This window comes from Saccoglossus kowalevskii, chromosome 14, assembly GCF_978046115.1.
Source record: "Saccoglossus kowalevskii chromosome 14, keSacKowa6.1, whole genome shotgun sequence".
NCBI lineage: Eukaryota > Metazoa > Hemichordata > Enteropneusta > Harrimaniidae > Saccoglossus > Saccoglossus kowalevskii.
Genome location: NC_140654.1, coordinates 30556283 through 30700461, shown reverse-complemented (window position 1 = coordinate 30700461; position 144179 = coordinate 30556283). Strand labels below are relative to the sequence as shown.

At 39.7% G+C, this 144179-nt stretch overlaps 2 protein-coding genes and 1 non-coding gene across 3 annotated transcripts; 2 read left to right on the top strand and 1 right to left on the bottom strand.

Moving 5' to 3' along the window:
- Positions 1-39285: 39285 nt before the first annotated feature.
- LOC100367068 (endoplasmic reticulum-Golgi intermediate compartment protein 3-like) lies at positions 39286-134242 on the top strand. Its single transcript, XM_085508116.1, has 11 exons — positions 39286-39528; positions 112657-112727; positions 113071-113158; positions 113557-113711; positions 114098-114171; positions 114571-114736; positions 116258-116347; positions 116477-116573; positions 124798-125011; positions 129766-129821; positions 130198-134242. The coding sequence occupies exons 1-11, from the start codon at positions 39447-39449 to the stop codon at positions 130275-130277; spliced, it is 1173 nt and encodes a 390-aa protein (XP_085364242.1). The 5' UTR covers positions 39286-39446; the 3' UTR covers positions 130278-134242.
- On the bottom strand, positions 120398-123844 carry LOC100366812 (reactive oxygen species modulator 1-like). Its single transcript, XM_002735599.4, has 3 exons — positions 123689-123844; positions 122180-122315; positions 120398-121721 (listed from the first exon to the last, which is right to left on the bottom strand). Exons 1-3 carry the CDS (start codon positions 123786-123788, stop codon positions 121613-121615), a joined length of 345 nt encoding a protein of 114 aa, XP_002735645.3. The 5' UTR covers positions 123789-123844; the 3' UTR covers positions 120398-121612.
- On the top strand, positions 123897-123968 carry TRNAP-CGG (transfer RNA proline (anticodon CGG)). The gene has a single exon. It is a non-coding gene; the product is annotated as a tRNA-Pro (tRNA).
- Positions 134243-144179: the final 9937 nt, after the last annotated feature.

The window sequence follows — 144179 nt, the reverse complement described above, 5'->3', positions numbered from 1 at the left end:
ATGTCAGATTCACCAGTGTGTATTCACTCTCATCTAAACATGTCTGATTCACCAGTGTGTATTCACTCTAATCTAAACATGTCTGATTCACTAGTTTGTATTCACTCTCATCTAAACATGTCAGATTCACCAGTTTGTATACACTCTCATCTAAACATATCTGATTCACCAGTTTGTATTCACTCTCATCGACACATGTCAGATTCACCAGTTTGTATTCACTCTCATCTAAATATGTCAGATTCACCAGTTTATATTCACTCTCGTCTAAATATGTCATATTCACCAGTTTATATTTACTCTAATCTAAACATGTCAGATTCACCAGTTTGTATTCACTCTCATCTAAACATGTCTAATTCACCAGTGTGTATTCACTATAATCTAAACATGTCTCATTCACCAGTTTGTATTCACTCTCATCTAAACATGTCTGATTCACCAGTTTGTATTCACTCCCATCTAAATATGTCAGATTCACCAGTGTGTATTCACTCTCATCTAAACATGTCAGATTCACCAGTTTGTATTCACTCTCATCTGAACATGTCTGATTCACCAGTTTGAATTCACTTTCATCTAAACATGTTTGATTCACCAGTGTGTATTCACTCCAATCTAAATATGTCTGATTCACCAGTGTGTATTCACTCTCCTCTAAACATGTCAGATTCACCAGTGTGTATTCACTCTCATCTAAATATGTCAGATCCACCAGTGTTTATTCACTCTAAAACCATGTCAGATTCACCAGTGTGTATTCACTCTCATCTAAACATGTCAGATTCACTAGTTTGTATTCACTCTCATCGAAACATGTTAGATTCACCAGTTTGTATTCACTCTCATCTAAATATATCAGATTCATCAGTTTATACTCACTCTCATCTAAATATATCAGATTCACCAGTTTGTATTTACTCTTATCCAAATATTTCTGATTCACCAGTGTGTATTCACTCTCATCTAAACATGTCTGATTCACTAGTTTGTATTCACTCTCATCGAAACATGTCAGATTCACCAGTTTGTATTCACTGTCATCTAAATATATCAGATTCATCAGTTTATGTTCACTCTCATCTAAATATGTCATATTCACCAGTTTATATTCACTCTCATCTAAACATGTTTGATTCACCAGTTTGTATTCACTTTCATCTATATATGTCAGATTCGCCAGTGTGTATTCACTCTAATCTAAACATGTCCGATTCACCAGTTTGTATTCACTCTCATCTAAACATGTCAGATTCACCAGTTTGTATTCACTCTCATCTAAATATGTCAGATTCACCAGTGTGTGTTCACTCTAATCTAAACATGTCTGATTCACTAGTTTGTATTCACTCTCATCTAAACATGTCTGATTCACCAGTGTGTATTCACTCTATTCTAAACATGTCAGATTCACCAGTGTGTATTCACTCTCATCTAAACATGTCAGATTCGCCAGTGTGTATTCACTCTCATCTAATCATGTCAGATTCACCAATTTATATTCACTCTCATCTAAATATGTCAGATTCGCCAGTTTGTATTCACTCCTATTTAAACATGTCTTATTCACAGTTTGTATTTACTCTCATCTTAAGCTGTTGAATATCGTTCTTAAAAAGAAGCGTAAATTGTACAAAAATGAATATGTCATTCAATGGAATGTTTATTCTGATATTTGTACACTGTTGTCATGACGTCTCTCGGGTCCATAAAATTAATGGTGTTTTCCTTTGTAATTATACAAGCTGTCACTCATTTACACAATATTATTTCTTTATTCCGCACTATATGGCCACCTGCCTAAAATACTGTTACATTTCACTTTATTCCGCACTATATGGCCACCTTCCTAAAGTACTGTTACATTTCAAAACTTAAATTACACACGGCCGCTTTAAAATTACAGGATACATTTACTTCAAATCATACTTCCATTTCAGTTTCTCTGTAATGAAAACTCTTAAACAAATATTTACCCAAACTTAGTAAAATACACAAGTTAGTACTATGTAACAATGCAATGAATTTCATCTTGGTTGGTGGTGAAAAATAATATTTTGGTAAGAATTTTTGTCTAAGTGCTTCATATTTTGGACACACCATAGTAAAATGATATTCGTCCTCTGTGACCCTGCAACCAAATGGACATAATCTTTGGTCACGTGGAATACCCAATGTTCTACCATTTTCAATTTCTAGGGGATGACAGGAAATTCTAAGTCTAGTTATAGCACATGAATAGATAGGAGTAGCCAACGAAATAGCAGCAAGATATCTTTCATATATTAAAGCTTGTTTAAACATGCAATATGTTTGAAGCTTTACATTTTTATTTATTTCTGCACACCAATTCTGTCTAGATATATAAAAACATCTTCTTTTAAATTCACTGAAGAACATCTCGCTATTATCAATTCTTTGTTCATACCATACATGTCATTAACCAGATGTACATAAAATATTTGTTACCTCTAAAGCCCAACACCTAGACCCCCTTCTGCTCTATGGTATAGATAATTATAACATTCCTTTACACATTAGAACTAATATTTCAATGAATTGCATATATTAACGAAGACTTCAATCGTTTAGAATTGACACTTCATTTCTTTTATATTAGAACTGATTATGCATTCATTTGCATACTGGAACTGACCCTGTACTAACTTGAATAATAAAATAAAAACTGATACATTATACTGAAACTGATTTTAGATTGTCATTTTAAAATTCATGCTTCAATCATTTTTAGTGTTTATCTGCGTCCATTCTTCAACTAATTCAAAAACACGTGTACACCTATCTGTCGTGAAATTCGATCAAGATTCATGCAGAGTGTTTACAACGTAATGTTTCCTCAATTGTCATATAAACTTGCATCCACAAATTACCGCATGGTCGTTTGCCTTTCAAATAATAAATCAGCAAGAAATCTTAGCGTATGTTTCTATACACGCATTATAACTCATTACGTTCGCCAACCTACATAAAATATAATCACCGGCAGACGAACTGATTGCACCCGAGGCAATACAATATACTTAAGTATATCCAAGGATCAGACGCAACCTGCGTTGTAACCAGGCACTGCATGAATAGATGTTGCTTGAGGGAAATGAAAATTAGTCTACTTTCCCAATCTATTGTCGAGACTTGAATACTCTATTGATACATGCTTTGTTCAGCTTTATTTAGATATGCATATTATACAAAATAAAATATTACTCCAGTCAGATTTTTGGATATGCTGAAATGTTGCTATAGGAACCAATCTAAAATTGACAACACATTAAACGCAAATTAAATTCACCGAATCTAGAATTATATTTGGCTCATAGAATACTAAACGAAGAGTAGTGTCAATTGTGATGTCATTGTATCATACTGACTTCATGTTGCTTCACAATTTCAAAGTATGCAAATAATCATAGAAGAATCTTCGATGTGTTCGTTAAATTGCGATGAACTTTTGAATTAAAACCATTGCAATTAGGTCATTGTTTCTTTCAAACTGCCTTGTTACATCAACACGGCCGCTTACACAAGTGATTACTGATACTGATAAATACTGTTAGGATTATGTTATAAGGCTTTCACGCTGCTTTCAAAATTCAGGCAGAATATCCAATTACTTGTTTTGTATTTAGAATATATTCACAAATAACCCATTATTTTAAATGGTGCAAATACGTGCTATTACGTCTATTAGATACCTAATATACTAGGAGATGCAGTTCGAGACACAAAAACGTACGCATGCTAACACTTGAGTTAATCAAATTGATGTCGTGATATTATAACACTGGTTTTAAACAATTTTCTTTTCCGTGATGTGATGTGATGTACATTTATTGTGATTTAATGATGTTTTTTTTTAAACTAGTATTATAACAGTTATGATATTTGTTTTTCCGGGCATAAACTCAACTGTAATTCACGTGGGATTAATATAGTGGGATTTTTTAAAGCATACATTGTTTTAGTATTTTGATAATGATGTGGCGATTAAGATTAATGATGATTCGTTTGGTGATTAGTCCGTTCCGAGTCAAAGTATGTATGTTTAACATTCGATAGTAAGAAATTAATTATAACTTGGTCGGTCTTTAGACGAATATTTTATATAAATCTTGATTTTCAGTTTGTGCATTTGATCAAAGATGCACACTTCAACATTGACATGCTAGTAACCAGCGAAGAACTCGTGAATTTTATATAACTGTTCTGTCACAGCTACAAATAAACAGTTAATATGCAAGATTTATCATAGTGACTGAAACATATGTGAACACTTATTGTGTAATTATACAATAATGCGATATAGCATATACCATATATTAAATATACAGTATATTAAAAAAATGTTTTTATATCTTTTCTGGCTGAATAATTACTGTATATATACGCGCAGAACATGCGTGCTGTTTGTAAAATTGCTATGGTGTATGTCGTCATTTCTCTCATATCTCATGTGCCATGTACACATATAAAAAATATAATTTATTCGATTCTCAGTTCAAGACAAACTAAAATATATAACCGTAACAAAATGGGACGTTTTTCGTAGAATAAATACTAAAACCACATATTTTCACTCATTTTGACGAATATTGATTTCAGTATATTGAGTATATGAATATATGATTAGATTCAACAATAACTATATTTTCTGCCGGCTGTCTTAATGCCTGTCTTTCTATCCAATATATCAAAAGACACCAAATACGCCTAAGGGCAACGTATGTTCCTAGACGATCTGATTAGCCATACTCTGCGAATTGCCCTCTTTTTAACATTCATTTCACGTTTTTATGATTATCTGAGCAACCTTTGACAAATGTACAACTAAGCCTTTTTGAACATTTTTGGCCTGAACTGATATATTATTACTAATAGAAATTGTCTCTATGCATGCATGATAAGTGGTGTGAGTGGTGTACATTGCATATTAAAAGTAGGTGTAAGGTTAAAGTGGTGTGGGTGGTGTATATTGCCTATTAAAGGTAGGTGTAGGGTTAAAGTGGTGTGAGTGATGTATATTGCATATTAAAGGTAGGTGTTAGGTTAAAGTGTTGTGAGTGGTGTATATTGCATATTAAAGGTATGTGTAAGGTTAAAGTGGTGTGAGTGGTGTATATTGCATATTAAAGGTAGGTGTGAGGTTAAAGTGGTGTGAGTGGTGTATATTGCATAATAAAGGTAGGTGTGAGGTTAAAGTGGTGTGAGTGATGTATATTGCATATTAAAGGTAGGTGTAAGGTTAAAGTTGTGTGAGTGGTGTATATTGCATATTAAAGGTAGGTGTGAGGTTAAAATGGTGTGAGTGGTGTATATTGCATATTAAAGGTATGTGTAAGGTTTAAGCGGTGTGAGTGGTGTATATTACATATTAAAGGTAGGTGTGAGGTTAAAGTGGTGTGAGTGGTGTATATTGCATATTAAAGGTAGGTGTGAGGTTAAAGTGGTGTGAGTGATGTATATTGCATATTAAAGGTAGGTGTAAGGTTAAAGTTGTGTGAGTGGTGTATATTGCATATTAAAGGTAGGTGTGAGGTTAAAATGGTGTGAGTGGTGTGTATTGCATATTAAAGGTAGGTGGGAGGTTAAAGTGGTGTGAGTGGTGTATATTGCATATTAAAGGTAGGTGTGAGGTTAAAGTGGTGTGAGTGATGTATATTGCATATTAAAGGTAGGTGTAAGGTTAAAGTTGTGTGAGTGGTGTATATTGCATATTAAAGGTAGTGTAAGGTTAAAGTGGTGTGAGTGGTGTATATTTCACATTAAAGGTAGGTGTAAGGTTAAAGTGGTGTGAGTGGTGTATATTGCATATTAAAGGTAGGTGTAAGGCTAAAGTGGTGTGAGTGATGTATATTGTATATTGAAGGTAGGTTTGAGGTTAAAGCGGTGTGAGAGATGTATATTGCATATTAAAGGTAGGTGTTAGGTTGTAATGGTGTGAGTGATGTATATTGCACATTAAAGGTAGGTGTAAGGTTAAAGTGGTGTGAGTGGTGTATATTGCATATTAAACATTAGGTGCGAGGTTAAAATGGTGTGAGTGGTGTATATTGCATATTAAAGGTAGGTGTGAGGTTAAAATGGTGTGAGTGGTGTATATTGCATATTAAAGGTAGGATTGAGGTTAAAGTGGTGTGAGTGGTGTATATTGCATATTAAACATTAGGTGCGAGGTTAAAATGGTGTGAGTGGTGTATATTGCATATTAAAGGTAGGTGTGAGGTTAAAATGGTGTGAGTGGTGTATATTGCATATTAAAGGTAGGATTGAGGTTAAAGTGGTGTGAGTGGTGTATATTGCATATTAAAGGTAGGTGTAAGGTTAAAGTGGTGCGAGTGGTGTATATTGCATATTAAAGGTGGGTGTGAAGTTAAAGTGGTATGAGTGATGTATATTGCATATTAAAGGTAGGTGTGAGGTTAAAATGGTGTGAGTGGAGTATATTTCATATTAAAGGTAGGTGTAAGGATAAAGTGTTGTGCGTGGTGTATATTGCATATTAAAGGTAGGTGTGAGGTTAAAATGGTGTGAGTGGAGTATATTGCATATTAAAGGTAGGTTTGAGGTTAAAGTGGTGTGAGTGGTGTATATTGCATATTAAAGGTAGGTGTTTAGTTGTAATGGTGTGAGTGGTGTATATTGCATGTTAAACGTAGGTGTAAGGTTAAAATGGTGTGAGTGGTGTTTATTGCATATTAAAGTTAGGTGTGAGGTTAAAGTGGTGTGAGTGGTGTATATTGCATATTAAAGGTAAGTGTGAGGTTAAAGTGGTGTGAGTGGTGTATATTGCATATTAAAGGTAGGTGTTTAGTTGTAATGGTGTGAGTGGTGTATATTGCATGTTAAACGTAGGTGTAAGGTTAAAATGGTGTGAGTGGTGTATATTGCATATTAAAGGTAGGTGTTTAGTTGTAATGGTGTGAGTGGTGTATATTGCATGTTAAACGTAGGTGTAAGGTTAAAATGGTGTGAGTGGTGTATATTGCATATTAAAGGTGGGTGTGAAGTTAAAGTGGTATGAGTGATGTATATTGCATATTAAAGGTAGGTGTGAGGTTAAAATGGTGTGAGTGGAGTATATTTCATATTAAAGGTAGGTGTAAGGATAAAGTGTTGTGAGTGGTGTATATTGCATATTAAAGGTAGGTGTGAGGTTAAAGTGGTGTGAGTGGTGTATATTGCATATTAAAGGTTGGTGTAAGGTTAAAATGGTGTGAGTGGTGTTTATTGCATATTAAAGGTGGGTGTAAGGTTAAAGTTGTGTGAGTGGTGTATATTGCATATTAAAGGTAGGTGTGAGGTTAAAGTGGTGTGAGTGGTGTATATTGCATATTAAAGGTAAGTGTGAGGTTAAAGTGGTGTGAGTGGTGTATATTGCATATTAAAGGTAGGTGTTTAGTTGTAATGGTGTGAGTGGTGTATATTGCATGTTAAACGTAGGTGTAAGGTTAAAATGGTGTGAGTGGTGTATATTGCATATTAAAGGTAGGTGTTTAGTTGTAATGGTGTGAGTGGTGTATATTGCATGTTAAACGTAGGTGTAAGGTTAAAATGGTGTGAGTGGTGTATATTGCATATTAAAGGTGGGTGTGAAGTTAAAGTGGTATGAGTGATGTATATTGCATATTAAAGGTAGGTGTGAGGTTAAAATGGTGTGAGTGGAGTATATTTCATATTAAAGGTAGGTGTAAGGATAAAGTGTTGTGAGTGGTGTATATTGCATATTAAAGGTAGGTGTGAGGTTAAAGTGGTGTGAGTGGTGTATATTGCATATTAAAGGTTGGTGTAAGGTTAAAATGGTGTGAGTGGTGTTTATTGCATATTAAAGGTGGGTGTAAGGTTAAAGTGGTGTGAGTGATGTATATTGTATATTGAAGGTAGGTTTGAGGTTAAAGCGGTGTGAGAGATGTATATTGCATATTAAAGGTAGGTGTTAGGTTGTAATGGTGTGAGTGATGTATATTGCACATTAAAGGTAGGTGTAAGGTTAAAGTGGTGTGAGTGGTGTATATTGCATATTAAACATTAGGTGCGAGGTTAAAATGGTGTGAGTGGTGTATATTGCATATTAAAGGTAGGTGTGAGGTTAAAATGGTGTGAGTGGTGTATATTGCATATTAAAGGTAGGATTGAGGTTAAAGTGGTGTGAGTGGTGTATATTGCATATTAAACATTAGGTGCGAGGTTAAAATGGTGTGAGTGGTGTATATTGCATATTAAAGGTAGGTGTGAGGTTAAAATGGTGTGAGTGGTGTATATTGCATATTAAAGGTAGGATTGAGGTTAAAGTGGTGTGAGTGGTGTATATTGCATATTAAAGGTAGGTGTAAGGTTAAAGTGGTGCGAGTGGTGTATATTGCATATTAAAGGTGGGTGTGAAGTTAAAGTGGTATGAGTGATGTATATTGCATATTAAAGGTAGGTGTGAGGTTAAAATGGTGTGAGTGGAGTATATTTCATATTAAAGGTAGGTGTAAGGATAAAGTGTTGTGCGTGGTGTATATTGCATATTAAAGGTAGGTGTGAGGTTAAAATGGTGTGAGTGGAGTATATTGCATATTAAAGGTAGGTTTGAGGTTAAAGTGGTGTGAGTGGTGTATATTGCATATTAAAGGTAGGTGTTTAGTTGTAATGGTGTGAGTGGTGTATATTGCATGTTAAACGTAGGTGTAAGGTTAAAATGGTGTGAGTGGTGTTTATTGCATATTAAAGTTAGGTGTGAGGTTAAAGTGGTGTGAGTGGTGTATATTGCATATTAAAGGTAAGTGTGAGGTTAAAGTGGTGTGAGTGGTGTATATTGCATATTAAAGGTAGGTGTTTAGTTGTAATGGTGTGAGTGGTGTATATTGCATGTTAAACGTAGGTGTAAGGTTAAAATGGTGTGAGTGGTGTATATTGCATATTAAAGGTAGGTGTTTAGTTGTAATGGTGTGAGTGGTGTATATTGCATGTTAAACGTAGGTGTAAGGTTAAAATGGTGTGAGTGGTGTATATTGCATATTAAAGGTGGGTGTGAAGTTAAAGTGGTATGAGTGATGTATATTGCATATTAAAGGTAGGTGTGAGGTTAAAATGGTGTGAGTGGAGTATATTTCATATTAAAGGTAGGTGTAAGGATAAAGTGTTGTGAGTGGTGTATATTGCATATTAAAGGTAGGTGTGAGGTTAAAGTGGTGTGAGTGGTGTATATTGCATATTAAAGGTTGGTGTAAGGTTAAAATGGTGTGAGTGGTGTTTATTGCATATTAAAGGTGGGTGTAAGGTTAAAGTTGTGTGAGTGGTGTATATTGCATATTAAAGGTAGGTGTGAGGTTAAAGTGGTGTGAGTGGTGTATATTGCATATTAAAGGTAAGTGTGAGGTTAAAGTGGTGTGAGTGGTGTATATTGCATATTAAAGGTAGGTGTTTAGTTGTAATGGTGTGAGTGGTGTATATTGCATGTTAAACGTAGGTGTAAGGTTAAAATGGTGTGAGTGGTGTATATTGCATATTAAAGGTAGGTGTTTAGTTGTAATGGTGTGAGTGGTGTATATTGCATGTTAAACGTAGGTGTAAGGTTAAAATGGTGTGAGTGGTGTATATTGCATATTAAAGGTGGGTGTGAAGTTAAAGTGGTATGAGTGATGTATATTGCATATTAAAGGTAGGTGTGAGGTTAAAATGGTGTGAGTGGAGTATATTTCATATTAAAGGTAGGTGTAAGGATAAAGTGTTGTGAGTGGTGTATATTGCATAATAAAGGTAGGTGTGAGGTTAAAGTGGTGTGAGTGATGTATATTGCATATTAAAGGTAGGTGTAAGGTTAAAGTTGTGTGAGTGGTGTATATTGCATATTAAAGGTAGGTGTGAGGTTAAAATGGTGTGAGTGGTGTATATTGCATATTAAAGGTATGTGTAAGGTTTAAGCGGTGTGAGTGGTGTATATTACATATTAAAGGTAGGTGTGAGGTTAAAGTGGTGTGAGTGGTGTATATTGCATATTAAAGGTAGGTGTGAGGTTAAAGTGGTGTGAGTGATGTATATTGCATATTAAAGGTAGGTGTAAGGTTAAAGTTGTGTGAGTGGTGTATATTGCATATTAAAGGTAGGTGTGAGGTTAAAATGGTGTGAGTGGTGTGTATTGCATATTAAAGGTAGGTGGGAGGTTAAAGTGGTGTGAGTGGTGTATATTGCATATTAAAGGTAGGTGTGAGGTTAAAGTGGTGTGAGTGATGTATATTGCATATTAAAGGTAGGTGTAAGGTTAAAGTTGTGTGAGTGGTGTATATTGCATATTAAAGGTAGTGTAAGGTTAAAGTGGTGTGAGTGGTGTATATTTCACATTAAAGGTAGGTGTAAGGTTAAAGTGGTGTGAGTGGTGTATATTGCATATTAAAGGTAGGTGTAAGGCTAAAGTGGTGTGAGTGATGTATATTGTATATTGAAGGTAGGTTTGAGGTTAAAGCGGTGTGAGAGATGTATATTGCATATTAAAGGTAGGTGTTAGGTTGTAATGGTGTGAGTGATGTATATTGCACATTAAAGGTAGGTGTAAGGTTAAAGTGGTGTGAGTGGTGTATATTGCATATTAAACATTAGGTGCGAGGTTAAAATGGTGTGAGTGGTGTATATTGCATATTAAAGGTAGGTGTGAGGTTAAAATGGTGTGAGTGGTGTATATTGCATATTAAAGGTAGGATTGAGGTTAAAGTGGTGTGAGTGGTGTATATTGCATATTAAACATTAGGTGCGAGGTTAAAATGGTGTGAGTGGTGTATATTGCATATTAAAGGTAGGTGTGAGGTTAAAATGGTGTGAGTGGTGTATATTGCATATTAAAGGTAGGATTGAGGTTAAAGTGGTGTGAGTGGTGTATATTGCATATTAAAGGTAGGTGTAAGGTTAAAGTGGTGCGAGTGGTGTATATTGCATATTAAAGGTGGGTGTGAAGTTAAAGTGGTATGAGTGATGTATATTGCATATTAAAGGTAGGTGTGAGGTTAAAATGGTGTGAGTGGAGTATATTTCATATTAAAGGTAGGTGTAAGGATAAAGTGTTGTGCGTGGTGTATATTGCATATTAAAGGTAGGTGTGAGGTTAAAATGGTGTGAGTGGAGTATATTGCATATTAAAGGTAGGTTTGAGGTTAAAGTGGTGTGAGTGGTGTATATTGCATATTAAAGGTAGGTGTTTAGTTGTAATGGTGTGAGTGGTGTATATTGCATGTTAAACGTAGGTGTAAGGTTAAAATGGTGTGAGTGGTGTTTATTGCATATTAAAGTTAGGTGTGAGGTTAAAGTGGTGTGAGTGGTGTATATTGCATATTAAAGGTAAGTGTGAGGTTAAAGTGGTGTGAGTGGTGTATATTGCATATTAAAGGTAGGTGTTTAGTTGTAATGGTGTGAGTGGTGTATATTGCATGTTAAACGTAGGTGTAAGGTTAAAATGGTGTGAGTGGTGTATATTGCATATTAAAGGTAGGTGTTTAGTTGTAATGGTGTGAGTGGTGTATATTGCATGTTAAACGTAGGTGTAAGGTTAAAATGGTGTGAGTGGTGTATATTGCATATTAAAGGTGGGTGTGAAGTTAAAGTGGTATGAGTGATGTATATTGCATATTAAAGGTAGGTGTGAGGTTAAAATGGTGTGAGTGGAGTATATTTCATATTAAAGGTAGGTGTAAGGATAAAGTGTTGTGAGTGGTGTATATTGCATATTAAAGGTAGGTGTGAGGTTAAAGTGGTGTGAGTGGTGTATATTGCATATTAAAGGTTGGTGTAAGGTTAAAATGGTGTGAGTGGTGTTTATTGCATATTAAAGGTGGGTGTAAGGTTAAAGTTGTGTGAGTGGTGTATATTGCATATTAAAGGTAGGTGTGAGGTTAAAGTGGTGTGAGTGGTGTATATTGCATATTAAAGGTAAGTGTGAGGTTAAAGTGGTGTGAGTGGTGTATATTGCATATTAAAGGTAGGTGTTTAGTTGTAATGGTGTGAGTGGTGTATATTGCATGTTAAACGTAGGTGTAAGGTTAAAATGGTGTGAGTGGTGTATATTGCATATTAAAGGTAGGTGTTTAGTTGTAATGGTGTGAGTGGTGTATATTGCATGTTAAACGTAGGTGTAAGGTTAAAATGGTGTGAGTGGTGTATATTGCATATTAAAGGTGGGTGTGAAGTTAAAGTGGTATGAGTGATGTATATTGCATATTAAAGGTAGGTGTGAGGTTAAAATGGTGTGAGTGGAGTATATTTCATATTAAAGGTAGGTGTAAGGATAAAGTGTTGTGAGTGGTGTATATTGCATATTAAAGGTAGGTGTGAGGTTAAAGTGGTGTGAGTGGTGTATATTGCATATTAAAGGTTGGTGTAAGGTTAAAATGGTGTGAGTGGTGTTTATTGCATATTAAAGGTGGGTGTAAGGTTAAAGTGGTGTGAGTGATGTATATTGTATATTGAAGGTAGGTTTGAGGTTAAAGCGGTGTGAGAGATGTATATTGCATATTAAAGGTAGGTGTTAGGTTGTAATGGTGTGAGTGATGTATATTGCACATTAAAGGTAGGTGTAAGGTTAAAGTGGTGTGAGTGGTGTATATTGCATATTAAACATTAGGTGCGAGGTTAAAATGGTGTGAGTGGTGTATATTGCATATTAAAGGTAGGTGTGAGGTTAAAATGGTGTGAGTGGTGTATATTGCATATTAAAGGTAGGATTGAGGTTAAAGTGGTGTGAGTGGTGTATATTGCATATTAAACATTAGGTGCGAGGTTAAAATGGTGTGAGTGGTGTATATTGCATATTAAAGGTAGGTGTGAGGTTAAAATGGTGTGAGTGGTGTATATTGCATATTAAAGGTAGGATTGAGGTTAAAGTGGTGTGAGTGGTGTATATTGCATATTAAAGGTAGGTGTAAGGTTAAAGTGGTGCGAGTGGTGTATATTGCATATTAAAGGTGGGTGTGAAGTTAAAGTGGTATGAGTGATGTATATTGCATATTAAAGGTAGGTGTGAGGTTAAAATGGTGTGAGTGGAGTATATTTCATATTAAAGGTAGGTGTAAGGATAAAGTGTTGTGCGTGGTGTATATTGCATATTAAAGGTAGGTGTGAGGTTAAAATGGTGTGAGTGGAGTATATTGCATATTAAAGGTAGGTTTGAGGTTAAAGTGGTGTGAGTGGTGTATATTGCATATTAAAGGTAGGTGTTTAGTTGTAATGGTGTGAGTGGTGTATATTGCATGTTAAACGTAGGTGTAAGGTTAAAATGGTGTGAGTGGTGTTTATTGCATATTAAAGTTAGGTGTGAGGTTAAAGTGGTGTGAGTGGTGTATATTGCATATTAAAGGTAAGTGTGAGGTTAAAGTGGTGTGAGTGGTGTATATTGCATATTAAAGGTAGGTGTTTAGTTGTAATGGTGTGAGTGGTGTATATTGCATGTTAAACGTAGGTGTAAGGTTAAAATGGTGTGAGTGGTGTATATTGCATATTAAAGGTAGGTGTTTAGTTGTAATGGTGTGAGTGGTGTATATTGCATGTTAAACGTAGGTGTAAGGTTAAAATGGTGTGAGTGGTGTATATTGCATATTAAAGGTGGGTGTGAAGTTAAAGTGGTATGAGTGATGTATATTGCATATTAAAGGTAGGTGTGAGGTTAAAATGGTGTGAGTGGAGTATATTTCATATTAAAGGTAGGTGTAAGGATAAAGTGTTGTGAGTGGTGTATATTGCATATTAAAGGTAGGTGTGAGGTTAAAGTGGTGTGAGTGGTGTATATTGCATATTAAAGGTTGGTGTAAGGTTAAAATGGTGTGAGTGGTGTTTATTGCATATTAAAGGTGGGTGTAAGGTTAAAGTTGTGTGAGTGGTGTATATTGCATATTAAAGGTAGGTGTGAGGTTAAAGTGGTGTGAGTGGTGTATATTGCATATTAAAGGTAAGTGTGAGGTTAAAGTGGTGTGAGTGGTGTATATTGCATATTAAAGGTAGGTGTTTAGTTGTAATGGTGTGAGTGGTGTATATTGCATGTTAAACGTAGGTGTAAGGTTAAAATGGTGTGAGTGGTGTATATTGCATATTAAAGGTAGGTGTTTAGTTGTAATGGTGTGAGTGGTGTATATTGCATGTTAAACGTAGGTGTAAGGTTAAAATGGTGTGAGTGGTGTATATTGCATATTAAAGGTGGGTGTGAAGTTAAAGTGGTATGAGTGATGTATATTGCATATTAAAGGTAGGTGTGAGGTTAAAATGGTGTGAGTGGAGTATATTTCATATTAAAGGTAGGTGTAAGGATAAAGTGTTGTGAGTGGTGTATATTGCATATTAAAGGTAGGTGTGAGGTTAAAGTGGTGTGAGTGGTGTATATTGCATATTAAAGGTTGGTGTAAGGTTAAAATGGTGTGAGTGGTGTTTATTGCATATTAAAGGTGGGTGTAAGGTTAAAGTTGTGTGAGTGGTGTATATTGCATATTAAAGGTAGGTGTGAGGTTAAAGTGGTGTGAGTGGTGTATATTGCATATTAAAGGTAGGTGTAAGGTTAAAGTGGTGTGAGTGGTGTATATTGCATATTAAAGGTGGGTGTGAGGTTAAAGTTGTGTGAGTGATGTATATTGCATATTAAAGGTATGTGTAAGGTTAAAGTGGTGTGAGTGGTGTATATTGCATATTAAAGGTAGGTGTGAGGTTAAAGTGGTGTGAGTGGTGTATATTGCATAATAAAGGTAGGTGTGAGGTTAAAGTGGTGTGAGTGATGTATATTGCATATTAAAGGTAGGTGTAAGGTTAAAGTTGTGTGAGTGGTGTATATTGCATATTAAAGGTAGGTGTGAGGTTAAAATGGTGTGAGTGGTGTATATTGCATATTAAAGGTATGTGTAAGGTTTAAGCGGTGTGAGTGGTGTATATTACATATTAAAGGTAGGTGTGAGGTTAAAGTGGTGTGAGTGGTGTATATTGCATATTAAAGGTAGGTGTGAGGTTAAAGTGGTGTGAGTGATGTATATTGCATATTAAAGGTAGGTGTAAGGTTAAAGTTGTGTGAGTGGTGTATATTGCATATTAAAGGTAGGTGTGAGGTTAAAATGGTGTGAGTGGTGTGTATTGCATATTAAAGGTAGGTGGGAGGTTAAAGTGGTGTGAGTGGTGTATATTGCATATTAAAGGTAGGTGTGAGGTTAAAGTGGTGTGAGTGATGTATATTGCATATTAAAGGTAGGTGTAAGGTTAAAGTTGTGTGAGTGGTGTATATTGCATATTAAAGGTAGTGTAAGGTTAAAGTGGTGTGAGTGGTGTATATTTCACATTAAAGGTAGGTGTAAGGTTAAAGTGGTGTGAGTGGTGTATATTGCATATTAAAGGTAGGTGTAAGGCTAAAGTGGTGTGAGTGATGTATATTGTATATTGAAGGTAGGTTTGAGGTTAAAGCGGTGTGAGAGATGTATATTGCATATTAAAGGTAGGTGTTAGGTTGTAATGGTGTGAGTGATGTATATTGCACATTAAAGGTAGGTGTAAGGTTAAAGTGGTGTGAGTGGTGTATATTGCATATTAAACATTAGGTGCGAGGTTAAAATGGTGTGAGTGGTGTATATTGCATATTAAAGGTAGGTGTGAGGTTAAAATGGTGTGAGTGGTGTATATTGCATATTAAAGGTAGGATTGAGGTTAAAGTGGTGTGAGTGGTGTATATTGCATATTAAACATTAGGTGCGAGGTTAAAATGGTGTGAGTGGTGTATATTGCATATTAAAGGTAGGTGTGAGGTTAAAATGGTGTGAGTGGTGTATATTGCATATTAAAGGTAGGATTGAGGTTAAAGTGGTGTGAGTGGTGTATATTGCATATTAAAGGTAGGTGTAAGGTTAAAGTGGTGCGAGTGGTGTATATTGCATATTAAAGGTGGGTGTGAAGTTAAAGTGGTATGAGTGATGTATATTGCATATTAAAGGTAGGTGTGAGGTTAAAATGGTGTGAGTGGAGTATATTTCATATTAAAGGTAGGTGTAAGGATAAAGTGTTGTGCGTGGTGTATATTGCATATTAAAGGTAGGTGTGAGGTTAAAATGGTGTGAGTGGAGTATATTGCATATTAAAGGTAGGTTTGAGGTTAAAGTGGTGTGAGTGGTGTATATTGCATATTAAAGGTAGGTGTTTAGTTGTAATGGTGTGAGTGGTGTATATTGCATGTTAAACGTAGGTGTAAGGTTAAAATGGTGTGAGTGGTGTTTATTGCATATTAAAGTTAGGTGTGAGGTTAAAGTGGTGTGAGTGGTGTATATTGCATATTAAAGGTAAGTGTGAGGTTAAAGTGGTGTGAGTGGTGTATATTGCATATTAAAGGTAGGTGTTTAGTTGTAATGGTGTGAGTGGTGTATATTGCATGTTAAACGTAGGTGTAAGGTTAAAATGGTGTGAGTGGTGTATATTGCATATTAAAGGTAGGTGTTTAGTTGTAATGGTGTGAGTGGTGTATATTGCATGTTAAACGTAGGTGTAAGGTTAAAATGGTGTGAGTGGTGTATATTGCATATTAAAGGTGGGTGTGAAGTTAAAGTGGTATGAGTGATGTATATTGCATATTAAAGGTAGGTGTGAGGTTAAAATGGTGTGAGTGGAGTATATTTCATATTAAAGGTAGGTGTAAGGATAAAGTGTTGTGAGTGGTGTATATTGCATATTAAAGGTAGGTGTGAGGTTAAAGTGGTGTGAGTGGTGTATATTGCATATTAAAGGTTGGTGTAAGGTTAAAATGGTGTGAGTGGTGTTTATTGCATATTAAAGGTGGGTGTAAGGTTAAAGTTGTGTGAGTGGTGTATATTGCATATTAAAGGTAGGTGTGAGGTTAAAGTGGTGTGAGTGGTGTATATTGCATATTAAAGGTAAGTGTGAGGTTAAAGTGGTGTGAGTGGTGTATATTGCATATTAAAGGTAGGTGTTTAGTTGTAATGGTGTGAGTGGTGTATATTGCATGTTAAACGTAGGTGTAAGGTTAAAATGGTGTGAGTGGTGTATATTGCATATTAAAGGTAGGTGTTTAGTTGTAATGGTGTGAGTGGTGTATATTGCATGTTAAACGTAGGTGTAAGGTTAAAATGGTGTGAGTGGTGTATATTGCATATTAAAGGTGGGTGTGAAATTAAAGTGGTATGAGTGATGTATATTGCATATTAAAGGTAGGTGTGAGGTTAAAATGGTGTGAGTGGAGTATATTTCATATTAAAGGTAGGTGTAAGGATAAAGTGTTGTGAGTGGTGTATATTGCATATTAAAGGTAGGTGTGAGGTTAAAGTGGTGTGAGTGGTGTATATTGCATATTAAAGGTTGGTGTAAGGTTAAAATGGTGTGAGTGGTGTTTATTGCATATTAAAGGTGGGTGTAAGGTTAAAGTGGTGTGAGTGATGTATATTGTATATTGAAGGTAGGTTTGAGGTTAAAGCGGTGTGAGAGATGTATATTGCATATTAAAGGTAGGTGTTAGGTTGTAATGGTGTGAGTGATGTATATTGCACATTAAAGGTAGGTGTAAGGTTAAAGTGGTGTGAGTGGTGTATATTGCATATTAAACATTAGGTGCGAGGTTAAAATGGTGTGAGTGGTGTATATTGCATATTAAAGGTAGGTGTGAGGTTAAAATGGTGTGAGTGGTGTATATTGCATATTAAAGGTAGGATTGAGGTTAAAGTGGTGTGAGTGGTGTATATTGCATATTAAACATTAGGTGCGAGGTTAAAATGGTGTGAGTGGTGTATATTGCATATTAAAGGTAGGTGTGAGGTTAAAATGGTGTGAGTGGTGTATATTGCATATTAAAGGTAGGATTGAGGTTAAAGTGGTGTGAGTGGTGTATATTGCATATTAAAGGTAGGTGTAAGGTTAAAGTGGTGCGAGTGGTGTATATTGCATATTAAAGGTGGGTGTGAAGTTAAAGTGGTATGAGTGATGTATATTGCATATTAAAGGTAGGTGTGAGGTTAAAATGGTGTGAGTGGAGTATATTTCATATTAAAGGTAGGTGTAAGGATAAAGTGTTGTGCGTGGTGTATATTGCATATTAAAGGTAGGTGTGAGGTTAAAATGGTGTGAGTGGAGTATATTGCATATTAAAGGTAGGTTTGAGGTTAAAGTGGTGTGAGTGGTGTATATTGCATATTAAAGGTAGGTGTTTAGTTGTAATGGTGTGAGTGGTGTATATTGCATGTTAAACGTAGGTGTAAGGTTAAAATGGTGTGAGTGGTGTTTATTGCATATTAAAGTTAGGTGTGAGGTTAAAGTGGTGTGAGTGGTGTATATTGCATATTAAAGGTAAGTGTGAGGTTAAAGTGGTGTGAGTGGTGTATATTGCATATTAAAGGTAGGTGTTTAGTTGTAATGGTGTGAGTGGTGTATATTGCATGTTAAACGTAGGTGTAAGGTTAAAATGGTGTGAGTGGTGTATATTGCATATTAAAGGTAGGTGTTTAGTTGTAATGGTGTGAGTGGTGTATATTGCATGTTAAACGTAGGTGTAAGGTTAAAATGGTGTGAGTGGTGTATATTGCATATTAAAGGTGGGTGTGAAGTTAAAGTGGTATGAGTGATGTATATTGCATATTAAAGGTAGGTGTGAGGTTAAAATGGTGTGAGTGGAGTATATTTCATATTAAAGGTAGGTGTAAGGATAAAGTGTTGTGAGTGGTGTATATTGCATATTAAAGGTAGGTGTGAGGTTAAAGTGGTGTGAGTGGTGTATATTGCATATTAAAGGTTGGTGTAAGGTTAAAATGGTGTGAGTGGTGTTTATTGCATATTAAAGGTGGGTGTAAGGTTAAAGTTGTGTGAGTGGTGTATATTGCATATTAAAGGTAGGTGTGAGGTTAAAGTGGTGTGAGTGGTGTATATTGCATATTAAAGGTAAGTGTGAGGTTAAAGTGGTGTGAGTGGTGTATATTGCATATTAAAGGTAGGTGTTTAGTTGTAATGGTGTGAGTGGTGTATATTGCATGTTAAACGTAGGTGTAAGGTTAAAATGGTGTGAGTGGTGTATATTGCATATTAAAGGTAGGTGTTTAGTTGTAATGGTGTGAGTGGTGTATATTGCATGTTAAACGTAGGTGTAAGGTTAAAATGGTGTGAGTGGTGTATATTGCATATTAAAGGTGGGTGTGAAGTTAAAGTGGTATGAGTGATGTATATTGCATATTAAAGGTAGGTGTGAGGTTAAAATGGTGTGAGTGGAGTATATTTCATATTAAAGGTAGGTGTAAGGATAAAGTGTTGTGAGTGGTGTATATTGCATATTAAAGGTAGGTGTGAGGTTAAAGTGGTGTGAGTGGTGTATATTGCATATTAAAGGTTGGTGTAAGGTTAAAATGGTGTGAGTGGTGTTTATTGCATATTAAAGGTGGGTGTAAGGTTAAAGTTGTGTGAGTGGTGTATATTGCATATTAAAGGTAGGTGTGAGGTTAAAGTGGTGTGAGTGGTGTATATTGCATATTAAAGGTAGGTGTAAGGTTAAAGTGGTGTGAGTGGTGTATATTGCATATTAAAGGTGGGTGTGAGGTTAAAGTTGTGTGAGTGATGTATATTGCATATTAAAGGTAGGTGTAAGGTTAAAATGGTGTCAGTGGTGTATATTGCATATTAAAGGTAGGTGTAAGGTTAAAATGGTGTCAGTGGTGTATATTGCATATTAAAGGTAGGTGTAAGGTTAAAATGGTGTGAGTGATGTATATTGCATATTAAAGGTAGGTGTGAGGTTAAAGTGGTGTGAGTGGTGTATATTGCATATTAAAGGTAGGTGTTTAGTTGTAATGGTGTGAGTGGTGTATATTGCCTGTTAAACGTAGGTGTAAGGTTAAAATGGTGTGAGTGGTGTTTATTGCATATTAAAGTTAGGTGTGAGGTTAAAGTGGTGTGAGTGGTGTATATTGCATATTAAAGGTAGGTGTAAGGTTAAAATGGTGTGAGTGGTGTTTATTGCATATTAAAGGTGGGTGTAAGGTTAAAATGGTGTGAGTGGAGTATATTTCATATTAAAGGTAGGTGTAAGGATAAAGTGTTGTGAGTGGTGTATATTGCATATTAAAGGTAGGTGTGAGGTTAAAGTGGTGTGAGTGGTGTATATTGCATATTAAAGGTTGGTGTAAGGTTAAAATGGTGTGAGTGGTGTTTATTGCATATTAAAGGTGGGTGTAAGGTTAAAGTTGTGTGAGTGGTGTATATTGCATATTAAAGGTAGGTGTGAGGTTAAAGTGGTGTGAGTGGTGTATATTGCATATTAAAGGTAAGTGTGAGGTTAAAGTGGTGTGAGTGGTGTATATTGCATATTAAAGGTAGGTGTTTAGTTGTAATGGTGTGAGTGGTGTATATTGCATGTTAAACGTAGGTGTAAGGTTAAAATGGTGTGAGTGGTGTATATTGCATATTAAAGGTAGGTGTTTAGTTGTAATGGTGTGAGTGGTGTATATTGCATGTTAAACGTAGGTGTAAGGTTAAAATGGTGTGAGTGGTGTATATTGCATATTAAAGGTGGGTGTGAAGTTAAAGTGGTATGAGTGATGTATATTGCATATTAAAGGTAGGTGTGAGGTTAAAATGGTGTGAGTGGAGTATATTTCATATTAAAGGTAGGTGTAAGGATAAAGTGTTGTGAGTGGTGTATATTGCATATTAAAGGTAGGTGTGAGGTTAAAGTGGTGTGAGTGGTGTATATTGCATATTAAAGGTTGGTGTAAGGTTAAAATGGTGTGAGTGGTGTTTATTGCATATTAAAGGTGGGTGTAAGGTTAAAGTTGTGTGAGTGGTGTATATTGCATATTAAAGGTAGGTGTGAGGTTAAAGTGGTGTGAGTGGTGTATATTGCATATTAAAGGTAGGTGTAAGGTTAAAGTGGTGTGAGTGGTGTATATTGCATATTAAAGGTGGGTGTGAGGTTAAAGTTGTGTGAGTGATGTATATTGCATATTAAAGGTAGGTGTAAGGTTAAAATGGTGTCAGTGGTGTATATTGCATATTAAAGGTAGGTGTAAGGTTAAAATGGTGTCAGTGGTGTATATTGCATATTAAAGGTAGGTGTAAGGTTAAAATGGTGTGAGTGATGTATATTGCATATTAAAGGTAGGTGTGAGGTTAAAGTGGTGTGAGTGGTGTATATTGCATATTAAAGGTAGGTGTTTAGTTGTAATGGTGTGAGTGGTGTATATTGCCTGTTAAACGTAGGTGTAAGGTTAAAATGGTGTGAGTGGTGTTTATTGCATATTAAAGTTAGGTGTGAGGTTAAAGTGGTGTGAGTGGTGTATATTGCATATTAAAGGTAGGTGTAAGGTTAAAATGGTGTGAGTGGTGTTTATTGCATATTAAAGGTGGGTGTGAGGTTAAAGTTGTGTGAGTGGTGTATATTGCATATTTAAGGTAGGTGTGAGGTTAAAGTGGTGTGAGTGGTGTATATTGCATATTAAAGGTAGGTGTAAGGTTAAAGTGGTGTGAGTGGTGTATATTGCATATTAAAGGTGGGTGTGAGGTTAAAGTTGTGTGAGTGATGTATATTGCATATTAAAGGTAGGTGTAAGGTTAAAATGGTGTCAGTGGTGTATATTGCATATTAAAGGTAGGTGTAAGGTTAAAATGGTGTCAGTGGTGTATATTGCATATTAAAGGTAGGTGTAGCGTTGAAATGGTGTGAGTGGTGTATATTGCATATTAAAGGTAGGTGTAAGGTTAAAGTGCTGTGAGTGGTGTATATTGCATATTAAAGGTAGGTGTGAGGTTAAAGTGGTGTGAGTGATGTGAGTGGTGTATTAAAGGTAGGTGTGATGTTAAAGTGGTGTGAGTGGTGTATATTGCATATTAAAGGTAGGTGTAAGGTTAAAGTGGTGTGAGTGGTGCATATTGCATATTAAAGGTAGGTGTAAGGTTAAAATGGTGTGAGTGGTGTATATTGCATATTAAAGGTAGGTGTGAGGTTAAAATGGTGTGAGTGGTGTATATTGCATATTAAAGGTAGGTGTGAGGTTAAAGTGTTGTGAGTGGTGTATATTGCATATTAAAGGTAGGTGTGAGGTTAAAGTGGTGTGAGTGGTGTATATTGCATATTAAAGGTAGGTGTGAGTTTAAAGTGGTGTGATTGGTGTATATTGCATATTAATGGTAGGTGTAAGGTTAAAATGGTGTGAGTGATGTATATTGCATATTAAAGGTAGGTGTAAGGTTAAAGTGGTGTGAGTGGTGCATATTACATATTAAAGGTGGGTGTAAGGTTAAAATGGTGTGAGTGGTGTATATTGCATATTAAAGGTAGGTTTGAGGTTAAAATGGTGTGAGTGGTGTATATTGCATATTAAAGGTGGGTGTAAGGTTAAAATGGTATGAGTGGTGTATATTGCATATTAAAGGTAGGTGTGAGGTTAAAATGGTGTGAGTGGTGCATATTTCATATTAAAGGTAGGTGTGAGGTTAAAGTGGTGTGAGTGGTGTATATTACGTATTAAAATTAGGTGTAAAGTTAAAGTGGTATAAGTGATGTATATTACGTATTAAAGGTAGATGTGAGGAGGTTAAAGTGGTATAAGCGATGTATATTACGTATTAAAGGTAGGTGTAAGGTTAAAGTGGTATGTGTGATGTATATTACGTATTAAAGGTAGGTGTAAAGTTAAAGTGGTATGAGTGATGTATATTGCATATGAGTCAGCACATTATCTAGTTACTGTGTCCACGCCTACATTTAAAGCAATCGAATTACCTATTTATAATATACAACCACCACTGAAGTAACAACCTAGTTAATGTATCCACCCGTCTTCAAAGTAATTACATTACCTAGTTTTTGTATCAACCCCACCATTTGAAGCATTAACATTGCCTAGTATTGTATACATCTCGACAATAAAGTGATTACATTATCTAGTTACTATATCCGCTCCGCCATTTTGACGATTACATTACGTAATTACGGTATTACCGTATCCACCTCGCCGTATGAGTGATTAATTTGCCTGGTTACCATATCTAACAGCCCATTTGAAGTAATCCCATTTCAAATCAATTGTTTACCTAGTTTATGTACACACCCCGCCATTTAGACATTACGTAACCAAATTTCCGTATCAAACCAGCCATATCAGTGATGAAATTATCTAGTTGCTATATTCATTAGTTACTATAACTACATGACCATTGAAGAAACTAAATTACCTAGTTACATTTCCACTCCACCATGGAAGTATCAATAAAGCGATAGAATTACTTAGTTAATGAATTCATCCAGTGATTAATTGACTTAGTTACCATATTCATTGAAGTTATTACATTACCTAGGTAGCGTATCCATCCATCATTGGCGTAATTACATTACCAAGTAACACATTCACCTTGCCATTGAAATAATTACATTATTTGTTTTTGTATCCATTGAAATAATTGCATTATCTAGTTTCTGTATCCATTGAAGTAATTGCATTATCTAGTTTTCGTTTCCAGTGAAGTAATTACATTATCTAGTTTTCGTATCTAGTGAAGTAATTGCATTATCCAGTTTTCGTATCCAGTGAAGTAATTACATTATCTTATTTTGGTATGCAGTGAAGTAATTACATTATCTAATTTTCGTATCCAGTGAAGTAATTACATTATATAATTTCCGTATCCATTGAAGTAATTACATTATCTAGTTTTCGTATCCAGTGAAGTAATTACATTATCTAATTTCAGTATCCAGTGATGTAATTACATTATCTAGTTTCCGTATCCAGTGAAGTAATTACATTATCTAGTTTTTGTATCCAGTAAAGTAATTACATTATCTAATTTCCGTATCCAGTGAAGTAATTACATTATCTAATTCCCGTATCCATTGAAGTAATTACATTATCTAATTTCCGTATTCAGTGAAGTAATTACATTGTCTAGTTACCTATCAACGTAAATGCCTCGATAACACGAGATGTGGGATTTTTTACTTTATATGTATCAGTATTCTGTGTGGTATCCAATACAATGTCTGGCATGTTTATACCACTGTATAAGCAATTTAAGTTATAAACTACCAAGTCGACTAGCTTCAGACAAACATGCTGCATACAGCCTCAAAATAACTTACTGAACCAACCAAAACCGTTCTGTGTCCATGCAATAGTTGGGAAATATGTTCATAAATGTTAAACATTAAAAATATCCTCATTATAGTCTTTATAATAAAGAAAAAAAGTAAAATATAAAATGAAGCAAGGCAACATGTGTATTCTATAGTGAACTGTACATTAACTCGAAAATGACGAGTGGCTATACCACTTTAAAATCGCCTTCCATCGACCGTTCAGCATAAATGTATAACACATATAATGAAAAGTACATACCTTCAATACAATTCTGATTAATATTTCAAATCAAAATGTTATAATTTGAGTGAATCTTTAGACTGAATTTAAATTTTTCATTCACTATTAGAATGGGAATTTTGTTTATGTTTCGGCTCAACCCCATTCCTATGGACTGGCAGAGAGACAATAAAAATTACGTTTTGCTTTGTTTTTTAAAGTAACTCGCTACATATCACTTAGCCCCTACAGGTATAAAATGTTGTGTTCTTTGGTGGAAAGTCAGTTAACATGTAATTTGCATATTATAGAATCATTATTCGGAAATCTCGACAATATATGTAGAAAGCGTTTTCAAAGAAATAAACTGCAATTAGTACAAAAACAACCCAATAAGAGAAATAGTTTTAGAGTTACCGAAGGACACCTTTGTAAATCTATCCCACGAAATATTTAGCGTTTTCCACTGTTATGATAAGTACTCCTTCAAATATAATTTTAGACAAGTTGTAAAAATAAATTAAATTCTTATATTTCCTATGTTGTAGATAAGTACTGGTACTTAAGGGGGTATCGAGTTTAAATAAAACTTAACTAACAATCAATGTTCCCAACGTATTATTAGACTACCTATTTTCTAAAGCTCCGTCTTATAGTTTAGCTACTCGAAATGGAGAAACGACAGAATTGAACAAGAAAATTCGTGTTTAGAGATAAGGATTTTAGTAACCTGTAACTTCATCCAGAAATTAATTAAATACCAGCGGCAAGATCGGCGTGAAAGATTTCAAAGGTATTGTCAGCAGCACAGAAGCTAAATAACTACTTTGTTAGTCAATGAGGTAGTATACTTCACTATAACGATGCAATTAGAGTGGAAATTTAGTCACATACTAAAGTGCCTTCCAAGTTAGTTTTTACAGGCAACGGCGAGGTTCTAATACGAGTTTATACGACTATAAATGTATCATTCAAATAGATCGCCGATATTTGTGAGCTTAGTTACTACTTACAGTTCATCTGTGTGGAAATGAATGTCAATTGTACAAGTTGTCCTTGAGACATGACGACAGTAAGTTGTACTATTGGAAAAACCTATTAGACGACAATTGTTGAAATGCTTGTAGCGAAAAAACAAAAATCGACTGAGATCAGTAGCACATGTTACTGTATTGGTGATAAATATTTAAAGTCATTATAGTATATGTAGGTATATGTGAATCGGTTCATTTGCCATATAATCCATTTTCTTTGTGGAAGTACTTAAAAATAATGTGGAACTATCTAGCAGCTAGGTAATATCGATGTCGTGCTTCGTCCCGTCGTCAGCTAGGCTTCGTCAGATACAACCATACGTGGACCTTAAACCATAGTCGGAGGTCGAGGTACATTTGTACTTGTACATAAATTTGTGCGAAATTGAAACAGAAAAGTTAGAAAGTTGTCATTATTAGGAGTTGCTTTCCATACTACTTTGTGTGAGCTATTTATTCGTGTATGTGCAGTATAACGTAACAAGATATATTTGAGTGCGACGTTAGATAATGTTACATATATGCAGTAACATCTAATATGCAAACATGGTACACGTATTACGTATGTACTTTACATTAGTATGTGTATAGGTAACATTTATTGCATGTATGCAGTATTTCGTGTAAATGATATGTGTATTATGTGTATACGTCACGTGTATTGTGTATATGTCTCGTGTATTATGTGTATCCGTCCCGTGTAGTATGTGTATACGTCACGTGTATTTTGTGTATACGACGCTTGTATTGTGTGTATACGTCACGTGTATTGTGTGTATACGTCACACACACAAATGACGAGAATTCAAACACAGAGCATACATAAAGATAAGTATACATATACCGACAAAAATTACATTACTCATTTTTACGTTATACTATTATATTTGAGACGGTCCATGCGATCAATTGAAATGATTGGTGCAATAATATTATAACAATATTTCAGTGCAAATATATATATATTTCGACAAATTATTGGATTTTCTGATTGTAGAAAGGCGATAAATTTATGAAATGAGCCTAAATGCATACCGTAATAAATGTAATTCATCCTCCAACTCGTTATATCCACAAAAAGCATAATCTATCTTTTCTGTTATTACGTAACCGTCTATCATATTCTACTCGTTTGCGTGGAAACCCTAAATCTACATTAATCTACATTAATCTACATTAATCTACATTAATCTACATTAATCTACATAAATCTACATTAATCTACATAAAGCTACATAAATCTACATTAATCTACATAAATCTACATAAATCTACATAATACAATTTCCAGGTGGGTCTTGTCAACTAACGATAAGTACAGACTTAGGTAAAGATTGTATTTACAATATCTCGATTTGGGAATAATCCTACAACGGATCATACTTGGATCATAAATATCCGGCTATTGTTGTTTGAATAATTCATGAAGTCCTTAGTAATACTTTGATTCACACATAGTTGACGAGAGAAAAACCGTTTGACGTTAAAAGTCTTTTCAAGATCTTAGCTAGTTCTGCTTTCTCATACTGAAAACATGTCATGTGACAACGACAGAAGTCGCAGCTAATAATTCACAAATCTAGGTAATCGAAACGTGGCAAAGATCATCTTCAACTGCAAGGATTTTGAACATTTCTGTAGTAATTCCAGCCAAACTATGTGATTTATCACTTTTTAATCTAGATATGGATGCTAAAAGCTCGTTGAATGTTAATATTGTGGTCATAGAGCATCAATACATCAATGACTACATTTTTCTAAAAAAAATAATTCAATTTTTTGCAAGAATGATGCATTGAGTGCAAAGGTTTCGCTACTTGTAGATGAGGTGTGCAAATTGTGAAATTAATGCCCAAAATTTGAAGATTTTATATCTTTTCCTGGGTAGGATAGAGTATAATTCCAGATTAGAATACTAGCTATTTCTCAGTTGGTTTAAGTAGCAGCGCGCATCGAACCAACTTTTACCCGGTGTAACATGCTTACTATTTCTACATGGACTTTTCATGCAGTAGATTCACAAATCATATTTGATAAATAACGGCAACCAATCTGCTGCCGAAATTATTTAATTATTATTTATTATATTGTCAGAACTTTCCTCTCAGCAAGCTCAAACTTTGTTTCTATGAGTTTCAGACTATTTAAGGCAGCAATAGTTTTTACTATTATTCTTTCTTTCTCCGACTTTTATTTTCAATAAAACATTTCATGTGTAATTAGTGTCAGTTTGAAACAACCTTCTGTGAAATCTGAACACTGAAAATATAGTATATACGCTATATATCGACGTTGTATTTTTAGTCACTTGCAATTGAAAACAAAGATGGCCGCGGGGCTGCGTCCGGGTCTCCATTGACATTATAGTACAAGACCTTGCCATCTTGGGTGCTAACATTTCTCTGACGATCTCTCAATGATGATTTTATGTGTCGTTTTCCATGGACCCGACCACATGACCACTACTCGACGCTTAGTTTTCACATCGCATTTTATGTGATACTAAGTCTTGTGTTGGGTTACTTTGCCCATGTAATTGGTTTTGAAACAATATTTCGGTAAGATTTTATCAGCTTTTTGTGGTTATATTTAAACAAAACAAATGTTAAAATTGCAGCTATTTCCACTGTGGACAACCACTTTTAAAAAAATAGGTACAATATTGCCACTTTTCATCTGACAAGGAACTGACCAGGACTTCTGGAAATGATATGGTGCATGTATTACGTGTATACTACGTGTATACGATGTATGTATTACGTTTATACGGTACATGTATTAGGTGTACACGAAACATGTATTACATGCATACGTTACATGTAATACGTGTATACGTTACATGTATTACATGTATACGTAACATATGTTTTATTTATGAGTTACATGTATAATGCGTATGCGTTACACATGTGTATTATACGTATTGCCTATATTCTTTGCTATATGCATACATAACGTATTACGTGCTTTATGCATATACGTTACATTTATTTGTGTGTACATATATATGTATTACGTATATATTACATGTTATATACATATATGTATTATGTGTTATTTGTCAGTCTTTACGATTTTGAGATGATTGTTAATACGCTAGATTTATTTTATTTTGCTTTATGTATAAATTGTTTGCATTGGAAGGTTAGAAGGGGCGACCACTCCTCCCAGGCCTCCCCTCCCAGGCCTCCCCTCCCACCCCAAACCTTTACTACTCATACGCACAGGTTCCATACGTGCTGTCCTGTCGTTATTCGGCTAGTCGTTCCCGAAAGACGATATTTCCAACTGTGCAATGTATAGACATTTCCTGTTCGGTAAATTGAACAGATATTTTCCTGTCTGTAGTTAACCTTCTTTTATCAGTATATTTTAATAGAATTCTGCCGCAGATCGTGCAAAATTGTCAACTTAGCGTTCAATCAGTGCGGAGAGATTTCTATGTGAGAGGAGCTTGCAATATAAGTAGGCATTCCCGGGAGACATTGTATCATTTCATTACTCGTTAGTCTCACGAAACATGCTTTGATGTATACGGCTTTAAATGAACAAAGCAGAATGTACATTTCCTGTTTTGTATTCATTTAAACTACCTCGCTATCGTACACTAAACATTTCGTATATCTCTCGGTGTCTTATTTTTGAACAACTTATATCTGCGATATTGTCGATATTTTAGTGGCTTACCGATTTGTGTGATGTGTTGTTTTTAAAAGTGGGAAATCAAGAAGTGAATAACTGAATAACTCTATAATAAAATAAATTCAGGTTCCTTATAAAAACGTTACATAATTGTTGACGCATTCATTTGTTTTTATCCAGTAATTAGTCTATTGTGTTGGAGAAAAACTGTTTCCATGGGAATTTATGTTAAAGCAATATTTTACGAGTCAGTATTGTCCAATAATTCGAGACAAACATAAGTACCTATCTAATAAACACATATGATGTGTGTTTTTTTCTCTACACGTACACGAACGAAATTTTGAGATACGACGATAGGTGTTTGGCGAAAAGCAGTTTAATAGGTGGCCATACTTTTTTATCGGGATTCTTTGAGCGAGAGTAACAAATAAAGCCATGTGGTGACACCAAAACTCTCGTATGGCTAAAACTCTCGTATGGCTATATCACGTGACAAGAGGCGAGATCTTGCTTTGTGCAACCCTAATCTCGTATAGCTACATCACATGGCAGCAGACGAGTTCTCACCTTGTACAACGAAGGGAAGGGCGCTCGTACAACGAAGGGAGGGGCGCTCCCCCGCGTTTGGCGCAATATACCGTGAATATAGTTTGTTCAGTTTTATCAAAGTACATTTACTTGTCAAGGTACATTTACAATCAGTGCTAAAAATAAAAGGCTATATGCAGCTGCATCATTTGTTTAGCCGAGTACAGAGCATGGTTCCTGTCAATCATTAACTCAATTAGATCTGTATTTTAAATAAGTGTATCGGCTGAATCGTACATATGGCGGAATTGTGTTCGTAATATCGGATCGCACTTATCATATTAAATCGTGTCTGATTGGTCGATTATGTACGCCTCTACACGGCAGGTGGCATGTATAAATAATAATAATCTTTATTGAAGCCGTATTCCGGTGTAGATCTTGGTGTTAAATGAAAAGATCAACAAAGTAGCAACAGAGAAAAAAAAATAAGAAACAAAAACATATATTTGATTTCTTTATTATGTGTCGATTGATTAAGGCAGCTCAATGATTGTTTTGTTATTTGTACGTTTAACAGATCTACTAGACATTCATAATGGTGACTTTAATTAATAATTAAATTATAGTTTAATTATGTTTTCGCCTTCTTCCTTATATAGTTTGCAAAATGTTTTTCATTCTCATCTTCCTGTTGATCACAGACTGGGCAGATTCTATATTCAATATTAGTATTGTTATATCTACCCCTTCCAATATGACGGACATGAATGCTTATTCGGAGTTTAGTCATAGTAGCTCTATGGTTGTGATTTTTAATTGTAGCCAGATATTTTGCATATGCAAATTCTGCTTTTATTTTTCCCGTACGCAACATATGTTATGATTTGTACCTTGTCACCATGTATATTTCTGTGTTATACATTTCAAAAGATTTTTCTAGTTTAAGTGTTACTGTTTCCAGACGTTTTTGTGGTCCTGGCATGTGTAGTTGTTCCACACACACAAGTTTGTTTAATGTATGTTGCCCAGTTAACCTTTTTGTCATTTATTAGTGTATTTATTACATTCATATGTGTGTGTTTTACCGTCATAAATATCTGAAGTAAATTAATTCTTTCACTTAATCTGATTAAAATTGTAGTATATGCGAGAAAGCTATTTTTAGTGTGGCCAGCCCAGGGATATATAAAAACATTTTGCTGTAGAGTGTTAATATCGTTTCAATTTGTCTTTGTTTTAAAGGGCTATACTCAACGTATCTATCAAATCATATACTACTGGTAAAGACTTATGATGTCTGGTTATATTGAATTGTTACTAATGATTACGATTTATTTATCAACTACCACATTATTTAACTACCATATTATATACAAAAACCGCTGTATGATGGTGTGCTTATACGCGAACCAGAGCCACACACTTGAAATTCATATTTGTGAAGAAAAAAAACAAATCGTAGTTTGAAACGTGGACTTATGGTGTAGTCTCCGTGCGTGCGTGTGTGTGTATGTTCATGCGTCCGTCCGTCCGTCCGTCCGTCCGAAGACAAATTCCCTTCAACTTCGCACATACCTAATACATTTTGTGATTTGATCGAAGAGGGCCTACTTTTGTCCATTTTAGTCGTAAAAAGCAAAAAAAAATTGTTGAACCAGATCTTGGGCACATAATGTCCGATTCAAACTTGGTGGACAATTAACAATAACACATATACACATATATAATCATTTTGTCATCCGATCAAAGATGACGGACTGCTGACAATTTCTCTAAATATATATATATTTTTTTATTATTTCAATGATATATTGAATTAAAATCTCTGACTCAAAAGTTGATGCCTATTGCCATTGAACTGATGTAATCATAGTACGTCGATCGTAAAGAATCCAGGTATTGGTTCACGTGCAAGTTTAGCAAGATCCAATATGACGTCACGCACGATTCGTGTTTCACCAAAACTTTTTAGTAGACAAGATAGGTGCATGTTTTTTTCAACTGTGACACGGAAAATAATAAAACATAAATAAGAATGAATGAATGAATGAATGAATGAATGAATGAATGAATGAATGAATGAATGAATGAATGAATGAGTAGAAATGGTATATACTTACCTATCACTACAGTTACTATAGTTGGACAGCTCGCAACCAGAAGCATGAAAAAATCTAAAAACACATTCTTCAAAACAACGTTCCCAGTAAAATGAATGGAAAGACTAAAAATATAAGCATAATTAAAAAAAATAACGCGTTGCTTGGTATTAATATGTGGCGCATGTGGTTCTATGAAGAAGATGTGAGACCCCCCCCCCTCCAAACGCCCTCTAGTGTCCAATTGTCTATTTAATAATCCTTTGCAAATACAATATAGTTTGGGACGAGGTGATCAATTGTCCTTAAATATGTGATGTTTTGAATTTAAATAAAGTGTGTGATTTGATCATTTTATGTGTCACAATGATTATGAATAGGAATTCTTAAACGAATAATGTGCTATACTGTTTACATTTATTTTTTGTTGTAAACGTCATATCATTCATTGTGACGTGCATAACACGTGTATTACCATAATGAAATCCAGTGTACGTTATATGTAGATTGAACTTGACATTAATTTCCGTAAGACAAATCAATTATGTATATTCGATACTCTAATAATTATGTTGTATATTTTATAGATTAAACACTTTATAACAAACAACAGATTTTTAAACGATATGATCTTTAGCATTAAATGACGGTGGTCGTCGCGCCACGTATGCGCGGGATATGGGACTCATATGAACAAAGGCGACTTTGAATGTTGCGCAGACCAACGAATGAATGTTGCGCAACAAACTGATACGTTATCTGGTTATTGGAAGGTATCAAAGGAGTCACCGGCGGTAATTAGTGCACCTTGTACAAGGTCAAAACTCGTACTCGTGATTTTTATTAGAAGAGCGCATTGGATTCTGTGAACATTTATTGTTTACCAACGCAAATGTCGCACACGATGCGCGGCGCGACGACCACCGCCCTTTAAACACACAGCGGGGACTGTGCATTGCACAATACTTGTTTCTAACGTTTCAGTTGAGTGGGAGAAAGGTCAAAGTCCTTCTACTTTGTGTCACAATAATCGATGATCACGTGCATATTGGAATTGGTCAGTCAAGACACCTTTTCTGTAAATTGCGCCCTCTAGTAACAAAGCGTTTCAATGACGTAAATTGGTGACACGTCAGTCATATACCGCTACTAGAGGGCGCGATTGATAAATATGGTGTATTGAATGGGGAGTGGTCTGTAAGACTGTGTGAAACAACGATTTGTCGTGGATGGTGAAAAAACAACCCAAAAATGTGTACGTGAACTGTTAAATGTTAGGTAGATATGTCGTTAGCATTTAGAGCCGTTTCCACGGCAACGGGGCACCATTTTCAAATCAATTTATATTTTCTCTAAGCTCTGAGTAATTGCTTTCGTGATTTGGTGCCAAGCATTGCGTTCCATATTGTTATTGCAACACTGGGGGAAATGACGTTATGCATACTAATGTAAATACTATATTGGGGGGTATCCACCCCTTCCCTCCTCTTCCCGCTGCCGTGTATTGAAATTTAGCCCGTTGTCAGGCATTTAGCCCGTTGTTAGGCATTTGGTCTATTGGTTTGCATGACTTCACATAGTCATGGAATATATTAAATATGAAAGTACTCAACCAACAGTAACTCTGTCACACCAGAAAAAAATGTGCTGTGTCACACTACGGAATTGTGGGTCATTGAGGTCCATATTGTTCACGCTATAACGTGGTCATAATGTTGTGCGTATCAGAGTTGTGTTTCTCTTCTTAGTGCAGACTGTTTTTTTCCAGGTTTGTTCTAATTCTACAAATTCTCTTCTACAGAATAGAAGGACATGTATATTAATATATTAAATTTGTGTGTTTGGTTTGTCTACAGACGATCCGCACCTTGATATCAGTGATTATTCTATTTGCATTATGCTGGCTGCCGGTTAACCTGTACAACTTAATCGTTATATCTTATCGACCGGAATACCTTATCACTCACAAAAGTGCCACGATGACAGCACGCGCATGCGTGTTTATATGGCTGACCATCTCTGATACTATACTTAATCCTATCATTTACGTCATTCTTTGTGAACGTTATAAGGTAAGTTAGGGCGCTATCGCTATTGCTTGTGACGAATATATCACGTTCAGTACAGAGGGAGGATATAATAATCTTCCCGTTCATTGGGCAAATGTATGGTAACGAAGAAGTCTTAATGATCAGCGATAGTTATTGCGCCCTCACCGTCGGATTCACTAGAACAAAAATTAGTGAATCGGTCGGCGAGGGCGCATAACTATCGCCGATCTTGTAGCTGAAAGTTAAGTAGAATAGAAAAATCGTATAAATCACGTTGCTTATCTCTATAAATGTAGTATATTTTAGACATGGCTTCGTTTATTCACTTGGTGTCAGTTAGTGTGCTTTTACATGTAATTTGATTTTTAGACTGCACTAACACCATAGACACGTGACCTTCTCTTTATGTCTGGCTACATTACTTTGGATACCGGGAAATGTGCATTGGTATTTAACATACGATTAATCACAGAAACATGCTAAATTTTCGTGTTAATGGAAGCCTGTCTTATACACTATCTTTCAGACAATAAGCCTCAAATCAGGGACTCCAAATAGCGGCACGTCCTTATATCGTATTGTACTGGAATACCCACTCAGAGATTGTACTTAAGTGAGTCAGCAATTTGTGCATTTGATCCCCCCCCCCATCCTTCCCACCCACCCACCCCTAAATATAAATACAATGTGATATGCGTGCAGAATCACGGGTCGTTATAAGCTCTCACGACGCAGATTTGCAATAATGAGTTTAAAGTTTAAGTTTTCTTGAAAATTAAGACACATTTAAAAGCTATCATAGTAGCCGCACAGTATCACGTGACTACAGTGTGTTATAGTGATATACAGTAATACATACGATATTGTCTAGTACAGACTGTACATAGTGGATACACGTGAAATGGACATATAACTTTGAAGAAAACATACTGCAATTGTTGAAACTCACATTCAAACATCAGATTTACGCCCTCCATTTTTATCACGAAGTATATTACATTCAATTCAATTTTAAGTTTAGCCCTGTTGTATCAATGCTCTCCAGATACGGAATTGTCACGTGATGTAGTTGTTTCTAGGGGTGCGTAGATGATTATGAGGGGAGTCAATTGAGTGGAGATGATCTGCACCCTAGGCAAGTTAATGGCTGTGTTCTTTAAAATGTTTTTTTGTACGACTTTGACGAACGTAGGTTTAAAAAGAGCTCAAAATTGAGGCTTCCTGTGGGTTGTGTTCCCGCGACGATGTGCCCCCCCCCCTAAATAAATAACCCTAACATTAACTCTTTGACAAACTCATAAGCAGGAATAACATATTCCTAAAGTTTCTGAATTTCTTAGTTTTTACTTATTTTCAGAGATCTTCGCGTTACGAGATGACACCGCCCTGTAGAGATACAACAAGTGGCGGCACTTCAATGTCACCAATGGTGTCTCGCAACTCAACGGCCACTAAGCAAATCATGCTGGAGGAAATAAATGGAAAACTATTTAACAACGTGATTGGAGAAAGGCATGATAGAACATTGAATGATCGGTCACACGCCCAATCAGCTGTTTGAACACTTTCTCTTGAGATGATGATGATGATTTACTAGTATCTTCCGTCGTCTAAGATATGTTGCGCCCTCTCAAGTCCACTACTTATGCTGGCATTTAATCGGCGATGAGGGCGCATTTCGGAGTTAGCCAGTTGAACCTGCTGAGAATCAAACTGGGCTAAAATAGAACTTTTATGTCATGTTACAGATGTGTTTCGTTTATTATTAATTTCTTTTTTAAATAATTGTGTTGTTGTTCATTAATATATAGTAAGTGACTTGTTACCAGACTAACCCACGCCAAACACGATTTAGATAATATGTACTAACCCGTCGTTCATCGCAGTCAGCACTATCCCTCTAGAGTCTGTGCCACTTTTAAAGAATATCTCTTTACTTTGTTTTTGTTTTTTTCTGGCCCTAATATTTAAAGAGTTTCTGGGTCACGGTAGAAAACATACTCGTTGTCTGTTTACCGACTTGAGTAGCGTCAACTAGATTTTCACACTTTCATTACAATGTGGCGAAGGATATATTCAATGTTTTATTGATTTTCTGTTAGATCTGTATTGGATCATGGTTACTAGAAGTTACAGACGGCAAATCTGTCAACAAAACAAACTATCGGTATTTTCATTTGTTTCGAGAAAATCGAAACCCCCAATATCACACAACATTCTAGCAGAAGTCGATGATGTTTCTACGTCGATCTTTCGGCTTAATGAGCTCTATTTCCTCAAAGCGAACAAAGATAGCAATTTTAACGATGACGTCATAGTGCTTGGACACGCACCGAAGGAAATTCAATGGGTAATTAGCATATCTGACAATAGAGTTTCCTAACTGCTTTTCTCGTTACGTGATTGGATATATAATTTGGTTATTCGTGTACCTTGAGATACTGTACAAGGATATGTGCTTATGATAACTTGTGTTTATTCGACAACATTGAAATACTATAAAGATATATATACATATACTCGCTGTGTGTAGATGGAATTAATGTCTCGCTATAGCTGTAATATAATGCCTCTTACATATCACACTTTAATAAAAAAATATATATATATAAATATAGAAATTCTCGCTCTTGTTTTGTTTTGTTATTTATTATATTACTATCGTGTTATGTATTATATTGTGTAAACTGTGTATATGTAAGCATAACTATTTGACTGGATTCAATAAAAATTAGTGTTTTAACGTAATATCAGAGCATTGTGTCCCGGTTATCTCCGCAAACTAAATGTCACTGTTGTCTCACCTGACTTCTTTTCTGTGTAAAATGCGAACAGTTCATACAATGCATACTGTAGAATACTTTATTTTCGCTTGGAATTTATTTTCGCTATTTTCGCTGAAAGGATGATTCCGTGAAAATAAAATCCAGCGAATATACATTTTTTCTATATTTCTATATAAACTCATCAAAAATCAGTGAAAATATATTCCATACAAAACGTCCAAAAAGCCTTTTCAGCGAAAATTAATTCCAGCGAAAATAAAGTATTCCTATCAGACCCGTTGGTGTTAAATAAACACTGAAAGGTTGCAACGAAGTAACACATATGGGGATGAACACATTTGTATCGCCTGTTTCCCATACTGAAGTACAATAAGGATTATTTCAGTTTTATTTTTTGAATGCAATCATGATTTAAGTCATTAAGACAATCTTCTATCATTCGGTTTATTTGATTTGTTTATTCACCAGCGTAAAAGTAACGTGTACTACATTTCAAATACAAGAGTAGTTCAGGTCGCATCGACTCCGCTGCGCATCGGTCGATACTTCCGCTGTACTGTCTTCGTGCATACTTTGCAGTATCCTCGTAATAAACTCATAATATACATAATAGTAAACAAAATAATGATATACATAGTTTTAATGAGAATAATCTGGTAGGGATACGCAAATAGTTTCCTCAAACTAGTCTAGTCCCGTGTCTACTGATAAATAATACTTAAACAAACAACAAATAACAGCTGATGCTGTGACAATACATACAAATATCATGTAACTATGCACAATATTCGATTTCGGGCTATCTATTCGTCGTTGGCTACTAATTAAACGCCAGTGAACAAGTTTTCTAAATAGAGATAGTGTGTAATCGTAGTTTTGGTAATTATTCAATATTATCAAGGACTACGCTTTTTCACAGTGATTGACTGGTACAAATTTCATCATACTGACATTAGTACTCGTACATGTTTATTGCTCCTACCAGATTTCTGAATGGTTGACTGATTACGTAAAGCCGGGGATATCCAACCTTTGCGGTAAAATGGCATGAAAAAATACATTATACAAATCATGAAAAATCATTAATTTCCGTAATGTAAAATAGTCACGGTAAAACACTCGAGATTGTAATAATCTTTTAAGAAGAAAAACTGTCAAATAAATACAAAATGGTATTTTTTACTACGTCATTTGTTTCACGAATAAGAAAAGGGTGGGTCATATAAATCTATTTCGGTGTACACGAAATCTTTAAATCACTCAAATAGACACTCTTTCCATGGTGCAGAACTGACTATGGCAGTCTGAATGTGATTCAAGTTGGAATTTTCGGAAAAAAGACAAAACTATTTACGTCGTCAACTTCCTGACTTCCCTAAATTATTTCCTAAAATATTCTAAATTCCCGGTACATATATAATGTTCTCCCTGTCCCATTCATGATGGTTTTAATCTAATATTGCTAAATATTGTACAGTATATAGTACGTTAGTTTGGGGAATCAGGTGGCCATTTTGAACTTAACATTGACCAAAAACAATCTCTTAAGAAGAAAATAGAAAATTTTCAGCAAAGCGAACATGTAAATCTGTTGATAGTATCCATCTTATTACAATCTTATACATAACGTTAGTGAGGAGCAAACTTGAGAAATTTTCTCATGTATGGTCTTCTTCTCAAACATTTATTAATAAATTATTTACACGGTCACATATATTATATTCTTCAAAAGATTATGTATCACTCCGCAACCATTTCAACACATACATAATGTAAAAACTAAGAATCGAGTCGTCGCCATGTCTGTCACGTGACGGGACCTTAAAACATTATGGTGTGCAATTATTATTGGGAAACAAACATCGATAGTTACAGTTATTGTCGAGATAAACTGATCCTGAAAACTGACACTCCCAATATGCTGACAATGTATACTGCGTGAAAAATACGACAATAACTTGAGGATATCGCACCAAACTTTGTTTTCAATTTCAATTCATTTTAACCACTTATGTTGGAATAGTCTCCTTCACATTGAAACAATGGATTTATAGCCTCGTTCGCAGGTGGTTAATCTGGGGGCGGTTAATTTCGTGGTCGATGTTGGACCACCTTATATCTACCTAGCTAGCTAGCTTTAGTTGTCAGGACGTCGCAGAACTACAACTGTAGACATCTTTCGGAAGTAATTTATAAACAAGGCGTCTCCTGGGTACATTGGAAATTCAAACACAATTAGTACAAAAGCTATCCTCGGGGGCGCCCCCGAGGATATTTAAATTGATATAATACGAGCTTAGAATTAAAATTCAAAATGAAGTAAGATTTCGAAGGAAATTGCGTGAAATATTAAAATGGCGTCTTTTAATCATATGATCGTTCTACATTTAAATACAGTGTATTATTAGTTGATCACAGTCTTACAAACATAGGGTGACCTTCGATATACGAATTTGCAACGGTTGAAAGCAAAGTCATAAAAATCACGGTGAAGAGTGTTCCAATGAAAATTAATAGCTGTTTTAGTTATATATTTATTCATGAATAGTTTCATGTTTTGCGATAATTTGAAAGTTTTGGATAACAAACTAGAAGCAATGTCACATTTTGTTTGTTTGTTCCAAAATAAATTCAGCGAGAATTACAGAAACATGTGAACAACAAAAAATGACGTCCAAAGGGTTATGTCATGTAAAAACAGTGTACATGAGTTATTTTTATTATTCTTAATTTTGATAGTATTGTGAGATTTTTGTGTTGGGGGGTCAACAAAAATGTGCTCGCCCACCCTAAATTATTAAAACTGAGTCGTCCCTTTAAAACAGCGCCCTCTTTGATTAAGTGCTTGTATATTCTGCACATGCGCCACGCGCGAGGAACATTGTGAGGTCAACCAAAACGATAGGATACTAGGATGTCACTGTTTGTTTCCATATGATACCAATAAGATAGCGTTTTGGAGCCAATATTGAATAATTTGGACTATTGTTATTATACACAGACGAAGCCAGGAAAAGAGATGTTTAATAAATTACGACAGTTCGACGCATATCCAAAGACTTTGGATGATTTCCGTGTCAAGACTTACGGAGGCGCCACCGGTAAGTGTCCATAACCCGGAAGTGTTCGTAAAATTAGTTGCATGTAAACTTAACATTTCTGCGATGACAACGTGTCATCTGCTTGTTCGCTGCTACACATTTCTTCCCTGATTATTCATTGCTATTCTGTTCACAGAAAATGTCACCGTGTCAATTACTTTACACTCCACACGCCATCTCCCACACGCATAAAATGTGTTCCCCCAAAGCTAACACGGAGGATCACGATGAAGAAAATGAAATAAAATTACCGGGTCTTCTTAGAAAATTTGAAAATGAATTGAAAATATGTTGCCAGTTTAGCACATTTTGCCATTCTGTCCCTAATGACAAAAATATATCCATAGCTTGATTTGGGAGGTCATATATTTTCAAGGCCAAATTTAATAAAATTGCCTTTACGTTATATAGGAACACTATTATAGAACATCTGAATTTTAGAAAAATAAAGGGCAACCAGGCACTTTTTAAATTTATTATCATTTATCCTAAGAGAGAGCCATTTTGAAAAACACAATTTATCATGTCCATTGAAACCAAACATGACTCTAAGAATATGACTTGCCTCACTGTCAAGCATATATTGTGTATATAATTTGTAATACTAGTAGTAATGACAGTTACACTAGAGTTATGGGACGTTGCATTTTTGTTTACCGTAGCAGCACATATAAACTAAAAATTGCATTTGTTAGTCCCCGTTGGGACGCAGTCCGAAAACGGGGACTTATGAATTGACCTCTGAGCGTGTATGCATCCAGACCTGTATCTTAGACATGTCTAGACTGATTACATTCACACTTCACACATACATCATATTTTATATATGCACATCAATTTGTTTTACATTTTGTTTTACAATCTGATTCAAGATGACCGAATTATGGCCATTTTTGTGCTGAAAAAACATCAAAAAATCGAGCATTTCTGGCATTCCAGAACCTGGTTTCAGTCTTTTATGGATGGATATTGTTCAAACTTAGTACATACATAAGACATGGGACCCTGATGCACTTTATTTTGTTTTTCAGATTAGATTTAAAATAGCTGACTGGCAGCCATTTTGTTTTAATGAATGCAGTTTTGACATGCTTTGACTGATTGTGTTCAAATTTTATATATTCATTATACATATTCATATATGTATTTATTGCCTATCCAATTCAAAATAAATGACTGGTGGCCATTTTGTTTTAATTAATGCCGTTCCAGAGCAATATCTCTCAATATACACAAGTACTCTTTTGACAATCGGATGCAAGATGACTGAATGTCAGTTTTTTAATGTTAAAAAATCATAATAAAGCGTGCTAACAAAACAATTTTTTGTCTTCTTCTGACTTTGTGTTGCGGACTATCTTTGAGAATCACACTGAAACTACGGAGTTCTGTAACTTTCTGGCTTAATTTTTCACAAAATAAGTATGGCTATGAGATTCCACACTCATCTGTGAAATTAGGCTTGTCAAATTTGACAGACTATACAGTATCTCTAGAACTAGGAGGAACATAACAATCCCGAGACCCACTTTCAAAGATTTTTTTCTGGTAAGGTAACTGTGAACAATGAACAAGAAACTTCAAATCCTGCAAAACAAATATTTGTTATCAAGGTTAATAAGCCACTAAAATTTGTTAAGAAAAGTTTTATTGTTATTTCACATATACAAGTAGACTTAATTTAGTGGATTTTACTTATTTTAACTTTAATTTAATAGTCAATATGGTGTCAGGAATCAGCAGCTTCAGTAAACGTAACATCAATATTTTGCGATCTCACATTGGATGTAGATCTGTGCATGTGTACAAAAACCTAAAAGTTACAAATGTAATGTTCAAAATGGGTAAAATTAGTTGAGCAATCATACTAGAGTACACTATTTCTGTACATTATAAGACAAATTCGTGTTAATATTTACTTTGTCCACCAAGACAATTTTTGTGATTAAAAAAATGTATAAAAAACTTTTAACTTCTTGTGACTATAAATATAACCAATGTTTAAATTGTGATCTTATTTTTCTAATTTATCCATTATTATGCAAAAGTACATACCGATAATTTCAGATAAATCACAATATGTGACTTTCCCTGACTATAAGGTAAGACTGTTTCATGTCAAGACAACAGTATATAACTCTATTGTGTACTATTACCCTTGAACTTGCTTAATATAAATAAAAATAATAATGTGAACAAAATCCCATACTGTAAAATGGTTAACTATTCACTGGGTTTTAATTTGGCTTATTTCGGTGACTGGAAAATGCACTAAATTAAAACCCAGTGAATATGTAAAATTTAGCATAGAACACATTAAAACCGTGAATTTAAAACCCACTGAACATGCCTGAAATGGTAAATCAGCAAAATTTAAACCCAATGAAAATTAGTTATTTTACAGTATCACATGATGAAGTAAGCCTAATCTCACAGCATATTTAGTCCCCGTTCGGACGCAGTCCGAAAACGTAGACTTATGTTTTGCCTTGTGTGCGTCCGTCCGTCCGTGCGTCCGTCCGTGATCACCTGTATCTCGAACATGCATGGACCGATTAAGTTCAAACTTCACTCATACATCACACATTATATGGGACATATGCACATGCATTTTTTTCATGATCCGATTAACGATAGCCGAATAGCGGTCATTTTAAGGCCGAAAATGCATCAAAATCGCACATTTTCACCATTCCGGACCCGGATCTCAGTTATGCATGGACGGATTTTGTTCAAATTTGGTACACACATTAAACATAATAGGACCTTGATGCGCGTCATTTTTTTTTTGGATCGGGTTCGAAATGGCCGACTGGCGGCCATTTTGTTTTAAAGAATTCAGTTCTGGATCCGTATCTGAGACATGCTTGGATTGATCGAGTTCAAACTTCACATACACAAGGTACATCATGTCACAAATATGTATGTGCATTTGTTTCATGATCTCATTAACGATAGCCAAATGGCGGCCGCTTTAAGGCCGAAAATGCATTGAAATCGCACATTTTCACCATTCCGGACCCGGATCTCAGTTATGCATGGACGGATTTCATTCAAATTTGGTACATACATTAAACATAATAGGACCTTGATGCACGTCATTTTTTTTTTCGGATCAAGTTCGAAATAGCCGACTGGCGGCCATTTTGTTTTAAAGAATTCAGTTCTGGATCCGTATCCGAGACATGTCTGGATTGATCAAGTTCAAACTTCACACACACAAGGTACATCATGTCACAAATATGTATGTGTATTTGTTTCATGATCTCATTAACGATAGCCAAATGGGGGCCGCTTTAAGGCCGAAAATGCATTGAAATCGCACATTTTCACCATTCCGGACCCGTATCTCAGTTATGCATGGATGGATTTTGTTCAAATTTGGTACATACATTAAACATAATAGGACCTTGGTGCACGTCTTTTTTTTTTTCGGATCAAGTTCAAAATGGCCGACTGGCGGCCATTTTGTTAAAGAATTCAGTTCTGGATCCGTATCCAAGACATGTCTGGATTGATCAAGTTCAAACTTCACACACACATGGTACATCATGTCACAAATAGATATGTGCATTTGTTTCATGATCTGCTTAACAATAGCTGAATGATGGCCATTTTAAGGCCGAAAATGCATCAAAATCACGTATTTTCACAATTCCAGAACCGGATCTCAGTCATGCATGGATGGATTTTGTTCAGATTTAGCACAATGTGTTGTACATATGCAGGTGCATTTCGGTCATGATCTGCTTTGAATGTATATGTCACTCAAATATGAACGGAACGGGGACGTGTCATTGACAATGACTTGTTACTGAGTTGTTACAGTCACCTTCACTTGTGATAGACAGTCCATGGAAGGTACTAACAGAAGGAGCCACGATGTATTGTTTTAGCCACAATCCCTCTATCCCTAGCGTTCTATCACTAGCGTTCTTTTGTCTCGAACTGCAGTGCGGGTAAACAAACCGTTCACACGCTGGCCGAGGGAGTCAGGAAGTCAGACAGATTACAATACCTTCAAAAGTTACCGTCATGCAAAGCGATACCTCATTGTATGACTTCACTTTGACTTCAAATTCGGGCAACCACAACGTAAACAAACATGTAAACAAAATTATCACTATGAAATTTGTTTTTTTTGAACCCTGATACGCATCACAACCAGCCTACCAACTCATAAACATCCAGTTCTTGCAATGCAAAGATTAATATTGGGAATTATGTTCATTTTCTCGTTTTAATAGGGGAAAAACCTCGCGTGCCAACATGCTGACATCGCTAAACAAATCTTGTCAAAATGGCGTCGTTCATGTTAACATAGTCGACTGAAAAACCTGTGATATTTCTGATTCTTGGGGGTTCATAACAGCTCAAGTCAACCATACAACAACTAATGACTTTATTCTATGCAAAAGTATATAACAATGCTTCAATATTTGTATATAAATGTTTTTTTTAGCACAGAATTGAGTACATTGTCATTTCAAAACGTCGCCATTTGCATTTACGATCTAAAAAGCATCCATAAAAGTCGCTCGATTTAACATTAATAAAATGCGGTGTGACAAATAACAAATCAGCCCACCAATTTTTAATGATATGTTTCAATCATAAAATGTCAAAATCGAAGACAAATATTGGTTTCGCGCCGAGAAGTATGGTAAATAAAATTGAGTTCATTTCAATCACCCCAAAATCAAAAACGACAAATATCTGGGTAAAGGTATGAAAATTTGTTGTGAAAATGTGTCGCTGCTGGTAAAATAGATGAATTAAAGAACTACTCGCCAGCTAAAATATGACCTTATACAGATATCCTGATTAAAAAATTATGTGAAAAAGTACGAATTCTGGAATAAACAACTAAGTTGTATAAAAATGCATAACACTGACGATGTCAAATAACGTACTGATCACGTGACAATGCTTTGCCCACACCCGCAATGCGCCTTTGCCAGGGAAGGAGACCAATTCACACCTAATACAATGACCGTTTCTAGACCGGGGATGGAGGGACTGTGTTTTAGCTTTACCTCATGATTGTTTGTCAATGTTTGTTCACAAACATTGTTCTTGTTAGCTTTTACACCTTTGTACAATGGGTTACGCTAATCTCAAGCATTCGGTAATATTCGGAGCATGTTCGGAAGCGATAGTTGAACCTCGCATGTAGAATGTTGAAAATTACGTCTAGTTTGAATGCTGTTGTTTCCGGAGATCTTGGCGAACTTTAATGGAAATTTGTCAGATATAACATTGATTGAAAAAGAACTGATGAAATATCGTGAATTTTGTATTTGTAATGGTAATGAGACTTAATCAATGGGCCATTCCAGTTTATATCCGCACCCCCCCCTGTTGATGAGCTTGTGTGTTTACTTCATACAGGGTATAATTTCCAAGGATGTTTAAGTCATACAAAGTTTTATTTCCAAATCACCATTCACCATACAGTGATGGAAATCCAAAACTATAGTTCCTACTTATGGTGTTGATGAGTTCCTTTGTGCCACCATACAGTAGGATTTCCAAATATAACTATCATATGCTAATTTACTATTTTTTAAAGTTCAAAATTTTATATTTTATAATGGAAATCCAAACTAGTCCTGATTCACAGTGTTGATGAGCTCATTTGTACCACCATCCTTATCTAATTTCAGTAATAACTATTTCATACTGGCCCAATTTTTTTACCATATACAGTCAGAATTCCAAGTTTTTTTAGTCATACAGTCTTGGAAATCCAACCTCATCAACCGGTATGTGGCGAGATAAACTAGGCCATATTTTATTTAGTAGCCATAACTGCCTGGATTTCCAGGATTTTTTTTTCCATACTTGTCTGGATTTCCAGATTCTGTTTCTCCATATACAGTTGGAATTCCGGGGTATTTTCCTCATCATACAGTGCTGGAAATCCGACCTCATCAACAGGGGGGTGCAGATATAAACTGGAATGGCCCAATGATTGCTTGTGTCGATTGAATTATTCAATGGTATTGGTACCATTGTAGGTTTGGCGCCCGAAACTGTCAAAATTTGTGACCAACAGACATCGGCGAACACCAACAGAAAAGATAGTATCGGAAGAAAAGCATGCCTCGACACTTTCTCTGTGATAATATTTTGTAGGAGTCCTTAGGAATTGTTGTTGTATGCACTCGGAATCTTGTTATAGTTACAGTCGCTAATAATTTAAACATGTGAAATTTGTAAAGTCAAACATTCATCTGTTGAATTCCCAGTTGTGGTTGGGTATCACAATAGAAGACAGGATTCGTATTATAACGAGTCTGGTAGTGTATATATACTACGCAGTTACGAGACAGAGTGACAGCGAGACAGTATTCTACAGCAAAGAATACTATTATTCGGGAATATGACATGCGTCATAGAGCGTCAGGTAGAAACAACTAAAAAATTACATTAAATCACAGTTTATATAGACAGCCAAGGATTCACACCATGTAAATAAACTCCGGCTGTATTTACTTTTGAAGCGTGTTCACTCTTACGTTAGTATCAATAACCTTGAAGAATTAAATGGCGTGAAACAGTCAAGGTTGTGTTAGTTTGCCATAGGGATACATGTAATTTCAAAGGAATACATCAATACTGTGACTCAAAGTGAAAATAAAACGAATCAATAACGAATATTAAATTAATATGAATAAAGTGTTCCCGATACCGATCGTGAAATATGTATTTTGACCTTTCACACCTAAACAAACCCAGTGCGCATGTGTGATGACCGTAGTTTCATAATGCGCATATATTTTATGATCACATTAAAAATCGGCGAGGTTATATCATACTCCGCTAACTCGTTACTTGTGTAAACAATCGCAAACTATCATCGACATCAAAGATGAGCTAGACAATGTCCTTATCAGGATTAATTTGGGTTGAAACGGTAATAAACCAGTTAAGAGGCTTAAGTGGCCACTTGATAGGCGTTGTGGCTCCTTCCGTTACTACCTTCCATCATGGAAGGTAAAAAGGGAGGAGATATGACGCTATTGTTCTCCCTTGTTCGATGATCGTTTCGATTTATTTACTTGGTAAACAATTCCATAATGCGATTACGTGAATAATTAATATTCGGGTCGGCTCAATTTAAACATGACAACAAATCTTGCTGCACCAGTAAAACTATCAAGCAAGACAGCAACATAACCATAACCCAACATCTTTCCCTATTTGAGTATTTCAATCGCGGACAACAACTGTAAAAATCGTTAAAATGAAATGAAACATATGTATTTATATGCTCATATCAGAAAACTGACACAACAATAACTGTTCGTGATCACACCAGGGTTCTAACATCGCACCACCTTCCATATGATCACACACACAACGTATTTATAAGTATATTTGTTGTGTTATTATTATTTTTATTTTTATTTTACTTATCTGATTTGTAACCCTTTTCATCCCCTCCGGGGATGTTGTGTGTTAATAAATAAATAAATGTCTTTGTGTCGAGGCGGTAACAAAATAGCGAAACTATTGCGAAAAAATCTTGTTTTATCACCATCGCATATCACCGCATACAAACAAGACAAAGCTTACCCGAAAGTGCCTGACATAAAGTCCCACTTGAGCTTTTTAAATACTTCGGGAGACAACCGGGCGTGTAGTTTTTTCATCTTTAAAAATGGAACAAGTTTATGCGCAGAGACCGAGCAGCGTATCATCCGCTCACGCTGGAAAACAACTGACGAGTGTTTCGTTTCCGGTGTCAGGCCTTGTCAATGACCTATGACGTCACGTGCACCTTTCTGCGCATACATTGTACACTCTTTCGTCTCTTCGCTGATGCACAGTGCCACTCGTGACGGTGATTTTTTTTCAGTCACCAAAAATGTGAGTTCATCCCATTTCGCTGAGTAAATAAGCGGTACTGGTGACGGGGTAAAACGAAATATAAACAATAGCAATAAGGCAATATTGTCGGCTTGAAACAAAAGAAATAAATCTCCTCTCTTTTTACCTTCCATGCTTCTATGAACAGCCATAGCCTGACATTGTTTAAAAATAGGAGTCTACCCATGAATCTTCGCATTTTAATGTTGTTATTATTGCTTAGGTCTCTATTCCCACACTAATATAAGTGCCCCTTCCTGGCTTAAAATTAAAAAACTGCAATGGACAATAGTGGACAGATTAATAGTGGTATGCATCTCAGACAAATCTCAATGAAATTCTTCACATCTAATATTGATATTGTCATATGGTTTATATTTGATCTTCAAAAAGAATGTCAATTGGTGGACTGTGCTTGAACACATAAGATTCTGAAAACTCAATCACAAATGAATCTATGCACATATACAATAATTTTTGACTATTGGCAATAATTGCCAAAATGAGGATATCTTAAATATCATAACTGGTCTACTTTACATGTACAATTGCTTCATACAAAAGGTTGTAGCTTGAAAATAGATACCTGTATGATGCCAGGATTGTCTGTTGCTAGTATTGTCCCTCAAACAATGCTCTAAGAGATGAGTATTAATTATATGCTGGTTAATCTGTTTATTTATTTATTATCGCAGCATCTCTTATATCAACAACAACCTACTGAAGGAGGTTAAAGGTTACAACAACAACAAAAATTACAGATAAAAATAAATCAAATTACAATGGCTAATAGTTTAAAGACAACCAAAAACAGACTAAATTGAAGTTAGTAACGGAAATATAGAATAAAAGTAAAATGAAGCACCAACAAAAAACTATAAACTGAATATAAAAACGAGAACCCAATGAACACATAATAGGTATAAAAAAAAGTCAATGACTAAGTAGGTGCTGCTGTCTAATAACAAAGCTGTATTTCAGATATTGTGCCAGAGAAATTGTTAAGTTATTATTTGACATTATTTTTATGAATATATTTTCAGGTGTGAGATTAGTAAAGCCATTAATAATATTTTCAGCTTCATTGTATAAAATGACCCTCTCTTTACTATACACTGGGCATATTATGAGGAAGTGATGTTCATCTTCAATATTATTTTTATTACACAATTTGCAGATTCTGTCGCTACTTTTGATTCTGTTGTGTCTGAATTTAGTTAGGGTACTTTTCAGTTCTTTATTTTTTAGCTTAATTAAGTAGTTTTCCAAAATGAAGTTTGTTTTAAATTTTTTGTTAGTTTGTTTTTTGTATTAGTGTTTTGTCTGTTATCCTCATTGAGTTAATCCAATGCTTTATAAATACATTTTTTTGTTTAGGTGGTTTGTATATTTTATTAACTGTTTTTTAAAGTGCCTGTGAAATGGCTGCTATTTTCACGTCTAAAATTATCCATTGATACATAAATATTATTATTTTTTTATGTTTCTAAGCATGAATTATTTTATTTGAGTGAAAAAATGTGTTTTAAACTCAATCTACGGCAACTTTATTTTTGTGTATTTTAAAACGAGGCTCCTCATTAGCTTCTTATTTACATACAGAAATTCCCCTTGTACGTCAGAAGGGGAAGTCGCATGGCAGCTTGCATTGCCGATACGTGTAAATAAGGCAAATTTCTTGTGCAGTTTTCTCGTCTTTGACTAAATTTTCACTTATGTACTTGTTCGTCGAGGAGGAGTGGACCATAGTGAATACATAGTATCAATTTTTGTTGCATGGGGTTGAGTTAGATGCTAAATATGTCTGTTCTGATGTAGCTGGTCACCGTGGTCGTCACAGTTACCGGCGCACGTTTGTAGACTGTCGCTGGGCAAAATAGAATTTTACGTCGGAATTATCTCGTTATTTAGCAGGTTACTAGGCACGTTGCTACACTGTTTTATTTCATCGATCGTCTGAGTAAAACTTTCAAAATTAAAATAAAAGAGAACATATTTTGACATTCTAAACATTAGACTATAGTGATCACTATAAAATAATTAAAAAAACGACAAATCACAGTTACTAAATAAATGACAGCCGCGTGGAAATAAATTGAAATTTTGTTGAAATAGGTGAACGCGTCGGGTCACGACGAGGGCAAGTGCGTTAAAAGCGGCGTTTAATTGGATAACAAAAATAATCGAGATCGACACACATACAGATAAATTCAGAGTGGATTCGAGTTAGCGTGATCCATGGCGTGATTGTCATAATTATAACATCATATTAAAACTTTATTTGGTGGAAACACATTGACCAAGCCCACGACACAACATCTAAAAACTCTCTCTCAAAAAAAATAAAATAGACAAAAAAACGCCGACCGAAAAATGTATATCGTTTAAAAGTATACTGAATGACCAGTGTTATCACGGCCTAGGGGTATGACTTCCTCTCACATTTTGGCATTTGGTGGCGCACTTTCGACGAGAGTCGGAAATCCGGAAACAGTCGACCGTTTCGGGATAGGTGGGCGTGGCTACAACACGAGAATAATCCCAAATTTACTTGGATACGAGTAATCATTTTCAGCAAAAAAATCAATAACTGCCCATTTCAGTGGGACACAGATCTAAAATGGGAAACGTGAGGGTGGGCATTGCACAGGCACTTTAATGAATGAATCGATAGTATATCTACCCAACTCACTATAAATTCCCAATTTCGGAGTGTTTTTTGAAACGCCTAGGATGAAGCGACAGAAGCTGAGGTATACATCTTCTATAGTAGAGTTGAATGAACTTTCTTCAGCCCATACTTCACATCCATATATAAGAATTGGTCTTATTAGTTTATCAAACAATGATAACAATAATGAGGGACTGAGGCTTTCATTATGACCTAATTTGGCTTTCAAAGAGAATAATGCTTTCATTCCTTTGTATTTCAGATGTTTCATAGCAGCTTTAAATTTTCCATTAGGGCTGAGAACAATACCTAAATAATTATAATTTCTCACAATGTTAATCTCATTCCCTTCAAAAAAGAATAAATCACTGTCATAGAGTTTATTATTTTTATTAAAAACCATAATTTTTGTTTTTTCAGTGTTTACAGCGAGTTTCCATTTCTGTGTATATTTTGAGACATTGTCAAGGGCATTCTGGAGGCCACTTTTGGATTTAGAAAGAATAACTATATCATCTGCATACACATGATTCATGGTCCAGGGTATTAGTTATGTCATTGATAAAATTATTAAAGAGTGAAGGGCTCAGATTACACCCAGTGTTGAATTAAATTGATTGGTTAGAACATCTTTCATTTTTATTTTATATTACTGTACATACTTTTAATAATTTGATACATTTTACCTGTCACCCCATTGTTTAATAGTTTCCAGAATAGACCATCATGCCAAACACTATCAAAAGCCTTTTTCAGGTCTACAAAACAGGCATAAATTTTGTTTGTTTGCTTTAGCTTCTTTTTTTTTTTCATTCACTGTATTTTCATGCTGATTGTTGTTGGTGTGTTTTTTCAATAATAGTTTTCAATAAAAATAGGTTGTCAGTTGTACGACAACCTTTTCTGAAACCAAACTGTTGGTGAGACAAAATGTTATTTTTCTCAATAAAAGTGGTTAGCCTTGTATTAAGAATACTTGTAAATAGTTTGCCAAGACAACTGCAGATTGCTATTCCCCTGTAGTTTGAGGGATTTAATTTAGATCCTGCTTTATGTATGGGTATTATTAAACTTGTACTCCATGCATGTGGGAAGATATTTGCATTGTAAATAGAGTTAAATATTTTTCAATAGGTTTGATGAGGTAATAATAATAATAATGTTTATTCAACCTTTGTATCGGCAGCATGAAAACAGTAATACATATATTTAAATTACATTCATCATTTCTTTTCTATATTGCCATAAATCAGTTCACCGCATTTTAGCATCTCATTACAGATTTGGTCTTCTGCAGTTGATTTGTTGTTTTTCAATAATCTGATGACTTGTTTAATTTCTTTTTCCTGTATTGGTCCATCCAAATCAGTTTTCTAGCATCAAGTTCCTTAATTTCTCTATTTCTAAGATCTGATATAATATCGTCTTGTTCTTCTGTATTTTTACCAGGTTTAGAATTTAATAGATCTTTGAAGTGTGTCAACCATTTATCTGGTGCTATGCAATCTGTCTCTGACTTTTGTGTACCCGTATTCGTGTCATTGTTGAGTTCACTTGTATTTTTCCAGAATGCTGAATTGTTACCTTGAAGACTCAATTTCATTAAGCTGGTGTACTTTAAATTGTTGTTTTTTTTGTATTTGAGGATTTTTTAAAATTGTTTACGTGTTTTGAAGAATCTACCTCTAACAATAGGGTCATTAGGAAATCTCTGAATTAATTTAGTATGCATTTTAAGTTTATTACGTAATAAATGGCAATCTTTATCAAACCATCTTTGGTTGTTTGTTTTTTTATTCATTTTATTTTTTATTATTCTTTTGAAGTGGATTTTTAAGGCTTTTTTCTGCCAATTGACATACATGTAGAAGTGAAGAGAAATTCGATACCATTTTGTCAGAGTTCTCATGGTTTGCCGACATAAATGTTTTGATTTCATTACATTTTGCTAGCTCTAAAGCAGATAAAAATTTATTTTTTGAGTCACTGTCCCAAATATATTTAGTTGGTAAGGGATCCAATCTATTACTATGATTTCTTTGAGAATTATTTGGGAGGTCTGGATTTAAGCATAAAGATAGGATATTTGGACAGTGATCTGAAATATGGGTTAATCTATCAACTTTGAAATATTGTACATAATTATAAATTGATTTAGAAATGACCCCAAAATCAATTGTACTGCATCCATTAGGTGAATAATAAGTGTATTTACCTGCTGAGTCTCCAACTGTCCTGCCATTTACAATTACAAGATTACATTCAATACACATTTGGGAGAGTTTTCTACCAAATTTGTTAACACAAGATTTTGAGACACTGTCCATATTATTACGTGGTTCAAAATTATCATTCACATAATCCAAAGGAAGCGGAATGTGTTGGTTTATGTCTTCATTAATAATGTCAGTTAATTCTCCTATTCTAGAATTAAAGTCCCCTAACAAAATGACATTTCCTTTAGTGGAAAAATGGAGATGAAAAATATCCGTATCTGTTATTTTGTGAATAACAGAATTCTCTGGTGGTATGTACGCACATCCAATATAAATATCCTTCTGTATTTTAAACAAATCTCTGTCAATTTCACACCAGAGAAAGTGGTTTGAACAGTTACTGACTTTGTGTATATAGTTGTTATATTGTGATTTGTATAAGACAAATACTGGTAATGCAGTAGGTTAGTACGGTATATCTGTGCCACCATTACATCCAGGAACAGCTGTTTCCAATGGAAACACACAATATTCATTATCATGCAGGTATTTGTATCCTACTACATGTAGGCTAACAGTTTTAACACATTGCTTGCTGGAAGCATCCATGGATAGCCAGAATAAACAAAATAAAATCAGTGTCAGAGGGTGATGTGGAAATAATTGGTAATATTGGGTAGTACATCGGTTTTAGTAATGCAAGAAAGTGTGAACACAGATAGATAGATAAATATCACATTGCTCAATTTGTGTTATGGTTAATGTAAGAAAATAGTGTAATTTTTTGTGGTAAATTTCTAATAGTCCATTTGGGCTGCTACATTTGAAAAATTGTAGCCCTAGGACAATAATTGGTAGTCGGCACACTTTGGGCTACTGCTAATTACAAGCCTGCTGTGGACCACTTGTTGGGTCAGTAAGGTGAATATACCTCATTATGTATGTAATGTCTGGTTAATCATCACATGCTCTGATCATCACCTTTAACCAGTTCCCACTTTTCATCACCAAAATAGTACTGTTTATAGTCTGCACTTTCCTTCTTCAGATTGGGATAAAAATAGCCAAATGTTTTGAGTAAAAACTGAAAATTGACTTTAATTTTGCCTGTTGGCTCCAAAATTAGGGTTCAGAAATATTGAAGAATATAAGAAAAAAGTGCATAAAATTTGGGCGAGAAAGTCTGGTACTGAAAAGACCCATGCTTGAGAAAAACTAATAACTAAAAAAAATAATTTGTAAAACCGAAGCTTACTGTTTAATGACCCATTGGACTTTCTCTTATACATGTATAATGCTCACATTTTTCCACTTTTAAATTACTGCACTGAAATCTGGGTAAATACCAATTCTACAATCAATTTTTCATCAATGTTTTCTCTTTCTCTGACTTTGACACACATTCTTCCAACAACATAGAAATTCACTACGTTCAATTACCCACCATAGACTCCGGTCAGTCAAAATGACTATTTTGAACTGTAGGCATTAATCAGCGATTCTGCCGGTGACGGAGAGATAGAATCCAGGTCAGGGGAAGCCCCATGACCTCAAGATTCTTTTACCCCTTACGTCACGAACCCACGTGACCGAGGCCACCTGGCAGCGCCACAGGTAGCCGTCCTTCACTCTTAATTTCTCTCCGCCTCGAGTGGAGATGAAATCTAGCGAGCTCTGCTGGATCGCCTGCTTTTTTTCCTGTCCGGATTTATAGCTTGGGTTGTTGCCGCTGCTCGGCATCCGACATGGTAGCTGGTAGGATAAGTTTTCCTTGTCTTTTTTTACCCTCGTGTCGTTTTCCCCTTTGCGTGTAGTATTTTTCACAGCAAAGAAATCAAAATCCGGCGCCACTACGTAATCACATGTTGATTTCATGGCGGCACCTTTTACAACTGTAATTCGTCTCCCTCATGCATGTCGTCTTTTATTTTTAATGTATTTAGCAATATATCGATGTAATGACAGCTCCAAGGCTCGCTGCCTTTTTCTTCCGGTCTCCTAGTCTTTCGAGCCGACCGTACAGTGGTTTATTCAGAATCTACCAGCATAGAACCCGCATCCGAGATGCTTTGTCGTGGCTACGTGTGGGTTCCGGGTTTTTTTTTTGCGTGAAAGCGTGTTTTTTTCACTGGAGTTCTGAGGCCTGAGATTTTCTTTCAGAGCCATCAAAATCGCTGACACTGACCGCGTCACAGCAAGGTCGCGCGTCCAGTAAACAAATCGGTTAAAGTGAGTTGCGTGTTTTGCATGAGTGGAAAGTCCTCACGCTCGGCTACCGGTACTTCATGTACCGGGACGTCGAGTAAGAGGCCCGACGGCGGAGGTACCGATATTTTCTCGGTCTCCCTCGCTGATCGGAGGGCATCCTCACAGTCTGTTTTTTCAGGCGGTGTTTTTTACCCGATTTTACCGGCTGCAGCGAGGCTGTGCCCCTGGAGGCTTTCCTCCTATGGGGCCCGTTGCGGGTCTCTTCGTGGACCCTTCCTCGCACGGCGCCGAGTTTGCCTCCGAGTTGAGGGCTTTGGTCGAAGGACTGTCGGGGCAATTGCGTCCCTGGCAGGCCGGGTAGATCAGACGCAGTCGGAGCAAGCTGTCTCCACTGTGTCCCCTCGGTGGGCAAGCAGGAAGAGACACGAAAGCATGTTTGCATTCAAACACGTCTCTTCCGGGGAACCCCCGTTCCCAGTCACGGCTCTCCCACTATTTTGGGGGGTGGCCGAGGCTCAGGCTAATTGCACCGGTCCTCCTCTGGATCCGCGGGCACTGAATGCCAACGGGGTGCTGGCAGCCAAGTCTTCGATCTCGGGGCAGGGCTTTCAGGGCAGGGCACGCGTTGACCCCCCCCCCACTTTCAGCCAGCTAGGGTTCGTCACGTGGTAACGGTACAACGGTAACGAATTTATCCTTGTGTCCGGTCCCCGCTGTGGGTTTTGACTACTTTCTTACCGACCCACGGGCGTCCCCAGAGGGAACCGACCCTGTCATGAGACGCACAGTCGAACACGCTCCCTCTCACATATTTTAAGTTAAAGGAGACGCAGTTCGGTCGCGTTGGATACAGCTGGTACTCCGGGCGGTCCCTCAGAGTCTTCCATCTGTATGACTCGGTGAGCCACGCTTTTGGGGTGAGGCGGAGTATCATCGATCCCAGTGATACGATGTATATACCCCCACCCTTGATCATAAAGTGACCACCTAAGGTGGCTTCAACACTTATGGGATCACAGGCGTCGGGATCCAAAGCAACCCCGTCGGCACATCTCTCCCCTGTCCGTCTGAGTGTGGAGTGGGGCGCAGAGCACGCAAACGGTGTTGATGGGCGGCGTTGGTCAGCCGCGGAGGATGTAATGCTTAAGGCCCCAGGGTGGGGATAACGTTAGGCAACACTTCCCACTGGACCAAACGCTACCCGGTTGGTGTGTCTCGGGATCAGACCCCATAGCGTGGGATGAGACCCCAACTGGATTCCAAGGCTCCTTCCCCAGACCCCGGTACCACGAATTTGGCAAACCGGGCAAAGGGGGATAGCCGCGTTCCATGGGTGTCTTTGCCAATTGAGGACGACCCATCTAGCCCTGAGGGCAGAGTTGCTTGAGCGCATTATTATGCGTGCCCAGCACTCTGGTGACCTTGGAGGCAGAACGCACCAGCCTCCTAGACCAGGCGACATTTTTACTGGTGGGCCACCGCACATCTACGTGTGACACCCCCTAGTGTTGCCTGGCTCGCTTGGCCAGGGCCACTACTGTGCTACGAGACGCGGCCTTAGACGCACGTGTTTTCGCCGACAAGCTGAGCTGGGGTACGTCCCCCACCTCAGTGACGCAGACTGGACACCCTCCACCCTCTTTGTTCAGGGAATGGTGGGTACAGTCTCGAAGCTTCGGAGTGCAATGAATCAGAGGGTTCAGATCGAATCCGCTAGCCAGTTGGTCCTGCCATGGGCAAGCGGAGGGCACCCCAAGCACAGAAAACAAAACGCCCTAGGGCGTTGTCCGCTAGCCAGAGTCAGCCAGGAGGCAAGCGCTTATACCCTTCCATGGGAGGGAAGGGTAGTGGCGCGCCCCCAGGGAGGTAAGAGCCAGGTGGTGGCTCCTCACCCTCTCTGGGCGGACGTCTACCCGGCAGCAGGGGAAGCATGTTTGACGCTCACCTCTGCAACGGGGGGGGGGGGGGGGGGGACAGGCACGTGTTCGGTGAGTGGCCAGATCACAACTTAGTAACTACTTCAGGCCTCATGGGTGAAGGGAGCACCCCCCCCCTTGCAACTGCCGAACACATGGCCACACATCCCTGTCGTACACAGATTGCACCGGTGTAGTCCGGTTTGGAGACGGCGGGTGACCGATACCTGAACCTTTCCAGGTGGTGACATCCGTTTACGGCATACCGTTGAAATCTCCATTTCCCCCCGTCAGTGTCTCCCCTGTTGGGCACTGCCAGGGGACTCCCGCAAGGCGGAAGCAATCAGACAGGAAGTAGCAGTTTGCTGGGGAAAGACGCCATACACAGGATACATCAGCCGGAACTAAGTCCAGGCTTCTACCCAAATGTGTTCGTAGTACCAAATCTACAAGTGGCAGGCGTCCAGTTTTGGACCTAGACAGACTGAATCAGTACGTGCCCCTCGATCGGTTCCACATGGAGACACCATTCAGGGTTCTTCTCTCCATCCACCGTTTTGACTGGCTAGCCCCGCTAGACTTAAGCGGGGCCTACCTGCACGTACCGATGCACCTAGCGAGTTGCCATCTCCTTCGAATCGCCCAGCTCGGCCAAGTATTCAAACTTCGGTGCCCCCCCCCCCCCCGTTCGGGTTAGGCACAGCGCTCTACGTGTTCACCAGAGGGATGAAACAGGTAGTGCTGCTGCTTCACCAGATGTCGGTACACCTCAACCCGTACCCAGACTACTGGTTACCAACAACCCGGGCAAGGGGTAATAGCCAAACGCATCAGGCTAACACAGGATTTACTTCACCAGTTGGGCTCGTTAGTAAATCGACAAGTCCCACCTCGAGCCAACGCGCAGTTGGTGTCCCTGGGCATGGAGTTTTGACACAGAGGTAAGCTTGGCTTAGCTATTTCAAGCATATTGCTTAGCGCTAAGCAGCCTAGCCGAATGCCTAGTCAGCGTTCCCTCGGTGTCCCTCCGTGAACTAATGCGGATCATCGGAATGATGACCTCGGTTCGAAGGGTCGTTCCCCAGGCCGCACTACGCAGCCGCTTGTTATAACGCCGAGCTCTCCTATGGGAACTAGATAGGCGGATTTCGATCTCGGACCAAGTGAAGGAAGCCCTGCCCTGGTGGTCGTCACTGACCAACCTCGGGCAGAGGGGCCCCCTTGGACCCGCTCGCCGCAGGTATGACTCTGGTAACAGATGCCTCCCCCCAGGGTTGGGGAGTGCATCTATTGGACGAACAAGCTCAAGGATATGACTCTCATATAGTTTCGGGACCACCATATCAACCGGCTCGAACTGTGAGCAGTGTACTTAGCACTACCACGCTTTCTACCTGTAGTTCGAGACCACAGAGTCCTGCTCCGCACAGACAACGCAGCGGTGGTCTCCTTCAAGGAGGGGGGACGCACCCTTCCAGGGGTGAGGAACAGTCTGGCGACGCCCTTTCAGGGCGACTCCGTCTCCAGAACACGGAGTGGCTGATACCCCAGTGGGTAGCCTGCAAGCTGTTTCGGCTGTGGACGGTCCAAGGGTAGACCGTTTGCCGCACCCCGGAACACCAAGCTCCCGACGTACGTAACACTCCTGCTGACTCCAGGAGCCTGGGCCAGGGTCGCTTTGCTACCCCGCGGACCCACTTAGTTGTGTACGCTTTTCCTCCCTTCCCGCTAGTCCACCGGGCACCGGAGAAGACTTTGACAGGTGCACACCTGCATATTATCATTGGTAGCACCCAATTGGCCAAACAGGGCCTAGTTTCCACTTCTGTCGGAAACGATAGTCGAAACACCAGCAGTGCTTCCGGACTTACCGGACATGCCGTCCCAACCAGACGGCGCACTACCACGAGCCCAGCGGGTATCACTTACCCGCATAGAGGCTCTCATTAGACCCGCACATACGAAAGCTTTATCTGAGCGGGCTGCCAACGTCCTGGCCAGGGCGAACAGGTATTCCACCAATGCAGCCTACATTTTTAGGCTGCGAGCATACACTGGTTAGTGTAGCGGAAGGGAGATTGATCGATACCATCCCTCTATTGGCCAGGTAGCAGGCTTCTTCGTCCACCTGTTTGACGAAGTGGGTTTGTCCTACGCAGCGATCGTTGGCTACAGGTCGGCCTTGTGCCCCACCATTAAAACGTATGGGAACAAGACTAACCGATTGTCCTACTATTAGGAGACTATTTACTGCTTTCCAGACGCTGAGACCCCATGCAAGGGAACTGCCCAACTGGGACTTGTCGGCTGTGTTGTCCGCTCTAAGCAGACCGCCTTTTGAGCCTCTCTGATCAAGCACCACTCAAATTTTTGACGTGGAAAATAGTCTTCCTACTGGTCCTCGCCTCAGGTAGGCGTCGGCCAGAGCTGGGGGGCATTGTCCTTCTCGGATGATGTACCGCCGTTATGGACAATCAAGTTGTGCTAAAGACACGAATCGGGTTTCTCGCCTAGAACCAAATCCCAGGACACGATCCTCAACCGATCGTCATCCCCCGGCTGGCAAATATTGTCAGTCCGGAAGACCAGGAGGAATTGCTTCTCTGCCCGGTCCGAGCGCTGAGTTGCTACGAGAACCATACCAGGTTTTCTAGACGGGGAACCAAACACATGTTTTTGTGTTACGGCCCTGACAAGCGGGATAAGCCGGTTTCCCCGACTTCCATCCCCAGGTGGATTACTGCGACTGGACTGGAGGTCTATAATACACTATCCTCCTCAACACAGACCTTGCAGAGACACCAAGTACAAGAACATGAGGTCCGTGCGATTGCTAACTCACTAGCGCTAGCGTCGGGTGCCCCCCTCAAACACATTCTGAGGGCAGGCTTCTGGAGAACGCAGAACGTCTTCATCAACTACTACCTAGGAGACACCCAATCTATTGAGCAGGGTCTCTTCAGGTTAGGCCCCGTCGTAGCGGGTCAGGCCTTGTTTGCTGACCCAGCCCGAACGACTGCAGGGGCCTCTGCGCATAGGCGATAAGTCAGTCTCTGCATTTTTGCAGGCAGATTGTCTGTTCCACTAGCACTTCCTGGAAGCTCCCAGGTTTCGCTTCTGTCGACCTTCATGCGAACTGTTTCGGTCCTACTTCAAACTTATCACCCCCGAGTTCGACTTGGGTCTAGCTTTCTCGGGCACACTGAACCCTGTCACCACAGCAGCATTGGCTTCTTGCTTCGGGGACAGCACAGGCAAGGTAAGACACCACCCTTCTTGGGTCTTAACTTAGGTTTTTGGGTGTGTTTTCATCCCGGACTGGAGAAAAGTCTTTCATCATTCTCCTTTTTAGCTCCGCTGTCGACTTTGTCGAGCGGAGCTTATCATATGAGTGATTGTCCGTCGTCGTCGTCCGTCGTCGTCCGTCGTCCGTCGTCCGTGTCAATGTTTTACTTTTTCGACTTCTTCTTGAAAACTACAAGCTTGAATGCTTTGATACTTGGTGTATATGTACCTTGGGTAGACCTCTCTCAGATTTGTTCATTTCATGATGATATCTTCAATTCTCTAATTTTGGTGAATATTTTTGTCATTTTTAGTAAAAAGTGATATTTTCGACTTCTTGTTGAAAACCGCAAGTGCAATTGCTTTGATATTACATATATAGGTACTACATGTGAACCTCTCTCAGATTTGTTCATTTTGTAATGATATCTTTAATTCTCTAATTTTGGTGAATATTTTTGTCATTTTTGGTAAAAAGTGATATTTTCGACTTCTTGTTGAAAACCGCAAGTCCAATTGCTTTGATATTTACATATATAGGTACTACATGTCGACCTCTCTCAGATTTGTTCATTTTGTAATGATATCTTCAATTCTCTAATTTTGGTGAATATTTTTGTAATTTTTGGTAAAAAGTGATATTTTCGACCTCTTGTTGAAAACCGCAAGTCCAATTGCTTTGATATTACATATATAGGTACTACATGTGGACCTCTCTCAGATTTGTTCATTTTGTAATGATATCTTTAATTCTCTAATTTTGGTGAATATTTTTGTAATTTTTGGTAAAAAGTGATATTTTCGACTTCTTGTTGAAAACCGCAAGTCCAATTGCTTTGATATTACATATATAGGTACTACATGTGGACCTCTCTCAGATTTGTTCATTTTGTAATGATATCTTTAATTCTCTAATTTCGGTGAATATTTTTGTAATTTTTGGTAAAAAGTGATATTTTCGACTTCTTGTTGAAAACCGCAAGTCCAATTGCTTTGATATTACATATATAGGTACTACATGTGGACCTCTCTCAGATTTGTTCATTTCATGATGATATCTTTAATTCTCTAATTTTGATGAATATTTTTGTAATTTTTGGTAAAAAGTGATATTTTCGACTTCTTGTTGAAAACCGCAAGTCCAATTGCTTTGATATATTATACATATCGGTACTACATGTGGACCTCTCTCAGATTTGTTCATTTTCTAATGATATCTTCTGTTCTTTAATTGCCATGTGCATTGCTAACAGCGGAGCTATCTCAGCCGACAGGCTGCTTGTTTTCTGTTTGCTTGAAAAACCTGCCACCTATCGGTGTCTGACTCTGCCTACAGTTCAAAATAGTCATTTTGACTGACCGGAGTCTATGGTGGGTAATTGAACGTAGTGAATTTAGGCGAGGGTTCTCCGAACCCGCCTATTCACATAGTTCATACCCACCATAGACTCCGGGTCCCCCCCCCCAACCTCCCCACACTTTCCGTCGCGTTGGTCTAAGTCCTCGAGGCGGAGAGAAAGGAACCAGAGTGAAGGACGGCTACCTGTGGCGCTGCCAGGTGGCCTCGGTCACGTGGGTTCGTGACGTAAGGGGTAAAAGAATCTTGAGGTCATGGGGCTTCCCCTGACCTGGATTCTATCTCTCTGTCACTGGCAGAATCGCTGATTAATGCCTACAGTTCAAAATAGTCATTTTGACTGACCGGAGTCTATGGTGGGTATGAACTATGTGAATAGGCAGGTTCGGAGAACCCTCGCCTAATTCTAGACATTGATGTGCTCCAAGTGAACATTGAACTGTCTGTTTGTATTTGCTCACAATACTGGTATTGTCCATTGTTCAATATCTTATAGGAGCTTGTCAGTCTCAAAAGTTAACCTGCCAATTTTGAAATCGTGGGACTCCACGACCCCCTGAAACTAACTTGAAAAATGTCCATAAGTTAAAAAATGTGCTGCTTGATTATCGGTTATTTATAAATTATGACAACTCAAGACATTGTGTTGTATTCTTTCAACCCTGATTAGGAAAATTTCATGGATTTGGCAGTGTGACATTCATGTTGTTGTTGAGTTTACAGGGTTTGGTAATCAACATGATTTTCACAGACTTGGCACTGTACGGACTATACAGTAATACATGTAATAAAATAATTCTCTCTACGGAATTTATCATAATTGTCACTTTTATTTTCTGGTCAACTATTAAAATAAAACCAATTCTGTAAATTGATTTCAGAATATATATTGAATGCATTGAGTCAATATATGTAATAGCATATGGATAGTTTCACATGCATTAGTATTAAAGATTTACCTATTTTATCTGACCCCAAACTTTGTCAGCGCCAATCACATTTCGGTTTGTGAATTTCCGGAAACACAATTTCTTTCCCCACGTTCATTCCTCACAAACTTTGTCTCATGCAAAAACCCTTTATCTTCCTACTCCCTTTTCCCATCTATCTGATGTCATGGGTATCACAGTATAGCCAGACTTGTCATGGGTATCACAGTATGGCCAGGCTTGTTATGGATATGGCAGTATGGCCAGGCTTGTCATGGGTATCGCAGTATACATGTAGCCAGACTTGTCATGGGTATCGCAGTATGACCAGGCTTGTTATGGATATGGCAGTATGGCCAGGCTTGTCATGGGTATCGCAGTATGGCCAGGCTTGTCATGGGTATCGCAGTATAGCCAGACTTGTCATGGGTATCGCAGTATGACCAGGCTTGTTATGGATATGGCAGTATGGCCAGGCTTGTCATGGGTATCGCAGTATGGCCAGGCTTGTCATGGGTTTCACAGTATGGCCAGACTTGTCATGGGTTTCACAGTATGGCCAAACTTGTCATGGGTATTGCAGTATGGCCAGGCTTGTCATGGGTATCGCAGTATGACCAGACTTGTCATGGGTGTCGCAGTATGGCCAGGCTTGTCATGGGTATCGCAGTATGACCAGGCTTGTTATGGGTATCGCAGTATGACCAGGCTTGTCATGGGTATCGCTGTACGGCCTGGCTTGTCATGGGTACCACAGTATGGCCAGACTTGTCATAGGTATCGCAGTATGGCCAGGCTTGTCATGGGTTTCACAGTATAGCCAGACTTGTCATGGGTATCGCAGTATGACCAGGCTTGTTATGGGTATCGCAGTATGACCAGGCTTGTCATGGGTATCGCTGTACGGCCTGGCTTGTCATGGGTACCACAGTATGGCCAGACTTGTCATGGGTATCGCAGTATGGCCAGGCTTGTCATGGGTTTCACAGTATAGCCAGACTTGTCATGGGTATCGCAGTATGGCCAGGCTTGTTATGGATATGGCAGTATGGCCAGGCTTGTCATGGGTATCGCAGTATGGCCTGGCTTGTCATGGGTATCGCAGTATACATGTAGCCAGACTTGTCATGGGTATCGCAGTATGACCAGGCTTGTTATGGATATGGCAGTATGGCCAGGCTTGTCATGGGTATCGCAGTATGGCCAGGCTTGTCATGGGTTTCACAGTATAGCCAGACTTGTCATGGGTATCGCAGTATGGCCAGGCTTGTCATGGGTATCGCAGTATGGCCAGGCTTGTCATGGGTATCACAGTATGGCCAGGCTTGTCATGGGTATTGCAGTATAGCCAGGCTTGTCATTGGTATCGCAGTATTTCCAGGCTTGTCATGGGTATCACAGTATGGCCAGGCTTGTCATGGGTATCACAGTATGGCCAGGCTTGTCGTGGGTATCGCAGTATGGCCAGGCTTGTCATGGGTTTCACAGTATAGCCAGACTTGTCATGGGTATCACAGTATGGCCAGGCTTGTCATGAGTATCACAGTATGGCCAGGCTTGTCATGTGTATCACAGTATGGCCAGGCTTGTCATGTGTATCACAGTATGGCCAGGCTTGTCGTGGGTATCACAGTATGGCCAGGCTTGTCATGGGTATCGCAGTATGGCCAGGCTTGTCATTGGTATGGCTGTACGGCCTGGCTTGTCATGGGTTTCACAGTATAGCCAGACTTGTCATGGTATCACAGTATGGCCAGGCTTGTCATGGGTTTCACTGTATGGCCAGGCTTGTCATGGGTTTCACAGTATAGCCAGACTTGTCATGGGTTTCACAGTATGACCAGGCTTGTCATGGGTATCACAGTATGGCCAGACTTGTCATAGGTATCGCAGTATGGCCAGGCTTGTCATGGGTTTCACAGTATAGCCAGACTTGTCATGGGTATCGCAGTATGACCAGGCTTGTTATGGGTATCGCAGTATGACCAGGCTTGTCATGGGTATCGCTGTACGGCCTGGCTTGTCATGGGTACCACAGTATGGCCAGACTTGTCATGGGTATCGCAGTATGGCCAGGCTTGTCATGGGTTTCACAGTATAGCCAGACTTGTCATGGGTATTGCAGTATGGCCAGGCTTGTTATGGATATGGCAGTATGGCCAGGCTTGTCATGGGTATCGCAGTATGGCCTGGCTTGTCATGGGTATCGCAGTATACATGTAGCCAGACTTGTCATGGGTATCGCAGTATGACCAGGCTTGTTATGGATATGGCAGTATGGCCAGGCTTGTCATGGGTATCGCAGTATGGCCAGGCTTGTCATGGGTTTCACAGTATAGCCAGACTTGTCATGGGTATCGCAGTATGGCCAGGCTTGTCATGGGTATCGCAGTATGGCCAGGCTTGTCATGGGTATCACAGTATGGCCAGGCTTGTCATGGGTATTGCAGTATAGCCAGGCTTGTCATTGGTATCGCAGTATTTCCAGGCTTGTCATGGGTATCACAGTATGGCCAGGCTTGTCATGGGTATCACAGTATGGCCAGGCTTGTCGTGGGTATCGCAGTATGGCCAGGCTTGTCATGGGTTTCACAGTATAGCCAGACTTGTCATGGGTATCACAGTATGGCCAGGCTTGTCATGAGTATCACAGTATGGCCAGGCTTGTCATGTGTATCACAGTATGGCCAGGCTTGTCATGTGTATCACAGTATGGCCAGGCTTGTCGTGGGTATCACAGTATGGCCAGGCTTGTCATGGGTATCGCAGTATGGCCAGGCTTGTCATTGGTATGGCTGTACGGCCTGGCTTGTCATGGGTTTCACAGTATAGCCAGACTTGTCATGGTATCACAGTATGGCCAGGCTTGTCATGGGTTTCACTGTATGGCCAGGCTTGTCATGGGTTTCACAGTATAGCCAGACTTGTCATGGGTTTCACAGTATGACCAGGCTTGTCATGGGTATCACAGTATGGCCAGGCTTGTCATGGGTATCACAGTATGGCCTGGCTTGTCATGTGTATCACAGTATGGCCAGGCTTGTCATGGGTATCACAGTATAGTCAGGCTTGTCATGGGTATCGCAGTATGGTCAGGCTTGTCATGGGTATCACAGTATAGTCAGGCTTGTCATGTGTATCACAGTATGGCCAGGCTTGTCATGGGTATTGCAGTACTGCCTGGCTTGTCGTGGATATGGCTGTATGGCCTGGCTTGTCTTGGGTATCGCAGTATGGCCTGGCTTGTCTTAGGTATCACAGTATAGCCAGGCTTGTCATGGATATCACAGTATGGCCAGGCTTGTCATGGGTATCACAGTATGGCCAGGCTTGTCATGGGTATCACAGTATAGCCAGACTTGTCATGTGTATCACAGTATGGCCAGGCTTGTGATGGGTATCGCAGTACGGCCTGGCTTGTCGTGGATATGGCTGTATGGCCTGGCTTGTCGTGGATATGGCAATATGGCCAGGCTTGTTATGGATATGGCAGTATGACCAGGCTTGTCATGGGTATCACAGTATGGCCAGGCTTGTCATGGGTATGGCAATATGGCCAGGCTTGTCATGGATATGGCAGTATTGCAAGGCTTGTCGTGGATATGGCTGTATGGCCTGGCCTGGCTTGTCATGGATATGGCAGTATGGCCAGGCTTGTCATGGATATGGCAGTATGGCCAGGCTTGTCATGGATATGGCAGTATGGCCAGGCTTGTCATGGATATGGCAGTATGGCCAGGCTTGTCATGGATATGGCAGTATGGCCAGGCTTGTCATGGATATGGCAGTATGGCCAGGCTTGTCATGGGTATGGCAGTATGGCCAGGCTTGTCATGGATATGGCTGTATGGCCAGGCTTGTCATGGATATGGCAGTATGGCCAGGCTTGTTATGGATATGGCAGTATGGCCAGGCTTGTCATGGATATGGCAGTATGGCCAGGCTTGTCATGGATATGGCAGTATGGCCAGGCTTGTCATGGATATGGCAGTATGGCCAGGCTTGTCATGGATATGGCAGTATGGCCAGGCTTGTCATGGATATGGCAGTATGGCCTGGCTTCTCATAGCTATCGCACTATGGCCTGACTTGTCTTAGGTATCACAGTAAGGCCAGGCTTGTCATGGGTTTCACAGTATAGCCAGACTTGTCATGTGTATCACAGTATGGCCAGACTTGTCATGGGTTTCACAGTATGGCCAGACTTGTCATGTGTATCACAGTATGGCCAGGCTTGTCATGGGTATCGCAGTACGGCCTAGCTTGTCGTGGATATGGCTGTATGGCCTGGCTTGTCTTAGGTATCACAGTATGGCCAGGCTTGTCATGGATATCACAGTATGGCCTGGCTTGTCATGGGTTTCACAGTATGGCCAGGCTTGTTATGGATATGGCAGTATGGCCAGGCTTGTCATGGGTATCGCAGTATTGCCAGGCTTGTCATGGGTATCGCTGTATAGCCAGACTTGTCATGGGTATCGCAGTATGACCAGGCTTGTTATGGATATGGCAGTATGGCCAGGCTTGTCATGGGTATCGCAGTATGGCCAGGCTTGTCATGGGTATCGCAGTATAGCCAGGCTTGTCATGGGTATCGCAGTATTGCCAGGCTTGTCATGGGTATCGCAGTATAGCCAGACTTGTCATGGGTATCGCAGTATGACCAGGCTTGTTATGGATATGGCAGTATGGCCAGGCTTGTCATGGGTATCGCAGTATGGCCAGGCTTGTCATGGGTATCGCAGTATAGCCAGGCTTGTCATGGGTATCGCAGTATGGCCAGGCTTGTCATGGGTATCGCAGTATGGCCAGGCTTGTCATGGGTATCACAGTATGGCCAGGCTTGTCATGGGTATCACAGTATGGCCAGGCTTGTCATGGATATTGCAGTATAGCGAGGCTTGTCATTGGTATCGCAGTATGGCCAGGCTTGTCATGGGTATCACAGTATGGCCTGGCATGTCATGGGTATCGCAGTATGGCCAGGCTTGTCATGGGTATCGCAGTATGGCCAGACTTTCCATGGGTATCACAGTATGGCCAGACTTGTCATGGGTATCACAGTATGGCCAGGCTTGTCATGTGTATCACAGTATGGCCAGGCTTGTCATGGGTATCACAGTATAGCCAGGCTTGTCATGGGTATCGCAGTATGGCCAGGCTTGTCATTGGTATGGCTGTACGGCCTGGCTTGTCATGGGTTTCACAGTATAGCCAGACTTGTCATGGGTATCACAGTATGGCCAGGCTTGTCATGGGTATCACAGTATGGCCAGGCTTGTCATGGGTATTGCAGTATAGCGAGGCTTGTCATTGGTATCGCAGTATGGCCAGGCTTGTCATGGGTATCACAGTATGGCCTGGCATGTCATGGGTATCGCAGTATGGCCAGGCATGTCATGGGTATCGCAGTATGGCCAGACTTTTCATGGGTATCACAGTATGGCCAGACTTGTCATGGGTATCACAGTATAGCCAGGCTTGTCATGGGTATCGCAGTATGGCCAGGCTTGTCATTGGTATGGCTGTACGGCCTGGCTTGTCATGGGTTTCACAGTATAGCCAGACTTGTCATGGGTGTCACAGTATGGCCAGGCTTGTCATGGGTTTCACAGTATGGCCAGGCTTGTCATGGGTTTCACAGTATAGCCAGACTTGTCATGGGTAACGCAGTATGGCCAGGCTTGTCATGGGTATCACAGTATGGCCAGGCTTGTCATGGGTATTGCAGTATAGCGAGGCTTGTCATTGGTATCGCAGTATGGCCAGGCTTGTCATGGGTATCACAGTATGGCCAGGCTTGTCATGGGTATCGCAGTATGGCCAGGCTTGTCATGGGTTTCACAGTATAGCCAGACTTGTCATGGGTATCACAGTATGGCCAGGCTTGTCATGGGTATCACAGTATGGCCAGGCTTGTCATGTGTATCACAGTATGGCCAGGCTTGTCATGGGTATCACAGTATAGCCAGGCTTGTCATGGATATCGCAGTATGGCCAGGCTTGTCATGGGTGTCGCAGTATGGCCAGGCTTGTCATTGGTATGGCTGTACGGCCTGGCTTGTCATGGGTTTCACAGTATAGCCAGACTTGTCATGGGTATCACAGTATGGCCAGGCTTGTCATGTGTATCACAGTATGGCCAGGCTTGTCATGGGTATCACAGTATAGTCAGGCTTGTCATGGGTATCGCAGTATGGTCAGGCTTGTCATGGGTATCACAGTATAGTCAGGCTTGTCATGTGTATCACAGTATGGCCAGGCTTGTCATGGGTATTGCAGTACGGCCTGGCTTGTCGTGGATATGGCTGTATGGCCTGGCTTGTCTTGGGTATCGCAGTATGGCCTGGCTTGTCTTAGGTATCACAGTATAGCCAGGCTTGTCATGGATATCACAGTATGGCCAGGCTTGTCATGGGTATCACAGTATGGCCAGGCTTGTCATGGGTATCACAGTATAGCCAGGCTTGTCATGTGTATCACAGTATGGCCAGGCTTGTGATGGGTATCGCAGTACGGCCTGGCTTGTCGTGGATATGGCTGTATGGCCTGGCTTGTCGTGGATATGGCAATATGGCCAGGCTTGTTATGGATATGGCAGTATGACCAGGCTTGTCATGGGTATCACAGTATGGCCAGGCTTGTCATGGGTATGGCAATATGGCCAGGCTTGTCATGGATATGGCAGTATGGCAAGGCTTGTCGTGGATATGGCTGTATGGCCTGGCTTGTCATGGATATGGCAGTATGGCCAGGCTTGTCATGGATATGGCAGTATGGCCAGGCTTGTCATGGATATGGCAGTATGGCCAGGCTTGTCATGGATATGGCAGTATGGCCAGGCTTGTCATGGATATGGCAGTATGGCCAGGCTTGTCATGGATATGGCAGTATGGCCAGGCTTGTCATGGGTATGGCAGTATGGCAAGGCTTGTCATGGATATGGCTGTATGGCCAGGCTTGTCATGGATATGGCAGTATGGCCAGGCTTGTTATGGATATGGCAGTATGGCCAGGCTTGTCATGGATATGGCAGTATGGCCAGGCTTGTCATGGATATGGCAGTATGGCCAGGCTTGTCATGGATATGGCAGTATGGCCAGGCTTGTCATGGATATGGCAGTATGGCCTGGCTTCTCATAGCTATCGCACTATGGCCTGACTTGTCTTAGGTATCACAGTAAGGCCAGGCTTGTCATGGGTTTTACAGTATAGCCAGACTTGTCATGTGTATCACAGTATGGCCAGACTTGTCATGGGTTTCACAGTATGGCCAGACTTGTCATGTGTATCACAGTATGGCCAGGCTTGTCATGGGTATCGCAGTACGGCCTAGCTTGTCGCGGATATGGCTGTATGGCCTGGCTTGTCTTAGGTATCACAGTATGGCCAAGCTTGTCATGGATATCACAGTATGGTTTGGCTTGCCATTGGTTTCACAGTATGGCCAGGCTTGTTATGGATATGGCAGTATGGCCAGGCTTGTCATGGGTATCGCAGTATTGCCAGGCTTGTCATGTGTATCGCAGTATAGCCAGACTTGTCATGGGTATCGCAGTATGACCAGGCTTGTTATGGATATGGCAGTATGGCCAGGCTTGTCATGGGTATCGCAGTATGGCCAGGCTTGTCATGGGTATCGCAGTATAGCCAGGCTTGTCATGGGTATCGCAGTATGGCCAGGCTTGTCATGGGTATCGCAGTATGGCCAGGCTTGTCATGGGTATCACAGTATGGCCAGGCTTGTCATGGGTATCACAGTATGGCCAGGCTTGTCATGGGTATTGCAGTATAGCGAGGCTTGTCATTGGTATCGCAGTATGGCCAGGCTTGTCATGGGTATCACAGTATGGCCTGGCATGTCATGGGTATCGCAGTATGGCCAGGCTTGTCATGGGTATCGCAGTATGGCCAGACTTGTCATGGGTATCACAGTATGGCCAGACTTGTCATGGGTATCACAGTATGGCCAGGCTTGTCATGTGTATCGCAGTATTGCCAGGCTTGTCATGGGTATCACAGTATAGCCAGGCTTGTCATGGGTATCGCAGTATGGCCAGGCTTGTCATTGGTATGGCTGTACGGCCTGGCTTGTCATGGGTTTCACAGTATAGCCAGACTTGTCATGGGTGTCACAGTATGGCCAGGCTTGTCATGGGTTTCACAGTATGGCCAGGCTTGTCATGGGTTTCACAGTATAGCCAGACTTGTCATGGGTAACGCAGTATGGCCAGGCTTGTCATGGGTATCACAGTATGGCCAGGCTTGTCATGGGTATTGCAGTATAGCGAGGCTTGTCATTGGTATCGCAGTATGGCCAGGCTTGTCATGGGTATCACAGTATGGCCAGGCTTGTCATGGGTATCGCAGTATGGCCAGGCTTGTCATGGGTTTCACAGTATAGCCAGACTTGTCATGGGTATCACAGTATGGCCAGGCTTGTCATGGGTATCACAGTATGGCCAGGCTTGTCATGTGTATCACAGTATGGCCAGGCTTGTCATGGGTATCACAGTATAGCCAGGCTTGTCATGGGTATCGCAGTATGGCCAGGCTTGTCATTGGTATGGCTGTACGGCCTGGCTTGTCATGGGTTTCACAGTATAGCCAGACTTGTCATGGGTTTCACAGTATGGCCAGGCTTGTCATGGGTTTCACAGTATAGCCAGACTTGTCATGGGTTTCACAGTATGGCCAGACTTGTCATGTGTATCACAGTATGGCCAGGCTTGTCATGGGTATCACAGTATGGCCAGGCTTGTCATGGATATCACAGTATAGCCAGACTTGTCATGGGTTTCACAGTATGGCCAGACTTGTCATGGGTATCACAGTATGGCCAGGCTTGTCATGGGTATCACAGTATGGCCAGGCTTGTCATGGGTATTGCAGTATAGCGAGGCTTGTCATTGGTATCGCAGTATGGCCAGGCTTGTCATGGGTATCACAGTATGGCCTGGCATGTCATGGGTATCGCAGTATGGCCAGGCATGTCATGGGTATCGCAGTATGGCCAGACTTTTCATGGGTATCACAGTATGGCCAGACTTGTCATGGGTATCACAGTATAGCCAGGCTTGTCATGGGTATCGCAGTATGGCCAGGCTTGTCATTGGTATGGCTGTACGGCCTGGCTTGTCATGGGTTTCACAGTATAGCCAGACTTGTCATGGGTGTCACAGTATGGCCAGGCTTGTCATGGGTTTCACAGTATGGCCAGGCTTGTCATGGGTTTCACAGTATAGCCAGACTTGTCATGGGTAACGCAGTATGGCCAGGCTTGTCATGGGTATCACAGTATGGCCAGGCTTGTCATGGGTATTGCAGTATAGCGAGGCTTGTCATTGGTATCGCAGTATGGCCAGGCTTGTCATGGGTATCACAGTATGGCCAGGCTTGTCATGGGTATCGCAGTATGGCCAGGCTTGTCATGGGTTTCACAGTATAGCCAGACTTGTCATGGGTATCACAGTATGGCCAGGCTTGTCATGGGTATCACAGTATGGCCAGGCTTGTCATGTGTATCACAGTATGGCCAGGCTTGTCATGGGTATCACAGTATAGCCAGGCTTGTCATGGGTATCGCAGTATGGCCAGGCTTGTCATGGGTGTCGCAGTATGGCCAGGCTTGTCATTGGTATGGCTGTACGGCCTGGCTTGTCATGGGTTTCACAGTATAGCCAGACTTGTCATGGGTATCACAGTATGGCCAGGCTTGTCATGTGTATCACAGTATGGCCAGGCTTGTCATGGGTATCACAGTATAGTCAGGCTTGTCATGGGTATCGCAGTATGGTCAGGCTTGTCATGGGTATCACAGTATAGTCAGGCTTGTCATGTGTATCACAGTATGGCCAGGCTTGTCATGGGTATTGCAGTACGGCCTGGCTTGTCGTGGATATGGCTGTATGGCCTGGCTTGTCTTGGGTATCGCAGTATGGCCTGGCTTGTCTTAGGTATCACAGTATAGCCAGGCTTGTCATGGATATCACAGTATGGCCAGGCTTGTCATGGGTATCGCAGTACGGCCTAGCTTGTCGCGGATATGGCTGTATGGCCTGGCTTGTCTTAGGTATCACAGTATGGCCAAGCTTGTCATGGATATCACAGTATGGTTTGGCTTGCCATTGGTTTCACAGTATGGCCAGGCTTGTTATGGATATGGCAGTATGGCCAGGCTTGTCATGTGTATCGCAGTATAGCCAGACTTGTCATGGGTATCGCAGTATGACCAGGCTTGTTATGGATATGGCAGTATGGCCAGGCTTGTCATGGGTATCGCAGTATGGCCAGGCTTGTCATGGGTATCGCAGTATAGCCAGGCTTGTCATGGGTATCGCAGTATGGCCAGGCTTGTCATGGGTATCGCAGTATGGCCAGGCTTGTCATGGGTATCACAGTATGGCCAGGCTTGTCATGGGTATCACAGTATGGCCAGGCTTGTCATGGGTATTGCAGTATAGCGAGGCTTGTCATTGGTATCGCAGTATGGCCAGGCTTGTCATGGGTATCACAGTATGGCCTGGCATGTCATGGGTATCGCAGTATGGCCAGGCTTGTCATGGGTATCGCAGTATGGCCAGACTTGTCATGGGTATCACAGTATGGCCAGACTTGTCATGGGTATCACAGTATGGCCAGGCTTGTCATGTGTATCGCAGTATTGCCAGGCTTGTCATGGGTATCACAGTATAGCCAGGCTTGTCATGGGTATCGCAGTATGGCCAGGCTTGTCATTGGTATGGCTGTACGGCCTGGCTTGTCATGGGTTTCACAGTATAGCCAGACTTGTCATGGGTGTCACAGTATGGCCAGGCTTGTCATGGGTTTCACAGTATGGCCAGGCTTGTCATGGGTTTCACAGTATAGCCAGACTTGTCATGGGTAACGCAGTATGGCCAGGCTTGTCATGGGTATCACAGTATGGCCAGGCTTGTCATGGGTATTGCAGTATAGCGAGGCTTGTCATTGGTATCGCAGTATGGCCAGGCTTGTCATGGGTATCACAGTATGGCCAGGCTTGTCATGGGTATCGCAGTATGGCCAGGCTTGTCATGGGTTTCACAGTATAGCCAGACTTGTCATGGGTATCACAGTATGGCCAGGCTTGTCATGGGTATCACAGTATGGCCAGGCTTGTCATGTGTATCACAGTATGGCCAGGCTTGTCATGGGTATCACAGTATAGCCAGGCTTGTCATGGGTATCGCAGTATGGCCAGGCTTGTCATTGGTATGGCTGTACGGCCTGGCTTGTCATGGGTTTCACAGTATAGCCAGACTTGTCATGGGTTTCACAGTATGGCCAGGCTTGTCATGGGTTTCACAGTATAGCCAGACTTGTCATGGGTTTCACAGTATGGCCAGACTTGTCATGTGTATCACAGTATGGCCAGGCTTGTCATGGGTATCACAGTATGGCCAGGCTTGTCATGGATATCACAGTATAGCCAGACTTGTCATGGGTTTCACAGTATGGCCAGACTTGTCATGGGTATCACAGTATGGCCAGGCTTGTCATGGGTATCACAGTATGGCCAGGCTTGTCATGGGTATTGCAGTATAGCGAGGCTTGTCATTGGTATCGCAGTATGGCCAGGCTTGTCATGGGTATCACAGTATGGCCTGGCATGTCATGGGTATCGCAGTATGGCCAGGCATGTCATGGGTATCGCAGTATGGCCAGACTTTTCATGGGTATCACAGTATGGCCAGACTTGTCATGGGTATCACAGTATAGCCAGGCTTGTCATGGGTATCGCAGTATGGCCAGGCTTGTCATTGGTATGGCTGTACGGCCTGGCTTGTCATGGGTTTCACAGTATAGCCAGACTTGTCATGGGTGTCACAGTATGGCCAGGCTTGTCATGGGTTTCACAGTATGGCCAGGCTTGTCATGGGTTTCACAGTATAGCCAGACTTGTCATGGGTAACGCAGTATGGCCAGGCTTGTCATGGGTATCACAGTATGGCCAGGCTTGTCATGGGTATTGCAGTATAGCGAGGCTTGTCATTGGTATCGCAGTATGGCCAGGCTTGTCATGGGTATCACAGTATGGCCAGGCTTGTCATGGGTATCGCAGTATGGCCAGGCTTGTCATGGGTTTCACAGTATAGCCAGACTTGTCATGGGTATCACAGTATGGCCAGGCTTGTCATGGGTATCACAGTATGGCCAGGCTTGTCATGTGTATCACAGTATGGCCAGGCTTGTCATGGGTATCACAGTATAGCCAGGCTTGTCATGGGTATCGCAGTATGGCCAGGCTTGTCATGGGTGTCGCAGTATGGCCAGGCTTGTCATTGGTATGGCTGTACGGCCTGGCTTGTCATGGGTTTCACAGTATAGCCAGACTTGTCATGGGTTTCACAGTATGGCCAGGCTTGTCATGGGTTTCACAGTATAGCCAGACTTGTCATGGGTTTCACAGTATGGCCAGACTTGTCATGTGTATCACAGTATGGCCAGGCTTGTCATGGGTATCACAGTATGGCCAGGCTTGTCATGGATATCACAGTATAGCCAGACTTGTCATGGGTTTCACAGTATGGCCAGACTTGTCATGGGTATCACAGTATGGCCAGGCTTGTCATGGGTATCACAGTATGGCCAGGCTTGTCATGGGTATTGCAGTATAGCGAGGCTTGTCATTGGTATCGCAGTATGGCCAGGCTTGTCATGGGTATCACAGTATGGCCTGGCATGTCATGGGTATCGCAGTATGGCCAGGCATGTCATGGGTATCGCAGTATGGCCAGACTTTTCATGGGTATCACAGTATGGCCAGACTTGTCATGGGTATCACAGTATAGCCAGGCTTGTCATGGGTATCGCAGTATGGCCAGGCTTGTCATTGGTATGGCTGTACGGCCTGGCTTGTCATGGGTTTCACAGTATAGCCAGACTTGTCATGGGTGTCACAGTATGGCCAGGCTTGTCATGGGTTTCACAGTATGGCCAGGCTTGTCATGGGTTTCACAGTATAGCCAGACTTGTCATGGGTAACGCAGTATGGCCAGGCTTGTCATGGGTATCACAGTATGGCCAGGCTTGTCATGGGTATTGCAGTATAGCGAGGCTTGTCATTGGTATCGCAGTATGGCCAGGCTTGTCATGGGTATCACAGTATGGCCAGGCTTGTCATGGGTATCGCAGTATGGCCAGGCTTGTCATGGGTTTCACAGTATAGCCAGACTTGTCATGGGTATCACAGTATGGCCAGGCTTGTCATGGGTATCACAGTATGGCCAGGCTTGTCATGTGTATCACAGTATGGCCAGGCTTGTCATGGGTATCGCAGTATGGCCAGGCTTGTCATTGGTATGGCTGTACGGCCTGGCTTGTCATGGGTTTCACAGTATAGCCAGACTTGTCATGGGTGTCACAGTATGGCCAGGCTTGTCATGGGTTTCACAGTATGGCCAGGCTTGTCATGGGTTTCACAGTATAGCCAGACTTGTCATGGGTAACGCAGTATGGCCAGGCTTGTCATGGGTATCACAGTATGGCCAGGCTTGTCATGGGTATTGCAGTATAGCGAGGCTTGTCATTGGTATCGCAGTATGGCCAGGCTTGTCATGGGTATCACAGTATGGCCAGGCTTGTCATGGGTATCGCAGTATGGCCAGGCTTGTCATGGGTTTCACAGTATAGCCAGACTTGTCATGGGTATCACAGTATGGCCAGGCTTGTCATGGGTATCACAGTATGGCCAGGCTTGTCATGTGTATCACAGTATGGCCAGGCTTGTCATGGGTATCACAGTATAGCCAGGCTTGTCATGGGTATCGCAGTATGGCCAGGCTTGTCATGGGTGTCGCAGTATGGCCAGGCTTGTCATTGGTATGGCTGTACGGCCTGGCTTGTCATGGGTTTCACAGTATAGCCAGACTTGTCATGGGTTTCACAGTATGGCCAGGCTTGTCATGGGTTTCACAGTATAGCCAGACTTGTCATGGGTTTCACAGTATGGCCAGACTTGTCATGTGTATCACAGTATGGCCAGGCTTGTCATGGGTATCACAGTATGGCCAGGCTTGTCATGGATATCACAGTATAGCCAGACTTGTCATGGGTTTCACAGTATGGCCAGACTTGTCATGGGTATCACAGTATGGCCAGGCTTGTCATGGGTATCACAGTATGGCCAGGCTTGTCATGGGTATTGCAGTATAGCGAGGCTTGTCATTGGTATCGCAGTATGGCCAGGCTTGTCATGGGTATCACAGTATGGCCTGGCATGTCATGGGTATCGCAGTATGGCCAGGCATGTCATGGGTATCGCAGTATGGCCAGACTTTTCATGGGTATCACAGTATGGCCAGACTTGTCATGGGTATCACAGTATAGCCAGGCTTGTCATGGGTATCGCAGTATGGCCAGGCTTGTCATTGGTATGGCTGTACGGCCTGGCTTGTCATGGGTTTCACAGTATAGCCAGACTTGTCATGGGTGTCACAGTATGGCCAGGCTTGTCATGGGTTTCACAGTATGGCCAGGCTTGTCATGGGTTTCACAGTATAGCCAGACTTGTCATGGGTAACGCAGTATGGCCAGGCTTGTCATGGGTATCACAGTATGGCCAGGCTTGTCATGGGTATTGCAGTATAGCGAGGCTTGTCATTGGTATCGCAGTATGGCCAGGCTTGTCATGGGTATCACAGTATGGCCAGGCTTGTCATGGGTATCGCAGTATGGCCAGGCTTGTCATGGGTTTCACAGTATAGCCAGACTTGTCATGGGTATCACAGTATGGCCAGGCTTGTCATGGGTATCACAGTATGGCCAGGCTTGTCATGTGTATCACAGTATGGCCAGGCTTGTCATGGGTATCACAGTATAGCCAGGCTTGTCATGGGTATCGCAGTATGGCCAGGCTTGTCATGGGTGTCGCAGTATGGCCAGGCTTGTCATTGGTATGGCTGTACGGCCTGGCTTGTCATGGGTTTCACAGTATAGCCAGACTTGTCATGGGTATCACAGTATGGCCAGGCTTGTCATGTGTATCACAGTATGGCCAGGCTTGTCATGGGTATCACAGTATAGTCAGGCTTGTCATGGGTATCGCAGTATGGTCAGGCTTGTCATGGGTATCACAGTATAGTCAGGCTTGTCATGTGTATCACAGTATGGCCAGGCTTGTCATGGGTATTGCAGTACGGCCTGGCTTGTCGTGGATATGGCTGTATGGCCTGGCTTGTCTTGGGTATCGCAGTATGGCCTGGCTTGTCTTAGGTATCACAGTATAGCCAGGCTTGTCATGGATATCACAGTATGGCCAGGCTTGTCATGGGTATCACAGTATGGCCAGGCTTGTCATGGGTATCACAGTATAGCCAGGCTTGTCATGTGTATCACAGTATGGCCAGGCTTGTGATGGGTATCGCAGTACGGCCTGGCTTGTCGTGGACATGGCTGTATGGCCTGGCTTGTCGTGGATATGGCAATATGGCCAGGCTTGTTATGGATATGGCAGTATGACCAGGCTTGTCATGGGTATCACAGTATGGCCAGGCTTGTCATGGGTATGGCAATATGGCCAAGCTTGTCATGGATATGGCAGTATGGCAAGGCTTGTCGTGGATATGGCTGTATGGCCTGGCTTGTCATGGATATGGCAGTATGGCCAGGCTTGTCATGGATATGGCAGTATGGCCAGGCTTGTCATGGATATGGCAGTATGGCCAGGCTTGTCATGGATATGGCAGTATGGCCAGGCTTGTCATGGATATGGCAGTATGGCCAGGCTTGTCATGGATATGGCAGTATGGCCAGGCTTGTCATGGGTATGGCAGTATGGCAAGGCTTGTCATGGATATGGCTGTATGGCCAGGCTTGTCATGGATATGGCAGTATGGCCAGGCTTGTTATGGATATGGCAGTATGGCCAGGCTTGTCATGGATATGGCAGTATGGCCAGGCTTGTCATGGATATGGCAGTATGGCCAGGCTTGTCATGGATATGGCAGTATGGCCAGGCTTGTCATGGATATGGCAGTATGGCCTGGCTTCTCATAGCTATCGCACTATGGCCTGACTTGTCTTAGGTATCACAGTAAGGCCAGGCTTGTCATGGGTTTTACAGTATAGCCAGACTTGTCATGTGTATCACAGTATGGCCAGACTTGTCATGGGTTTCACAGTATGGCCAGACTTGTCATGTGTATCACAGTATGGCCAGGCTTGTCATGGGTATCGCAGTACGGCCTAGCTTGTCGCGGATATGGCTGTATGGCCTGGCTTGTCTTAGGTATCACAGTATGGCCAAGCTTGTCATGGATATCACAGTATGGTTTGGCTTGCCATTGGTTTCACAGTATGGCCAGGCTTGTTATGGATATGGCAGTATGGCCAGGCTTGTCATGGGTATCGCAGTATTGCCAGGCTTGTCATGTGTATCGCAGTATAGCCAGACTTGTCATGGGTATCGCAGTATGACCAGGCTTGTTATGGATATGGCAGTATGGCCAGGCTTGTCATGGGTATCGCAGTATGGCCAGGCTTGTCATGGGTATCGCAGTATAGCCAGGCTTGTCATGGGTATCGCAGTATGGCCAGGCTTGTCATGGGTATCGCAGTATGGCCAGGCTTGTCATGGGTATCACAGTATGGCCAGGCTTGTCATGGGTATCACAGTATGGCCAGGCTTGTCATGGGTATTGCAGTATAGCGAGGCTTGTCATTGGTATCGCAGTATGGCCAGGCTTGTCATGGGTATCACAGTATGGCCTGGCATGTCATGGGTATCGCAGTATGGCCAGGCTTGTCATGGGTATCGCAGTATGGCCAGACTTGTCATGGGTATCACAGTATGGCCAGACTTGTCATGGGTATCACAGTATGGCCAGGCTTGTCATGTGTATCGCAGTATTGCCAGGCTTGTCATGGGTATCACAGTATAGCCAGGCTTGTCATGGGTATCGCAGTATGGCCAGGCTTGTCATTGGTATGGCTGTACGGCCTGGCTTGTCATGGGTTTCACAGTATAGCCAGACTTGTCATGGGTGTCACAGTATGGCCAGGCTTGTCATGGGTTTCACAGTATGGCCAGGCTTGTCATGGGTTTCACAGTATAGCCAGACTTGTCATGGGTAACGCAGTATGGCCAGGCTTGTCATGGGTATCACAGTATGGCCAGGCTTGTCATGGGTATTGCAGTATAGCGAGGCTTGTCATTGGTATCGCAGTATGGCCAGGCTTGTCATGGGTATCACAGTATGGCCAGGCTTGTCATGTGTATCACAGTATGGCCAGGCTTGTCATGGGTATCGCAGTATGGCCAGGCTTGTCATTGGTATGGCTGTACGGCCTGGCTTGTCATGGGTATCACAGTATGGCCAGGCTTGTCATGGGTATTGCAGTATAGCGAGGCTTGTCATGGGTATCACAGTATGGCCAGGCTTGTCATGGGTATCACAGTATGGCCAGGCTTGTCATGTGTATCACAGTATGGCCAGGCTTGTCATGGGTATCGCAGTATGGCCAGGCTTGTCATTGGTATGGCTGTACGGCCTGGCTTGTCATGGGTTTCACAGTATAGCCAGACTTGTCATGGGTGTCACAGTATGGCCAGGCTTGTCATGGGTTTCACAGTATGGCCAGGCTTGTCATGGGTTTCACAGTATAGCCAGACTTGTCATGGGTAACGCAGTATGGCCAGGCTTGTCATGGGTATCACAGTATGGCCAGGCTTGTCATGGGTATTGCAGTATAGCGAGGCTTGTCATTGGTATCGCAGTATGGCCAGGCTTGTCATGGGTATCACAGTATGGCCAGGCTTGTCATGTGTATCACAGTATGGCCAGGCTTGTCATGGGTATCGCAGTATGGCCAGGCTTGTCATTGGTATGGCTGTACGGCCTGGCTTGTCATGGGTATCACAGTATGGCCAGGCTTGTCATGGGTATTGCAGTATAGCGAGGCTTGTCATGGGTATCACAGTATGGCCAGGCTTGTCATGGGTATCACAGTATGGCCAGGCTTGTCATGTGTATCACAGTATGGCCAGGCTTGTCATGGGTATCGCAGTATGGCCAGGCTTGTCATTGGTATGGCTGTACGGCCTGGCTTGTCATGGGTTTCACAGTATAGCCAGACTTGTCATGGGTGTCACAGTATGGCCAGGCTTGTCATGGGTTTCACAGTATGGCCAGGCTTGTCATGGGTTTCACAGTATAGCCAGACTTGTCATGGGTAACGCAGTATGGCCAGGCTTGTCATGGGTATCACAGTATGGCCAGGCTTGTCATGGGTATTGCAGTATAGCGAGGCTTGTCATTGGTATCGCAGTATGGCCAGGCTTGTCATGGGTATCACAGTATGGCCAGGCTTGTCATGGGTATCGCAGTATGGCCAGGCTTGTCATGGGTTTCACAGTATAGCCAGACTTGTCATGGGTATCACAGTATGGCCAGGCTTGTCATGGGTATCACAGTATGGCCAGGCTTGTCATGTGTATCACAGTATGGCCAGGCTTGTCATGGGTATCACAGTATAGCCAGGCTTGTCATGGGTATCGCAGTATGGCCAGGCTTGTCATGGGTGTCGCAGTATGGCCAGGCTTGTCATTGGTATGGCTGTACGGCCTGGCTTGTCATGGGTTTCACAGTATAGCCAGACTTGTCATGGGTTTCACAGTATGGCCAGGCTTGTCATGGGTTTCACAGTATAGCCAGACTTGTCATGGGTTTCACAGTATGGCCAGACTTGTCATGTGTATCACAGTATGGCCAGGCTTGTCATGGGTATCACAGTATGGCCAGGCTTGTCATGGATATCACAGTATAGCCAGACTTGTCATGGGTTTCACAGTATGGCCAGACTTGTCATGGGTATCACAGTATGGCCAGGCTTGTCATGGGTATCACAGTATGGCCAGGCTTGTCATGGGTATTGCAGTATAGCGAGGCTTGTCATTGGTATCGCAGTATGGCCAGGCTTGTCATGGGTATCACAGTATGGCCTGGCATGTCATGGGTATCGCAGTATGGCCAGGCATGTCATGGGTATCGCAGTATGGCCAGACTTTTCATGGGTATCACAGTATGGCCAGACTTGTCATGGGTATCACAGTATAGCCAGGCTTGTCATGGGTATCGCAGTATGGCCAGGCTTGTCATTGGTATGGCTGTACGGCCTGGCTTGTCATGGGTTTCACAGTATAGCCAGACTTGTCATGGGTGTCACAGTATGGCCAGGCTTGTCATGGGTTTCACAGTATGGCCAGGCTTGTCATGGGTTTCACAGTATAGCCAGACTTGTCATGGGTAACGCAGTATGGCCAGGCTTGTCATGGGTATCACAGTATGGCCAGGCTTGTCATGGGTATTGCAGTATAGCGAGGCTTGTCATTGGTATCGCAGTATGGCCAGGCTTGTCATGGGTATCACAGTATGGCCAGGCTTGTCATGGGTATCGCAGTATGGCCAGGCTTGTCATGGGTTTCACAGTATAGCCAGACTTGTCATGGGTATCACAGTATGGCCAGGCTTGTCATGGGTATCACAGTATGGCCAGGCTTGTCATGTGTATCACAGTATGGCCAGGCTTGTCATGGGTATCACAGTATAGCCAGGCTTGTCATGGGTATCGCAGTATGGCCAGGCTTGTCATGGGTGTCGCAGTATGGCCAGGCTTGTCATTGGTATGGCTGTACGGCCTGGCTTGTCATGGGTTTCACAGTATAGCCAGACTTGTCATGGGTATCACAGTATGGCCAGGCTTGTCATGTGTATCACAGTATGGCCAGGCTTGTCATGGGTATCACAGTATAGTCAGGCTTGTCATGGGTATCGCAGTATGGTCAGGCTTGTCATGGGTATCACAGTATAGTCAGGCTTGTCATGTGTATCACAGTATGGCCAGGCTTGTCATGGGTATTGCAGTACGGCCTGGCTTGTCGTGGATATGGCTGTATGGCCTGGCTTGTCTTGGGTATCGCAGTATGGCCTGGCTTGTCTTAGGTATCACAGTATAGCCAGGCTTGTCATGGATATCACAGTATGGCCAGGCTTGTCATGGGTATCACAGTATGGCCAGGCTTGTCATGGGTATCACAGTATAGCCAGGCTTGTCATGTGTATCACAGTATGGCCAGGCTTGTGATGGGTATCGCAGTACGGCCTGGCTTGTCGTGGACATGGCTGTATGGCCTGGCTTGTCGTGGATATGGCAATATGGCCAGGCTTGTTATGGATATGGCAGTATGACCAGGCTTGTCATGGGTATCACAGTATGGCCAGGCTTGTCATGGGTATGGCAATATGGCCAAGCTTGTCATGGATATGGCAGTATGGCAAGGCTTGTCGTGGATATGGCTGTATGGCCTGGCTTGTCATGGATATGGCAGTATGGCCAGGCTTGTCATGGATATGGCAGTATGGCCAGGCTTGTCATGGATATGGCAGTATGGCCAGGCTTGTCATGGATATGGCAGTATGGCCAGGCTTGTCATGGATATGGCAGTATGGCCAGGCTTGTCATGGATATGGCAGTATGGCCAGGCTTGTCATGGGTATGGCAGTATGGCAAGGCTTGTCATGGATATGGCTGTATGGCCAGGCTTGTCATGGATATGGCAGTATGGCCAGGCTTGTTATGGATATGGCAGTATGGCCAGGCTTGTCATGGATATGGCAGTATGGCCAGGCTTGTCATGGATATGGCAGTATGGCCAGGCTTGTCATGGATATGGCAGTATGGCCAGGCTTGTCATGGATATGGCAGTATGGCCTGGCTTCTCATAGCTATCGCACTATGGCCTGACTTGTCTTAGGTATCACAGTAAGGCCAGGCTTGTCATGGGTTTTACAGTATAGCCAGACTTGTCATGTGTATCACAGTATGGCCAGACTTGTCATGGGTTTCACAGTATGGCCAGACTTGTCATGTGTATCACAGTATGGCCAGGCTTGTCATGGGTATCGCAGTACGGCCTAGCTTGTCGCGGATATGGCTGTATGGCCTGGCTTGTCTTAGGTATCACAGTATGGCCAAGCTTGTCATGGATATCACAGTATGGTTTGGCTTGCCATTGGTTTCACAGTATGGCCAGGCTTGTTATGGATATGGCAGTATGGCCAGGCTTGTCATGGGTATCGCAGTATTGCCAGGCTTGTCATGTGTATCGCAGTATAGCCAGACTTGTCATGGGTATCGCAGTATGACCAGGCTTGTTATGGATATGGCAGTATGGCCAGGCTTGTCATGGGTATCGCAGTATGGCCAGGCTTGTCATGGGTATCGCAGTATAGCCAGGCTTGTCATGGGTATCGCAGTATGGCCAGGCTTGTCATGGGTATCGCAGTATGGCCAGGCTTGTCATGGGTATCACAGTATGGCCAGGCTTGTCATGGGTATCACAGTATGGCCAGGCTTGTCATGGGTATTGCAGTATAGCGAGGCTTGTCATTGGTATCGCAGTATGGCCAGGCTTGTCATGGGTATCACAGTATGGCCTGGCATGTCATGGGTATCGCAGTATGGCCAGGCTTGTCATGGGTATCGCAGTATGGCCAGACTTGTCATGGGTATCACAGTATGGCCAGACTTGTCATGGGTATCACAGTATGGCCAGGCTTGTCATGTGTATCGCAGTATTGCCAGGCTTGTCATGGGTATCACAGTATAGCCAGGCTTGTCATGGGTATCGCAGTATGGCCAGGCTTGTCATTGGTATGGCTGTACGGCCTGGCTTGTCATGGGTTTCACAGTATAGCCAGACTTGTCATGGGTGTCACAGTATGGCCAGGCTTGTCATGGGTTTCACAGTATGGCCAGGCTTGTCATGGGTTTCACAGTATAGCCAGACTTGTCATGGGTAACGCAGTATGGCCAGGCTTGTCATGGGTATCACAGTATGGCCAGGCTTGTCATGGGTATTGCAGTATAGCGAGGCTTGTCATTGGTATCGCAGTATGGCCAGGCTTGTCATGGGTATCACAGTATGGCCAGGCTTGTCATGGATATCGCAGTATGGCCAGGCTTGTCATGGGTTTCACAGTATAGCCAGACTTGTCATGGGTATCACAGTATGGCCAGGCTTGTCATGGGTATCACAGTATGGCCAGGCTTGTCATGTGTATCACAGTATGGCCAGGCTTGTCATGGGTATCACAGTATAGCCAGGCTTGTCATGGGTATCGCAGTATGGCCAGGCTTGTCATTGGTATGGCTGTACGGCCTGGCTTGTCATGGGTTTCACAGTATAGCCAGACTTGTCATGGGTTTCACAGTATGGCCAGGCTTGTCATGGGTTTCACAGTATAGCCAGACTTGTCATGGGTTTCACAGTATGGCCAGACTTGTCATGTGTATCACAGTATGGCCAGGCTTGTCATGGGTATCACAGTATGGCCAGGCTTGTCATGGATATCACAGTATAGCCAGACTTGTCATGGGTTTCACAGTATGGCCAGACTTGTCATGGGTATCACAGTATGGCCAGACTTGTCATGGGTTTCACAGTATGGCCAGACTTGTCATGTGTATCACAGTATGGCCAGGCTTGTCATGGGTTTCACAGTATGGCCAGGCTTGTCATGGGTTTCACAGTATAACCAGACTTGTCATGGGTTTCACAGTATGGCCAGACTTGTCATGTGTATCACAGTATGGCCTGGCTTGTCTTAGGTATCACAGTATGGCCAGGCTTGTCATGGATATCACAGTATGGCCTGGCTTGTCATGGGTTTCACAGTATAGCCAGACTTGTCATTGGTATCGCAGTATGGCCAGGCTTGTTATGGATATGGCAGTATGGCCAGGCTTGTCATGGGTATCGCAGTATGGCCAGGCTTGTTGTGGGTATCGCAGTATAGCCAGACTTGTCATGGGTATTGCAGTATGACCAGGCTTGTTATGGATATGGCAGTATGGCCAGGCTTGTCATGGGTATCGCAGTATGGCCAGGCTTGTCATGGGTTTCACAGTATAGCCAGACTTGTCATGGGTATCGCAGTATGGCCAGGCTTGTCATGGGTATCGCAGTATAGCCAGGCTTGTCATGGGTATCGCAGTATGGCCAGGCTTGTCATGGGTATTGCAGTATGGCCAGGCTTGTCATGGGTATCACAGTATGGCCAGGCTTGTCATGGGTATTGCAGTATAGCGAGGCTTGTCATTGGTATCGCAGTATGGCCAGGCTTGTCATGGGTATCACAGTATGGCCTGGCTTGTCATGGGTATCGCAGTAGTGCCAGGCTTGTCATGGGTTTCACAGTATAGCCAGACTTGTCATGGGTATCACAGTATGGCCAGGCTTGTCATGGGTATCACAGTATGGCCAGGCTTGTCATGTGTATCACAGTATGGCCAGGCTTGTCATGGGTATCACAGTATAGCCAGGCTTGTCATGGGTATCGCAGTATGGCCAGGCTTGTCATTGGTATGGCTGTACGGCCTGGCTTGTCATGGGTTTCACAGTATAGCCAGACTTGTCATGGGTATCACAGTATGGCCAGGCTTGTCATGGGTTTCACTGTATGGCCAGGCTTGTCATGGGTTTCACAGTATAGCCAGATTTGTCATGTGTATCACAGTTGGATATGGCAGTATGGCCAGGCTTGTCATGGATATGGCAGTATGGCCTGGCTTCTCATAGCTATCGCACTATGGCCTGGCTTGTCTTACGTATCGCAGTATGGCCTGGCTTGTCTTAGGTATCACAGTATGGCCAGGCTTGTCATGGGTTTCACAGTATGGCCAGACTTGTCATGGGTATCACAGTATGGCCAGGCTTGTCATGGGTATCGCAGTACGGCCTGGTTTGTCGTGGATATGGCTGTATGGCCTGGCTTGTCTTAGGTATCGCAGTATGGCCTGGCTTGTCTTAGGTATCACAGTATGGCCAGGCTTGTCATGGATATCACAGTATGGCCAGGTTTGTCATGGGTTTCACAGTATAGCCAGACTTGTCATGGGTATCGCAGTATGGCCAGGCTTGTTATGGATATGGCAGTATGGCCAGGCTTGTCATGGGTATCGCAGTATGGCCAGGCTTGTCATGGGTATCGCAGTATAGCCAGACTTGTCATGGGTATCGCAGTATGACCAGGCTTGTTATGGATATGGCAGTATGGCCAGGCTTGTCATGGGTATCGCAGTATGGCCAGGCTTGTCATGGGTATCGCAGTATAGCCAGGCTTGTCATGGGTATCGCAGTATGGCCAGGCTTGTCAAGGGTATCGCAGTAAGGCCAGGCTTGTCGTGGGTATCACAGTATGGCCAGGCTTGTCATGGGTATTGCAGTATAGCGAGGCTTGTCATTGGTATCGCAGTATGGCCAGGCTTGTCATGGGTATCACAGTATGGCCAAGCTTGTCATGGGTATCACAGTATGGCCAGGCTTGTCATGGGTTTCACAGTATAGCCAGACTTGTCATGGATATCACAGTATGGCCAGGCTTGTCATGTGTATCACAGTATGGCCAGGCTTGTCATGGGTATCACAGTATAGCCAGGCTTGTCATGGGTATCGCAGTATGGCCAGGCTTGTCATTGGTATGGCTGTACGGCCTGGCTTGTCATGGGTTTCACAGTATAGCCAGACTTGTCATGGGTTTCACAGTATGGCCAGGCTTGTCATGGGTTTCACAGTATAGCCAGACTTGTCATGGGCTTCACAGTATGGCCAGACTTGTCATGTGTATCACAGTATGGCCAGGCTTGTCATGGGTATCGCAGTACGGCCTGGCTTGTCGTGGATATGGCTGTATGGCCTGGCTTGTCTTAGGTATCGCAGTATGGCCTGGCTTGTCTTAGGTATCACAGTATGGCCAGGCTTGTCATGGATATCTCAGTGTGGCCAGGCTTGTCATGGGTATCACAGTATGGCCAGGCTTGTCATGGGTATCACAGTATGGCCAGACTTGTCATGTGTATCACAGTATGGCCAGGCTTGTCATGGGTATTGCAGTACGGCCTGGCTTGTCGTGGATATGGCTGTATGGCCTGGCTTGTCGTGCATATGGCAGTATAACCAGGCTTGTCATGGGTATCACAGTATGGCCAGGCTTGTCATGGGTATCACAGTATGGCCAGGCTTGTCATGGGTATCACAGTATAGCCAGGCTTGTCATGGGTATCGCAGTATGGTCAGGCTTGTCATGGGTATCACAGTATAGCCAGACTTGTCATGGGTATCACAGTATGGCCAGACTTGTCATGTGTATCACAGTATGGCCAGGCTTGTCATGGGTATTGCAGTACGGCCTGGCTTGTCGTGGATATGGCTGTATGGCCTGGCTTGTCTTAGGTATCGCAGTATGGCCTGGCTTGTCTTAGGTATCACAGTATGGCCAGGCTTGTCATGGATATCACAGTATGGCCAGGCTTGTCATGGGTATCACAGTATGTCCAGGCTTGTCATGGGTATCACAGTATGGACAGACTTGTCATGTGTATCACAGTATGGCCAGGCTTGTCATGGGTATCGCAGTATGGCCTGGCTTGTCGTGGATATGGCTGTATGGCCTGGCTTGTCGTGGATATGGCAGTATGGCCAGGCTTGTTATGGATATGGCAGTATGACCAGGCTTGTCATGGGTATCACAGTATGGCCAGGCTTGTCATGGGTATGGCAATATGGCCAGGCTTGTCATGGATACATGTATGGCAGTATGGCCAGGCTTGTCGTGGATATGGCAGTATGGCCAGGCTTGTCATGGATATGGCAGTATGGCCAGGCTTGTCATGGATATGGCAGTATGGCCAAGCTTGTCATGGATATGGCAGTATGGCCAGGCTTGTCATGGATATGGCTGTATGGCCAGGCTTGTCATGGATATGGCTGTATGGCCAGGCTTGTCATGGATATGGCAGTATGGCCAGGCTTGTCATGGATATGGCAGTATGGCCAGGCTTGTCATGGATATGGCAGTATGGCCAGGCTTGTCATGGATATGGCAGTATGGCCAGGCTTGTCATGGATATGGCAGTATGGCCAGGCTTGTCATGGATATCGCACTATGGCCTGGCTTGTCTTAGGTATCACAGTATGGCCTGGCTTGTCTTAGGTATCACAGTATGACCAGGCTTGTCATGGATATCACAGTATGGCCAGGCTTGTCATGGGTATCACAGTATGGCCAGGCTTGTCATGGGTATCACAGTATGGCCAGACTTGTCATGTGTATCACAGTATGGCCAGGCTTGTCATGGGTATCGCATTACGGCCTGGCTTGTCGTGGATATGGCTGTATGGCCTGCCTTGTCGTGGATATGGCAGTATGGCCAGGCTTGTTATGGATATGGCAGTATGACCAGGCTTGTCATGGGTATCACAGTATGGCCAGGCTTGTCATGGGTATCACAGTATGGCCAGGCTTGTCATGTGTATCACAGTATGGCCAGGCTTGTCATGGGTATCACAGTATGGCCAGGCTTGTCTTAGGTATCACAGTATGGCCAGGCTTGTCATGGATATCACAGTATGGCCAGGCTTGTCATGGGTATCGCAGTATGGCCTGGCTTGTCGTGGATATGGCTGTATGGCCTGGCTTGTCGTGGATATGGCAGTATGGCCAGGCTTGTTATGGATATGGCAGTATGACCAGGCTTGTCATGGGTATCACAGTATGGCCAGGCTTGTCATGGGTATGGCAATATGGCCAGGCTTGTCATGGATACATGTATGGCAGTATGGCCAGGCTTGTCGTGGATATGGCAGTATGGCCAGGCTTGTCATGGATATGGCAGTATGGCCAGGCTTGTCATGGATATGGCAGTATGGCCAGGCTTGTCATGGATATGGCAGTATGGCCAGGCTTGTCATGGATATGGCTGTATGGCCAGGCTTGTCATGGATATGGCTGTATGGCCAGGCTTGTCATGGATATGGCAGTATGGCCAGGCTTGTCATGGATATGGCAGTATGGCCAGGCTTGTCATGGATATGGCAGTATGGCCAGGCTTGTCATGGATATGGCAGTATGGCCAGGCTTGTCATGGATATGGCAGTATGGCCAGGCTTGTCATGGATATCGCACTATGGCCTGGCTTGTCTTAGGTATCACAGTATGGCCTGGCTTGTCTTAGGTATCACAGTATGACCAGGTTTGTCATGGATATCACAGTATGGCCAGGCTTGTCATGGGTATCACAGTATGGCCAGGCTTGTCATGGGTATCACAGTATGGCCAGACTTGTCATGTGTATCACAGTATGGCCAGGCTTGTCATGGGTATCGCATTACGGCCTGGCTTGTCGTGGATATGGCTGTATGGCCTGCCTTGTCATGTGTATCACAGTATGGCCAGGCTTGTCATGGGTATCACAGTATGGCCAGGCTTGTCATGGGTATCACAGTATAGCCAGGCTTGTCATGGGTATCGCAGTATGGCCAGGCTTGTCATGGGTATCACAGTATGGCCAGACTTGTCTTAGGTATCGCAGTATGGCCTGGCTTGTCTTAAGTATCACAGTATGGCCAGGCTTGTCATGGATATCACAGTATGGCCAGGCTTGTCATGGGTATCACAGTATGGCCAGGCTTGTCATGGGTATCACAGTATGGCCAGACTTGTCATGTGTATCACAGTATGGCCAGGCTTGTCATGGGTATCGCAGTACGGCCTGGCTTGTCGTGGATATGGCTGTATGGCCTGGCTTGTCGTGGATATGGCAGTATGGCCAGGCTTGTTATGGATATGGCAGTATGACCAGGCTTGTCATGGGTATCACAGTATGGCCAGGCTTGTCATGGGTCTGGCAATATGGCCAGGCTTGTCATGGATATGGCAGTATGGCCAGGCTTGTCATGGGTATCACAGTATGGCCAGGCTTGTCATGGGTATTGCAGTATAGCGAGGCTTGTCATTGGTATCGCAGTATGGCCAGGCTTGTCATGGGTATCACAGTATGGCCAAGCTTGTCATGGGTATCGCAGTATGGCCAGGCTTGTCATGGGTTTCACAGTATAGCCAGACTTGTCATGGGTATCACAGTATGGCCAGGCTTGTCATGGGTATCACAGTATGGCCAGGCTTGTCATGTGTATCACAGTATGGCCAGGCTTGTCATGGGTATCAAAGTATAGCCAGGCTTGTCATGGGTATCGCAGTATGGCCAGGCTTGTCATTGGTATGGCTGTACGGCCTGGCTTGTCATGGGTTTCACAGTATAGCCAGACTTGTCATGGGTTTCACAGTATGGCCAGGCTTGTCATGGGTTTCACAGTATAGCCAGACTTGTCATGGGCTTCACAGTATGGCCAGGCTTGTCATGGGTATCACAGTATGGCCAGGCTTGTCATGTGTATCACAGTATGGCCAGGCTTGTCATGGGTATAACAGTATAGCCAGGCTTGTCATGGGTATCGCAGTATGGCCAGGCTTGTCATTGGTATGGCTGTACGGCCTGGCTTGTCATGGGTTTCACAGTATAGCCAGACTTGTCATGGGTTTCACAGTATAGCCAGGCTTGTCATGGGTATCGCAGTATGGCCAGGCTTGTCATTGGTATGGCTGTACGGCCTGGCTTGTCATGGGTTTCACAGTATAGCCAGACTTGTCATGGGTTTCACAGTATGGCCAGGCTTGTCATGGGTTTCACAGTATAGCCAGACTTGTCATGGGCTTCACAGTATGGCCAGACTTGTCTTGTGTATCACAGTATGGCCAGGCTTGTCATGGGTATCGCAGTACGGCCTTTCTTGTCGTGGATATGGCTGTATGGCCTGGCTTGTCTTAGGTATCGCAGTATGGCCTGGCTTGTCTTAGGTATCACAGTATGGCCAGGCTTGTCATGGATATCTCAGTATGGCCAGGCTTGTCATGCTTATCACAGTATGGCCAGGCTTGTCATGGGTATCACAGTATGGCCAGACTTGTCATGTGTATCACAGTATGGCCAGGCTTGTCATGGGTATCGCAGTACGGCCTGGCTTGTCGTGGATATGGCTGTATGGCCTGGCTTGTCGTGGATATGGCAGTATGACCAGGCTTGTCATGGGTATCACAGTATGGCCAGGCTTGTCATGGGTATCACAGTATGGCCAGGCTTGTCATGTGTATCACAGTATGGCCAGGCTTGTCATGGGTATCACAGTATAGCCAGGCTTGTCATGGGTATCGCAGTATGGTCAGGCTTGTCATGGGTATCACAGTATAGCCAGACTTGTCATGGGTATCACAGTATGGCCAGACTTGTCATGTGTATCACAGTATGGCCAGGCTTGTCATGGGTATTGCAGTACGGCCTGGCTTGTCATGGGTATTGCAGTACGGCCTGGCTTGTGGATATGGCTGTATGGCCTGGCTTGTCTTAGGTATCGCAGTATGGCCTGGCTTGTCTTAGGTATCACAGTATGGCCAGGCTTGTCATGGATATCACAGTATGGCCAGGCTTGTCATGGGTATCACAGTATGGTCAGGCTTGTCATGGGTATCACAGTATGGCCAGACTTGTCATGTGTATCACAGTATGGCCAGGCTTGTCATGTGTATCACAGTATGGCCAGGCTTGTCATGGGTATCGCATTATGGCCTGGCTTGTCGTGGATATGGCTGTATGGCCTGGCTTGTCGTGGATATGGCAGTATGGCCAGGCTTGTTATGGATATGTCAGTATGACCAGGCTTGTCATGGGTATCACAGTATGGCCAGGCTTGTCATGGGTATGGCAATATGACCAGGCTTGTCATGGATACATGTATGGCAGTATGGCCAGGCTTGTCGTGGATATGGCAGTATGGCCAGGCTTGTCATGGATATGGCAGTATGGCCAGGCTTGTCATGGATATGGCAGTATGGCTAGGCTTGTCATGGATATGGCAGTATGGCCAGGCTTGTCATGGATATAGCTGTATGGCCAGGCTTGTCATGGATATGGCTGTATGGCCAGGCTTGTCATGGATATGGCAGTATGGCCAGGCTTGTCATGGATATGGCAGTATGGCCAGGCTTGTCATGGATATGGCAGTATGGCCAGGCTTGTCATGGATATGGCAGTATGGCCAGGCTTGTCATGGATGTGGCAGTATGGCCTGGCTTGTCTTAGGTATCACAGTATGGCCAGGCTTGTCATGGATATCACAGTATGGCCAGGCTTGTCATGGGTATCACAGTATGGTCAGGCTTGTCATGGGTATCACAGTATGGCCAGACTTGTCATGTGTATCACAGTATGGCCAGGCTTGTCATGTGTATCACAGTATGGCCAGGCTTGTCATGGGTATCGCATTATGGCCTGGCTTGTCGTGGATATGGCTGTATGGCCTGGCTTGTCGTGGATATGGCAGTATGGCCAGGCTTGTTATGGATATGTCAGTATGACCAGGCTTGTCATGGGTATGGCAATATGACCAGGCTTGTCATGGATACATGTATGGCAGTATGGCCAGGCTTGTCGTGGATATGGCAGTATGGCCAGGCTTGTCATGGATATGGCAGTATGGCCAGGCTTGTCATGGATATGGCAGTATGGCTAGGCTTGTCATGGATATGGCAGTATGGCCAGGCTTGTCATGGATATAGCTGTATGGCCAGGCTTGTCATGGATATGGCTGTATGGCCAGGCTTGTCATGGATATGGCAGTATGGCCAGGCTTGTCATGGATATGGCAGTATGGCCAGGCTTGTCATGGATATGGCAGTATGGCCAGGCTTGTCATGGATATGGCAGTATGGCCAGGCTTGTCATGGATGTGGCAGTATGGCCTGGCTTCTCATAGCTATCGCACTATGGCCTGGCTTGTCTTAGGTATCACAGTATGGCCTGGCTTGTCTTAGGTATCACAGTATGACCAGGCTTGTCATGGATATCACAGTATGGCCAGGCTTGTCATGGGTATCACAGTATGGCCAGGCTTGTCATGGGTATCACAGTATGGCCAGACTTGTCATGTGTATCACAGTATGGCCAGGCTTGTCATGGGTATCGCATTGCGGCCTGGCTTGTCGTGGATATGGCTGTATGGCCTGCCTTGTCGTGGATATGGCAGTATGGCCAGGCTTGTTATGGATATGGCAGTATGACCAGGCTTGTCATGGGTATCACAGTATGGCCAGGCTTGTCATGGGTATCACAGTATGGCCAGGCTTGTCATGTGTATCACAGTATGGCCAGGCTTGTCATGGGTATCACAGTATGGCCAGGCTTGTCATGGGTATCACAGTATGGCCAGGCTTGTCATGGGTATCACAGTATGGCCAGGCTTGTCATGGGTATCACAGTATATCCAGGCTTGTCATGGGTATCGCAGTATGGCCAGGCTTGTCATGGGTATCACAGTATGGCCAGACTTGTCTTAGGTATCGCAGTATGGCCTGGCTTGTCTTAAGTATCACAGTATGGCCAGGCTTGTCATGGATATCACAGTATGGCCAGGCTTGTCATGGGTATCACAGTATGGCCAGGCTTGTCATGGGTATCACAGTATGGCCAGACTTGTCATGTGTATCACAGTATGGCCAGGCTTGTCATGGGTATCGCAGTACGGCCTGGCTTGTCGTGGATATGGCTGTATGGCCTGGCTTGTCGTGGATATGGCAGTATGGCCAGGCTTGTTATGGATATGTCAGTATGACCAGGCTTGTCATGGGTATCACAGTATGGCCAGGCTTGTCATGGGTATGGCAATATGACCAGGCTTGTCATGGATACATGTATGGCAGTATGGCCAGGCTTGTCGTGGATATGGCAGTATGGCCAGGCTTGTCATGGATATGGCAGTATGGCCAGGCTTGTCATGGATATGGCAGTATGGCTAGGCTTGTCATGGATATGGCAGTATGGCCAGGCTTGTCATGGATATAGCTGTATGGCCAGGCTTGTCATGGATATGGCTGTATGGCCAGGCTTGTCATGGATATGGCAGTATGGCCAGGCTTGTCATGGATATGGCAGTATGGCCAGGCTTGTCATGGATATGGCAGTATGGCCAGGCTTGTCATGGATATGGCAGTATGGCCAGGCTTGTCATGGATGTGGCAGTATGGCCTGGCTTCTCATAGCTATCGCACTATGGCCTGGCTTGTCTTAGGTATCACAGTATGGCCTGGCTTGTCTTAGGTATCACAGTATGACCAGGCTTGTCATGGATATCACAGTATGGCCAGGCTTGTCATGGGTATCACAGTATGGCCAGGCTTGTCATGGGTATCACAGTATGGCCAGACTTGTCATGTGTATCACAGTATGGCCAGGCTTGTCATGGGTATCGCATTGCGGCCTGGCTTGTCGTGGATATGGCTGTATGGCCTGCCTTGTCGTGGATATGGCAGTATGGCCAGGCTTGTTATGGATATGGCAGTATGACCAGGCTTGTCATGGGTATCACAGTATGGCCAGGCTTGTCATGGGTATCACAGTATGGCCAGGCTTGTCATGTGTATCACAGTATGGCCAGGCTTGTCATGGGTATCACAGTATGGCCAGGCTTGTCATGGGTATCACAGTATGGCCAGGCTTGTCATGGGTATCACAGTATGGCCAGGCTTGTCATGGGTATCACAGTATATCCAGGCTTGTCATGGGTATCGCAGTATGGCCAGGCTTGTCATGGGTATCACAGTATGGCCAGACTTGTCTTAGGTATCGCAGTATGGCCTGGCTTGTCTTAAGTATCACAGTATGGCCAGGCTTGTCATGGATATCACAGTATGGCCAGGCTTGTCATGGGTATCACAGTATGGCCAGGCTTGTCATGGGTATCACAGTATGGCCAGACTTGTCATGTGTATCACAGTATGGCCAGGCTTGTCATGGGTATCGCAGTACGGCCTGGCTTGTCGTGGATATGGCTGTATGGCCTGGCTTGTCGTGGATATGGCAGTATGGCCAGGCTTGTTATGGATATGGCAGTATGACCAGGCTTGTCATGGGTATCACAGTATGGCCAGGCTTGTCATGGGTATGGCAATATGGCCAGGCTTGTCATGGATATGGCAGTATGGCAAGGCTTGTCGTGGATATGGCTGTATGGCCTGGCTTGTCATGGATATGGCAGTATGGCCAGGCTTGTCATGGATATGGCAGTATGGCCAGGCTTGTCATGGATATGGCTGTATGGCCTGGCTTGTCTTGGATATGGCTGTATGGCCTGGCTTGTCATGGATATGGCAGTATGGCCAGGCTTGTCATGGATATGGCAGTATGGCCAGGCTTGTCATGGATATGGCAGTATGGCCAGGCTTGTCATGGATATGGCAGTATGGCCAGGCTTGTCATGGATATGGCAGTATGGCCAGGCTTGTCATGGATATGGCAGTATGGCCAGGCTTGTCATGGATATGGCAGTATGGCCAGGCTTGTCATGGATGTGGCAGTATGGCCAGGCTTGTCATGGATATGGCAGTATGGCCAGGCTTGTCATGGATATGGCAGTATGGCCAGGCTTGTCATGGATATGGCAGTATGGCCAGGCTTGTCATGGATATGGCTGTATGGCCAGGCTTGTCATGGATATGGCAGTATGGCTAGGCTTGTCATGGATATGGCAGTATGGCTAGGCTTGTCATGGATGTGGCAGTATGGCTAGGCTTGTCATGGATGTGGCAGTATGGCCAGGCTTGTCATGGATATGGCAGTATGGCCAGGCTTGTCATGGATATGGCAGTATGGCCAGGCTTGTCATGGATATGGCAGTATGGCAGGCTTGTCATGGATATGGCAGTATGGCCAGGCTTGTCATGGATATGGCAGTATGGCCAGGCTTGTCATGGATATGGCAGTATGGCCAGGCTTGTCATGGATATGGCAGTATGGCCAGGCTTGTCATGGATATGGCTGTATGGCCAGGCTTGTCATGGATATGGCAGTATGGCCAGGCTTGTCATGGATGTGGCAGTCTGGCCAGGCTTGTCATGGATATGGCAGTATGGCCAGGCTTGTCATGGATATGGCAGTATGGCCAGGCTTGTCATGGATATGGCAGTATGGCCAGGCTTGTCATGGGTATCGCAGTATGGCCTGGCTTGTCATGGGTATCGCAGTATGGCCAGGCTTGTCATGGGTATCACAGTATGACCAGGCTTGTCATGGATATGGCAGTATGGCCAGGCTTGTCATGGGTATCTAAGTATGGCCTGGCTTGTCATGGGTATTGCAGTATGGCCTGGCTTGTCATGGGTATCGCAGTATGGCCTGGCTTGTCTTAGGTATCACAGTATGGCCAGGCTTGTCATGGATATGGCAGTATGGCCTGGCTTGTCTTAGGTATCACAGTATGGCCTGGCTTGTCTTAGGTATCACAGTATGGCCAGGCTTGTCATGGATATCACATTATGGCCTGGCTTGTCTTAGGTATCGCAGTATGGCCTGGCTTGTCTTAGGTATCACAGTATGGCCAGGCTTGTCATGGGTATCACAGTATGGCCAGGCTTGTCATGGGTATCACAGTATGGCCAGGCTTGTCATGGGTATGGCAATATGGCCAGGCTTGTCATGGATATGGTAGTATGGCAAGGCTTGTCGTGGATTTGGCTGTATGGCCTGCCTTGTCATGGATATGGCAGTATGGCCAGGCTTGTCATGGATATGGCAGTATGGCCAGGCTTGTCATGGATATGGCAGTATGGCCAGGCTTGTCATGGGTATGGCAGTATGGCCAGGCTTGTCATGGGTATGGCAGTATGGCCAGGCTTGTCATGGGTATCACAGTATGGCCAGGCTTGTCATGGGTATCACAGTATGGCCAGGCTTGTCATGGGTATGGCAATATGGCCAGGCTTGTCATGGATATGGCAGTATGGCAAGGCTTGTCGTGGATATGGCTGTATGGCCTGGCTTGTCATGGATATGGCAGTATGGCCAGGCTTGTCATGGATATGGCAGTATGGCCAGGCTTGTCATGGATATGGCAGTATGGCCAGCCTTGTCATGGATATGGCAGTATGGCCAGGCTTGTCATGGATATGGCAGTATGGCCAGGCTTGTCATGGGTATCACAGTATTGCCAGGCTTGTCATGGGTATGGCAATATGGCCAAGCTTGTCATGGGTATCACAGTATGGCCTGGCCTATCATGGGTATCGCGGTAAGGTCTGGCTTGTCATGGGTATCGTGGTAAGGCCTGGCTTGTTATGGGTATTGCAGTATGGTCAGGCTTGCCATAGATATCACAGTATGGCCTGGCTTGTCATGGGTATCGCAGTATGGCCAGGCTTGTCATGGGTATCACAGTATGGCCTGGCCTGTCATGGGTATCGCGGTAAGGCCTGGCTTGTCATGGGTATTGCAGTATGGCCTGGCTTGCCATGGGTATCACAGTATAGCCTGGCTTGTCATGGGTATCGCGGTAAGGCCTGGCTTGCCATAGGTATCACAGTATGGCCTGGCTTGTCATGGGTATCACAATATGGCCTGGCTTGTCATGGGTATTGCAGTATGGCCTGGCTTATCATGGGTATCACAATATGGCCTGGCTTATCATGGGTATCACAATATGGCCTGGCTTATCATGGGTATCACAATATGGCCTGGCTTATCATGGGTATCACAGTATGACCAGGCTTGTCATGGATATGGCAGTATGGCCAGGCTTGTCATGGGTATCTAAGTATGGCCTGGCTTGTCATGGGTATTGCAGTATGGCCTGGCTTGTCATGGGTATCGCAGTATGGCCTGGCTTGTCTTAGGTATCACAGTATGGCCAGGCTTGTCATGGATATGGCAGTATGGCCTGGCTTGTCTTAGGTATCACAGTATGGCCTGGCTTGTCTTAGGTATCACAGTATGGCCAGGCTTGTCATGGATATCACATTATGGCCTGGCTTGTCTTAGGTATCGCAGTATGGCCTGGCTTGTCTTAGGTATCACAGTATGGCCAGGCTTGTCATGGGTATCACAGTATGGCCAGGCTTGTCATGGGTATCACAGTATGGCCAGGCTTGTCATGGGTATCACAGTATGGCCAGGCTTGTCATGGATATGGTAGTATGGCAAGGCTTGTCGTGGATTTGGCTGTATGGCCTGCCTTGTCATGGATATGGCAGTATGGCCAGGCTTGTCATGGATATGGCAGTATGGCCAGGCTTGTCATGGATATGGCAGTATGGCCAGGCTTGTCATGGATATGGCAGTATGGCCAGGCTTGTCATGGGTATGGCAGTATGGCCAGGCTTGTCATGGGTATGGCAGTATGGCCAGGCTTGTCATGGGTATCACAGTATGGCCAGGCTTGTCATGGGTATCACAGTATGGCCAGGCTTGTCATGGGTATGACAATATGGCCAGGCTTGTCATGGATATGGCAGTATGGCAAGGCTTGTCGTGGATATGGCTGTATGGCCTGGCTTGTCATGGATATGGCAGTATGGCCAGGCTTGTCATGGATATGGCAGTATGGCCAGGCTTGTCATGGATATGGCAGTATGGCCAGCCTTGTCATGGATATGGCAGTATGGCCAGGCTTGTCATGGATATGGCAGTATGGCCAGGCTTGTCATGGGTATCACAGTATTGCCAGGCTTGTCATGGGTATGGCAATATGGCCAAGCTTGTCATGGGTATCACAGTATGGCCTGGCCTATCATGGGTATCGCGGTAAGGTCTGGCTTGTCATGGGTATCGTGGTAAGGCCTGGCTTGTTATGGGTATTGCAGTATGGTCAGGCTTGCCATAGATATCACAGTATGGCCTGGCTTGTCATGGGTATCGCAGTATGGCCAGGCTTGTCATGGGTATCACAGTATGGCCTGGCCTATCATGGGTATCGCGGTAAGGCCTGGCTTGCCATAGGTATCACAGTATGGCCTGGCTTGTCATGGGTATCACAATATGGCCTGGCTTGTCATGGGTATCGCAGTATGGCCTGGCTTATCATGGGTATCACAATATGGCCTGGCTTATCATGGGTATCACAATATGGCCTGGCTTATCATGGGTATCACAATATGGCCTGGCTTATCATGGGTATCACAATATGGCCTGGCTTGCCATAGGTATCACAGTATGGCCTGGCTTGTCATGGGTATCACAATATGGCCTGGCTTATCATGGGTATCGCAGTATGGCCAGGATCCCCTAGTTGTCCCAAACCAGCCTCAACCCAAACTAAGCTGCTCATTCTAATGTACAAAGTATAATATATATGTACACATACACATTGCATGTGTGTACCTTTGGCTGAAAAATTTGCCAGCCTGACCCATGACCACTGAAAATATATACAAGTCCATTGTTTTATTATGTGCATTCATCTGAATGGGCCATTCCAGTTTATATCTGCACCCAGCCTGTTGATGAGGTAGGATTTCCAGCACTGTATGATGGGGAAAATACCCCGGAATTCCAACTGTATATGGAGAAACAGAATCTGGAAATCCAGACGTGTATGGAAATTTTTTTCCTGAAAATCCAGGCAGTTATGGCTACTAAATTAAATGTGGCCTAGTTTATCTCACCACATACCGGTTGATGAGGTTGGATTTCCAACACTGTATGACTAAAAAAACTTGGAATTCTTATTGTATATGGTAACACAATTTGGCCAGTATGAAATATTTATTACTGAAATTAGATAAGGATGGCCACTCAACAGAATGAGTCTAATAATTATCTTTACATAGCAGTTGATGAGGTTAGATTTCCAACATTGTATGGCAAAAAGGCAAGCTATGGCAGTATTTAAGCTATATCTTTGAACTCAAGTTTAGCTGCCACTATATCAAATGGTAATCTGTTTTTAAGTTTAAACTTAGGAAAAAGATGAAGGAAAAGATGATTGAATCTGTCTGACAGGTATATTTTTTAATCCACCAATTTGTTACATGTATCATGAAATAAATTGCAAACTATCTCCTGCAGGAGCCACTGGGTAGCCACACATGGTTATCCTATCTGTGTTTAATTAAGACTGTTATATAACACATAAATGATACTACATTGTATTTGATGAAATATTTGTAACTAGTTAACACACTTAATTTGTGGCAGGCATGGGTAATAATATACACCGCCTTTTGGTTTAAGAGTGGTATATGAAATAGTCTGTGCATATAATATTAATATCATTGTTATATTGCTTCGTTTGTGATGTTACTAATGTCATATAATGTTATAGTCTTCATAGTAAGACTTTTAAACATTTTATTGACATTGTAGACACTCTGAAATCATTATAACATCACAAAGACTAAGGAAGTAAACAATTTCATGACTTCAATACTAGTACGGTATATGCACCAGACCAGTGTTTTTGACTCCCATGTGCGAAGCACAAAATGGGAGTCTTTGCAGTTAGTGTGTCTGTATGTGTGTATGTGTGTATGTGTGTATGTGTGTATGTGTGTATGTGTGTGTGTATGTGTGTATGTGTGTCCGACTGTTCCACTGCTATCTCAAGAACCATACATCGGTTTTTGATGAAACTTGGTGCATAGATGCTCTGGGCCAATGCGCAGATTTGATTAGGTTTTGGTAAAAATCCATGCTCGTTAATTACCTAATTTGCATGATAATTAGCTAATTTTTAGCTGTTCTATGACTGTTCCACTGATATCTAAAGAACCACTCATTGGATTTTGATGAAACTTGGTACATAGATGCTCTGAACATATGCGCAGATTTGATTAATTTTTGGTAAAAATCTGTGCATATTAATTACCTAATTTACATGATAATTAGCTATTTTTTAGTGGTTCCATGACTGTTCCACTGATATCTAAACAACCACTCATTGAATTTTGATGAAACTTGGTACATAGATGCTCTGAACTAATGCTAGGTTTTGATTAGTTTTTGGTAATAATCCGTGGATACTAATTACCTAATTTGCATAATGATTAGTCAATTTTCGGTTTTTCCACTGATATCTCAAGTACTAATCATCACATTTCAAATGAAACTTGGTACATAGATGTCATACGACACTGCACAGACCTGATAGTTTTTATGGTAATATCAGTACATATTAATTACCTAATTTGCATAATTAATTAATTTTCAGCATTTGATATAAGTAGTTAGCATTACATTTCAATGAAACTTGGTACTTACATACTCAAGGACTATGCAGAGATTGATTGTTTTCGATAAATATTTGTGCATATTAATCACCTAATTTGCATAATTAGTTAATTTTCAGCTTTTCCATGGGTATCTCAAGTACTAATCATCGCATTTCAATGAAACTTGGTACATAGATCCTTTAGGACTATGCAGAGACCTGATTAGTTTTAGGGTAAATAATTGTGCATATTAATTACCTAATTTGCATAATTAATTTTCAGCTTTTCTACTGATATCTAAAGTACTAATCATTTACATTTCAATGAATCTAGAATTATGCAGATCCAATTAGTTTCTGGTAAATATTTGTGCATATTAATCACCTAATTTGCATAATTAACCAACTTTCACACTGATATCTCAGGTACTATACATCACATATCAATGAATGTACATGGATGCTGTAGGACAATAGACAGACCTGAATAATTGTGGGTTACAATCTGTACATATTAATTACCTAATTTGCATAATTAACCAATTTTAAGCTTTCACACTGATATCTAAAGTACCGTAAAAACTCCAAAATTTCGACTGGTTTTAAATAATTGCCGTTAGAAATGTGACATGTTTTTAGAGTCGTGGCCGAGTTGTAACTCAAAATCTAAACAAAGTCATCAATCAGTGAGTATTATGACAAGCAAAACAAAACATCAAGACGCGCAGAAGAGATCAGCACAAAACTAATAGGTCAAAAGACAAAGCTGTCTCGCACTACCTAGGAAAACTTGCGAATGTTCGAAGTACAGGTACCCATTGGACAAAAGATACATGGAAGTTTAGCAAACTATCTCCCCGACCCAGTGCAATGTATCCGGTTAGAATCAAAGCTCACGTGTCCCTTATTTGAGGGACCAAATTCTGCCGTAAATTCGCCCTTGGATTAAAAAATAAAATGGGATTTAAGAAAATAAAATGGGACTTTTAAGGTGTATTTTGGCGTCATTTTTCGGACATTTCAATCAATCCTGCCGGCTAAAATAGAGTCTAAGTTTTACCGTAGTCATTGACGTCTGTCTATTCAAGAGTACACGTGTATGATTTTTATCGTGACTAGCGTGAGCGGGTAAGCTTCCTTTCGAGAATGAGCTGTTATCACTGTGAACAATGTTAAATTATTCTTCAGATGACCAGTTTATTCTTTAAAAACAACTAATTTTTTTATTTAAAAAAAAATCATGCCGTTTTCGCATCAAAATCCAAGCCAAAATATCGTACTACAACATCAATCTCTTCGCATTGCGTTCAATAACATTAACATATTTAAATAAGCTATGGTAATTTGAACACGTTGGCATCATCCAGCTTTTTGATTGGTTAATTAGCGATTTGACCTATTTGACCTAAGAGAACATGGCAGATATCCTACAGCATTAAACGTTTATACGAGACCGGAATCATTCGCTTACGATGAAACTTAGTTGACTTTTATTTGTATTTCATAACCATTCAACAAATTTATTTTGTGTACATTATTATAATCACTACTGAGTACAGTAATAATCAACAATTCAGAAACGCAGCATGCCGAGATTTTTGTGTTCGTTTTTATTTGAAACTTCGTTTATTTAGAATATATTTTCGTTACCAATAAAATAAAAATCTCTCAGTCAATCAGAAACCCGGATTCATGCCTTCGAGGAAGGTCCCGTTTGAACGCTCACATCGGTTTTTTTTTTCGTTTGGGGGAAAACTAAAACTGGTCGCAATTTTCGAATAAGAATGAGTCGGCAATTTTTAGTGGAGTCGAAAATTTGGAGGTAAATAAAACACCGAAACCCGGCAAATAAATAGCCAATCGAATTTTTAGAGGGGTCGAAATTTTGGAGTTTTCACGGTACTAATTATTCCATTTCAATGAAACTTAGTACAAAGATGCTCTAGGACAATGTACAAACCTAATTAGTTTGGGGTAAAAATCTGTTCATATTAATTCCCTAATAAGCATAATAATTCAAAATTTTTTGGTTCTAATCACATTTCAATTAAACTTGGAGACATAGATTTTCTGTTACATTGCGCAGACCTCATTAGTTTTACACTCAAATCTGGTCATATTAATTTTCTGATTTGCATAATTAGTTTTCAGCTAAGTAATTTCGAATTATATTTAATGTGTCTCCAATACTCTCAGCACATGGGAGTTCTTTCTAAGCTTTCTTTGATTTTAAGGGCAGTAAGCAGGTAAATGTTACCGCAGTTCTCCAGCCATTTCACCTGCCCCCCGAAATAGATGTAAGGATAGGATATGAAATTGAATATTTTACGTGTTTCCTCCAAATTGTTACTTATGTTTCCCTACCTTAGCAAAACCACTGCATGTTGTAAGACAGGTTTCTCAAATATTTAGAATATTATACCACTGCACATATAATAAGAATTTTCTTGTGTGCTCACTGGCCAAAATAACACTTTTTACATACCATGTTTTATTTATTCAGCTTTAGGGGAGAGTATGAAATCAAACGAATGGTGATCACATTTTATGCAAATGTATGCATAGATTCCATGATGCCAGTTGACCACAGTCGTCTTGTATGTTAGTTGCGTGTGGAAAAAGTGAGGCGCAGTTTTATTTATGCCACTCAGCGCGTACGCGCAAGTCAGACTTTCGCATGGCATTCTAATCATAATCTTCGCGCAAACCAGACTTGCGTGTGGCAATAAAATACAAGTTAGAACAAAGGAAATGTACGCGAAAATGAAATGAAAGCACAAAGGATCCAGAACGACATAGAAATCAACATAATATAAAATATGATCGCATGATTATGTGAATATACATCATGCATAGTCTAAGAAAATGTTTACAAAGATTAATGTTTCGCGTAGATCATAATCACGCAAAGTATAAATTCAAAGTGTTTTAATACATTGGTGAGAGATCGCATTTTACGTGAACAAGAACATGCACTAAGAAGGAAAAGCAAGCCAAAGTCGAAACGGAGTGTATCATGGATTACAAAATATGCTGCGACATCATTTTGGGGCGCAAATGAACTTCAAGTACGTCTTTGCGAAACTTGCTTCAGGCGATGCTGACATCAAGGTGTGTTGGCCGAAGTTTGACCTCCAAGTCACGCGCTGAACTGGCGCATTACCTTAGCAACCTTTTTCTTTCGTGCTCTGCGCGTCGATCTAGTGAAATTGTTATTATATCTCTCGGCACTGTAATTACGCAACTCTGTACTGGCTTTGAATATTTCAAAATCGTATTACTTAGTGCGCTGCTTTTCTATTTAGGCAAATTTGTTTACAATATTGTACCGGCTCTGAATAGTTCAACATTCTAATTGCTTTCATAATAATTACGCAAACTCAACGTATTGGGTCTGTGAATATTGATATATTACTGACTTGACAATGCGTTGCATTCGTAACAATTACGCAAACTTAAACATGGATGCATTTAATGCCAATAACATATGAAGATATAAAATATTATAATAAAATGTATACAAGGGTTGTAATGTTCGGTGTAATAGCTAGATGTTGAGTTGAGTTTTAAATTTGAATGTGAACTATTCCAGTTCATGGGTGCCAATAAAAGTTGAGAAAAACTGAAAGGTACAAGTCAGACTCTTTGAAAGGAATGAATCAAGAGTATACACATGACTTATTTGCCCCAACACATTGGTTTATTCTTTATTCTAAGTTGCATCCGTATAAATAAGTATCGGCAGTCAAACTTTTCGGAGTTGTCAACGTATTTGCCAACACCGAAAATCTGGGGAAAATCGCAAAGAGGTGCAAAATAGCTGCCTGCATCGTAAAAAAATAAATAAGTAAACAATCTCTTCCATAATCACACCGAAAACATGCAGAGATGGCTGTTGATTCATTTGCCCAATGCACTGATGTTGCGTTCTCCCAGTGATAGTTCGCAAAGAACATTCAGTTTTCAGGAGTCACTTCCCTTACCAGCGCGTCTTTCGTTAAAATTGTATTCACGCAACTTGACCTTTTGACATAGATTTGATGATGATTATTTTATTTCAGCAATATTCTGTTTGCATTGTTGAAAAGTTTTTATATTCGATATCGTGGAAGTCGTAGAATACTATTGTTGTTGCGATAAATATACATTCCTCTATTCGCCGAGTTTATCAAACAATGTTTTATTCATTGTTATTGTACACTTTATTATTTCATGTACGCATATACTCCACATTTTAATAATTTAAAAATTAATTTTATTTTGAACCAAGGCATTGTGCAACACTTCCGTCCCAGGCTGGTTTGGTTTACGTCCCAGCAAGAGCAGCGGGCGACGTCAGCTAGCCTTATTATAAAATTTTTGAATTAAAGATACACTAGCTGTAACGACCTAGTTTTTTGTATTGCAAACGTGTTCTACATGAATAGCAATTATTTCCGTTCTATTAGCTGAAACTAGTTCAATTATTTGGTACCGGGCCCTTTTCTGTATGCTTTATAAGCTCGCTAAAAGAACTGAATCAACATCGTGAAGTGTTTATTGTACGTACCCTAAGCTCCGTTTGTTAAACCATCATACGTCATTGCTGATTGTTTGCGCGTGCGCAATTCCGAGTACTCCGCTGTGTCGTCACCGGAAGCGCTGTCCCAGCACAAACCTGTGTCATATGACGCCTTACTAGCCGATTTTGGCTAAAATTTCGCTTCGCCGCCTCTTAACAACAGTGTTTATACGCGGAACTTGATATTGCTTTTTGACTCCCATGTGCGAAGCACATAATGGGAGTCTTTGCAGTTAGTGTGTCTGTGTGTGTGTATGTGTGTATGCGTGTCCGACTCTTCCACTGCTATCTCAAGAACCATACATCGATTTTTGATGAAACTTGGTGCATAGATGCTCTGGGCCAATGCGCAGATTTGATTAGGTTTTGGTAAAAATCCATGCTCGTTAATTACCTAATTTGTATGATAATTAGCTGATTTTTAGCTATTCTATGACTGTTCCACTGATATCTAAAGAACCACTCATTGGATTTGGATGAAACTTGGTACATAGATGCTCTGAACATATACGCAGATTTGATTAGTTTTTGGTAAAAATCCGTGCATATTAATTACCTAATTTGCATGATAATTAGCTGATTTTTAGCTGTTCCATGATTGTTCCACTGATATCTAAACAACCACTCATTGGATTTTGATGAAACTTTGTACATACATGCTCTGAACTAATGCTAGGTTTTGATTAGTTTTTGGTAATAATCCGTGGATACTAATTACTTAATTTGCATAATGATTAGTCAATTTTCGTTTTTTCCACTGATATCTCAAGTACTAATCACCACATTTCAATGAAACTTGGTACATAGATGTCATATGACACTGCACAGACCTGATAGTTTTTATGGTAATATCAGTACATATTAATTACCTAATTTGCATAATTAATTAATTTTCAGCATTTGATATAAGTAGTGAGCATTACATTTCAATGAAACTTGGTACTTACATACTCAAGGACTATGCAGAGATTGATTGTTTCCGATAAATATCTGTGCATATTAATCACCTAATTTGCATAATTAGTTAATTTTCAGCTTTTCCACGGGTATCTCAAGTACTGATCATCGCATTTCAATGAAACTTGGTACATAGATCCTTTAGGACTAAGCAAAGACCTGATTAGTTTTAGGGCAAATAATTGTGCATATTAATAAATAATTTGCATAATTAATTTTCAGCTTTTCTACTGATTTCTAAAGTACTAATCATCAAATTTCAATGAATCTAGAATTATGCAGACCCAATGAGTTTCTGGTAAATATTTGTGCATATTAATCACCTAATTTGCATAATTAACCAACTTTCACACTGATATCTCAGGTACTAAACATCACATATCAATGAATGTACATGGATGCTGTAGGACAATAGACAGACCTGGATAATTGTGGGTTAAAATCTGTACATATTAATTACCTAATTTGCATAATTAACCAATTTTAAGCTTTCACACTGATATCTAAAGTACTAATTATTCCATTTCAATGAAACTTAGTACAAAGATGCTCTAGGACAATGTACAAACCTAATTAGTTTGGAGTAAAAATCTGTTCATATTAATTCCCTAATAAGCATAATAATTCATAATTTTTTGGTTCTAATCGAGCGCAATAAAATCGCGCGTAGAACTCCATCCGAACCAGCGTAAACTTATTGCAATTTGCGCGATTTGGGCCCAGTTTGTTCTTACAAGCTTTCTAAGTTTCATTTATCATTATTTAGTAAACAGGCCTCTGAAACGATTTAATATATCCGTAAAATATGTGGCAATCGACAATTGACTTCGAAATTTCGAACAAACTCCCGGCACACCTAACGCGATATGCGTCAGATCGGTGTAGAAGACGCCGAACTGCAGCGTCAATGATTGTTGGAGTTCTTCATCTCGTGATCAGTCAGACCACCTAGAAATATGGCGTTGAGTTCGATCGTGAGCATTTTCTCCGCATTCGTATCCGCACAGAGATCGATGTAACTTTTATTATAACAGGAGATAAGCAATTTCAAAGATAAATGCAACAAGTTTTCAACCCAAAATAGTTATTTAGAACGCCGTTAGAGACGTTTTCATTACAGCTACTGGGCCTTTAACTGTATTTTGTTATGCATTCAAAATGTCGTTGTTGCAAAACATGATATCGGAGGGTACATCGCGATGGTATAGAAGTGAAACTAAAAGTAAGATATTCCAAGGAAAAATTTACTGGCAATGGGACATGCCATTAAACGGGAAACTGAGTACCTGACACTCGCAAACTAATATTACCATAGACCTTAATGATATTACTAATACAAAGTAAATGACAACATCAAATATCAACAAACTGCCAATTACTGTTGCTTTTTAATATCCATTCTCAGTGTTAAAGCAATGTTTCGTATACCCATAAAAGCAATGGAATAGTCCAACTACGCCGTCTCAAACGACCTCACATCAAAGGCATACCGCGTCCGGTGTTTTGAAGTTCTCAGCGTTTGCAACTACACGTATTTTGCGCCAGCTTTCCCCACATGCTTGTTCGCGCTATATCAGCCCGGTAGCTATAGGACCGAAGTTGTTTATTTTAACAAGTCTTGTTTCGCCAACAAGCCTGAAACAAATCAGTTGTAAATAATTCACAGGCCACTCGAACTAGTACTGTTAATACTGCAAGGCAAAAAAGTGGCGCGGTGATAAATGTTTCTGCGAATGACAGGCATGAAACACTGTCAAATCAAACGAGTGGATGTGTATCATATACAAATACATTTTACATACAGCTGAAATTCATTCATCTCCACAATTAAGAATGAGTAAAGCGGACCACTGTGTTGTATTTCGTGATTGACTGAAATAATAAGTGGAAGCTTACCAAAGCTTACACATGTATGTATAATATTGTATCAATAAGGATCTTTAACCAAATGGGTGGTGCATGTTAATCAATATGGAGTGAAGACTAGTGCAACTTCTTGCAATGATTTCGCTGTATTCTCAACATACTTAATACTTCCATATTTCATTGGCATTTATAATTAGATAGCCACATGCAAGCCCACACGCCCACAAGTCTGATATTTGCGCGTACATTTCTTTTGTTCCAACTCAGCAAACTTCTGGTTTGCGCGCAGGTTATGATTAGAATGCCACGTGCTAGTCAAATTTGCACGTACACGCAGAGTGGCATCACAGTCCCTCTATCACGGACTGTGGTGGCATATATACAACACTGCGCCTCACCTTTTCCACGCGCATCTACACTCTCAAGTCCCAAATAAACATACCCCACGGACAAATCTTCAAACCCAAATAAACATACCCCACGGAATAAACATATCCCCCGAAAAATTTCCAAAATGACTGGTAAATTGTTCCCTTGCTTCTAAAATGTGCTCTTACTGGTGTATATGCAAACTTTTTACTGTTCTCTGTAATAGGAATACAAATATACAACAAATGATGCATTTCTAGAAATATACAAATCTTTGTTTGTCAGGCCGCGAGATATAGTCAAACAGCAAACCAATCACTACAATGATGATGTATTCCACAAAATTTGATCAGTTGTAAGGACAAGTTTTCTCGATGTCACTGTGTGTTGATAAAAATGCACGGGCTGGTCGGCTTCATCGATAAAGTTCCTCTAGTGTGACATTCGTGGCTGACGAAAAGCAAGATACCGTATAATCTTTTAAATAGGCGCACTCTAATTAAGACGTCACAGGAGTGAAAGGCCTTAATTAGGTTTTACAATAGGCATCATGAAATTTTGAAAAATTACAGTCAATCAAAAAAACTTCACATTATAAAAAAAAAAATACTCAGTATATTTAATATAATATACATTAATTTTTGTAATTTTGTTGGTAAAGTATTGAATAAACAAGCAGCCTCTCGGCTGAGATAGCTCCGCTGTTAGCGATGCACATTTCAATTAAAGAACAGAAGATATCATTAGAAAATGAACAATATGGATAGTATCAATGCAATGGGACTTGCTGTTTTCAACAAGAATTCAAAAATATCATTTTTCACCATAAATGATTGTGGTTTTTAACAAGAAAAAAATATCACTTTTTACCAAAAATGACAAAAATATTCATCAAAATTAGAGAATTAAAGATATCATTACAAAATGAACAAATCTGAGAGTGGTCCACATGTAGTACTTATATATGTAATATCAAAGCAATTGGACTTGTGGTTTTTAACAAGAAGTCGAAAATATCACTTTTTACCAAAAATGACAAAAATATTCACCAAAATTAGAGAATTGAAGATATCATCATGAAATGAACAAATCTGAGAGAGGTCTACCCAAGGTACTGGTACATATACACCAAGTATCAAAGCATTCAGGCTTGTAGTTTTCAAGAAGAAGTCGAAAAAGTAAAACATTGACACGGATGACGGACGACGACGGACAATCACTCATATGATAAGCTCCGCTCGACAAAGTCGACAGCAGAGCTAAAAAAACATGAATGCATTGCTTAGTAGCAAATAATCATGGTACGCAATCCGGTCATGAATTTCACAAGTGAATACCTTACTTATTAAGTGTTGCAATTGTTGATTATTACTCAGTAGTAATTGCGATACGATTTCCACAATGTTATTCAAAGCACATGAGTGACCTGAATGGATGGTGCCAATGTGTTCAAATTACCATAGCTCATTTAAATATGTTAATGACAGTTCAGCGACTTCATGGTGAATGCAACACGTTAGAGATTTACTGATGTAGTGCCATCTTTTGGCTTTGATTTCAATGGGGAAACTGCATGATTTTTTATTTAAAACAAATTTTTTTTTTTTAATCTAAAAAAAATAAATAAATATACGATCCAAAATAAGAAAGTACCGGTACGTTTATTTGAAACTTGGGTAGTGGTCGCAGATGAATGCGGTGAACCACCCGTTTGATTTCCTTTCCGATTTTGATAGTCCTGTAGACAATTTTTAGCTCTATTGTCATCGAAGATGACTTAGCAGAGCTCATGGTATGACTGATCATCCGCATCCAACTTTACTGTTCATCTTCTTTTCCAGAACCGCTTGACCAAAAGCTTTCATATTTGCACCCAAAGGTACTTGGGCTGATTCTTAATCAAAGTAAAATTTGTGTCAAAATGACATTGTATGTAAAACTCTATTTTTAGTGAATTTGTTTGTAAAATTCATCTTTTCGATTTCTTCTCCAAAAAGTCTGACATGTACAAAAAATGTAGACACATGTACAAAGTTCTCTCAAAGTTGTTCATTTGGTGAAGCTATCTCTATTTTTTAATAAATCTGACAGAAGACTACTTCAAGTATATTTGCTGCAAATATGAAAGCAATTGGACTTGCAGGTTTGGACTAGATGTCAAAAATAACATTTTTTCCCAAAAATATTCACTAAAAATCCAGATTTGCATATTTTGACAAAATCTAACAGAGACCACCCCAAGTATCTTTGCTGTGAATATGAAAGAATTTATTAAATATTTCTTTTGAATACATTCATTAAAGGTTGTTTTGATTGATAAAACATCCTCTCAAACAAAAAACTTTTTTCAACAAAATTTAATGTGCGAAAATATTACGATTAGTATATGTTTGACTCCCAGTCATATTGAAATTAAAGTTTGAGTCGTAACTGATGTTTAATTTTGCCTATCTGCGAGGATTATTTTTAAAAATGAGGACAGCGTGGTTACAAATGTTTCAGCAGTCATTGTTTATTAGGTTCAACAATCACAAATTTATGGAATATTTTGAATGGCAACCCTGTATATTGTATTTGTGTAACGTTATGTGATCAGGGGCGAATACAGGATTATTTTATGGGGGGGGGCGTGTTTCCAAACTTTAAAATCGCAAGACCCCAAGAACCCCCTTAGATCCGCCACTGGTGATGTACCCCTGGCCTTGTCAAGATTGCCTAACTTACAGACAATCTGATAGTCCCCCGCGCACACACGTTTTAATTTGTGGGTGATGTGAGCATCGTTTTTAGCTCCGCTGTCGACTTTGTTGAGCGAAGCTTATCATATGAGTGATTGTCCGTCAATGTCGTTCGTGTCTTCTTGAAAACTACAAGCCTGAATGCATTGATACTTGGTGTATATGTATATGTAGACCTTGGGTAGACCTCTCTTAGATTATTCATTTCATGATGATATCTTTAATTCTCTAATTTTTGTGAATATTTTTATCATTTTTGGTAAAAAGTGATATTTTCGACTTCTTGTTAAAATCCGCAAGCTCGATTTCTTTGATATTACATATATAGGTACTATATGTGGACCTCTCTCAGATTTGTTCATTTCATGATGATATTTTGATATTTTTGTCATTTTTTGTAACAAGTGATATTTTCGTCTTCTTGTTGAAAACAGCAAGTCCGATTGCTTTGATACTATACATATTGTTCATTTTCTAATGATACATGTATCTTCAGTTCTTCAATTGAAATGTGTATTGCTAACAGCAGAGCTATCTCAGCTGACAGGCCGCTTGTTTTAAAATGCTAATTCTGTAACTAATATGATGTCCCTCCCCTTTACCGCAGTTGGAGTTTGAACTTGGAAAATTGGCATCATATGACGAGAGTTATATTTGGAAATCCTGCTCTGTATGGTAGCACGAATGAGCTCATCAACACCGTGAATCAGGACTAGTTTGGATTTCCATTATCAAATATAAAATTTTGAACTTGGTAAATTAGCATATGATGAAAGTTATATTTGGAAATCCTACTCTGTATGGTGGCACAAAGGAACTCATCAACACCATAAGTAGGAACTATAGTTTTGGATTTCCATTACTGTATGGTGAATGGTGATTTGGAAATAAAACTTTGTATGACTTGTACACCCATGGAAATTATACCCTGTATGAACTAAACACACAAACTCATCAACAGGGGGAGGGGGTGCAGATATAAACTGGAATGGCCCAATGCCAAAAATTCACAAAGAAATTAGAGAGAAAAAATCACAAAAATGTGCAAAATATTGCATAAACATTTGAGGAAAGCAATGTTAAGGGTAACTACAATTACAATTGTTTTTAAAATTTTATCTAAAATTTGGTAAAAAAAATAGGAATAAAATTTAGTTGAAAATCCTGACATGAAATAATGTCACAGAGAAGGTTGTCTTAAGACACTGCAAGACTATGTTATTCACTGAATGATTTTATGTGTCGCCTGGTATAAACCATGGATTGTAATTTGTTTTTTCTTTTCCTTTTTTTCAGTTACAATTATAAGTGGCATTTTGATGTTTATATTATTTATATCAGAACTTAACTATTATTTAACAAAAGAGGTGAGTAATAACAAACAACCAAATTTTGCTGATACATATATCTTTTTAGTTACAGCAGCAGGCTGTCATTGTTACTCAAATCACAATTGTTTTTCAAAGCTCTCAGTTAAATTGTTAGCTACCAAAGGCTGCCACTTGTCCTTGTGTATGCTTCTTGATTTCATATTAGGTTAATGCAATGGTACCAATGACATTATTATGGTATTTTTAGCCTTTTCCACTTGTGTGAAAGTAACAAGGAATTGGCATAGAGTTAGTGGCAGACTAGTGATAGGGTTGGTGGCAGACAGGTGATTTATATAAAATGGTAATCATCAACGACGATAACTGTAATGTATTTCAGGTGACACCAGAACTATACGTAGACACAACAAGAGGTGAAAAGATGAGAATAAATCTTGATATAACTTTCCCTACATTACCATGTGGATGTAAGTAATTGTTGTCATTGTTACAGTGTGTTATTTTATGCATGTCTTCTGTGTCAATGCTAGTATTCATATTTACAAAGGTTTCACCAATCTCAACTTTTCATGGAACTTTATCGCTTTCAGACGAATAGAGCTCATCATGCAGTGATATTTCGAAACTTATTATTTGTGCTTAAAAAATTCAATTAACAAATCATATTTAAAAATCATACTAGTTAAAATACATCCATGTTGTTTTCAAATTACATTTGTGGGTGCCTGTGTGACCCTGCACCTTCTAATTGTGGTGTGAAACCTTGAGTTTCAAAATTACCAATACAAACATGTATACTGCAACCAAAGAGTAAGTGACCCTGCTTGATTCCAAGGATAATGCTTGCATGTTTTTTTGGTATTAGATTTGAGTATAGATGCAATGGACGTAGCTGGGGAACAACAACTAGACGTAGACCATAATATAATGAAAAGTAGAATAGATAAAAATGGTAAACCAGTAGCTACGCCAGAAAAAGAAGATATTGGTGATAAAAGTGAAGAAGCAAAGGACTTTGATGTAAGTATGCATAGAAAAGTCCCTTTATGTTGTAATTAGAACGGATGTATGAGTTTGATGGTACTGGTAGATTGTGTCTAACACTATAACATTTCTCACCAGTGTGCCCTCTAACATGATTTTGTAAGAATACAGAGTCAAAATGGAATCCTCAAAATTCAAGTAAAAAAAATGTGGTTGTCACTCATAGTATAGTGGGCTGTATTATCTGTGCACCTTTGGTTTGTGGATGATACTCGTCCTCAACCAGATCTAAAAACAATCCAGCCATCACACATGCTACTGTTTGTCAATTTATTTGCAAAATCATGAAGTCATTTGGTGTCACAAATCGGCAATCTCAATTAAATGACAAGTTTTAAAATAGGTTTTACAATTTGTTTCAGTTAGCAAAAAGAACAGATAAATTAGACCCAGATCGATGTGAAAGTTGCTATGGAGCTGAAAGTAAAGATCTAAAGTAAGTAATTTGGATGAGTGCAATGCAATTATTTGGCAGTATCAACATACCCGTATGTATGTGCCACTGGATAGGGGTCCCATTTTTTAATCTGGAAATGAATCTTCAACTTAGCAAAATATAATCCTTGAAAATCTTGTTCAAACGATGACACTGTTAATTCACAAAATGGCTTAATATGCATAACCCTTGTAAAAAAAACTGTAGTCTGAGAAGGAGTATACCTTTTTACATTTTGACTGTCTGAAAAGTGGTAAGGATCTGGAAGTATACATATATGCACTAGATTTTAATACCATGGTGAATTTCACACTGGATGTGTGAGGGCGCTATACTGGTTGACCAGATGCCATGAGGGCAGTATATAGAAAACATATATTGAGCGAGTTACTCTTTCAGATGCTGCAATACATGTGAGGATGTCAGGGAAGCGTATCGACGAAAGGGTTGGGCATTTAATAATGCTGATGGTATTGCACAGTGTTCTCGAGAGGGATGGTCAGACAAATTGAAATCGCAATCAGGAGAAGGATGCCAGGTTTATGGACACCTGGAGGTTAACAAGGTATGTGGACTATTATCTGTATATCAAGCTAAAATTCCAATGTGCAATCATTATTTAGTTGCGTGCAAATTAAAAGTAGCTTAAGGCTATTAACCATAAGCTATCATTTCCTAGAATTAACTGGACAACTAGAAATTTTTTACAAGTTTTTGCCAGTAAATATACTCCACAACTAATCTGCGCATGATTCTATCGAAAAGTCGCATATTTCCCTTAGGTAAAATGCATAGATTTGATTGGAGGCATCTCTAAAGCATGTGCTCACTTAGAGTTTGGCACATGAAAACTTGTATGGTTGCATGTTTTTTTTTCTGATCACAATGACTTGCTGATGCATTTTTGGCAGCCTTTCCACAGTTCTCACTTGCCAGGGTTGTCTTTGTATGTGGCCAAAAGTTGGTTGAAATCTATCTACTTATACTGAGAGCATAACAGCTTGCATCGTGCACATATGTATTATCACACATTTCACGGTGGCTGATAGCTGGGTTTCTTTAGTTGTAGTAGAGTAAAAAATGGGGAAACAAATTAATAGATTGAATCTAATTACCACTAGTTGGACTTTCGTCTCTCAATTTAAAGATTGTAAAATGTCAGCTAAATCTCTGGCTGGGAAGAAAATCTTCTACTGTAGATGTTTCTATTTTATCCATAGTGGTGAGGTGAGCTGAATAAACAAACATTGGCTAGCAAGGATGCACTGAACAGTGTTTATGATAATGAATATCACTCCACTTACATCAATGAAGCAAAATAGTTCCTGCATTTATATCGAGATGAATAAATGTGGATGTTAAACTGAAAGACCATAGCTAATTGTGTGATTCTACAAATGACAAAACCCCTACATATGATGGCTAATAATGTATTCTTTAAACATCTTCATTTGTATAGCTACTCCAACCTAATCCCTCATAGACTAGGTGATATAGATACTCCCAATACCAAAGTCGTGGTTCAAACCAAACTTTGTGAACTTTTTTAATAGCTCGCATCCACCTCTAAAATTACAAACTGTGACACTAAGCAAAGCCAAGTTTAGAAATACCCAACTACTGTAAAACATGTTGAAAAAGTGACATGCAATTTTAGCGAATTGTGGTAAAATGATGTAATAGCGAAATGTTGATTTAGCGGATCTCCCTTGTCATTGTTGATTTCCTGTTTTCACACTGGCGCATACCAAAACAAATGCGCAGTTATCACCTCCATGAAGTCATTAGTGACATCTTGAATTAGCGAATCAGTTCACTCGCTAAATTCGCTAAAAAGACATGTTCGCAAAAAAGACATTTTTACAGTATATTATACATAAAAACAAAAGACTAAATTACAGAAATAAACATACAGCCAGCACATTGGTTCACATGACCAACAGTGGTGTAATTATTTAATAGCAAAGAGACAAACTTTATGAAGTCAGGCAGAGATTTAACTCAATTTCAATCAACTTCATTATTAAAAATATTTTTTTCGCAATAAATTACCAAATAAATTCTCCAACACTATTATCTGTTTTAGGTTGCTGGTAATTTTCATTTTGCTCCAGGTAAAAGTTTTCAACAACATCATGTACACGTGCATGATCTACAGGCATTCAGTGGAGAAAAGGTAATCTATACTGCACAAACCAATAAACATTTACTTCCATTTTGGTTGACATGTTTTATTCGATAAAAAATACATACATAGTACAAGATTTTTTTTTCCTTTAATTGATAAATTTGTGTCTATTTTCAGTTTAATTTGAGTCATCGTATCAATCATCTTTCATTCGGGCATAAATATCCTGGAATGGAAAACCCGCTGGATAATTCAAAAGTTACATCTCAAAAAGGTGAGTGGCTCCCATAGCTATATTCATGAACAAAGTTTGTGGTCATTCATTGCTTGTATGAATGAACCCCTCAGAAGTTCCATCTGTATTTTGATTTTGTAGTTTTATAACAAGCATGTGTGGTTTTCACCAACACCAGACTGTCTTTAGCTGATAACTTCTTGAAAACTTCTAGCCAGATTATTATGTATTTGATAAAGCTCATTCTGACTTCTCATGAAAACACAAGAGTTTCGTTGATTATTTTTGGTCAAGAGTTTCTTCTCATTTCTCAATGCCTTGTTTTTGCTGTACCTATGTGTTGTGCTAGTCTAACATTTAATGTTAAGTTTTTCCCAATGTTGGCCTCTTGATTTGAGTCTGCCCATGGTCCATGAACAAGTTGATCTTTTTTTGGCATCAGTTTTATGAAAATGACAAATATGTATTTACTGTGCACAGTTCCTGTGTGGTTTTACTGGTAGTCTATCTCAATGTTCAGTACAAGTCACATACATCCAAGGTTCTATACATCATTCGTATGTCAATTTCAATGTAATAGGACCACAGAGAGTTACCATACTTCCTCGAGTATAAGCCCAGGGGCCTGAACATGTAAAATCGGGAAAATTAGGGGGTGAGCTTATACTCGAGGACCACCTCAGAAAAGTTTATTTGTTGGGGGGTTTAAAATTATAACCATCTTCCCAACCATATATTATATTTTTCGTTCACAGCGTCGGTCTCTGAGAAATATGTCTTTTTGATTTCCACAACACTGTTTTACAATGAAGAAACAAACATGTTCATAAAAATACACACATTTTATTACAATACGATTTACATACTGTCTGAATTTACAGTGCAAAAATGGTTAAGGTCTGTGGGAAAACAGTCGAAGGCAAGATCTTTATCATTATCCTCGTTGTGGGATGTTTTCGAACATACGCGAACTCACGATACAAAGCAATTTCTGCCATGGTGTTTTGCATCATGACTTGACCTGAACAACTTCCTTTGACCTAACAGGTCACGTCTTTCGTTAACCAATCAAAATGTTGTGTCGTACAGACAAAGTTTACTGATTATTGACGAAGTAATTTTTCCAGCGCAATGCTGAAGTGAATCCCGCGATGTTAAAATGCGATCTGATTTCGACAGAAAACAGTGATTTTTCCCCTAAAGCTGTTGATCGCAATTTTCAAAAGGTAAACTGAGGGTGGAGGAAGTATTTAAACTTTTCACGGTCACCAGTCACGTCGATCACATCCCATTCACGAAAGTTTCAATGGACACGGTTATTCGGAAAAGTAAAACGATGTTCAATGACCAGGTTTCACGACTTGACGATCACATTTTTGGCGTTTCTAAAACTACTACTCAAAAGAAATATGAATTACTTCAGTATTGCAACATCGGGGTTCATCCTGAGTAAATAACAGAATAGAAAATGTGCGAGCCATGTTTCGTACATTCGCCAGCCTGAAATTAATGCGAGTTTTCTCGTAAAAGCAGGAACCAAACTACCGTACCACTCACGGTTATTATGCTATGAATTACTTTTTACATGCATATTTTAATAAATGTCGTCGATGCCTGGTAAAAACACCATGGGCTTATACTCAGGGATGCCCTCAACTTGTTAAATGTCTAAAAACAGAGGGGTGGGCTTATACTCGGAGAGGGGCTTATGCTCGGGGAAGTACGGTAGAAGGGAAATTATTTAAAAAAAAAAAATATTTTTTTCATCTTCTATCCATCAACCCCTTACCAGCTAGTTTTTGTCTGCAACCAGGACTAACAAGTCATGGACATGACACAGTCCCAGTCATGAAATAGTATGTAAAACCTAAATGCTGTATATGGATCTACCGGTACATATTAAATCCAGTTGTGTAATACCACTAACAAAGACAATTTGTGCCTGTCAGCTATTTTGAATACAATGGTACGTGTTGGTACAATTTGATGTTGTTGTATACCATGTTTGAACAATGTTGGTCAATATACCACATTCAAACTCTGGGATTGATAGAATGGGCAAAAAACAAATGTATACTTCAAATAATAATTTAATCTAAACTGTTTCAAATCACATTGGTTTAATGGGGAAATCACTAAACTTTATCAAATAATTTTCAGATCTCCGAACCAACAAATACTAATACACGATGGCACATTGATCTATGTTGAAGGCCGACATTTACTACCCATGGGCTGGGCGGAGCTTAGTATTCTAATCTGACTGATTTATTCAACAACAGTGACTGTCAATTGTTCATTAAATGTAGATAGTACTAATCTTTTGTTTATGTGTATAGTTACTGATCTGAGCTGTGTAAAGTGAAATAAACAATTCAATTCTGGCGATGAGGCAGCTTGTTGGAATCCGAATTCAAGTTGGGTATACTAGTATGCAGAGTTGCACAGTTCATTCTAAAGTGACACGGTCTAGGCTGCAATGTTCAATAAATATATTCACAGATATAAATTACCTTGCGTAGAGAAAATCTCTGGTCTCTGAGCGATTACTTTTTACCTCAGACAACTAAGAGAACTGTATATTCAAATGTTGATTGTCCTTGCATCATCTCAGACCCAGGTGAAACGAAACAAAAGGCAACGCATTCGGATTTGACCTACATGTATTATTTTCCAGGCAAGAGTGGCTTGGATCGATCACTGGGTCGTAATATTTTTTTATCATGCCAAATTAGATCGTGGATCACTATAAAAATAATCATCCTCGCTACGAGCCCAAAATATATTACCAACCAGCATCTTTCGCTCATTTATTCAGAAATATGTTATTTAGAAAAAACCTGATACTACGTCCACGCCCTCGATACCAGTCATGTGGAAAGCGTCAATTGTTTTTCATGACATGCGCATCGCATTTCATTCCAAGGGATTCTACATTGAACACGGTTACTCGTATAAGTAACCGTGATTGAAACGAGATTGTCGATCGACCACACACCAAAGTGTGAACTTTTCCTGATGAGTGCAGTGGGCGAAGGTTGTTGAATAAATAAAAAGGTACATCGAGTGCATTTATATCATAACTACAGGCAAAATTGTAAGGAACGGCTTATGAATGCTGTTTATCATTGACAAGTTAATTTCAACCACTGTCAGACAGACACTCTGGTTTCGACAATCTTTCCTGGACTTCATTCCATTGTATTCTCTAACATAAACAATGCACTAGTAGCGTTTATTTCACCTCATATGCAATGTGGGTGGAGCTTACAGTGCCGGCAAATTCGAAACTCAATGCTTTTGAAACCCATTTTTCCAGGAAAAGTAAATGGTCTAGCTGTCAAATTCACTACTATTTTTATTTATGGTTTCCCTGAACATTCATGGCACCACTTGCATTTGAAAAATAGAAAATATAATGCAATGAATCACTGTTTCTCGGGTTTTTGTGAAGCTTTTAGTCACCGTGGGACACTTTTTCGAATAAAAAACTCCACGTGGCCTGTTGGTCTTTAAGTAGAAAGAGGCAAGATACAGGGTGGAGCGGTTGATTTGTAATGTTTATGTAAAGATGAGTTTTCAGTACCAATCCTGTATTTTATAGCACTGAATAGCAACAAAATAATACAACAGAAATGTTATTTGGTATGAAAACATTTTTTTTCTATTCTGCAAATTACTATTGGGCTCAGCAACATACATTCTAGTAATAGGATGTTGATGGGGAACTAAAAATTCTGGTACTTGCGTAATTGGATGTCAGTGGGGAATTAATTACCGGTACCGGTATCTCCTTCTTAGATCTGCGTCTGAGTGGTAAGTTATCCACAGACCCGTGCATAGACTTGCTTACATACAAAGTCTTGCGTGTGTTTTTTTTTATTATCGGTAAATCAAAAATATGCAATAAAACTGTTTAAAAAAATAACTGAAGTGAAGTGTTGCTTTGATATATACATGTAATTCACATCATGTGGTCTGACGGGTAGAACGTGATATGCACACGATCAAACATGCCTTCTCTGCTATTGGTGACAATATTATGAACTTATCCCTAATAGTATTATCCTACAACATCACAAATCAATAATCATGAAATTCTGCCTAGGCAAATAATTCCAGCACGGCTATAATGCACTATTCTGGTATAATTTGAAATAACCAAAAACAGGAAAGTATGACAGTCACATGGCATCACGCGAGTTACTGTGTTTGCATTCATATCTACAACCTGATCTCCTTGACGATAATAGATTAGTAGGATAAAAATAGACATGGTAATCATCATGTCCACAGACTACAATACAAATCGGTCAGCAGAGGTGTGGGGCTATAATGAGAGCTTGATGGCAGAGATATTTTCACTGTCGCCCCGAACTATGGTAACCCAATTTTTAAAAAGATTTTTCATAAAAAAAAGAAATAGCTGCTTGGATCAACTACTCAATAGTGGTGTTTGTAAGTATACCAACACCCTGAGCTCCTTGACTTGATCTATGCATGGAGCTTTTTTTAGCTCCATGATCTATGATAATACTAGTAGATCGATAGAATAAAAATAGACATAGCAATCGATCAGCCGAGGACACTTTATGGAGACTATTGCGTTCACGCTGTACTTATGCAATCTAATTTTTTAAAAAAGACTCAATATTGATGCTGTGCATCTTGACTACTGCATGCTGGAATGGAAGTGTCTTGCTACAGTGATGTAGATGATTACCTGAAAAAAATAGCCATGTACAGGATCATTTGTTGCCAGTTGCTATGTACCAGCTTTTATGCAAATTACTGGTAGCGATCATCATTTCGTAGAAATAATATGTAACCCTACGATCACACAAAACATTATTCTGATTTGTAAAGTTTCATAGAAAATTTATTTGTTCTAAATATGGCAAAGGAAATCATTACGCAAATTGAAATATCATGATTTCCACGTTTGTCTCTGCTCTCTGACTACACATACTGGTACTATGTGAGCAACTTGCGTATTCAGGTTTCCAATGTACATATTACAGTATTCATGGTCTTTGCGAGTTCCAGGAAATCTCAGAGTGTTTATAGTTCTCCGTAAGCTAGCATCGTATACCACTTCCAATTGACATAAATAAACCAAATGTACCACCTCCAGACATCATTGCTTTTCCTACAGTGCCAAGTAATTCTCTTCCTCTTAGACCATACCTGCAGGTGTTAGACAGCATATGTACAATCATATCACGCCAAGTTAGATAGGAGTCTCGTGCAATGTGCAATTTTTAAAAAATCAAAACAAGGTTTAACCATTTTACCACCAGACTTTTTCTTTTATGTTCTTCAATATTTCTGGGAATGAACTTTAATTTTGGAGCCAACAGACAAAATTTGAGTCAATCTCAAAATAACCATAAATAGACTAACAACTGCTATTTCCCATTTCAATAAAGTTTTCTGGCTATAACCCTGACTGTAGATGTCCATGTTAACTTTAAAAGTTTATAAAATGTTATAGAAAATGTGTTTTAAACTTTTTACCACCAGACTTTCAATATTTCAGGAAGGAAAGTGCAGACTATAATTTATAATAAACAGGACTAATTTGTGATTAAAAGAGGGAACTTCTGGTGAAAAGGGTAAAACAAGTTAGTAATTAATGAACCCACCTGAGTGCACTGAATCCTCCAAATATAGCACCAGAACCCATACCAACTGCACAGCCTAACATGAAACCCATTTTAACACGATCCCAACAACTTGGACCCGCACCACGTTGTACTGCTACTGGCATCGCGGAGAAATCTTTTAGGAATAAAAGAAAGTATGAATTAGAGGTTGTAGTGGTGACATTGATCATGACTGCATGCTTTCAAATTGTTCAATAAGTAAACCACATACATGTATTGCTATGCATAGTATGATTGTGGGACCCATTTTGAACATTTCCTGTCACAACTACATGTACCACTGCTCGCATCCTTTTAAAATATTCCCTTTATCAGATTTACTGCAATGTCCAGCATGATAATACCATGAAAAAACAATTAAGTCATCCACTAATAAACCTTTGATCAGTGCAAAAAAAGCTCATCTACCAACTTTCCATTAAAGAACACAAAATTATATACACATGCGTTAAGGGTGATATGGACATGCAACAGGAGAGAAGGTCGCTTACAACAGTAATTACTCCAAAAACTGAGCAGAATATGAAATGCTTGACTGTGGACTGTCGACTGTCCTTGGGCATGGAGTTAAGCTCAAACATAAACATAAACAGTTACATAAACTAAAATTCAGTCTTCAAATCATGGATGTACTATTCTTAGTACATCCATGTTCAAATGCACCGAAACTATAACATTTTGAAGGAAGGCAATTTTAAAGTGGCCAAGACGCTCATTATCTTGTAGTTTGTAAGCAGTGAATTTATAAATACCTATAATGCTTCATTTTACTGTTTTCTCTATTATGAATGCTATACTGTGAATATTTTGTAAAAAACTTGTACATGTGCCCTCACTAGTGCATGTGTATAGAATGATATTGGTTGGTACAGTTGCATGCAACACAGAGCTCAGTGTTTGTAGCTAGCTGTTTTTTTCTGGGTATGTTAGACATTATTATGATGATGACACTCGTGAATAGAGAATGCGTAAATAACTATTTGAACAACATTTCAAAATCAAAGCCATGTACGCCAAAAACTTAACCCCCCAGTACCGTATTATCCCAAATTATGGCACTTGTGTCGTATGTAAATATGCAAAAGGAGTTCTTATATTTCTACCACACAAAGCTCCACTAATAATAGGTTAACTAATTGTAAACCTAAGTACTAGTCGAAGGTAATTGTAGAATCACACGTATACGTGACTAGATCTCAGCGTAATGTACAGTGTTTCACCCGAGCACAGTCGACACAGTCTGGTCAATTTAATTTGTTGCCGTTTGGAAAAAATCACGAAATTTGGAGAAATTCGCTGTTTTGGAGAAAATTGCCTGGCGGTAGATTTGTGAAGGTCGTGGTAATGGACAAAACGACGGACCGAGGAGTCTTTCCAATGAACTTGTAGTAGTTTTAAAAATGCCGGTCATTGCAATAAACGCAAATATCGTGAAGTCCCCTCACCCGCAATAGACAAACGACAGACTGTATTTCTCTTTGTACTTACCTGTATTTACGTATATTTCAGTCAATAGATCTTCGCTATGATTTTGGGGTAATTGGTATGTTGCAATTAAATCTTGTCGGAGTTTACGCAGTAGAAACATTTGCCATGTTGCTTCTGACCTGCTCCCAAGATGCAATGAATGATTCCGGTGCACGTAATTACCATTCAACATTCATATACCTTATTTGGGCCTTACACGTGACCGGTTGGCTTGGTGGTCTAGGGGTATGATTCTCGCTTCGGGTGCGAGAGGTCACGGGTTCGATTCCCGTCCAAGCCCTATGTTTTTCCTTGATGTTATGGTTACTAACATTTTGTCTTGTGCTTTTACACTTTTAGTTTGCCACCCATATAGGAAAATTTCTGTTTCTTTGCCGTTTACAGTACACATAGTTTATTTTAACTGAATGCAATTTACTGTTATAAAATTCGTTTTGATCTTGTGATTATGTTTAGTACCATAAGTCAAATTAATTATTGAAATAGTCATGTATACTGTAAAAACTATTTTTTTTCGAATTTCTAATGTTAAAAAAATGCTTGAATATAATAAAATGATATTTTGTCACAAGAGGGCAGTGTTTACAAAAAAGCTTACTTTAAAAAACTAATACACTATGACAGCCTAGACGACAACATTCAACTCACTGGCGATCTCTATGGAATGTCTTTTTTTTAATACAAGTGTATCTACGTTTTTCCAATGCTTTTTAAATGTATCTGTTTACTGAAATCCTGATGCAATTTCGGCAATCAGATAAAAGTAAACAATGAGGTTTCATAGATGGCGTCTCACAGTTGAATGATCTTGACGATTGAGGTGAAACTAAAATGAGATCAATTGGGTTCTGTGGTCAACCAAGTACATCAATCTAAATCAAGAAATACCAGAAAATACTGTTGATCCCAAAATTAAAAATGACAAAGCAATTTTTTCAAGGTGAACTTTCATTGATCCCTTTTTTTTGAAATTCTTTTGTTCTTGGATATCAATTCTCTGCTATATCCTGACTGGTTCTGTGAAGTAAATTAAAATCTGTCAGATATATTGATAACTTTAACTGTGTCATCTCATAATATAAACATCTATATTTTTTCTATTCAAACAGCTTCCATCATGTACCAATATTTTGTGAAAATAGTGCCAACAACCTACACTAAACTAAATGGTGCGACCACAAGATCAAATCAGTACTCTGTTACCAAACATGAAAAAGTTGTAAGTACATCGCTAGCATCAGCGGCTGGAGAACACGGTCTTCCTGGCGTCTTCATACTATATGAGTTTGCACCTTTGATGGTTAAATATACAGAGAAACACCGGTGAGTTGTCGCCTGATATGAGTTACTTGAAATAATAAAATGATGTTTCGTCACAAGAGGACAGTATTTACAAAGTAGGATACCAGGATGATACATTACTGAGTGCATACCCACACTAAGGACAGGGTGGAACCTTTTTATAGCCTATTTGACAAGTTGAATACACATACTTTTATGTTGTCTCCCAGAGATATCTTATACATGTGTATTCAGATACCAAGATGCTATTATTACCTTGCCCGTAACATCAAAGATGGAAGGGAAAGGTATATTAAGGGAAAAATTTCTGTCCGGCGTTGTCGTCGTCGTTGTCGTCGTCGTTAATAATGTTATTGTGTGCACAATAACTTTACTAATTCTATTCCAAACTTTATCAAACTTGGTCACCTTATTCATGAGTATAAAGTCTTCCCTGGGTATGAAGAACAGATGTCGTGTATGAAAATATCACGCAAAAATTGAGAAAATCTGATAAAATATTTTCTACTTGACTGATCACTCGTGATACACATTCAAAGGTCACTGATCCCAGTGTGAATGTGCATTGCTGTATGTGTTCAATGAAGCAAATCATTTATCTTGTAATAATATCCTTGGTAATGTATATATATGCTAGACTGGATTTCAATACAAACTCATGGAGAGAGTTGTTGCACAGTCTGATACAGATTTGCAAACCTACCAATAAAATCTTAACAGAAAACAAGATGTCAGATAATCAATATAAGCACTCCTATGAAGTGGGTGCCAAACTTTTGGTCAAGATCTGAAGCCGATAGAAAATTATGTCTGTTTAGTCTCATCCACATTTTGAGAGGAAAATTATTCTCAAAAATATGTATTCTGTATTTGACATACAGTTCATTTGAAAAAAAAAAAAAAAAACGTTTCTTTGTTGAAGTATATAAATTTTGAGAATCAAAATTCGCAGCAATTTGCCTCAGCTATTAGGATGTAATTTTACATTTGTATAATACTAATTTGAAAACACACTTCAAAGAAATAAAATGTTAAGGGATATCCCCACTTTGTACTTAATTAGAATACAAAAGACAGAAAATAAAATAAAAGTATTTATAGTAGTGATTTCCATCTCAATACATCAAATCAGTAATAATTAAACATCAATTGTACTTCTGTATTAATATTATTTCAGATAATTAATTCAGATATTTTAGAATAAAAACAAATGCCTCAACTCAGAAAAAAAGTGCTGCATTTAGACATGTATTGAATTGTACAACATGCAAGATAACAGAAAATTTTAGTTGGATTTTGTACAGGTATCTCTGTTAAAAACTAATGATTTACTGAGACAAATATGAATTGTCTCATTATATTCATTGTACCATGACAATATTATTTGAAAAGTAAAAAGCGCCCTCTCAGGGTAACTATCATGTTGCAAGCTCTGCTTTGTATGCAAATCAACTTCAGCCTTGAAGTATGTTTTTAAAAATCGTTTGTTAAAGCTAGAATGCCATTCTGGAATGGATCTTACTTTGTTCATGGTCAGTATGTCCTGCCAGTGTCGGGCAGATTTGTTGGCCAGTAAAATTTTACAATCTCGAGTTGTTTTGTTACCTTGCCCGTACCATCAAAGATGGAAGGGAAAGATATTAAGGGAAAAATTTTGTCCTGCGTTGTTGTTGTTGTCGTTGTCGTTGTCGTCGTTGTTGTTAATAATTGTTATTGTGTGCATAATAACTTTACTAATTCTATTCCAAACTTCATCAAACTTGGTCACCTTATTCATCAGTATAAAGTCTTCCCTGAGTTTGAACAACAGATGTCCTGTATGAAAATATCATGCAAAAATTGAGAAAATCTGATAAAATATTTTGACTGTTTCTACTTGACTGATCACTGGTGATACACATCAAAGGTCACTGATCTCAGTGGAAATATGCATTGTTGTATGTGTTCAATGAAGCAAATGATTTATCTTGTAATAATATCCTTGGTAATGTATCTCAGAATCCCATACTGGGTTTCAAAACCAACTCATGGAGAGATTGCACAGTCTGATACACATTTGCAAACCTACCAATAAAATCTTTATAGAAAACAAGATGTCAGAAAATCAATATAAGCTCTCCTATGAACTGGGTGTCAAACTTTGATCAAGATCTGAAGCTAATAGAAAATCTGTTTAGTTCAAAGTTATCAAATCAAAAACAATACATAAAAAATACATAAAAAGCAAAACATTTCATCCACATTTTAAAAAGAAAATTGTTCTAAAATATATGTATTCTGTATTTGACAAACAGTTCATTCGACAAATGAAAACTCACAGGAATATGTTTCAGCTATTTGAAAAGAATGATAGAGTTTTTATAATACTGGTTTAAAAACGCACTTCAAAGATTGCAGTGTTTGAAGATGTAGATTTTCAGGAGACAACAGTACTGTTGACTTCTCCCTCCACTGGACACCAACTACATGTAACTATTTAAGTTGATTTGCATACAAAGCAGAGCTTGCAACATGATAGCTATTCATAAAGGGTGTTTTTTTTTTTTTTTACTTTTCATATAATACAGTAGTCACACAATGAGGCAGTTCATATTTGTCTCAGTGAATCATTAATTTTTGACAGACACCTGTACAAAATACTTGGATAAAAGCCAGCTAAGATTTTCTGTTATCTTGCATGTTTTATGAATTTATTCACGTCTAAATGCAGCACTTTTTTTGTGTTGCGATGAGGCATTTGTTTTTATACTAAAATATCTGAATTACTTTGAATTAAGCTGGAAATTATGTCCCTTAAAATAATTAAACAAATAAGGCACAAATGTTTTTGTAACATATTTACATCTTTTAAGGACATTTGGTAGACTGATTCCCCACTGTTGGTTCAACCCCAAAACTTGTTTGTATTCAAAATTAATTATGACAATGCATATTTATATTGAAACAAAATATGTTAAAGGGAATTATATTATATAACAAAGGGCAAGGTCACCAGAGTTCAACTATGTTAAATTATATTATGTCCAACTTTATTGTGTGTGTTTATAACCTTTTCACCACCAGTTCCCCCTTTTCATCAGAAATTCACAAAACCGTCCTGTATATAGTCTGCACTTTCCTCCATAAGATTGAGAAAAACGAGGCAAATTTTTTGAGTAAAAACTAAAAATGTATTAAAATTTAGATGTGAAAAGTTTAAAGCACATTTTCTATATATTTTGAACATTTTATAAACTTTCAAAGTTAACATGCACACCTACAGTCAGGGTTATAGCCAGAAAATATTACCGGTAATTGTCTGTTTAAAAACTTTATTGAAATGAAAAATAGCAGTTGTTAGTCTGTAGCCTTTATAGTCTATTTATTGTTGATTATTCATGGTTATTTTAAAATTTACATGTAAATTTTCAATGTAATTTTGTACCTGCTTAATATGTGGAGTGGCTGTGAGCCTGTCTGAAATAACAGTCAGACATGGTGATTGGCTTATTACTGTAAAATACTCTATTTTTGCTTGGAATTAATTCTCGCTATTTTCGCTGAAGGAATGATTCAAAAATTAATTCCAGCTAAAATAAAGTATTTTACAGTAAACACCTGCCTACAATACAGAATCAATATGCTCAGAACAAAACTGAAGCTGCTATAGTCAAATATCTGACTAAATCTGTGTATCAACAGAAATATATTAAAGGGGAGCCGCTCAATCCCATGGATTGCACCAAATGCTCATGGGTAATTAACTTTGCTTCTGTCCACTAGGTAAATGAATGCTTATTATGCTCACTTACTCAAACTGTGATTTACAGGCATTTTGCACACATTAACCGCCATTTTAAACTCAGGATTTTTACTTGTCGCAGCACGTTTCGTCCAAAAACAACATTTATACATAAAAAGCCCAACCAGATGAGTATAATTGCTAGCATACATATTCATACCCCCGTAGAAATGTATTTGGAATCATGGCTTGATCTCTAAACATCGTAAATGGCACATTTCCCGGAAGCTCCTGCCACGATGTGAGCGGCGGTGGCCATCTTGCCCCTATTTATAGTATCGGTTCCCCTATTTATAGTATCGGTTCCCCTATTTATAGTATCGGTTCCCCTTTAACAATGGTCGGCAAATCCCCCTTCACATGTATGACAGCTAAGCAATTTTTTTTTGAAATGTTTCTGTGCCAGGCGACAGTTCTGAACATTGAGTGTCACTGTCACTTTTCAAAGTGCAAGTGCTAGTGCTGACACATAGTGCATTTTGCCATATTCATGTTTGGGACTACATGACAGGGCTGTGTGGCCATATATCCAAAGTCGCATTCGTTAGTGAATGAATCTCGGCCAGTGGAATTGGCCTTCCCATTGAGTCTGTACCATATTCACCCAGGGTAGGGATCAACCCTTTTGATGTTCAGCCTAAGGTAGGATTTGAACTTGGGTCTACCGATCATGAGTCTGATGCGACAACTACAATGACACCAGTGACACATGTGTTAAACATTGTTAAAAAGTACAAGCAACTTTGAACACAAGACGATACAAGTTTATTGGCCAAAGTTTTTCATTCATAATGAATCATAGCACCAACCTAGGACAAAGTCATGGCTAGTTTACCAGTAACATTACATCATACCCCTGCATTAATTAGTCATCTGATAAGTAAAAACATCTCTTAATGTGACTGATGTCTTTATTTCTTTCATTTTTAGTATACATGTGTTGTGTAAATAAATAAATGTACATGCTTATTGTGATGTATTTTGTTTATTTCAGGTCATTTATGCATTTTATGACGGGTGTCTGTGCTATAATTGGTGGTGTATTCACAGGTTAGTAGCAAACATTCCTTGCTTTCATTCTTTCACACCTTGTTTGCTTTCCTTTCATTCTCAGAAACAATACTATGATGAAAACCAGGAGGTGCATATGAACAAAATGTCGTCCTTTTTCTTGAAATACAATTTATGAAATAAGTCTGTTTAATATATGATGGGCTACTTCAAAAACAAAGTAAAAATTTAAGATTTAATTTAATTTAAATTCAAGGCATAGTTGACAACAATAACAAATTAAGATAATATACAGACATTTCCAAAAATTCAAAAGACACATTAGTTTATGAATGAAACCCTTTGTATCAATTCAGTGACTGGAATTAATCTGTTCTTAGATAATGATAATATTCTTGGTTTTTTTTCTCTCTAGTTGCTGGTTTAATTGATTCCATGATCTACCATTCTTCAAAAGCAATCAAGAAGAAGATTGACTTAGGAAAAGCAACATAATCAAAAAAAAAATATTTTTGTTACTTTTTGTCATTGAATAGTAATTTTTATTTACTTGAGAAACAAGAAGTGTTCTGTACCTCGATTTTCATCTTTGATATTTTTTATTTCATTAACATTTCTGATACTGGTTTCATGGTGACCATGGTTACCTTGGAGAGACTTTTATTTATCATTCTTATTGGATTTCACACTAAAGAGAGACTCATGACAGAACTGAGTGTGGATGGTTGATTTCTTTCATTGTGCTTAACTAATAATCTTTTTTTTTTTAGAACATCAAATCTGACTCATTTTAATTTTAATATTAAATTGATAACATTTGCATTTAACGGGTCTTGCAAGCAAATAGTTAATATTAATAAGATTTGTCATGCTCAAAAATAATTTGTAGGTAATATATATAAATTACCATTGCTTGGTTTAAACATTTTTTTACGAGTTACAAGGGTAGTCATTAGATACACTAATATTGGAACTTCATTCTTGGTTCTCCTGATTACCTGCTTAATGCTGAATGTCGCCCTCTAGTGTCAAAATTATTCATTGTATATGTCGCCCTCTATCCTCTGCCTGTTTGAGAAGTTGTTTTTAGTTTTCTACATTTGTAGTAAATCTTTCGAGGTTAAATCCAATTCTCAGAACTGCAATTAAACTGCAAATGCACCAAAATGAGTCTTTTCATTTCATTTTGATATTCCTAATTTTCAAATTGGTAAGCCAATATTTTCACTGTGTAGAGTCATTACAAGGATCTCATTTTCAACAACTTAATTAAAGAAAAATAACTGCGAATAGACATGCTGCCAAATCACAGCACTGTGTTTTAAATAATAGTGAATCCCCTCTCAGCACAATATTTGATGAGGAGAAGTGCCTACAGCAAGGTAAGATGATACCAAACACATTATCACATCTAGTTTCTTTTCCGAATCCAATCCAATCCAATTTTGTTTTTGTTTTTTGTTGAATTTAATTTACTAATGGAGGTTTACATTATCGTGTGATAATGAAGCAGTACATTTTAATTTGTAGTCCAAAAACCAGGACATAAAGTTTGTTTGCCTGCCCATCCGTCCGTCCGTCTGTCCGCTCACACCTGTATCCCAGACATGACTGTGTCGATTTCATTACAACTTCACACACTCATCATATCATAAGCAGGCACACATTATACTTTCAATTTATCAGTACACACAGGATACAATGTGGAGAAACATACCTATTAACTGAAATTTGTACCCATTCCACACTGGAATGTTCATACCAAAATGTTGAGTAGTAATTCACAATTAATTACATTCTCATTTTCTAATTTATTCGGTTATTTTTGTTTCAAAATCTGTCAAATCAGTTTGAGATTATTTTTCACATCTTTCAAACTGAAACTTGCATCAACACATTCTGGCATTACAGTGATTGTAAAACTTTGTTTTCGTATTTCTCTCAAAAATAGGCATTACTGTTTTATATAGTAACACAACTGTCTTTACATAAATACTCTGAGAACATTATATAGTAAGCAAGTATCCATATCTTTTTATAATGTTATCTTGATACATTTCTATGAATAACAAAACATGATTACTCTGTCGTCCTCGAAATATCCAAAATTTGTTGTTTCCTGGATTCCTCCAGGAATCTTGGAATGGATTTTGTTTCTTTTTTTGTGATTTGAACAAATATTGTTAACTGGCAGGCAGCCATTTTCTTTTCTGTTTAATCTTAGTACATTAATAGAATACCAAGAGTTGCATCTTTTCAAACATTGTTGTTGTGATTGATTCAATATGCCTGACTGACAAGCAATGTTGTGTAATCACCATTTTTCACGCGTCTTAGAGATAACTCAGCCAATTTGGATCAAATTTGATATAATGTTACAGGTGCAAATCTTTTTTTACCTTGCCCGTACCATCAAAGATGGAAGGGAAAGGTATATTAAGGGAAAAATTTTGTCCGGCGTTGTCGTCGTCGTCGTCGTTAATAATTGTTATTGTGTGCATAATAATTTTACTAATTCTATTCCAAACTTTATCAAACTTGGTCACCTTATTCATCAGTATAAAGTCTTCCCTGAGTTTGAACAACAGATGCCCTGTATGAAAATATCATGCAAAAATTGAGAAAATATGATAAAATATTTTGACTGTTTCTACTTGACTGATCACTGGTGATACACATCAAAGGTCACTGATCTCAGTGGAAATATGCATTGTTGTATGTGTTCAATGAAGCAAATGATTTATCTTGTAATAATATCCTTGGTAATGTATCTCAGAATCCCATACTGGGTTTCAAAACCAACTCATGGAGAGATTGCACAGTCTGATACACATTTGCAAACCTACCAATAAAATCTTTACAGAAAACAAGATGTCAGAAAATCAATATAAGCACTCCTATGAACTGGGTGCCTAACTTTGATCAAGATCTGAAGCTAATAGAAAATCTGTTTAGTTCAAAGTTATCAAATCAAAAACAATACATAAAAAATACATTAAAAGCAAAACATTTCATCCACATTTTAAAAAGAAAATTATTCTAAAATATATGTATTCTGTATTTGACAAACAGTTCATTCGACAAATGAAAACTCACAGGAATATGTTTCAGCTATTAGAACAGAATGATAGAGTTTTTATAATACTAGTTTAAAAACGCACTTCAAAGATTGCAGTGTTTGAAGATGTAGATTCTCAGGAGGCAACAGTTCTGTTGACTTCTCCCTCCACTGGACACCAACTATTTACTGTGGAATACTTTATTTTCGCTGGAATAAATTTTCGCTGAAAAGGCTTTTTAGGCGTTTTGTGTGGAATTTATTTTCACTGATTTTTGATGAGTTTAATGTGAAATATAGGAAAAAAAGTATATTCGCTGGATTTTATTTTCACGGAAACATTCCAAGCGAAAATAAAGTATTCTACAGTAAGTTGATTTGCATACAAAGCAGAGCTTGCAACATGATAGCTATTCATAAAGGGAGTTTTTTTTTTTTACTTTTCATATAATACAGTAGTCACACAATGAGGCAGTTCATATTTGTCTCAGTGAATCATTAATTTTTGACAGACACCTGTACAAAATACTTGGATAAAAGCCAGCTAAATTCTTCTGTTATCTTGCATGTTTTATGAATCTATTCACATCTAAATGCAGCACTTTTTTTTCTGCAATGAGACATTTGTTTTTATTCTAAAATATCTGAATTACTTTGAATAAAGCTGGAAATTATGTTCCTTAAAATAATTAAACAAATAAGGCATGTTTTTGTAAGATATTTACATCTTTTAAGGACATTCGGTAGACTGATTCCCCACTGTTGGTTCAACCCCAAAACTTGTTTGTATTCAAAATTAATTATGACAATGCATATTTATATTGAAACAAACTATGATAAAGGGAATTATATTATATAACAAAGGGCAAGGTCACCAGAGTTCAACTATGTTTTTTCCTGAATTGGCCAAATATGGTCGATTGGTGACCATTTTTGATTTTATGGTGTTCATACCAGTTCCTTTTCTGTTTAATTCTTATAAGAACCTCAATAGAATACCAAGATATGCATCTGTGTCACCAGAAAAACTAAGCTTTATACAATACATGATAATATGTAATGACTTGATATGATGACAAAAACAAATCGCCAACAATTCATCATTTCTCTAAACATGCTTTCATTCTCTTTTAAATATTTTTCCCAAGTGCACATGCACATGCACATTCACCTTAAGTTTCTTGACCTTCACTTGTGATCACTGTTTTTCTTTGCTATCTTATTGTTGAGCACGTAATGACTTGTTGTTTTTTGTAGTGTTTTCTTTTGTATATTGGTAAACATTTATTTTCTCATTTTATATTTCTGTAATTTCCATTGCCAGAGGTAAGCACATTTTAACACCTGATCCATGCATTCAATGGTGTTTGTTTCAAGAAATAAAAATTGCTTCTTGACATTAGTTGTGTTGTCTATATTTTAACATGTGAACTATAGACGAAATATTCCAATCCTGGTTGCTAAGATACCAAGTAAAGTGCCAGTGTTGATAATTTACCATGTGTAAGTAAGGGGTTTATAAATAACCTTTGTCTTTTCTTCAATAGATTTCTAGACCACATGTTGAGTACAGTAGATTTCTAGACCACATGTTGAGTACAGTAACACCTGACATTTAGAAAACAATCATCAACTCAGTGTTTCATCCTTATAGTATATTATTTTCCAAACCTTTCCAATTTTACAGAGAGTATAAAATGTTTGAATTTTAAACCACACTTTTCGAATAAACTATTAGATGACATTTAAGAATGCTATGTTTATATATTTAGAATGCTGGCTATAGCAGCTCATCAAAAAAAACAGTTAATTTTTGTAATTCATGAAATTGACTTGAAATTTAGCTAAAAAAAACATTTTTGGTCAAAATTAAGGAAAATAAGTTAACCTGAACATTTTTCATACATTTTCATTTGAACTGGTGTCATTCAAAATATGTTTCATGGAGATAAAATTAGGGCCGATATAAAATTGATGTTTTTAAAAAATATGAAAATGTAAGTTTTAATTGACAAGTCATTGTTAAAGACATAGTCCTTGTTGGATTTAGAGGAAATGTTATTCATGCCAAAAATAAAATAATATGCACCAACAACAACATAGTTAATAATTTAGAGTGAATAATTGGCTGGTCTAGTTGTGCATTTTTTGTATCCAAACTGAATTTCATTTGTCCAGACCCATTTACAGAGACACGAAACAAATCATCATGGACATGTATCTCAACATGTATAATGTTTGTATCAAATTTGAAATCTGACAAATCCTGTCCAAGGTACTGTCCATTTAAAAAAAATAAGATGGATGCAAGTCAGCCATCTTTAATTTGATGATAAAACAAATTTTCATGGACATCTACCAAATTTGAACAAAAACAGACAAAGCATGCATAAGATACCACATTTTCTTATCATTGAGCTTAAGAATAGATACGGTAAGAGGTAACCCATTTTCTTATCATTGAGCTTAAGAATAGATACGGTAAGAGGTAACCCATTTTCTTATCATTGAGCTTAAGAATAGATACGGTAAGAGGTAACCCATTTTCTTATCATTGAGCTTAAGAATAGATACGGTAAGAGGTAACCCATTTTCTTATCATTGAGCTTAAGAATAGATAGGGTAAGAGGTAACCCATTTTCTTATCATTGAGCTTAAGAATAGATACGGTTAGAGGTAACCCATTTTCTTATCATTGAGCTTAAGAATAGATACGGTAAGAGGTAACCCATTTTCTTATCATTGAGCTTAAGAATAGATACGGTAAGAGGTAACCCATTTTCTTATCATTGAGCTTAAGAATAGATACGGTAAGAGGTAACCCATTTTCTTATCATTGAACTTAAGAATAGATAGGGTAAGAGGTAACCCATTTTCTTATCATTGAGCTTAAGAATAGATACGGTAAGAGGTAACCCATTTTCTTATCATTGAGCTTAAGAATAGATACGGTAAGAGGTAACCCATTTTCTTATCATTGAGCTTAAGAATAGATAGGGTAAGAGGTAACCCATTTTCTTATCATTGAGCTTAAGAATAGATACGGTAAGAGGTAACCCATTTTCTTATCATTGAGCTTAAGAATAGATAGGGTAAGAGGTAACCCATTTTCTTATCATTGAGCTTAAGAATAGATACGGTAAGAGGTAACCCATTTTCTTATCATTGAGCTTAAGAATAGATACGGTAAGAGGTAACCCATTTTCTTATCATTGAGCTTAAGAATAGATACGGTAAGAGGTAACCCATTTTCTTATCATTGAGCTTAAGAATAGATAGGGTAAGAGGTAACCCATTTTCTTATCATTGAGCTTAAGAATAGATACGGTAAGAGGTAACCCATTTTCTTATCATTGAGCTTAAGAATAGATACGGTAAGAGGTAACCCATTTTCTTATCATTGAGCTTAAGAATAGATAGGGTAAGAGGTAACCCATTTTCTTATCATTGAGCTTAAGAATAGATAGGGTAAGAGGTAACCCATTTTCTTATCATTGAGCTTAAGAATAGATACGGTAAGAGGTAACCCATTTTCTTATCATTGAGCTTAAGAATAGATACGGTAAGAGGTAACCCATTTTCTTATCATTGAGCTTAAGAATAGATACGGTAAGAGGTAACCCATTTTCTTATCATTGAGCTTAAGAATAGATACGGTAAGAGGTAACCCATTTTCTTATCATTGAGCTTAAGAATAGATACGGTAAGAGGTAACCCATTTTCTTATCATTGAGCTTAAGAATAGATACGGTAAGAGGTAACCCATTTTCTTATCATTGAGCTTAAGAATAGATAGGGTAAGAGGTAACCCATTTTCTTATCATTGAGCTTAAGAATAGATACGGTAAGAGGTAATCCATTTTCTTATCATTGAGCTTAAGAATAGATACGGTAAGAGGTAACCCATTTTCTTATCATTGAGCTTAAGAATAGATACGGTAAGAGGTAACCCATTTTCTTATCATTGAGCTTAAGAATAGATACGGTAAGAGGTAACCCATTTTCTTATCATTGAGCTTAAGAATAGATAGGGTAAGAGGTAACCCATTTTCTTATCATTGAGCTTAAGAATAGATACGGTAAGAGGTAACCCATTTTCTTATCATTGAGCTTAAGAATAGATACGGTAAGAGGTAACCCATTTTCTTATCATTGAGCTTAAGAATAGATACGGTAAGAGGTAACCCATTTTCTTATCATTGAGCTTAAGAATAGATACGGTAAGAGGTAACCCATTTTCTTATCATTGAGCTTAAGAATAGATACGGTAAGAGGTAACCCATTTTCTTATCATTGAGCTTAAGAATAGATAGGGTAAGAGGTAACCCATTTTCTTATCATTGAGCTTAAGAATAGATACGGTAAGAGGTAACCCATTTTCTTATCATTGAGCTTAAGAATAGATAGGGTAAGAGGTAACCCATTTTCTTATCATTGAGCTTAAGAATAGATAGGGTAAGAGGTAACCCATTTTCTTATCATTGAGCTTAAGAATAGATAGGGTAAGAGGTAACCCATTTTCTTATCATTGAGCTTAAGAATAGATACGGTAAGAGGTAACCCATTTTCTTATCATTGAGCTTAAGAATAGATACGGTAAGAGGTAACACATTTTCTTATCATTGAGCTTAAGAATAGATACGGTAAGAGGTAACCCATTTTCTTATCATTGAGCTTAAGAATAGATAGGGTAAGAGGTAACCCATTTTCTTATCATTGAGCTTAAGAATAGATACGGTAAGAGGTAACCCATTTTCTTATCATTGAGCTTAAGAATAGATACGGTAAGAGGTAACCCATTTTCTTATCATTGAGCTTAAGAATAGATACGGTAAGAGGTAACCCATTTTCTTATCATTGAGCTTAAGAATAGATACGGTAAGAGGTAACCCATTTTCTTATCATTGAGCTTAAGAATAGATACGGTAAGAGGTAACCCATTTTCTTATCATTGAGCTTAAGAATAGATACGGTAAGAGGTAACCCATTTTCTTATCATTGAGCTTAAGAATAGATACGGTAAGAGGTAACCCATTTTCTTATCATTGAGCTTAAGAATAGATACGGTAAGAGGTAACCCATTTTCTTATCATTGAGCTTAAGAATAGATACGGTAAGAGGTAACCCATTTTCTTATCATTGAGCTTAAGAATAGATAGGGTAAGAGGTAACCCATTTTCTTATCATTGAGCTTAAGAATAGATACGGTAAGAGGTAACCCATTTTCTTATCATTGAGCTTAAGAATAGATACGGTAAGAGGTAACCCATTTTCTTATCATTGAGCTTAAGAATAGATAGGGTAAGAGGTAACCCATTTTCTTATCATTGAGCTTAAGAATAGATACGGTAAGAGGTAACCCATTTTCTTATCATTGAGCTTAAGAATAGATACGGTAAGAGGTAACCCATTTTCTTATCATTGAGCTTAAGAATAGATACGGTAAGAGGTAACCCATTTTCTTATCATTGAGCTTAAGAATAGATACGGTAAGAGGTAACCCATTTTCTTATCATTGAGCTTAAGAATAGATACGGTAAGAGGTAACCCATTTTCTTATCATTGAGCTTAAGAATAGATACGGTAAGAGGTAACCCATTTTCTTATCATTGAGCTTAAGAATAGATACGGTAAGAGGTAACCCATTTTCTTATCATTGAGCTTAAGAATAGATACGGTAAGAGGTAACCCATTTTCTTATCATTGAGCTTAAGAATAGATACGGTAAGAGGTAACCCATTTTCTTATCATTGAGCTTAAGAATAGATACGGTAAGAGGTAACCCATTTTCTTATCATTGAGCTTAAGAATAGATACGGTAAGAGGTAACCCATTTTCTTATCATTGAGCTTAAGAATAGATACGGTAAGAGGTAACCCATTTTCTTATCATTGAGCTTAAGAATAGATACGGTAAGAGGTAACCCATTTTCTTATCATTGAGCTTAAGAATAGATACGGTAAGAGGTAACCCATTTTCTTATCATTGAGCTTAAGAATAGATACGGTAAGAGGTAACCCATTTTCTTATCATTGAGCTTAAGAATAGATACGGTAAGAGGTAACCCATTTTCTTATCATTGAGCTTAATAGATAGGGTAAGAGGTAACCCATTTTCTTATCATTGAGCTTAAGAATAGATACGGTAAGAGGTAACCCATTTTCTTATCATTGAGCTTAAGAATAGATAGGGTAAGAGGTAACCCATTTTCTTATCATTGAGCTTAAGAATAGATAGGGTAAGAGGTAACCCATTTTCTTATCATTGAGCTTAAGAATAGATAGGGTAAGAGGTAACCCATTTTCTTATCATTGAGCTTAAGAATAGATACGGTTAGAGGTAACCATTTTCTTATCATTGAGCTTAAGAATAGATACGGTAAGAGGTAACCCATTTTCTTATCATTGAGCTTAAGAATAGATACGGTAAGAGGTAACCCATTTTCTTATCATTGAGCTTAAGAATAGATACGGTAAGAGGTAACCCATTTTCTTATCATTGAACTTAAGAATAGATAGGGTAAGAGGTAACCCATTTTCTTATCATTGAGCTTAAGAATAGATACGGTAAGAGGTAACCCATTTTCTTATCATTGAGCTTAAGAATAGATACGGTAAGAGGTAACCCATTTTCTTATCATTGAGCTTAAGAATAGATAGGGTAAGAGGTAACCCATTTTCTTATCATTGAGCTTAAGAATAGATACGGTAAGAGGTAACCCATTTTCTCATCATTGAGCTTAAGAATAGATAGGGTAAGAGGTAACCCATTTTCTTATCATTGAGCTTAAGAATAGATACGGTAAGAGGTAACCCATTTTCTTATCATTGAGCTTAAGAATAGATACGGTAAGAGGTAACCCATTTTCTTATCATTGAGCTTAAGAATAGATACGGTAAGAGGTAACCCATTTTCTTATCATTGAGCTTAAGAATAGATAGGGTAAGAGGTAACCCATTTTCTTATCATTGAGCTTAAGAATAGATACGGTAAGAGGTAACCCATTTTCTTATCATTGAGCTTAAGAATAGATACGGTAAGAGGTAACCCATTTTCTTATCATTGAGCTTAAGAATAGATAGGGTAAGAGGTAACCCATTTTCTTATCATTGAGCTTAAGAATAGATAGGGTAAGAGGTAACCCATTTTCTTATCATTGAGCTTAAGAATAGATACGGTAAGAGGTAACCCATTTTCTTATCATTGAGCTTAAGAATAGATACGGTAAGAGGTAACCCATTTTCTTATCATTGAGCTTAAGAATAGATACGGTAAGAGGTAACCCATTTTCTTATCATTGAGCTTAAGAATAGATACGGTAAGAGGTAACCCATTTTCTTATCATTGAGCTTAAGAATAGATACGGTAAGAGGTAACCCATTTTCTTATCATTGAGCTTAAGAATAGATACGGTAAGAGGTAACCCATTTTCTTATCATTGAGCTTAAGAATAGATAGGGTAAGAGGTAACCCATTTTCTTATCATTGAGCTTAAGAATAGATACGGTAAGAGGTAATCCATTTTCTTATCATTGAGCTTAAGAATAGATACGGTAAGAGGTAACCCATTTTCTTATCATTGAGCTTAAGAATAGATAGGGTAAGAGGTAACCCATTTTCTTATCATTGAGCTTAAGAATAGATACGGTAAGAGGTAACCCATTTTCTTATCATTGAGCTTAAGAATAGATAGGGTAAGAGGTAACCCATTTTCTTATCATTGAGCTTAAGAATAGATACGGTAAGAGGTAACCCATTTTCTTATCATTGAGCTTAAGAATAGATACGGTAAGAGGTAACCCATTTTCTTATCATTGAGCTTAAGAATAGATACGGTAAGAGGTAACCCATTTTCTTATCATTGAGCTTAAGAATAGATACGGTAAGAGGTAACCCATTTTCTTATCATTGAGCTTAAGAATAGATACGGTAAGAGGTAACCCATTTTCTTATCATTGAGCTTAAGAATAGATACGGTAAGAGGTAACCCATTTTCTTATCATTGAGCTTAAGAATAGATACGGTAAGAGGTAACCCATTTTCTTATCATTGAGCTTAAGAATAGATACGGTAAGAGGTAACCCATTTTCTTATCATTGAGCTTAAGAATAGATACGGTAAGAGGTAACCCATTTTCTTATCATTGAGCTTAAGAATAGATAGGGTAAGAGGTAACCCATTTTCTTATCATTGAGCTTAAGAATAGATAGGGTAAGAGGTAACCCATTTTCTTATCATTGAGCTTAAGAATAGATAGGGTAAGAGGTAACCCATTTTCTTATCATTGAGCTTAAGAATAGATAGGGTAAGAGGTAACCCATTTTCTTATCATTGAGCTTAAGAATAGATACGGTAAGAGGTAACCCATTTTCTTATCATTGAGCTTAAGAATAGATACGGTAAGAGGTAACCCATTTTCTTATCATTGAGCTTAAGAATAGATACGGTAAGAGGTAACCCATTTTCTTATCATTGAGCTTAAGAATAGATAGGGTAAGAGGTAACCCATTTTCTTATCATTGAGCTTAAGAATAGATAGGGTAAGAGGTAACCCATTTTCTTATCATTGAGCTTAAGAATAGATACGGTAAGAGGTAACCCATTTTCTTATCATTGAGCTTAAGAATAGATACGGTAAGAGGTAACCCATTTTCTTATCATTGAGCTTAAGAATAGATACGGTAAGAGGTAACCCATTTTCTTATCATTGAGCTTAAGAATAGATACGGTAAGAGGTAACCCATTTTCTTATCATTGAGCTTAAGAATAGATACGGTAAGAGGTAACCCATTTTCTTATCATTGAGCTTAAGAATAGATACGGTAAGAGGTAACCCATTTTCTTATCATTGAGCTTAAGAATAGATACGGTAAGAGGTAACCCATTTTCTTATCATTGAGCTTAAGAATAGATACGGTAAGAGGTAACCCATTTTCTTATCATTGAGCTTAAGAATAGATAGGGTAAGAGGTAACCCATTTTCTTATCATTGAGCTTAAGAATAGATACGGTAAGAGGTAACCCATTTTCTTATCATTGAGCTTAAGAATAGATACGGTAAGAGGTAACCCATTTTCTTATCATTGAGCTTAAGAATAGATAGGGTAAGAGGTAACCCATTTTCTTATCATTGAGCTTAAGAATAGATACGGTAAGAGGTAACCCATTTTCTTATCATTGAGCTTAAGAATAGATACGGTAAGAGGTAACCCATTTTCTTATCATTGAGCTTAAGAATAGATACGGTAAGAGGTAACCCATTTTCTTATCATTGAGCTTAAGAATAGATACGGTAAGAGGTAACCCATTTTCTTATCATTGAGCTTAAGAATAGATACGGTAAGAGGTAACCCATTTTCTTATCATTGAGCTTAAGAATAGATACGGTAAGAGGTAACCCATTTTCTTATCATTGAGCTTAAGAATAGATACGGTAAGAGGTAACCCATTTTCTTATCATTGAGCTTAAGAATAGATACGGTAAGAGGTAACCCATTTTCTTATCATTGAGCTTAAGAATAGATACGGTAAGAGGTAACCCATTTTCTTATCATTGAGCTTAAGAATAGATACGGTAAGAGGTAACCCATTTTCTTATCATTGAGCTTAAGAATAGATACGGTAAGAGGTAACCCATTTTCTTATCATTGAGCTTAAGAATAGATACGGTAAGAGGTAACCCATTTTCTTATCATTGAGCTTAAGAATAGATACGGTAAGAGGTAACCCATTTTCTTATCATTGAGCTTAAGAATAGATACGGTAAGAGGTAACCCATTTTCTTATCATTGAGCTTAAGAATAGATACGGTAAGAGGTAACCCATTTTCTTATCATTGAGCTTAAGAATAGATACGGTAAGAGGTAACCCATTTTCTTATCATTGAGCTTAAGAATAGATACGGTAAGAGGTAACCCATTTTCTTATCATTGAGCTTAATAGATAGGGTAAGAGGTAACCCATTTTCTTATCATTGAGCTTAAGAATAGATACGGTAAGAGGTAACCCATTTTCTTATCATTGAGCTTAAGAATAGATAGGGTAAGAGGTAACCCATTTTCTTATCATTGAGCTTAAGAATAGATAGGGTAAGAGGTAACCCATTTTCTTATCATTGAGCTTAAGAATAGATAGGGTAAGAGGTAACCCATTTTCTTATCATTGAGCTTAAGAATAGATACGGTTAGAGGTAACCCATTTTCTTATCATTGAGCTTAAGAATAGATACGGTAAGAGGTAACCCATTTTCTTATCATTGAGCTTAAGAATAGATACGGTAAGAGGTAACCCATTTTCTTATCATTGAGCTTAAGAATAGATACGGTAAGAGGTAACCCATTTTCTTATCATTGAACTTAAGAATAGATAGGGTAAGAGGTAACCCATTTTCTTATCATTGAGCTTAAGAATAGATACGGTAAGAGGTAACCCATTTTCTTATCATTGAGCTTAAGAATAGATACGGTAAGAGGTAACCCATTTTCTTATCATTGAGCTTAAGAATAGATAGGGTAAGAGGTAACCCATTTTCTTATCATTGAGCTTAAGAATAGATACGGTAAGAGGTAACCCATTTTCTTATCATTGAGCTTAAGAATAGATAGGGTAAGAGGTAACCCATTTTCTTATCATTGAGCTTAAGAATAGATACGGTAAGAGGTAACCCATTTTCTTATCATTGAGCTTAAGAATAGATACGGTAAGAGGTAACCCATTTTCTTATCATTGAGCTTAAGAATAGATACGGTAAGAGGTAACCCATTTTCTTATCATTGAGCTTAAGAATAGATAGGGTAAGAGGTAACCCATTTTCTTATCATTGAGCTTAAGAATAGATACGGTAAGAGGTAACCCATTTTCTTATCATTGAGCTTAAGAATAGATACGGTAAGAGGTAACCCATTTTCTTATCATTGAGCTTAAGAATAGATAGGGTAAGAGGTAACCCATTTTCTTATCATTGAGCTTAAGAATAGATAGGGTAAGAGGTAACCCATTTTCTTATCATTGAGCTTAAGAATAGATACGGTAAGAGGTAACCCATTTTCTTATCATTGAGCTTAAGAATAGATACGGTAAGAGGTAACCCATTTTCTTATCATTGAGCTTAAGAATAGATACGGTAAGAGGTAACCCATTTTCTTATCATTGAGCTTAAGAATAGATACGGTAAGAGGTAACCCATTTTCTTATCATTGAGCTTAAGAATAGATACGGTAAGAGGTAACCCATTTTCTTATCATTGAGCTTAAGAATAGATACGGTAAGAGGTAACCCATTTTCTTATCATTGAGCTTAAGAATAGATAGGGTAAGAGGTAACCCATTTTCTTATCATTG

Coding starts and splice junctions, on each gene's coding strand:
- LOC100367068 (XM_085508116.1), top strand. CDS start 39,447: ATGTTTAATAAATTACGACAGTTCGACGCATATCCAAAGACTTTGGAT. Junction 116,348..116,476: donor AGGCATTCAGTGGAGAAAAG/GTAATCTATACT, acceptor GTCTATTTTCAG/TTTAATTTGAGTCATCGTAT. Junction 116,574..124,797: donor AAAAGTTACATCTCAAAAAG/GTGAGTGGCTCC, acceptor CTATTCAAACAG/CTTCCATCATGTACCAATAT.
- LOC100366812 (XM_002735599.4), bottom strand. CDS start 123,788: ATGTTTCTACTGCGTAAACTCCGACAAGATTTAATTGCAACATACCAA. Junction 122,316..123,688: donor TGAAATATACGTAAATACAG/GTAAGTACAAAG, acceptor TATTCCTAAAAG/ATTTCTCCGCGATGCCAGTA. Junction 121,722..122,179: donor GGAGGATTCAGTGCACTCAG/GTGGGTTCATTA, acceptor TAACACCTGCAG/GTATGGTCTAAGAGGAAGAG.